The 138,473-nt window shown below is 52.9% G+C and overlaps 4 protein-coding genes across 10 annotated transcripts; 2 read left to right on the forward strand and 2 right to left on the reverse strand.

Annotated features, from left to right (window-relative positions):
* Positions 1-31,789: 31,789 nt before the first annotated feature.
* BET1 (Bet1 golgi vesicular membrane trafficking protein) lies at positions 31,790-39,161 on the forward strand. Its single transcript, XM_064166808.1, has 4 exons — positions 31,790-31,927; positions 36,733-36,839; positions 38,049-38,105; positions 38,997-39,161. The coding sequence occupies exons 1-4, from the start codon at positions 31,909-31,911 to the stop codon at positions 39,150-39,152; spliced, it is 339 nt and encodes a 112-aa protein (XP_064022878.1). The 5' UTR covers positions 31,790-31,908; the 3' UTR covers positions 39,153-39,161.
* Positions 39,162-42,183: 3,022 nt separating this feature from the next.
* LOC135187797 (probable acyl-CoA dehydrogenase 6) lies at positions 42,184-102,953 on the reverse strand. Of its 3 annotated transcripts, XM_064166805.1 has the most exons (10): positions 102,753-102,952; positions 91,152-91,272; positions 62,519-62,648; positions 57,002-57,108; positions 54,114-54,281; positions 50,710-50,883; positions 46,346-46,507; positions 45,149-45,299; positions 42,822-42,970; positions 42,184-42,743 (listed from the first exon to the last, which is right to left on the reverse strand). In XM_064166805.1, exons 1-9 carry the CDS (start codon positions 102,894-102,896, stop codon positions 42,880-42,882), a joined length of 1,248 nt encoding a protein of 415 aa, XP_064022875.1. In that variant the 5' UTR covers positions 102,897-102,952; the 3' UTR covers positions 42,184-42,743; positions 42,822-42,879. The 3 variants fall into 3 exon arrangements, with proteins under 3 accessions (XP_064022875.1, XP_064022877.1, XP_064022876.1); XM_064166807.1 differs by lacking the exon at positions 50,710-50,883 and having other exon boundaries at positions 102,753-102,953; XM_064166806.1 differs by lacking the exons at positions 42,184-42,743; positions 42,822-42,970 and adding an exon at positions 43,535-44,022 and having other exon boundaries at positions 102,753-102,953.
* A 230-nt stretch (positions 102,954-103,183) lies between these two features.
* On the reverse strand, positions 103,184-111,949 carry LOC135187804 (guanine nucleotide-binding protein G(I)/G(S)/G(O) subunit gamma-11). Of its 4 annotated transcripts, none has more exons than XM_064166822.1 (3): positions 111,774-111,949; positions 106,952-107,050; positions 103,184-103,456 (listed from the first exon to the last, which is right to left on the reverse strand). In XM_064166822.1, the coding sequence occupies exons 1-3, from the start codon at positions 111,804-111,806 to the stop codon at positions 103,331-103,333; spliced, it is 258 nt and encodes an 85-aa protein (XP_064022892.1). In that variant the 5' UTR covers positions 111,807-111,949; the 3' UTR covers positions 103,184-103,330. The 4 variants fall into 4 exon arrangements, with proteins under 4 accessions (XP_064022892.1, XP_064022894.1, XP_064022893.1 ...); XM_064166824.1 differs by having other exon boundaries at positions 106,952-107,055; positions 111,774-111,877; XM_064166823.1 differs by lacking the exon at positions 111,774-111,949 and adding an exon at positions 107,194-107,463 and having other exon boundaries at positions 106,952-107,055.
* On the forward strand, positions 111,381-117,873 carry TFPI2 (tissue factor pathway inhibitor 2). 2 transcript variants are annotated; one of them, XM_064166820.1, is made up of 5 exons: positions 111,381-111,515; positions 111,632-111,811; positions 112,496-112,675; positions 113,926-114,099; positions 116,910-117,873. In XM_064166820.1, exons 1-5 carry the CDS (start codon positions 111,416-111,418, stop codon positions 117,011-117,013), a joined length of 738 nt encoding a protein of 245 aa, XP_064022890.1. In that variant the 5' UTR covers positions 111,381-111,415; the 3' UTR covers positions 117,014-117,873. The 2 variants fall into 2 exon arrangements, with proteins under 2 accessions (XP_064022890.1, XP_064022891.1); XM_064166821.1 differs by having other exon boundaries at positions 116,913-117,873.
* Positions 117,874-138,473: the final 20,600 nt, after the last annotated feature.

Consider the following 138,473-nt stretch of genomic DNA (forward strand, 5'->3'; position numbering starts at 1 on the left):
TTCTGGGCTCCTCAGTTCAAAAGAGATGTTGAGGTGCTGGGAGGTGTCCAGAGAAGGGCAGCAAGGCTGGGGAGGGGCCTGGAGCACAGCCCTGTGAGGAGAGGCTGAGGGAGCTGGGGGTGTGCAGCCTGCAGCAGAGGAGGCTCAGGGCAGAGCTCATTGCTGGCTGCAGCTGCCTGCAGGGAGGCTGTAGCCAGGTGGGGTTGGGCTCTGCTGCCAGGCACCCAGCAACAGAAGAAGGGGACACAGTCTCAAGTTGTGCCAGGGCAGGTTCAGGCTGGATGTTAGGAGGAAGTTGTTGTCAGAGAGAGTGATTGGCATTGGAATGGGCTGCCCAGGGAGGTGGTGGAGTGGCTGTGGCTGGAGGTGTTGAAGCCAAGCCTGGCTGGGGCACTCAGTGCCATGGTCTGGTTGATTGGCCAGGGCTGGGTGCTAGGTTGGGCTGGCTGAGCTTGGAGCTCTCTTCCCACCTGCTTGATTCTATGATTCTTTTGATGGAACTGGAGAGAGCAGTGAGGTCTACCCTCAGCTTCCTCTTCTCCAGAGGAACTATCCACAGCTCCCTCAGCTGCTCCTCCTCAGCCCTGTTCTCCACACCCTTCCCCAGCTCTGCTGCCCTTCTCTGGACCTGCTCCAGGACCCTTCTGGTAGTGATTGGCCCAAAAATGAACCAGTACTCGAGGTATGGCCTCACCACACACACACTTGATTAAGAGTCATAGACATTGATTAGTAATTTGATTTAAATCCCTATAATCATTTCAGCTGGAAAAGGCTTCCAAGATCCACTAGGATGAGAAAACTTTCCACTCTTGCCACTGGCCTCTGTCCCCAGTTCTGCAAGGACCTTCTTTATCCTCTGCTTTGTATTTAATCACTATGAACTGGAAGACTTTAGCTGAGCATTTGATTTCATCTCTCCCCAAGCAGAACTGGTCAATAAACATCATCACTTGCAGATGCTCTACTCAATGTTTGCTATCAAATCCTGTAGGAAACTGAATACAGATAATGAGACACTTGGTAAGGGATCAATACCTGGAGGCCCAGAGTGGAGCAACAGAGCAGTTTGCAATTCATTTCCATCTCTGCTGCACTCTTCTCAATTTTACAGCATTAATTCAGGCTGGAATTGGTGAAACCAAGATGCTTCAACTGGAACAGGTCACTCAAGGCCTCATCCCAACCTGGTGCTGAACACCTCCAGATCACATTGGATGCTTCTGTGCTCCACCTCCTCCCTGGGCAATCTGTGCCAGTGTCTCACCACCCTCACTGCAAACAACTTCTTCCTAACATCCAGTTTCAATCTCCCCTCTGCCAGTTCAAACCCATTCTTCCTCCTCCTCCTGTCATTACCAGACCTTGGCAATAGTCTCTCTTCAGCCCTTCTGTAGCCCCATTCAGATCCTGGAAGGCCACTCCAAGGTCTCCTCCAAGCCTTCTCTCTCCAAGCTGCAGAGCCCCAACTCTCTCAGCCTGTCCTCACAGCAGAGCTGCTGCAGCCCTCTGAACATCCTCCTGGCCTCCTCTGGACTGGCTCCAACAGTTCCATGTCCTGCTTGTGCTGGGAGCTCCAGAACTGCCCCCAGGACTGCAGGTGGGGTTGTTTTAAAGCTAAACAAAACCACTAACTCATTTTATGGATGGCTGTTACCATCTAAATACAGAGCCATGGAATGCTGTGGGTTGCAAGGGGCCTTAAGCACAAGCTGGACAAGTGAGTCCAGGTGAACCTTATAAGGCTTAAGAAGGCTAAGTGCAAGGTCCTGCACCTGTGTTGGAGCAAACCTCATTATGAATGCAGCCTAGAGGAGGGTGAGGTTGAGAGCAGCTCTGAGAAAAAGACTTGGGAGTGCTGGTGGATAAGAAGCTGAGTGTGAGCCAACAGTGTGAACTTGCAGCCCAGAATGCCAGTGGCAGCCTGGGCTGCATCCAAAGCAGCATGGCCAGAGGTGGAGAGAGGAGATCCTGCCCCTCTGCTCTGCTGAGACCTCACCTGAGTACTGCATCCAGCTCTGCAGCCCTCTACACAGGAGAGGCATGGACCTGATGGAGCAGGTCCGAGGGAGGCCACAAAGATGATTGTGGGGCTGGAACATCTCTGCTGCAAGGACAGGCTGAGGGAGATGGAGGTGTGCAGTCTGGAGAAGAGACAGCTCCAGGAAGATCTGATAGCAGCCTGCCAAGACCTGAAGGGTCTGCTAGATAGCTGAAGAAGACTGTGTGCAAAGGTATGTAGCAACAGGACCAGGAGCAATGGTTCTAAACTAGAGCAGGGTAGGTAGCATCTGGATGTTAGGAAGAAGTTAGGGGACTGAGTCCAGCAGCAGTAAGTTTGCAGATGACACCAGGCTAGGAGCAGCTGTGAATCTGTTGCAGGGTAGGAGAGCCCTGCAGAGGGACCTGGCCAGGCTGCATGGGTGGGCAGAGGCCAATGGGATGAGATTGAACAAGGCCCAGTGCAGGGTTCTGCACTTTGGCCACAACGACCCCAAGCAGCACCACCTATGATTCTAAGTGCTGTACTGTGAGGGTGCTGGAATGCTGCACAGGTTGCCCAGGGAGATGGTGGAGGCCCCAGCCCTGGAGATTCTCAAGGTCAGGCCTGATGGAGCTCTGAGCAACCTGATTTAGTTGAGGGTGTCCCTGCTGCCTGCAAGCTGGTTGGGCTGGGTAAGCTTTGGGTGTCCCCTCTCACCCAAACCCTTCTGTGTGTATTGCTGAGCTGCCTTAAGGAGGCTGAACACTCAGTCACTGCTGCTGCATAACGACCCTCACGCTTGGGCAGCCACAGCAGCAAACTCTTTGGCAGGTCTCTTCCTGCTGGACAACAGCAGCCCACAGCAAACCTTTTGGGTGGCTGCTGGTGGTTAAGAGTGCTCTGGAGATGCTTTGTTTCACAGAGCTGGCACTTGTCAGCAGCACCACTTTGAACCTTTCCACAGTCAGTGCATCCTGGTGACTCTGAGCTCCTGCAGTGCCAGTGCTAAGCAAACTGCTGTCACTAAACACCATTGGACACCACGACCACAGTGTCCTCCTCACAGCCACTTTACTCTGCACTATTTCATTGTCCTGGGGTGGCTTTGCCTGTTGAAAACCTCTTCTGACAGCAGCCTGCATACCAAATGATCCACAGCATTATTTACCACCCCATCCTTCTGTACCATCTGTAAACCTTTCCAGCAACAACCTCCTTGTGTCCGTGGGGTCACAGACAGACAAAGGGAGGCTAGGAATGCTAAGAACAAAACAAGGGTAAAAGCTCAGCCTCCTGAAGCTGTGGCAGCTTGTAAATTGAAGTGCTTCCTCTCAAACTGGCATCCTCCACAGAGAGGGCTGAGAATGGGCACCTGTCACGGAGCCGCCGCAGAGCTCTCGAGCCGCATCTCGAGAGGTAATTAGCTCAGGAGCTTCCATTGATTTCCCATTTGTACATCCTAAAAAGCCCAGGCTCTAATTTGCTCCAAGGAAAGCTCAGCATGCTGAGGAGGCTGCAGGAAATGACTCTCATTACAGCTTTCACAGAGTCACAGAATGTCAGGGGATGGAAGGGACCTCAAAGGCTCATCCAGTCCAACCCCCTGCCAGAGCAGGAGCACCTCGACCAGATAGGATCAGGGAATGGGTTAGGTTGGAAGGGAGCTCACAGCTCAGCCAGTTCCAACCCCCTGCCATAGGCAGGGACACCTCCCACTAGAACAGGTTGCTCAGGGCCTCATCCAACCTGGTGCTGAACACCTCCAGGGAGGCTGTGGTGCACAGAAGCACTCAATGTGATCAAAGATCAAAGATCACACTGGGTGATTCTGTGCACCACAGCCTCCCTGGGCAACCTGTGCCAGTGTCTCACCACCCTCACTGCAAAGAACCCTTTCCTAACATCCAGTTTCAATCTCCTCTCTGCCAGTTCAAACCCATTCCTCCTCATCCTGGCATTCCCAGACCTTGTCAATAGTCCCTCCCCAGCCCTTCTGGAGCCCCTTTCAGATACTGCAAGGCCACTCCAAGGTCTCCTGGAAGCCTTCTCCTCTCCAGGCTGCACAGCCCCAACTCTCTCAGCCTGTCCTCAGAGCAGAGCTGCTGCAGCCCTCTGAGCATCTTGGTGGCCTCCTCTGGACTGGCTCCAACACTTCCATGTCCTGCTTGTGCTGGGGGCTGCAGAACTGCCCCCAGGACTGCAGGTGGGGTCTGAGGAGAGCAGAGCCAAGGGGCAGAATCCCCTCCCTTGCCCTGCTGCCCACACTGCTCTTGCTGCAGCCCAGCACAGGGTTGTGTCTGGGCTGCACTCCCACTGCAGGCTCCTGTTGAGCTTTTCCTCACCCCAGACCCCCCAGGTCCTGTTCCTCAGGGCTGCTCTCAGCCATTCCCCACCCAGCCTGGAGCTGTGCTTGGGATTGCACCCACCCACTCACACTTGGCCTTGCTGAATGTCATGAGGTTGGCCTGGGCACAGCTCTGCAGCCTGTCCAGGTCCCTCTGGATGGATCCCTGCCCTCTAACAAGTGACTGTGCCACACAGCTTGGTGCCATCTGCACTCTTGCTGAGGGTGCATTTGATTCCTCTTCCATACCACTGACAAAGCTGTTAAACAGCACTGGTGCAGCACTGACCCCTGAGGGAGCCACACAGGAACACATCCAGCTGGGTCTTGAATATCTCCAGAGGACATTCCACAACCCCTCTGGGGAGCCTGTTCCAGGGTTCTGTCACCCTCAGTGAAAAAATCCCTCCTCATGTTTCCATGAAACTTCCCTAAGCCTCAGCTTCCAGCCACTGCCCCTTGTGCTGGCATTGCACATCACCCAGCAGGGCCTGGCTCCAGCCTTTGGGCCCTCACCTGCACATCTTTACCAACATGAGTGAGGTCACCCCTCAGGCTGCTCTGCTCCAAGCTAAAGAGCCCCAGCTCCCTCAGGCTCTCCTCCTAAGAGAGAAGCAATGTTGGAGCAACACTGCATTGGGGCAGCAAATGCAGCAGGACATTAGGAAAAACCCCAAACATATTTCCTTGGGCAAATAATTCCAAGCAATGAAAACCAAAATCACTGCTAATGTCTTTAGATATGTTTGCTGAATCTAACTGTAAGCATAGCAGGAACAGGCAAGCTTTGGCCAGGAGCAATCACATAATAAAGGTAATGGACCCATTTTTATTTTGAAGCTTCTCTGCAGAGCTTTTAGCTAATTTTGAGGCTGGAGGAGATGTTTCTGTGTGATTTCTAGCATAAATTATCTTGCCCAAAGAGCTTCATGACTGTGAAATAGCTGAAAAGCTGCCCAGCAGGGCAAGTTGTGCCAGGGCAGGTCTAGGCTGGATGTTAGGAGGAAGTTGTTGTCAGAGAGAGTGATTGGCATTGGAATGGGCTGCCCAGGGAGGTGGTGGAGTGGCTGTGGCTGGAGGTGTTGAAGCCAAGCCTGGCTGGGGCACTTAGTGCCATGGTCTGGTTGATTGGCCAGGGCTGGGTGCTAGGTTGGGCTGGATGAGCTTGGAGGTCTCCTGCAACCTGCATGATTCTATGAGTCTATAAGACCTGGGGGTGCTGCTCAGCAGCCTGCTGAAGATGAGCCACTGTGTGCTCAGGTGCTCCCAAAGACCACCAGCATCCTGGTCTGCATCAGGACTAGTGTGGCCAGCAGCATCAAGTGCCCCTGCACTCAGCACTGGGGAGGCCACACCTTGAGTGCTGGGATGAGTTTTGGGGTCATTGCTACAAGAAGGCCATCAAGGGGCTGGAGCAGGTCCAGACATGAGTAGCAAAGCTGGTAGGAGTCTGGAGAACAAGGCTGGGGAGGAGCAGCTGAGGGAACTGGGGGTGTTTAGCCTGGAGAAAAGGAGGCTGAGGCCAAACCTCCTCACTCCTGAAAGGAGATTGGAGTGAAGTCTTAATTTTGAAATTTAGCTTGAGGGAGAAGGCAGCTCTGGGTTAGATAGCTCCAAGGTTATGCCATGATTAAGTCTTGAGAGCTAAGCTGCTTCATTTCCTTCCAATTTAGCATGCAGCTGACGTTGATAACACTGAAGTTGGCAATGAAGCAGGTGGTAATAGTTCTTTTAATATCTCAGCTGATTGTTCTAATGAGCACTGAGCCATGCAGCTACAGCTGATACTGAAACTGCAGAGCCAAGGCTAATTGTTTGAGCTGATGGTCTCAAATGGATAGCAAATCAGCCAGCTGGCATCTTCAGCTCTTCCCTCTAATGTTGTTACATGGCTCTGCAGATATCCTCACATACTGCTTGTGAGAAGCAAGAGAAATCCTCTGTGGAACAGGCAAACCTTCTCAGCCCACAGAGTGGGCAACCATGCACAGCTACAGTTGTTTACAGGGCACTGAACAAAACAAAGTCCCAGTGAGGCATCTCACATGAGATCCTGCTCAGCAAACTGGCAAGGCACAGACTGGGGGGGTGGGGCACTGCTGGATAAGGGACTGGCTGGATGGTGGTACACAGAGAGTGGTGGTCAGGGGGGCAATGTCCACCTGGGGACCAGTGCCAGGTGGCTCCCTCAGGGGTCAGTGCTGCACCAGTGCTGTTTAACAGCTTTGTCAGTGGTATGGAAGAGGAATCAAATGCACCCTCAGCAAGAGTGCAGATGGCACCGAGCTGTGTGGCACAGTCACTTGCTAGAGGGCAGGGATCTGTCCAGAGGGACCTGGACAGGCTGCAGAGCTGTGCCCAGGCCAACCTCATGGCATTCAGCAAGGCCAAGTGTGAGGTCCTGCACCTGGGTGGGTGTCATAGAATAGAATCAACCTGCTTGCCTGGCAGCAGAGCCCAACCCCACCTGGCTACAGCCTCCCTTCAGGCAGCTGCAGGCAGCAATGAGCTCTGCCCTGAGCCTCCTCTGCTGCAGGCTGCACCCCCCCAGCTCCCTCAGCCTCTCCTCACAGGGCTCTGCTCCAGGCCCCTCACAGCTTTGTCGCCCTCCTGTGGACACCTTCCAGTACTGCAACATCTCTCTTGAATGGAGGAGCCCAGAACTGGACACAGCACTCAAGGGGTGGCCTGAGCAGTGCTGAGCACAGGGGCAGAACAAGCTGCTGGCCACACTGATGCCTCTGCTGCTCTGTTGGAGCATGTCCTAGTCACAGTCCTGCTGCTCTGTTGGAGCATGTCCTAGTCACAGTCTAGAAGGTTAAAATGTTGTGAGCTGAGCTTGCAGACCCCCAGGCAAATGCCTCTTAGCACAAGATACCCAATTGAGTAGATGAAGAGTAATTTTGTGTTTTGGCATAAGTGTGCTGAGGGACACTCAGCTCATACATTACTGCTAGAAGAGACCTGTGGCTATTTGCACAGGTGGAGGCATCCACAGGAAGAGCTCTGTGGGTTGTCTCCACCTGATTAGGAAGAGCATCTTTCTGAACTCAAGGCTGGCTCAACTGTCCTGTGGGTTTTTAAAGCAGAGGAACAGGAAAGCCAGGTGATCTCAATGCCCATTTTTAACAGTAAAGAAACAATCTCCAGTGAAGGGATATAAAACAGATCAAGCCACTCTGTAAGATGAAGGGATTAGAATGAAAGCTGGTAGCAGAAGCAGCAGTCAGATAAACTGTGCTCACAGAGAGGGGGCTGCAGCACTATCTGCCCAGGAAGCTGAATGAGATCAGTCAGAATCAGCTGGGAGATTCAGACATAAATTTGAAGACCACAGATAAGAGCTGGGGGATTGAAGGACATGAAAATGGATGTTGTAAAGGATAAAAGAGACCTTGCAAAGCACAGCAATGAAAGGAATGGCTATTAGAGAGCAAACGTGAGAAACTAAAGGGAAGGGCTGGAGCAGAGTAACATTTTACTGCTGTTTAGAGAAGGTACTACAGAGAGAAAACAATTTTTGTGTCTACATGCACAAATCAGTTCAGGGAAGGGTTCTTAAGAGAGGATCTCCTGGGGACATGGGAGGTGCCTGGTTCTGAATACAGACAGCTCCAGCTCTAGTGCTAAGAGCCAGAGAACTGCCTCTGCAAAGCATTTCATTACAGGAGGCTCTCAACGTTCAGAGACAAAGTGTATGTGTGGGGAAAGGATGCTAAGTACAGTCATTTCCAGCTGTATCCTGAGCAGCAGATTTTCAGTTACTGAGTCTGTGTTCAGAGGTAGTATTTCAAACTGTGTTTGACTGAATGAGGAAGGCAGCAGGCACAGAAGTCATAGAATCATAGCATCAAGCAGGCTGGAAGAGACCTCCAAGCTCAGCCAGCCCAACCTAGCACCCAGCCCTGGCCAACCAACCAGGCCATGGCACTAAGTGCCTCAGCCAGGCTTTTCTTGAGCACCTCCAGGGACAGCAACTCCAGCACCACCCTGGGCAGCCCATTCCAATGCCAATCACTCTCTCTGACAACAACTTCCTCCTAACATCCAGCCTATAAATGGATACAGGGAAAGCTGCTGACTGTCAAGCTTTGTGGGTGGAGTTAGAACACATAGTGAGAGGTTCTTTAGCAATCTAGATTTAAAAGGAGGCATTCTCTGCATGTAGGATGACACAGGATAAATATATCCTAGAGCAGGGCAGGAGCCTAAACATGAACCCAGCAGAAGTGAATGCTTGGCCTCAGTTTCAGTGGGCAGAAGGATAAAAGGGTGCAGGGATAAGAAAGGAACAAAGCACTTACAGGGTGGAAGAATCACAGCCTGGCTTAGATGACAGCAAGGCAAGGGAGGGGATTCTGCCCCTTGGCTCTGCTCTCCTCAGACCCCACCTGCAGTCCTGGGTGCAGTTCTGCAGCCCCCAGCACAAGCAGCACATGGAAGTGTTGGAGCCAGTCCAGAGGAGGCCACCAAGATGCTGAGAGGGCTGCAGCAGCTCTGCTGTGAGGACAGGCTGAGAGAGTTGGGGCTGTGCAGCCTGGAGAAGAGAAGGCTTGGAGGAGCCCTTGGAGTGGCCTTGCAGTATCTGAAGGGGGCTCCAGGAGGGCTGGGGAGGGACTATGGACAAGGTCTGGGAATGACAGGATGAGGAGGAATGGGTTTGAACTGGCAGGGGGGAGATTGAAACTGGATGTTAGGAAGAAGTTGTTGAGGGTGGTGAGAAACTGGCACAGGTTGTCCAGGGAGGTTGTGGAGCACAGAATCACCCAATGTGATCTTTGATCTGTGATTCTGTGCTCCACAACCTCCCTGGAGATGTTCAGCACCAGGTTGGATAAGACCTTGAGCAACCTGTTCTAGTGGGAGGTGTCCCTGCCTATAGCAGGGGGTTGGAACTGGCTGAGCTTTGAGTTCCCTTCCAACCTAACCCATTCTGTGATTCTGTGACTTTGGTTACTTGACTCTTGTGCAGCTGATGCCTGAAGTGCAGAAGTTTCACCTTCCACCACTTTATCTCTCTGTTGTGGGCAAGTTTGTGACTCATTACCAGAGCCACAGGATTTTATTTTGTCTGGAGCTGAATAACTTCTCCTCCTCCTCCTCCATCCTCCTAAGAACGTTCAAGGCAGAGGCATCTCCATACATGAATATTCATGAGGCCTTTGGGGAACGTTTATGCAAATATTCTCTGGTGTGAACGCTTTGGAAAAGGAGCACAAAGAGTGGGGGAGAGAAATCTGCGTTCTGGTTTCAGTACCTAGGGGTGGATTCTTTTCTTTGCTGAGTGTTCCATCAGTTTGACAAACAGGGGCTGAGCAGAGCTCTGTGCCTCTGCCTAGGTAGAGGTTGGCACGTTCCTGGTGGTGGTTTGCTGGCAGACCACAGCGAAGTAAGTGGGGAACTATGAGGTCGTCTTTGCTCTGTAGTGACTTCAGTCCCAAGGGCTGAGAAGGGTCCATAGAGGTTAGTGAGGAAATTTGGAGGGTTAGCAGCCATTTTCTGGTGGGAAATAGTTAGAATAGCCTGGAATGGTAGAAACTGGGAGAAGGGAAGTATTTGAAAAGGGAAAAAAATCCTTGAGCATCCTCTTTGGAATTCCTGGGTGCCAAGATACCTGAGTGTGGCAAGGCAGACTCCCCACCTGCTCCTCAGAGGCTGCTATGAAGTCACAGCATCACAGACCCTTAGAATCATTCTGCTTGGAAGAGCCCTTTGAGATCATCCAGTCCAACAGTGCAGATTTCCTCCCTGCTCCTCAGAGGCTGCTATGAAGTCACAGCATCACAGACCCTTAGAATCATTCTGCTTGGAAGAGCCCTTTGAGATCATCCAGTCCAACCATTCTCTGACTCCCCCAAGCCTGGTGCTAGACCCTCAGCACCACATCTCTGCATCATTAGACTTTGCCATTAGGCTTTTTTCTTTTGAGGCTTTTCATATGCAAGCTTCAGCATTGAGAACAGGTCTGTGAGGAGCAGCAGAGGGGACTGGGGCTGTTTATTCTGGAGAAGAGGAGGCTGAGTGGAGACCTCATTGCTCCAACCTGAAAGGAGGTTGGAGTGAGTGGGATCATCATAGAAGCAGAGAACCATAGAATGGCTTAGGTTGGAAGGGACCTTTGAGAGCATCTACTCCAACCTTTAAATCTCCCCTTTGACTTCTAACCAATGCCTGGAAGGGGGAGGGGGAAGAAAGAAAAAGAGAAGATATTTTGGCCCCAACTCACTCTGCCTACCTTTGGCTAATTGTTATTTCAATTAGGAGAGTAGTCACACTGGCTTGTCTTTATCTGTCAGAGGAGAGAAAAAGTGATCATCATGGAAGGATGTTTGCTTTAATGCTGTCATGGGCAATAACAACATGAGCCTGGGGCATTAAAAATGGGTATCTCACTTCAGTTTCTTCACAGTTCCACATCTTGGTAGGCTGCTGGCACATGGAGCCCACTCCATATTTGTTACTGTGACAGCTCCACTCCAGCTTGTCCTAACACTAACTGAATCAGATTTGGTGATTGTCTTGATGGAAACTGGGTCTTGTCTGGGCTTGGCTTTGGGACTCCTGTGCAGATGGTGCTGGGAGCTGCTCCTGAAGTAGTCTGAGAGCCAGAGACCTTCAGCAGAGTGTTGGCTCAGGATGTACATCTTAAATGAGGAAGTTGTTGTCAGAGAGAGTGATTGGCATTGGAATGGGCTGCCCAGGGAGGTGGTGGAGTGGCTGTGCCTGGAGGTGCTGAAGCCAAGCCTGGCTGGGGCACTTAGTGCCATGGTCTGGTTGGTTGGGCAGGGCTGGGTGCTAGGTTGGGCTGGCTGAGCTTGGAGCTCTCTTCCAACCTGCCTGATTCTATGATTCTAAATGGCTTTTATTTCTTGTTTCCAACATGTCAAACAACTCAGTGAACCTGAAACATTTCCCACGTTAGATGAAGACACTGCAAGAAGCTCAGAAAGGGATGGTTTGTAGGCTTGTAGGACACAGACATGACAGTCCCTGGGAGGGACAAGGGGTGGTGCTGAAGGAATTGCTTTTCACTTCGTGGAAACAGCAAAGTGGAAAGCAAAAGGATGTGCAGATGGATCCAACTCTCTACCTGATGGGACACTGTGGAGAGGCTGCTGCTGGGCTCTGCTTACAGGTAATTGCAGACAGAACAAGGGGGAATGGCCTCAGGCTGAGGCTGGGGAGGTTTAGACTGGACATTAGGAAAAGGTTTTCACAGAGAGAGTGGTCAGGGACTGGAATGAGCTGCCCAGGGAGTGGTGGAGTCACCCAGCCTGGCTGTGTTTCAGGGTGGTTTGGATGTGGTGCTTAGGGCTATGGTTTCAGGTGAATCTTGTAGAGCAGGGTTCTAGGTTGGACTTGGTGCTCCTGAGGGGCTTTGCCAGCCTGCATGCTGCTGCGACTGTGAACTACCCCAGAGGTTTGCTCTGCTTTGATGACCACAGCCTCCTGTTCAGAGGGGGAGAAGGCAGTGCCTGAGTGTGCAGAGAACTCTGACAGCCCTGCAAGCATAGCAGCAGCCCCTATAGACCCCAAGGTGGGTGCCAACTTCTGCTCTGTGGTGGGAAAGCCATGAAAGTGGCTTGGCTGCTGTAACTAAAACTGTGCACTGCAAACACTCAGTGGCTTGAATCCTCATTCCTGCAGGTGTTTCCAAGAGGCAGAGGGTCATGGTTTGGCCTCAGCCTTGGTAGAACTAGAGAGTGGTTGGACTGGATGAGCTAAAATATCTTTTCCAACCCAAATGATTCTATGATGATTTTATCATTCTCAGTGGCTGAAGCTCTGCCAGGCCAGGCATGGCCACGTGTGGCTGTGGTGAGGTCCCACCTGTGTGTGTGCACTCTGAGCATGTGGCTGTGTGGAGAATGAACTTTGAAGATGCAAATCAACAACCTGCTCACCGATCTAAATTGGAAGGTGGTGTAGAAAACAGACTTTCAAGGTTTGGACTGAAAATAAGCCTGAGAATTCAAAGTCCAAAAATAACTGACTGCATCCTTTTCTCTGTGATGGGTGAAAATCCCCAGCAGGCACAACCACAGAATAATTGATTGGGTTAGAAAAGACCTCTAAGATCATCAAACCAACACCACTGTGCCCATTAAACTGTGTCCCAAAGCCCCATGGCTGCATCGGTTTTGGAACACTTCCTTGAGAGATCTTCCTTGTTTCTGGGTCAGAAAGGCAACAGAAATAACCTGGTGGCTGCCTCCCAGCCTCAAACTGTGCAGACAGGAGTACTGAGTGGTGTTTACACTCACTGCTCCCTTTGTAGTTGGAGAACTGTTGCTGTTGGTGGTTTACTCCTTTTGAACTCCAGAAGTGCAGTGTCTGGAGCCATTTGGAATCAGAGAATCACAGAATCAGTCAGGGCTGGATGGGACCACAAGGATCAGCCAGCTCCAACCCCCCTGCCATGCCCAGGGACACCTCACACTACATCAGGCTGGCCACAGCCTCAGCCAGCCTGGCCTTAAACACCTCCAGGGATGAGGCTTCCACCACCTCCCTGGGCAACCCCTGCCAGGCTCTCACCACCTTCATGCCAAAGAACTTCCTCCTAACATCCAGTCTGAAATCTCCCCATTTCCAGCTTTGTTCCATTCCCCCCAGTCCTGTCACCACCTGACAGCCTAAAGAGTCCCTCCCCAGCTTTCTTGTAGCTCCCTTCAGATGCTGCAAGGCCACAATAAGGTCACCTGGGAGCCTTCTCCTCTCCAGACTGAACAGCCCCAACTGCCTCAGTCTCTCCTCACAGCAGAGGTGCTCCAGCCCTCTGCTAATCCTTGTGGCCCTTCTCTGGACTCCTTCCAGCACCTCCACATCCCTCCTGTCCCAGGGGGCTCCAGAAATGGATGCAATACTCCAGGTGGGGTCTCACCAATGGGAGGATCACTTCCCTCTCCCTGCTGCCCACACTTCTCTTGCTGCAGCCCAGGTTCTGGCTGCTCTCTGGGCTGCAAGAGCACACTGACAGCTCAGACTGAGCTTCTATTAATTGTATTGGTCTGACTCAAGCTTCCCATGGTGCCAACAAAGATGTTAAACAAGACTGGTCCCAGTTTAATCATCGAATCATGGAATGGACTGGGTAGGAAGGGACCTTAAAGGCCACCTGGTTCCAATGTTTGTGGATCACCTAGCTCCAGGGTATGTGATCTGTGAATCTCTATCTCCTATTTCTGAACATAAGATCTTTTTAGACCTTCTGGGTGAAGAAAGAACATGGCAAAAAAACCCATCTGAGCCTTGCATCTGGCTTTCACTCAAAGGAAATAGAAATAGGAGGGCTCCAAGAAAGACCATTTGAATTCTCTTTGCTTCATGGAGCTTGCTTTGTAAGAATGGGGCAGTGCTGATCATCTTGCTGCTATTTTCCACCTCTTGCTCCCCTGTTAAAAATGTCTCTCTGCAGTTTGTCTCAGGACATTCATCCCATGGTGCTGGTGATGATGTTGATAAGACCCCAGAAGGGAGTGGGAGAGTAGCTTGTCCTACACCATGTGGGTATAGAATCACAGAATCAAGCAGGTGGGAAGAGAGCTCCAAGCTCAGCCAGCCCAACCTAGCACCCAGCCCTGGCCAAGCAACCAGACCATGGCACTAAGTGCCCCAGCCAGGCTTGGCTTCAACACCTCCAGGCACAGCCACTCCACCACCTCCCTGGGCAGCCCATTCCAATGCCAATCACTCTCTCTGCCAACAACTTCCTCCTAACATCCAGCCTAGACCTGCCCTGGCACAACTTGAGGCTGTGTCCCCTTGTTCTGTTGCTGGGTGCCTGGCAGCAGAACCCAACCCCACCTGGCTACAGCCTCCCTTCAGGTAGCTGCAGACAGCAATGAGCTTTGCCCTGAGCCTCCTCTGCTGCAGGCTGCACCCCCCCAGCTCCCTCAGCCTCTCCTCATAGGGTTTGTGTTCCAGGCCCTTCACCAGCCTTGTTGCCCTTCTCTGGACACCTTTCAGCACCTCAGCATCTCTCCAGGTCTGCCTGGAGCCTTCTCTTCTGCAGGCTGCACACCCCCAGCTCCCTTTCCTGTCCTCATAGCAGAGCTGCTCCAGCCCCCTGTGTCCTCTCCTGGACCTGATCCAGTCCTTCCTGTGTAGAGGGCTGCAGGACTGGACACAGTACTCCAGGTGAGGTCTCAGCAGAGCAGAGGGGCAGGAGCTCAGCTCATTTCCAGGGTAGTTTTTGTTTTTATTCGACCAGAAATTAACTTTATCAAAAGTGACATGTTTCAAAATCCAATATTTCCCATTTTTGAATGCTCTGTTAAGTCTCCTCCCCATTCTTTTATTGCTTTTCTGAGCATTTTAGAGCTTTCAGGCTGCATTAATCAGCTCTTATGACCTTCTCACACACAAAGTGAAGAACAGCCTTTGGTTCTTCTAGCCAGAAGAAACGAGGAGGGTTCCTCTCCTGAGTGATTCCCAAGTGAAATCACAACACCTTGAGCCAGACTTTTCATTTCTTCCTGTGCAATTTGCAGAGCCTCAGCCTATTTTTATACCAAGTCCCCGTGGGTATCTGTGTGCTAAGCAAACACACACTCAGAGCTTGCTTAATGAAGTAAAGGTCAATCTTTATATGAAGCCAGTGCTTGTGGCTGGTGGGGAGAAAAAAGCCTGGTACCACCTAGCATCAGAAGTAAGGGGTGGCAGAGGCACAGCTATGCTAAGGACACTCTTTCTTTCCCTTGAATTCAAAATACAGAACTTTGAGAGCCAATTCAGACTCTGTTTGGTCTCCTTGCTACCCAGTTCTGCACCTTCAGTGGGTCTGCAGGTGACACTAAGCTTGGTGGAAGTGTTGATCTGCTTGAGGGTAGGAAAGTCTCTGCAGAGGAACCTGGGCAGGCTGACTGGGTGGGCTGAGGTCAGTTGTGTGAGATTCAACAAGGCCAAGTGCCAGGTCTTGCACTTGGGTCATAACAACCCAATCAGTGCTCCAGGCTTGGGGAAGAGTGGTTGGGAAGCTGCTCAGCAAATAAAGAGCAGCAGCAGCATCCTGGCCTGGATCAGCAGTAGTGTGGCCAACCAGGAGTAAGGAAGTGATTGGTCCCCCTGAACTCAGCACCTTGAGTACTGGGGTTCAGTTTTGGGCCCCTCACTCCAAGAAAGACACTGAGGTGCTGAAGCAGGTCCAGAGAAGAGCAGCAAAGCTGAGGCAGGGTCTGGAGAACAGGGCTGAGGAGGAGCAGCTGCAGGGCCTGAGGGTGTTTAGCCTGGAGAAGACCTCATTGCTCTCTACAACTCCCTGAGAGGAGGTTGGAGCCAGCTGGGGGTTGGCCTCTGCTCCCTACTATCAGGTGACGGAACAAGAGGAAATGGCCTGGAATTGTACCAGGGCAAGGTTGGGTTGGACCCTAAGAGTGGTCAGGGATTGGCACAGGCTGCCCAGGGAGGTGGTGGAGACACTGTGCCTAGAGGTGTTGAAGCCAAGCCTGGCTGGGGCACTCAGTGCCATGGTCTGGTTGCTTGGCCAGGGCTGGGTGCTAGGTTGGATGGGATGAGCTCGGAGCTCTCTTCCAACCTGCTTGATTCTCAGATCCTTGAGTCCAACCATAGAATCACAGAGGGTTTTACCAAGAGAGACAGCTCTGTGATTCTGTGACTCCATGACCAATTCCAGGCACACCCCCAAAGTGCAGCTGATAGACTGGAGGAAGGAGCTGTCAGCACTGCTCCAAGAATGAGAGCTGACAGCACAGCAGCAGGACAACCAAGACTGACATAACCATCACTCAAGTAGAGCATCTCTCTGATTAAGACTCCTAGAGTGAAGCAGCACATTCACTGTTCTCATTAATGACCCTGAACACATCAGAGATGAAGGAACAAACGTGGCTGATGACACAAGGTGCCAGGTACTGGGAGCACAGCTGAACGTCAGAGTGTCCTGCTGCAAGAACCAGATCACCCAGAGGGCAAAAATAATAGAAATGAAATGGGATCTAACAATGCTACAAGGCAGGCCGTGGATTTCAGAGCAAAAACATCTGCTCAAATGGTAGAATCTCATTAGCTGGGAACAGCAAACAGAAAATGATCAAGGCAGAGGAGTTCATCAGCAGCCAAGCAGCAGCCAGAAGTGTGATGTGGTATGAAAAAAGCAAGCATGCTATTAGAATGCATCAAGAGAGCTCTTTCTCCTGCAGCCAGAGAAGTGCTGGCACATTCCATTTCAGAAGTAGAAGCCTGGATGGAACAAAAGGTAGAGGAAATGTGAGCCCTGAGAATGATGAACTCCTAATAATGAAATCCTTAACTTCCTCTATTAGACAGCGGCTCCGGCGGCTCCCTGCCTCGTCTGTGAGATGATTAACTTTATATTGAATCTCCCAATGCATTATTCACCTCCTAAGCCTCACAGCCAGCCTGTTGCACTTTATTAATCTCCACCCATCACTGCTCCCCACCCTTCAGCCTGGGGTTTGGAGTTCCATAGTGGTTCCAGCACCAGTGCCTCAGCGGCACTCACACTGAGGCTGTTTGGATCCTGTCACATTCTGCTGTGGCACTTCTGTGTGTAGAATCATTGAGTGGCTTTGGTTGGAAAAGGCCTCTAAGATCACCAAGTCTCTGCCAAGGTGCTGGGGTTAAACCATGGCCCTCAGCAACACATCTATGCCTCTTGGAAACTCCTCCAGGGATGAGGACTCAACCACTCTCCTGGGCAGCCTGTGCCAGGGTTTGAGAACCCTTTCAGTATAGAAGTTTCTTCTAATGCCCAACCTAAACCCTGAAAGGATTCTCAAAGCCTGGCACAGGCTGCCCAGGGATGTGGCTGGATCCCCACCCCTGCAGGCATTTGCAAGATGTGTAGCTGTGGTGCTGAGGGAGCAGGTCCAGAGGGGACTTGGTAGTGCTTCACTGGGCTCAAGGATCCCAAAGGGCTTTTCCCATCCAAACAGTTCTGTGATCTCTGATTCCATAGCCACCCCAGAGTGGATGTTACACAGAGGACAACCAGGCTCAGGCTGTAGCCTGTGTGAGGCACAAACTGGGAACTCTGGGCTAAGCTTGCTGGCACTCTCAACAAGTCAGCCTGTTTTTACCCCTGCAGGGTGCTACCACTTAGCCTCGCAAGCTGTCTGAGTGGCTTCTGCTTTAACTGCTGCAATCTTCACGTGGAATTGTGAGAGAATGATTCCTTGCAAGGCTCCCTCTGCAGGGCTGCCAGCCCTGGCCTTCCACTTCATGAAGAGACAAGAGGAGGAGAGCCGCAGCTTGCTCTGCTCTCACAAGATTCCAGTGGGTTAGGTAAGACTTTTTGTCCTCTGAATTACCTTTCATAAGCAGCTCCAAACCACTGTTTACATCTGGGGGGGAATAATCCACCAGAAGTCATTTGCAGGGGAGCTTCAGCTGCCCCTATACAAAGGAGCAGCAGGCTGCAGCTTTCTTGGGCATTCACCATCAAGCCAAGCAGGAGGTGAGATAAATGCAGCTGTTGTGGGCCTCTCTCAGACTGCCAAAACGCTGCCTTGTGTCTAAGGTACAAGCCAGCCAAGCCCCTGCTTGCTTTTGGAGGCAGGTCAGGTTTCTGCTGTGCATGTTGATAGGTCTGAAGCTCGTTTTCCTTGTCTGTGCTCCAGCCAGACCTTGTCACTCAAAGCCCTACGCACGCCGCAGACAGAGCATGGTCCCTAACCCCCCAGCAGCATTCTCTCTGCTCCTCCTGTCACTGCTGTTGCTTTGCTTGATGCCCAGACCATGCATTCTGCAAATGCTTCCAGGCTTACAGCCTTCAGTTTGTTCTCTCCTGAATTCTCCTCTGATTTGCAGCGTTGGAAGGCCAAAAACATCTCAACAGTCTTGCACAGGCTTCCCATGCCCACATCTGTCTGAAACATACAGGCCAGAGCTTGCTGTCTCTGTGTCCCAGACGTTGGGAGCTCACATACAATGTGCTGAGTCCTGCACCTGGGGCACAGCAACCCCATGGACACCTCCAGGCTTAGGGAAGAGTGGCTGGAAGGCTGCCCAGCAAGGGCAGGGGATGCTGATCATGAGCCAGTGCATGCCAGGGTGACCAAGAAGGCCACCAACATCCTGGCCTGGATCAGCAATAGTGTGGCCAGCAGGACCAGGACAGGGATTGTCCCCCTGGGCTCAGTACTGGTGAGGCCATACCTTGAGTGTGGACACAGGAGCTAAGCAGACAGGGGAGGGAGTGGAAGATCTCCCTGTGAGGCCAGGCTGAGGGAGCTGGGGCAGGGAGCTTGGAGCAGAGGAGCCTGAGGGCTGCCCCATTCCTGTTAGAATCATAGAATCATAGATTCCTGTTAGACTCATAGAGCCTGAACCTTGAACTCCTGGGCTGGGGTTGGTTTTGCAGAGGAGTTTAGCTCTTGTTATTCCCTCTGCTGCTTTCTTTGGCGTGGGAAGGGAGAGACCCTTTGCCTTTGGGAGTTCTGTTTGTTGTTAGCTTATTCCAGCCAGCCTTTCTCTGCCTGGGCACTCTCTGATGATGAAACTGAGCATACAAGTATCAAAGCAGGCACATTTCTGGGGTGAGGAAGTGGTCAGTTTGTAATGGATTTTAGTAGATAAAGAGGTATTATTCATCATCAGATAGCAACAAGTTGGACTTAATCTTTTAGGTCTCTTCCAACAGAAAGAATTCTCTGTTTGGAATGGGCTGCCCAGGGAGGTGCTGGAGTCCCCATCTCTGGAGGTGTTGAAGCCAAGCCTGGCTGGGGCACTTAGTGCCATGGTCTGGTTGATTGGCCAGGGCTAGGTTGGGCTGGCTGAGCTTGGAGGTCTCTTCCAACCTGCTTGATTCTGTGATTCTATGAACTGTCCTAAAGCAGGCACTAGTGACCAGGTGCTGTTTAATATTTGAGGAGAAATTTGGCACCCAGGATCCCTGTAGTGAGAAGTTAGTGACCTGCAAAACCTGACTGCTGTGCCTGAAGCTGTCCTTGGAGAAGTGAGAGAACGAGAAGCAGGCAGCCAGAGAGCCACAGCCAGGGCACAAAGGGCAGGCAGCTTCAAACCCGATGTCGGGAGGAATAAAGCAAGGAAAACAATGTCAGGACAGAAAAGAGTTCCTAGAAAGGCCCAGAGAGAAAGCCCAGCCTGGCAGTAAAAGTGTTACTGCTGGAGTTGAGCTGTCTGCAAGAAGCACTTCACACCTTCAGGAGGCGCAGGCGGTGTGAAATGTAATGTGTTGTGTCACCATTTCTCACCCCTTGGGCAGCCTGCTGGGGAAACTGCATCGTTTGCAACCCAAGGTTTAATTACTGAAGTGAAAACATCACCTAAAGAGACACTGACTTCATTTATCCCCCCCTAATCAAAAATGGACAGGTTGGGGAGCAGGCAGGAAAGCACAAGTCTGCTCTGGCTGGGAAAGTCCCCATTTGGAGTTCCTCCACAGCATGGATTCTGGAAGGTGAGGCTGTTCTCCAGTCTCTCAAGACACAAGCCCAGCTCTTCAAGTCTCCTGCTTTGCAACCACAGTGGAACTTCTGTACACCTGCTTCCTGCTTGCTGGGGAAAAGAAAGAATGTGATTCTACTACCAACTGGGGTTTGGTGGCTGAAAAGAAGCCATGAACAACTCTGCACACTTTCAGGGGCTGCCTTGCCTAGCTGCTGAGCACTCAGCTCTTGCAGTTGTGCTTTTGGTGCTCTGCATTTAAAAAGCCAAACCAAAAGCCCCAAATGAAAATACAAAATCAGCTCAAGTGTTTGTACTCTAAACAGACACTAAGAGCTTTGCCAGCCAGCAGAGCATCTCAGGGGTGCTGGAGCCTGATGTGATTGGATTTTCCTCAACTGGCAGTCAAGTTAAAGGCTTTCTGGCCTCTGAAAGAGAGACTCAGGCAGTTGTTTGGCAAGCTCATTAGAGCAGACAGCCACAAAGGACTGGTTCCCAGCGACATTCAAATTGCTTCTCTGGTACAGTATGGAGAAAGCTATTAACCTCAGGAGCTTCTTTCTACTGCTGGCCTCAGCCTGGCCATGACCTCTGCAAATGATCAGTTCTAATTGTCTTTCCAAAAGAGGTTTTGACATCTGAACCCCTTCATTGCCTGAACTTCTCTCTTCTTTATCTCGCAGCTGCTAAGATCAACCCGAGTGATCTCTGGAAAGTGCAGCTCAGATGAAAGAGCTCCTGAGAGCACCATCCAGCCCCTGCCTTTGGTCAAGGATTACAGGACAGCAGGTACAGTGACAAAGCTGTCCCTCAGGCGGCTTTCAAGACACCTTTAGAAAGCCAGAAGCCCCAGGTGATGGCTTACAACAATCCATGCTTCAGGTCAGGAGAGGGAAGGGTGGGCAAGAAACAGATTATATCACAACCCGTGCCGATAACCAAGCAAGAAGTTCTGTGCCCAAGCAGAGGTTTATCTTATCTGGAGGTAACAAAGAGTAGATAAGCACAAAGCAGTGAAGCTCTGCTCCCACTTGTGCCTCTGGGAGGTCTGCGTTTTGCATTTGTCCTTTGGTTTTTAATGTGTTCAGCTTACAGACAGAAAAAAACATTCCTATCTTCCCTGCCCCAAATCGTGCCTTCTGGCAGCAAACCAGCGCTGGCATGGCAGAGCTGGCACCTCTCCACTGTACTGAAAGGAGCCCCCTGCCTGCTGCTGAGCAATCGCTCCTGGCCCGGCACAAGCTGTCACTGCCAGGCACTTCTAAGCGGCACAGTTAAAAGACAATGGCTAAAATCAAAGGGCAGATGTTTGCAGCTGGGGAAGCACTGGCTGCCAGGTTCATTGCACAGCCAGCAGAAAGCGACGGCTGAGCAGCGAGAGCAGTGCCAGGCTGGGGGCTGGCACAGCTACCTTGGAAGAGTGGGGAGGGTGCAGCAGCAGTGGTGGCTGAGCAGTGAGAGAGCAGTGCCAGGCTGGGGGCTGGCACAGCTACCTTGGAAGAGTGGGGAGGGTGCAGCAGCAGTGGTGGCTGAGCAGTGAGAGAGCAGTGCCAGGCTGGGGGCTGGCACAGCTACCTTGGAAGAGTGGGGAGGGTGCAGCAGCAGTGGTGGCTGAGCAGTGAGAGAGCAGTGCCAGGCTGGGGGCTGGCACAGCTACCTTGGAAGAGTGGGGAGGGTGCAGCAGCAGTGGTGGCTGAGCAGACAGACAGTGGTGCTATGAAGGTCACTTCGTTTCAGTAAAGGTGACCTGGTAAAATGTAGCACAAGGGATGCAGGTTCTCTGGTCCTGCTCTGGCACAAAGGCTGGACACAAAGATCTCCAGAGGTCCCTTCCAACCCCTAACTCCTTGTGATCTTTAATAAGAGAGATATAGGATCACAGTGGGACACCACTTGTCACCAATCTCCACCTGGACATTGAGCTGATGACCACTGCCCTCTGGATCTGACCACTCAACCAATTCCTCATCCTCTGAACAGGCCACTATGTAGAAGCCTGGGTATAGAAACTGCCCACTTGAGTGCCACTTGAGTGGGCAGTTCCAACACTGTTCACTGCCAGGACATGGGATATGGACATGACCACAAGAAAATGCCATGCTAACAGAGGAACCAGGCAGCTGGTGATGCCCACAGCAGAACTACTGGTGCCCAGCTGCTGTTTCCAGCCTGTTAAATGGAAAGGAATTCTGGACAGGCTCCCACAGAATGTTAGAGGTTGGAAGGGACCTCCAGAGATCATTGAGTCCAAAGCTCTGGCCAAAAGCAGTCCAAACAAGCCTCTACCACACCTGCTGGCCTTGCCCCCAGCCTTAAACTCCCTTTGGTTTGGTATCTTTTGCCTTGCCAAATTATCCAGTGCATTATACATGCTCTCTGCTTGAACAAGTCAGAGCTTGTCCTCTCGTTCCTGGCTGGCTGGTGGAGAAAGCACAGAGCAGGTGCTGAAGGAGAGAGTGATTGGCACTGGAATGGGCTGCCCAGGGAGGTGGTGGAGTCGCTGTGCCTGGAGGTGTTGAAGCCAAGCCTGGCTGAGGCACTTAGTGCCATGGTCTGGTTGATTGGGCAAGGCTGGGTGCTAGGTTGGGCTGGGTGAGCTTGGAGCTCTCTTCCCACCTGGTTGGTTCAATAACTCTCTGTTTCTGTGAGCTGCCCTGAAGCAGGCACTAGTGAGCAGGTGCTGGTTTGAGGAGAAATCTGGCATCCAGCATTCCTGTAGTGAGAGGTAAAGTTACTGACCTGCAAGACCTCACTGTTCTATGATCCTGTGAGATGACAGAGGTCAGTGAAAAGCCTGCAGACTCCCAGGCAGGCCAATTCAAAGGGCACATTTATTGCCCTGCCTTGACTAATGACAGAGGAAATCACTTCCCCCTTGGGGTCCCTCCAGAGTAATTCGTCAGCTTCTCACTTTGCTAATGAGTTTATAGATATTACACGGAGCTAAGTCAGCCACAGACTCACTGCTCCTCTGGAGGATTACTCATGGGCTTTGAGATCAGCAACAGAAGCTTCTCACATGTATCACTAACTTCTCCTTCACTCATTAAGCAATTAACATCCGCCTAATCAGGCCCCAAACCGCGGTGGATTCAGAGCTAGTGCTGATCAGAGCAAACGAAGCCAAATCTCCTCAGGGGTGGCTTGCTGAAGGCATGTCTGCCTGCAGGCACTCCTCTGCACACCCCAGCTGCCATGAGGGCTCTCTTCCTAAGCCCATCTTACCTTTTAGTTAATAGCTGCTCAAGGGTATGAAAGGAAGGTTCTCAGCTGTGTGGTGGGAACAACAGAGGAAGGAGTTGGGAAGAGCCAGGTGACAGAATACCCTCACCAGCAAGCTGCTGGTTGAACTGCTTGCCCTCTATGTAGTGTGCCCCCTGAGTGTCTTCAGGGAAGTCTGAAGATACGAAGGCACACCCAGGTAAGAGCTTGCAGCAAGCAGCACAGGACAAAACCAAACCCAACCAAGCCTCTTCTGAGGCTTCTCTTTCTTCCCTAAGCACAGACAGTTCAATCTGGTAGAAGATAGGACTTGATAGTTGTGGATTGGATTCTGTGACTTTTAAAAGCAGCCTGAGCATTCTGTGCCTCAGCTTGCTGCATGCACACAGCACACAGCAGGCACTGCCACTGACGCTGCCCCAGCACACAGCTTGGCCCTGCTGAAGGCTCACAAAGCCACAACCCAACCCTGCAGCTCAGGCCACAGCACAACTTCCTAAGCACTGAAAATACAGATGCAGACTTTGTGTGACTTTTGTCTACCATGGGCTCAACTGACACAGGTCTGCATGTGGCTTTCCCTTCCACCTTGAAAACCACCAGCTAGGGTGAGCTGTACCAAGCCTAGACGCTAGGGAGGGGTCTGCAGGCTGACTGCTTTGCTTTGCACATGTTCCTCTTGCAAGGGGAACGGCATCATAGCACAGTCACCACATCATCACAACACAGCTACCTAGGAGACAGCCCTGTTCAGAGCTGCTGAGGCAGCCAGACACAAGTTTGGCAACTTAGCAAGCGTAAGACTTCCAGCATTACACACAACGAGTTCTGGGCAGAGTCTCTTCAGGACCTCCACCTCTCCCCTGCAGAGTTGGAGCTGAAACAAAGCAAGGACCCATGGGTCTCTTTACATCCACTTGATTAACTTGCTGCTAGCTCACCAAGACAAAGTGCAAGGTCCTGCACCTAGGTCAGGGCAGTCCTAGATATCAATACAGGCTGAGGGATCATGAAAGTGAGAGCAGCCCTGTGGAAAAGGCCAATGGCAGCCTGGGCTGCAGCCAAAGCAGTGTGGCCAGCAGATAGAGAGAGGGGATCATAGAATCATAGAATCAGTCAGGGTTGGAGGGGACCATAAGGATCATCTAGTTCCAACCCCCCTGCCATGGGCTCCTGCAGCCAGGGGCTGCCATGGGATCCTGCCCCTCTGCTCTGCTGAGACCTCACCTGCAGTACTGCATCCAGCTCTGCAGCCCTCAGCACAGGAAGGACATGGACCTGGTGGAGAGGATCCAGAGGAGGCCACGGAAATGATCAGGGGGTTGGAGCATCTCTGCTAGGAGGACAGGCTGAGGGAGCTGGGGGTGTGCAACCTGCAGAGGAGAAGGCTCCAGGCAGACCTAACAGCAGCCTGCCAGCACCTGAAGGGGCTGCAAGCAGGCTGCAGAGGGACTGTTTGCAAAGGCCTGCAGGGACAGGACTAGGGCAATGGTTTGGAATGAGAGCAGAGCAGATTGAGACTGGAGGTGAGGAACAAGTTGTGCAGCAGGAGGCTGCTGGAGCACTGCCACAGGCTGCCCAGGGAGGTGGTTGAAGCCTACTGCCTGGAGATATTGCAGGCGAGGCTGGAGCAGGCTGTGAGCAAGCTGCTGTAGTGGAGGATGTCCCTGCTGAGTGCAGGGGCTTGGACTGGAGGAGCTTTGGAACTTCCTTCCAACCCAACCCATTCTATGACTTGCTAAAAGCCCCCACCTTGATTAGGAAGCAAATAAGCCCAGAGATGATTAAGGTGGGCCACAAAACTCAGGCTGTTTTCCAGAGTCATAAAAGACAGACACAGACCTCAAACTGCCAGCAGCTCGAATGGGCTTTAATGGCTTTGCTTTTGAATGACAGGAAAAAACAACATTTTTCCCTTTGAAGATAACCATCAGCTCCAATTCCCACCCTAGCATTTCTGAAGCATCTTCAGATCTACAGCAGGATGTGTCTGTAATCTCAGCACCCATTTAGAGTCAGTCCCTCAGAGAGAAAACAAAAGCATTACCCCTCAAAGGTTTGCCCCAAGCCCCTTTTCTTTCTGGAACTGCAGTGCACCTGGCCTGAGTGTGAAGGCTACTCCCATGGCAGTCCAGCTCAGCAGGTGTTTTCAGCAGCCAGCTACTGTAAAAAGCATGAAGAATGATTTGTATGAACTGCTTTGCCCAGGGAAGGAGATGAACACTTTTGCCATCTTCTCTCTAGGCTGCTTTATAGATCCAGAGAGTCACAGAGAGGGTTGAGTTGGAAGGGGCCTTAATGATCCAAGTCTCATGGGTAGGAACAACTCACAGCATCATCCAAGCTGGCCTTGAACACCTCCAGGGAGGTTGTGGAGCACAGAATCACCCAATGTGATCTTTGATCTTTGATCACATTGGGTGATTCTGTGCTCCACAACCTCCCTGGGCAACCTGTGCCAGTGTCTCACCACCCTCAACCTGTGCCAGTGTCTCACCACCCTCACTGTAAAGATCTTCTTCCTAATCTCCAGTCTAAATCTGCCCTCCTGAAGCTTTGTTCCATTCCCTCTCATTCTATCATCACTTCCCAGCTTTCTTGTAGCCCCCTTCAGGTACTGAAAGGTCACCCCTCAGGCTCCTCTGCTCCAGGCTAAAGCTCCCCCAACTCTCTCAGCTTGTCCTCACAGGGAGACCTTCCACTGCCTTCAGCATCTTTGTGGCTCTGCACTGGGCTATCTCAGGCAGTTCCCTTCTTGAACTGAGTGGCCCAGAACTGGACACAATATTCCAGAGCATGGGCAAATTAAAGACTGTCCAGGGAGTACTAATTGTTTTACTGAGTTAAACCTACTTAAAGACCTTGAGTAATGCTGTCTCAGATGGTAGGATGTGAGACTAATAAGCAATGACTAAAGCAAATTCAGAGCAGGAGCTCAGAATTGACTATAATGGATAAAACACCAAATAACAGCAAATACTGGGACCTGGGGAGGAAGGAGATTTCTGTTTCTTTTTGTCAGGCTGCCAGCTCTCAGACAATTCAAAGGGAATGCTTTCTAGGAGTCTTCTGTTTCTTGCTAAGCCTCTTCTAAAGCTCAGCTACCAGCAAGGAGTTGGAAACATCCCTCTCTTGATTTGAAACCTGTCTCCATTTGGACTAAGGCTTTTTCCAGGTGGTCAGGGTCTGTTTCAAATCCTGCCTGGCTCAGGAGCAGTGTGGGCAGCAGGACAAGGGAGCTGCTTCTGCCCCTGTGCTCAGCACTGCTCAGGCCACCCCTTGAGTGCTGTGTCCAGTCCTGGGCTCCTCAATTCAAGAGAGATGTTGCAGTACTGGAAGGTGTCCACAGGAGGGCGCCAAAGCTGTGAGGGGCCTGGAGCAGAGCTCTGTGAGGAGAGGCTGAGGGAGCTGGGGGGGTGCAGCCTGCAGCAGAGGAGGCTCAGGGCAGAGCTCATTGCTGTCTGCAGCTGCCTGCAGGGAGGCTGTAGCCAGGTGGGGTTGGGCTCTGCTGCCAGGCAAGCAGGGACAGAAGAAGGGCACAGAGTCTGAAGTTGTGCCAGGGGAGGTCTAGGCTGGATGTTAGGAGGAAGTTGTTGTCAGAGAGAGTGATTGGCATTGGAATGGGCTGCCCAGGGAGGTGGTGGAGTCTCTGTGCCTGGAGGTGTTGAAGCCAAGCCTGGCTGGGGCACTTAGTGCCATAGTCTGGTTGCTTGGGCAGGACTGGGTGCTAGGTTGGGCTGGCTGAGCTTGGAGCTCTCTTCCCACCTGCTTGATTCTGTGATTGATTCTCTGATTCCTTTCCCCCTCTGGTGGAGCTCAGCAGCTCCTCCAAACTGCTGTTTTCCCACACACCAGCAATGCTTCCCAACACCACTGACTTAATTCCATCACTTCTGCCTCTCAGCTTGCACACTGTGGTTCAGGTTAATTTGCATAAAGCATTTCCATTTTCAGGACACATTTATAAAGTCATTTCCATAGCTGACAACTGCATTTCAGTGACAGATTCCTGCCATGGCTTCTGGTCTCCTGCTAATTGAGGTTAGAATAGGATTGCTGATGTAGAAACAATAATGATGCCTTGCAACTTGCTACCAAGCAGCTCTGGAAATGAAACAATCTCTTCATATCCTCTTCTTCAATGCCATTTTGAAGCCTCCTCAGTACCTCCATGAAATAACATCTTAACTGTCAGTGTGTTATGATGTCCTGGTAACAGTTTCAGTTGTTTTCCTGTTTGCTCTGCATGTAAACAATTTTATTAGATTCTAAGTTTGATCCTCCAGAGCTTCAGGAGGGAAAAAAAAGCTCTTAAAAGATTCAAGATGAACAGCTGGACTGTTTTCCAAGTCTTGGCTAGAGTTTGCTGCTGTCAAAGTCCACTTGGGATACTCCTGAGAACCAGATTTCTGCACTGCAGTTCACTAAGGAGCTCAGAGTTAAGCAGCAACAACTCACCTAATTAACCTCTTAGCAAACAGGTGGCAAAAGGGAAGGATAAATGGTGGGCACCTCTGTGCCCTCCTTCTGCACCTTCTACTTCACATGAAGTCTCCCCAGAGCAGGGCAGAGAGGCAGAATCCTCTCTCTCCATCTCTGTCCACACTGCTTTTGATGCAGCCCAGGATGCCATTGGTCTTCTGGGCTGCAAGCATTTGTTGTTGGCTCATCACCAGCTTCTCTCTTACAGAACCACAGAATGGTTTAGGTTGGAAGGGACCTCCAGGATCAGCCAGTTCCAACCATCTGCCATAGGCAGGGACACCTCCTAGTAGAACAGGTTGCTCAAGGCCTCATCCAACCTGGACTTGAACAGGTGATCAAAGATGGCATTGGGTGATTCTGTGCTCCACAACCTCCCTGGGCAACCTGTGCCACTCTCTCACCACCCTCACTGCAAAGAATCCTTTTCTAATATCCAATTTGAATCTCTCCTCTGCCAGTTCAAACCCATTCCTCCTCATCCTGGCATTACCAGACCTTGCCAATAGTCTCTCTCCAGCCCTTCTGTAGCCCCATTCAGATACTGGAAGGCCACTCCAAGGTCTCCTCTAAGCCTTCTCTCTCCAGGCTGCAGAGCCCCAACTCTCTCAGCCTGTCCTCAGAGCAGAGCTGCTGCAGCCCTCTGAGCATCTTGGTGGCCTCCTCTGGACTGGCTCCAACAGTTCCATGTCCTGCTTGTGTTGGGGGCTCCAGAACAACTTCTCTATTTTATATAACCTCTCTATTTTATGTAGCTTCTACTTTACACAGCTTCCAATACTTTAGCTACTCTAAGACAGCATCCAGGAATCTGGATTCACATCCAGAGTCCTGCCTTGTTGGCCAAGGAAGCAAGGATGATGCCTGAGCCATTTGTCTCGAGAAATGTGCTGTAGGGAAATCACATGAGCAGTTTGGGTTGGAAGGGACCTTCAGGATCATCTAGTTTCAACCCCTCTGCCCTGCTCTGCCTAGATGCAGGTTTGCAGAACAGCTGCTCCCTCAGTGAAGTCTCAGTTTTGATTGACTTCTCTGTTTTAACTGGTGAAAGCCTTCCCCCAGTCTGAAAGGTGAAAGTAAACACAACAACACATCATCAAATTACTGTTTAATTGCCTCCTGCAAAGCCCTGGAACTGTCTGCTCCATTCCTCCCACAGATTGGTTTAACCTGGAATGAGAAATGACTTTGACTTCCCCTTTTTATTTCAGCTATATTAGCCCTCCTCTTTAGGCATTAGAGTTATTAATGCTCGGCTTGCTGCGGCGGCTCTGAATTCTTATCACCCACTCAGCTGCTGTTATTACCCAGTCAAAGCTGACATCAGAAATGGGACCTTAATACCAGGGAAAGAAGTCCTGACTGGAATTATTCATGGATTACAGCATGCACTACTCAGAAAGCAAAGGATGGGCAGAGTTGGGGGTTTAATAAAGAGGTAGAGGCTGATCCAAAGTCAAGAGAAAAATTCCCTGTGACCTCAGCACAGTTTGACTCTAGTCCTGCGTCATGAAACTGAGGAGGGAGAGCAGCCAGCAGTTGTGTTCAGTGCCTTCCTTCTCTATTTGGAGGTGACTCAACAGAGCTGAAGAGAAATTCCTAAGAACAGAGCAGAGACTTCTGGGCGTGTTCCCTGCAGCATCCAAGAAGAGAAGCAGCAGCTCAGGCTACTAAGAAGTGACTTGTGGAAAGAAAGAGCAGAAGCAAGGTAATGATCACTATATGCTTATTATGCTATCCCTGAGCTAACAGAAAGCTCAACACTTCTCAAATGTATCTTAGAATTACAGAGTTATAGAATGGTTTGGTTTGGAAGTGACTCTCAAGATCATCTAGTTCCAGCCCCCCTGCCACAGGCGAGGACACCTCCTGCTAGCCCAGCTTGCTCGAGGCCCCAGCCAACACTGCCAGGCTTGCAGCCTCCACAGCTTCTCTGGGCAGCCTGCCCCAGTGCCTCACCACCCTCACAGGCAAGAACTGCTTCCTAATGTCTCATCTCACTCCAACTTCTTCCAGTTTGAAGCCATTAGGCCTTGTTCTCTCACTCCATGGATTTGTAAAAGCTTCCTCCACAGCTCTGCTGGACCCCTTCAGGTACTGGAAGGTTGCTCTAAGGTCTCCCTGGAGCCTTCTCTTCTCCAGGCTGAACAGCCCCAACTCTTTCAGCCTGTTCCCATAGGAGAGAGTCTCCAGCCCTTGGATCACCTTTGTAGAACTGCAACTTAAACACAGCAAACATTCAGGATAGTCTACCTCTATCCTCAGCCTGTGGCACAAGGCAGAAATCAGGCAACCTAGGAACCCAACATGGAGTGGGCTGGGGGTGTGCAGCCTGCAGAAGAGGAGGCTCAGGGCAGAGCTCATTGCTGTCTGCAGCTGCCTGCAGGGAGGCTGTAGCCAGGTGGGGTTGGGCTCTGCTGCCAGGCACCCAGCACCAGAACAAAGGGACACAGCCTCGAGCTGTGCCAGGGCAGGTCTAGTCTGGATGTTAGGAGGAAGTTGTTGTCAGAGAGAGTGATTGGCATTGGAATGGGCTGCCCAGGGAGGTGGTGGAGTTGCTGTGCCTGGAGGTGTTGAAGCCAAGCCTGGCTGGGGCACTCAGTGCCATGGTCTGGTTGGTTGGGCAGGGCTGGGTGCTAGGTTGGGCTGGATGAGCTGGGAGGTCTCTTCCAACCTGCCTGATTTCATGATTCTAACATTTCCACCAGGCACTTGCAGTGTATGAAAACCAAAGCAAAGCAAATCACAGATTCCACCTGACAAAAGCAGGTCTAAACCATGAGCTGTGCTGTTGGTGTCATTCCCACACTCTGCTGCAAGAAACTGCAGAGATTTCAGTGTGCTGTTATGAGCTGTACACAGACCCAGCCTGGCTCTTCAAACCACCCTGTGAGGAACTCAGGCTGGAAAGCAGGAAGAAGTTCACAGCAAGAGTGACTGGCATTGGAATGGGCTGCCCAGGGAGGTGTTAAAAGGAGGCTGGATGAGGCACTTGGTGCCATGAGTTAGTTAAATGGAAGAGTTAGGTGATAGGTTGGACTGGCTGATCCTGGGGCTCTTCTCCAGCATGGTGAACACTGTGAGTTGTGAACATCTGGCACTGAGCAGCTTCCAGGTGCCTCACTGGCATTTTGTGTTATGAAAAGTTGGAGGACAAAGGAAAATCTGAGCCCCTTAACAAGGAATGATGGCTACAGCCCTCCTGAGGAGGTGTCCTTTTTCACCTGGTCATGTATTCCTTGCAAAGTGGAAGCAGAGTGACAGGGGGCTGGGGAAGAAGGCTGACACAGGCTATGCAAATAGTGCCTAGAAAAGGCTTTTCATACAGCAATGCCTCCAAATGCAACCATTTCCCTGGGTAGCATATGAAGGCAAAGGGATAAATAAAGCTATATATAACCACGGGAAGCTCAGCACAGCTGTTCCTGAAAGACACCTTCCTGCTGCTTCCTGCAACCTCAGCTTTGCTCTTTGCTGACTTAGTTTCTGTGAGGGCTGTCACCCTGCCCTCTGCTGAGACCCCACCTGGAGTCCTGCATCCAGCTCTGGAGCCCCTGGGACAAGAGGCTGTGGAGATGCTGGAGAGTGTCCAGAGCAGGGCCAGGAGGATGCTGAGAGGCTGCAGCAGCTCTGCTGTGAGCACAGACTGAAAGAGTTGGGGCTGTGCAGGCTGGAGCAGAGGAGGCTCCCAGGTGACCTTCTTGTGGCCTGCCAGCATCTGAAGTGGGCTACAAAAAAGCTGGGGAGGGACTTTTGAGGCTGTGAGGGAGTGGCAGGAGTGGGGGGGATGGAGCAAAGCTGGAGGTGGGGAGAATCAGAGTGGAGGTGAGGAGGAAGTTGTTCAGTGTGAGGGTGGTGAGACCTTGGCATGGGTTGCCCAGGGAGGTGATTGAGACCCCATGGCAGGCAGCAATGAGCTCTGCCCTGAGCCTCCTCTGCTGCAGGCTGCACACCCCCAGCTCCCTCAGCCTCTCCTCACAGGGCTCTGCTCCAGGCCCCTCCCCAGCCTTGCTGCCCTGCTCCAAACACCTTCCAGCACCTCAACATCTCTCTGCGATGGAGGAGCCCAGAACTGGACACAGCACTCCAGGGGTGGCCTGAGCAGTGCTGAGCACAGGGGCAGAAGCAGCTCCCTTGTCCTGCTGCCCACACTGCTCCTGAGCCAGCCCAGGCTGCCATTGGCTCTGCTGCCCCCCTGGGCACTGCTGGCTCTGTTCAGCCGCCTGCCAGCCAGCACCCCCAGCTCCCTTTCCCTCCCTGGCAGGCCGCAGTGCGGGCAGCAGCACCGCGGGCGCCATGGCGCTGCGGCCGCGCAGGACTACAGCTCCCAGCGGCCCCCGCGGCTCCCAGGGTGCCGCGCGGCGCTGCCGTGGCGCTGCCCGGGCGCAGGGACCCGCGGCAGGGCCGCAGCTGGGCCGCGCCGGGGAACCCTTCCTCTCCTCCTCCTCCTCCTCCTCGTCCTGTGCCGGCGGCTCCGGGCGCGGCCATGAGGCGCGCAGGGCTGGGTAAGCGCGGCGGGTTTGGAGCGGGGCCCGCAGCTGCGCTGGGGGTGCCGAGGCTGCCGTCCGGCGGAAGGCCGTGCCGGTGCCGGTGCCGGAGAGTCAGACCGGGAGGGAGAGGGGCGGGAGGGCTGGCGGGAGGGCTGGGGCGGCCGCGCTGCGGTGTGGCCGTGCTGCGGTGTGGCCGCGCTGTGCCCGGGCCGCGGGAGCCGCTGCGGGCTGGCTGGGCAGGGCTGGGCCCCGCGGAGGGCCTCGGGGGTGCCGTCCCCGCCGCGGGGAGGCTGCGCTGGGGGGGGCAGGCTTGCCGCGGAGCTCCGAGGTTCTGGGGGCAGCCCTGTGCCGGTGCAGCTGCCTGCGGCTCCCCTGGATCCGCAGCGCGGCGCTGGGGCTTGCGGTCGGTGTGTTCGGCGGCTGCACGTAGCGATAGCCGGGCCCGTGTGTGCGTGGGCAGCTTTGGCACTCCTCATGGGCTCACAGGACTGCTTCTGTCGGAAGAGTCCTCCTGAGGCCACCCAGTGCGACCGTAGGCCTAACACCACCGTGGCCACTAAACCAAGTCCCCGAGTGCCACCTTCACAGGTGTTTTGAGCGCCCTCGGGGGCGGTGACTCCACCACCTCCCTGGGCAGCCTGTGCCAATCCCTGACCACTCCTGCACTGAAGGCTTTCTTCCTAATCTCCAACCGCAGCCTCCCCTCGCACAATTTCATATCATCATAGTATCATCAGGGTTGGAAGAGACCTCACAGATCATCTTTCAGGCCATTTCCTCTCGTTCTCTCTCTTGACAGCAGGGAGAAGCCTCCAGGCTGCTTTAAGGAAGCTGCAGAGAGCAGTGAGGTCTCCCCCCAGCCCCTCCGGGCTAAACAAGCCAAGTTCCCTCAGCTGCGCCTCCTAAGAGCTGTTCCCCAGGCCCCGCACCAGCTGTGCTGCCTTTCAGTCAAGTCCTTCCCAAGTTCTGAGCTGTTTTTTGTGTTAGTGCTTGTATGTGCTTTTCTGTTAGCTGTTTTGGGTTGAAAGAGCCTCAGCTGTTGCCAATTTATCACAAGTAGAGTCTGGAGCAGACACAGAGAACTCTGCAGAGCTCCTGGTGAGGGTTTGGAGGGGCTGGGGCCTCATTTTTCAACCAGCAGTCACTGGTGACTACAAAGAGACTTTGAACTGCTGTGTCATGTTCTAGAGTGACACAGGTGGCATGATGTCACTGCGAAGCTTAAGCAATGCTGGTGCCTCAGATGTTCCTGACTGAGCTCTTCCTAGAAAGTGAGCACTTGGGTGGTAATAAATGCCATGTGGCTGCAGCAGCTGTGCCTGGCAGAGCAGCCTGCGGTGGCCTCACCGCTCTGCACTTGGGTTGTGCAATAGTATTGCCACCAAGCCTTGGGTGCTCTTCTTGCTGCATCAAGAGAGGGGTTAGGATGTTTGTTATTTGGTAGTGCTTAGGTCATCAGTTTCAGAGGGACAGGGACCTGCTAGAGGAGGTCCAAGGGAGGGCTACGAGGATGAGCAGGGGACTGGAGCACTGCCTGGTGAGGAGAGGCTGAGGGCCCTGGGGCTGCTTAGTCTGAAGAGGAGAAGACTGAGAGGGGATTTAATCAATGTCTATAAATATCTGAGGGCTGGGGGTCAGGAGTGGGGGGACAGGCTCTGCTCACTGCTCCCTGGGATAGCACAAGGAGCAGTGGATGGAAGCTGCAGCACAGGAGGCTCCAGCTCAACACAAGGGGGAACTTCTTTCCTGTAAGGGTCCCAGAGCCCTGGCACAGGCTGCCCAGAGAGGTGGTGGAGTCTCCTTCTCTGGAGCCTTTCCAGGCCTGTCTGGATGTGTTCCTGTCTGCCCTGAGCTAGATTGTGTGGTCCTGCTCTGGCAGGGGGGTTGGACTGGATGATCTCTTTGGGTCTCTTCCAACCCCTGGCATCCTGTGATCAGTGTAGTGCTGAGATCTTCAGTCCTTTGTCAGACTAACAGTGTGCCCTTGGATATAGAGTTAGAGGGGTGAGACCATCCAGCTTGGTATGGTGACTGAAGTGCAGGGGTGGTTGGTTCTGGAAGGAGTGCAGAAGGAAGAGCAGCTCTGGCAAACAATGCCTTAAAGAACATCCTGAAGCAACTGCTGTATAAAAATGCCAGACTGCATGGGGGCTGGAAGGGACCCTTGAAGGCTGTTTGTGCAGCCCCCTGCAGGGAGCAGGGACTTCTCCAGCTAGATCAGGCTGCTCAGATGATCTTCTGGATCTTACTATGACTGTCAGCAGCTTTCCCAGCCTTTTCATCTGTCCAAAACTCCTTCCCATTTAGCAGGCTAGAAACAGCAGCTGGGCACCAGTAGATCTGCTGTGGGCACCACCAGCTGCCTGGTTCCTCTGTTAGCATGGCATTTTCTTGTGGTCATGTCCATATCCCATGTCCTGGCAGTGACCAGTGTTGGAACTGCCCACTCAAGTTTCTGTCCCTGCTGTAAGCAGTAGTACCCAGGCTTCTACATAGTGGCCTGTTCAGAGGATGAGGAACTGGTTGAGTGGTCAGATCCAGAGGGCAGTGGTCATCAGCTCAATGTCCAGGTGGAGACTGGTGACAAGTGGTGTGCCTCAGGGGTCTGTGCCAGCCATGTTTGGTATCTTTGTTATGTAGGCAGTGGGAGTGAGTGCACGTTCAGCAGGTTTGCAGCTGACACCGGGCTGAGTGCTGTGGTTGACACACCTGAGAGAGACAGGACAGACTTGAGAAGTGGGCCCATGTGGAGCTAATCAGGTTCAGCAAGGCAAACTGTGAGGTCCTGCACCTGGGTCAGGGCAATCATCGTTACCAGTCTGGGGGCTGAGGAGGTTGAGAGCAGCCATGCAGAGAAGGACTTGGATTGAAAAGCAGGACATGAGCCAGCAAAGTGCTCTCACTGCCCAGAACTAACCCTATCCTGGGCTGATCCCCAGCAGCGTGGGCAGCAGGTAGAGGAAGGGGATTCTGCCCCTCTGCTGCACTCTGCAGAGACTCCATCTGCAGTGCTGGGGCCAGCTCTGGAGGCCTTGGTGCAAGAAAGACATGGAGCTGTTAGAGTAGGTACAGGGGAGAGCACAAAGCGACATGAGGGCTGGAAGCCCACTGCTGGGAGGACAGGCTGAGAAAGTTTGGGCTGTGCAGATCTTTGATTTGAGGCCTAAGACTGATTGCTACATTGTCAGGACACAGCTTTAATTCTCTGTGCCCAGGCTACTGTCCAGCTGTTGTCTGTAGGACATCTGTATCAGAGGCTAGAGGAAGGGAGCGTGTGGAGCTGAGGAGTGCTCATTCCCTTCTGAGGCTGCATCACCTGAAAAGCGAAGGCAGGAGGGGCACTGGAGTGCACATGGTGACAGAAATGGCAGTGCTCTGCTCACACCTGGCTTCTCTGCTGAAGTGGGACCTGAGTCTGCTCTCTGCTTTGAATGTGAGTGTGTGTGATCACAGGTGGTTGTCTGTGTTCAGAGAGATCCCAACCATCCTATTTAGAGCTGGGTTTGCTCCTCTGTGTCTGTCATGGTCTCAGTGTTCCCCTCACCTCTCCATGTAACGCTGAGGTTGCTTTCCCTAGAATGAAGCAGAAAACATCTTGCTCTGTGGAGTTACATGCTGGTTTTATTGAGTTGCAGCCATTCCCCAGCTTTCCTTTGTGCTGCCACACTGAGAGGTGACATCAGAAGCAGCTCGGACAGCTCAGCTCGGCCCTCAGGGATCAGTGCTGGGCCCCATCCTCTTTAACATCTTCATAGATGACCTGGATGAGGGCATGGAGTCAGTCATCAGCAAGTGTGCAGATGACACTAAGATGGGGGCAGATGTGGCTGGGTTGGAGGGCAGAAGGGCTCTGCAGCAGGACCTTGACCACCTGGACAGATGGGCAGAGGCCAAGGGGATGGTATTCAATAGCTCCAAGTGCAGGGTGCTGCACTTTGGCCACAACAACCCCATGCAGAGATACAGGCTGGGGTCGGAGTGGCTGAGAGCAGCCAGACAGAGAGGGATCTGGGGGTGCTGATTGATACCCACCTGAACATGAGCCAGCAGTGTGCCCAGGTGGCCAAGAGAGCCAGTGGCATCCTGGCCTGTATCAGCAATGGTGTGGCCAGCAGGAGCAGGGAGGTCATTCTGCCCCTGTACTCTGCACTGGTTAGACCACACCTTGAGTACTGTGTTCAGTTCTGGGCCCCCCAGTTTAGGAGGGACACTGAGATGCTTGAGCGTGTCCAGAGAAGGGCGACGAGGCTGGGGAGAGGCCTTGAGCACAGCCCTACGAGGAGAGGCTTAGGGAGCTGGGATTGGTTAGCCTGGAGAAGAGAAGGCTCAGGGGAGACCTCATTGCTGTCTACAACTACCTGAGGGGTGGTTGTGGCCAGGAGGAGGTTGCTCTCTTCTCTCAGGTGGCCAGCACCAGAACAAGAGGACACAGCCTCAGGCTGTGCCAGGGGAGATTTAGGCTGGAGGTGAGGAGAAAGTTCTTCCCTGAGAGAGTCATTGGGCACTGGAATGGGCTGCCCGGGGAGGTGGTGGAGTCCCTGGAGCTGTTCAAGGCAAGGTTGGATGTGGCACTTGGTGCCATGGTCTGGCCTTGAGCTCTGTGGTAAAGGGTTGGACTTGATGATCTGTGAGGTCTCTTCCAACCCTGATGATACTGGGATACTGTGGTACTGTGATACTGTAACATGAGCTGCCTCTTCCTGTTGGCCAAGGGGGACGTCAAGAAGGTGCATTTTTAAGTGGCAAACATGCTTTTCCACACAGGAGGGGCACTTGCTGCCTGGTGTTTGCTGCCTAACTGCTGAGCCTTGCTTTTCTAGGTGATGGAGGCAACTATGGCTACAGCAACAGTGGCTACAGTGTGTATGAGGAAGAAAACGACAGGTTAACAGAGAGCCTGCGGACCAAAGTCAGTGCCATCAAATCAGTAAGTGTGGCTTCAGTGGCACTCTAAGTTACATGGACAGGGAAGAGGTAAACTTAAGTTTAAAACATAAACTGAACACAAGGAAGAACTGTCACAGGACCACAGAATGACAGGGGCTGGAAGGGACCTCGAAAGGTCATCATGTCCAGCCATGGTGCACGGTCAGTCCTTTGTGCAACTGGATCTGTCTTGAATTATGTTTTTTTAGCCAGAGATGTCAGCTTTGGTTAATCTGGAGCACAACTGTGGTGCTTTCACAGATTGCACTGGATTGGAAGGGACCCTCAAAGGTCATCTTGTCCAACCCACCTTGTGGCTTGCTATCCTCCAGAATCAGTGTGACAATTTGGGTGTTACCCACCCCTACTCCTATGAAATCGCCCAGACTAGACTCAGCAGGCTGGAAATGAAGGGGTGAAGCTCTCTACTCACAGCTTAGCACAATATACAAGCAGATATGTACAGTATCTGCAGCTCTGTACAGAAATAGACAAGTTAAAAAGCAATGCAGAAACACAACAGCCCTCCCAGAAGCCAGAGTCCTCAGGACAGGCAGGAGGAAAAGTAAAGGCACCCAGAGACCCACACCAGCTGTCTTATCTATGTTTATGTTCATACATCTCAGCAAGCCTGGGAGTGAAGTAGACATCAGCCTCTTCACAGCCTAGCATCTCATTCTTCTCACCAAGATATTCCAGCTAGCCTCAAACTAGCACAATGAGCTCCTGTCCCTGCAGGAGCTAGAAAGTAGAGGAGTTTAGGTCAGTAAACCAGCTGAGGAAGATGGAGCACTTGGGGTTGGTGCTATTGCAGGAGAGCTGGAGAGGGACTTTTTATCAGGGCCTGTGGTGATAGGACAAGGGGCAGTGGTTTGAAACTAGGGCAGAGTTTCACATCAGGAGGAAGCTCTTTACTAGGAAGGTGGTGAGGCACTGGAGGAGGTTGCCCAGAAAAGTTATGGAGGCCCCAAGCCTGTCAGTGTTCAAGGCCAGGCTGGATGGGGCCTTGAGCAAGTTGGGCTAGAAGGAGGTGTCCCTGACCATGGCAGGGTGTTGGAACTGGGTGATGTTTAAAGTCCCTTCCAACTCAAACCACTTTGTTCTTTGACAACAGCAGGTACTGTGGAAACCAGGTCAGGTATCTTAGATTGATTTCTCTACCTGTAATTGCCTACTAATATTTACTGCTTGTTTCCTTTGTTTCTAATAGCTTTCCATTGAAATTGGAACAGAAGTCAAAAACCAAAATAAAATGTTATCAGAAATGGTAAGTATTAGTCACTGGCTTAAGCATGGGGCAGGATAAGAAGTCAGTGATGTAAAGCTTTGGCATAAACATTTATGTTCACTTCCTGACACCTGATTGCTGCTCATAAAATTGGGACCAATTCAGCAGCAATGTTTCTGGATTAAAAAAAGGAGAATCATAGGATGGTCTGGGTGGGAAGGGACCTCCAAAGCTCATCCACTCCAACCCCTGCACTCAGCAGGGACATCCTCCACTGCAGCAGCTTGCTCACAGCCTGCTCCAGCTTCACTTTCAGTATCTCCAGCCATGGGGCCTCAACCACCTCCCTGGGCAGCCTGTGGCAGTGCTCCAGCAGCCTCCTGCTGCACAACTTGTTCCTCACATCCAGTCTCAATCTGCTCTGCTCTCATTCCAAACCATTGCCCTGGTCCTGTCCCTGAAGGCCTTTGCAAACAGTCCCTCTGCAGCCTGCTTGGAGCCCTTTCAGGTCCTGGCAGGCTGCTGTTAGGTCTCCCTGGAGCCTTCTCTGCAGGCTGCACACCCCCAGCTCCCTCAGCCTGTCCTAGCAGAGCTGCTCCAACCCCATGATCATTTTTGTGGCCTCCTCTGGCCCTGCTCCATCAGGTCCATGTCCTTCCTGTGCTGAGGGCTGCAGAGCTGAATGCAGCTGTGAAGGTGCAGGACTTCCAAAGGCTTTAGACTTCAGACACAACAGTTTGGTAGTTCCACATTTAAGAATAGAAGGAGGAAGCAAAACCTTAGGAAGTCAGAAATGCCTTTTATTTTGTTTGGCTTGTTTTGGGGGCATGGGAAAAGATCTTTGTATACATTGGGGTGAAAGTTTGTCCTAGTTAATTTTCAGCACCTGCTTGTTGTTTTGCTTGCTTCCTTGCTTCTTATTTCATGTAGGAGAATGATTTTGAGTCCACGGGTGGACTTCTAGGTGCAACCATGAGCAGACTGAGAACACTCTCCAGAGGAAGCCAGACAAAGCTGCTGTGCTACATGATGCTCTTCTCATTCTTTGTCTTCTTTGTCATATACTGGATTATTAAACTGAGGTGATGCAAGGTACCGATGGTTCGATGAAGGCATTGACCAAAAGGAGCTAAACCACAGGAGAACTGTTGCAGGTTGCATTAATGCAATGGTTTAGAGAATTTTCTTAATGGATCAGAGGGTTTTTTTTCCACCAGTCCCTGTTTTGGGGGGAGAATTGTTTGTAAATCTGCAGGAAGTGTTCCTGGCATCAATTCTTTTTTTCTCTCTTTAAAGGGAAATTGATTTTATAAACACAGGCAGCAGCAGCAATTATTTGAAGGAATTGCAGATTTACAAAGCTTTCCTCTTGAATACTGCTTCCCATTCTGGGCCATGCTCTAAATTAGAGCTCCAGATGCAGGCATAAGGTAAATTGCAGGCTGTAGAAGCACAAAGAGTATTTGGATCTCTCTAAATTGGGTTTTCTCTGGATGTTTAAAAGGCTGGCCTGAAGCTAACAAAGAGTGGTACCCCAGGAGGCTAACAAAGAGTGGTACCCCAGGAAGTTATTTTTGTGGCCAGTTCTGTTAGTGTATGGGTTTAAGAGGCTTAACCTCTGTTCTGGGGAGAAGTTAAAACTGGACTCTGATTCATTTAAATGTGCTAAGTCATCTTCACACATTGGCTCTTTTAATCAAATCATACAATCATAGAATGATTTTGTTTGGAAGGGACCTTCAAGATCATCTTGTTCCAACCCTCCTGCCATAAGCAGGGTCACCTCCTACCAGCCCAGCTTGCTCCAGGCCCCAGCCAATCTAGCCTTGAACACTGCCAGGCTTGGAGCCTCCACAGCTGCTCTGGGCAGCCTGTTCCAGTGCCTTAGCACCCTCATGGGGCAGAATTGCTTCCTCATGGGGCAGAATTGCTTCCTCATGGGGCAGAATTGCTTCCTCATGGGGCAGAATTGCTTCCTCATGGCTAATCTCAGCCTGGCTTCATTCAGTTTGAAGCCGTTCTCCCTTGGCCTGTCACTGCATGCCTTTGTCCAGCTCTCCTGGAGGGCCCTCTTCAAATCCTAGAAGGCTGCTTGCAGGTCTCCATGCACCCTTCACTTCTCCAGGCTGAAGAGGCCAACTCTCAGCCTGCATGGCCACAGTGCAAACATTTGCTTTATAGTTAAAGTCTCTGAAATGATTCCATTGAATCACCAGAACTCTTCCCATTCCTGTGCTTACTCTTCAGTCTGTGATCCTAAATCTGCACTGCCTGGAGCCTGAGATCTGAGGTAAGGGAGTTGGATTTTTCATACTGAAGTAGAAGCTGCTGCACCCTTGGGAGGTGCTGTCACGTTAAAGTGTTCTCACTTTTGAAGTCAGCTTTGGCTCACCAGTTTCTAACAGTTGAAGCTCTTCCACTGTGCAGTTTAACATGCAGGACCTAACCTTTCCTAGCTAGTGAAACTGTCTCTGCAGGGTTTGAAAGCCTTCTCTAGCAATACTGTACAAGATGTTGCCATTAATAACTGATGCTAACTGACAAATAAACTGTCCTGTAGCGTTGCAGCTGCTGGTGGTCATGGATGTTCTTTGCTCCTGCAGAAGACCAGCACAGCTGTTGGAAATGGTGCTGCATTTCAGGGGCCATGCTTGGAATTGCTTCCTAATGCCTAACTTCAGCTTCTTCCAGTCTGAAGCCATCACCCAGTGTTGCTCCATGCTGCTGGCAGAAGCCCTTCTACAGCTCTTCTGGAGGGTCCCCTCCAATACTGGAAAGCTGCCAGGTGGTGTCCCTGGAGCCTTCTCTTCTCCAGGGTGAGCAGCACCAACTGGCACAGAATCACAGTGGTGGAGGTTGGAAGAGACCTCCAGAGATCATCCAGTCCAGCTGCTCTACCAGAGCAGGCCACACAGGAACACATCCAGGTAGGTGGGTTTTGAACAGCCCCAGAGAAGGAGACTCCACAACCTCTCTGGGCAGCCTGCTCCAGGGCTCTGGTGCTCTCACAGTGACGGGTTTCATTTTCCTTTGTTCCTGTTGCCCCTTGTCCTGTCATTGGCCATCTCTGAGCAGAGCCTGGCTCTGTCCTGCACATCTTTATCAGCAGGACTGAGGGCAGCCCTCAGGCTCCTCTGCTCCAAGCTCAAGAGCCCCAGGTCCTTCAGCCTGTCCTCACAGGGAGATGTTCCACTCCCTCTCCTTCTATATAGCAGAGGTGCTCCAGCCCTTGGATCATCTTGGCCTCCTCTGTACCTGCTCTAACAGCTCCATGCCCTTCTGGTGTTGGGAGCACCAGACCTGGATGCAGGACTCCAGGTAAGGTCTCACAGGAATAGATGAGATGAAGAGAATCACTTCCCTCCCACTGCTGGCCAGGGTTGTGTGGTGAGCAGTAGTAAGCTCTGTTGGTGCCACAGGCTGCCCAGGGAGGTGGTTGAGGCTCTATGGCTGGAGATACTGAAGGTGAGGCTGGAGCAGGCTGTGAGCAAGCTGCTGTAGTGGAGGATGTCCCTGCTGAGTGCAGGGGTTGCAGTGGATGAGCTTTGGAGGCCCCTTCCAACCCAGACCATTCTGTGATGCTGTAAGTTGGTTCAGAATGGGTACAGTGCCTGTGCAAGGTAGAACTGCCTTGAGAGCATCTCAGTCAGGCAAAGGGCAGCTGCTGAGGATAATTCTAAGGCTGCAGTTCATTTGGCTGGTGATTTTTGGGCAGAGAAGTGTTAAGTCTGACAGGACTCAAAATGGACAGCAAGATCAGAGGAGGCTGTGGTGGGAGTTTTAAGTGGCTGCAGCAGGGAACTCCTAGCAGCAGTAACTGCAGTTGCAGTTGCCAGCAGCTACACCAGAGCAGCGCAGTTAGGCCTGTTCCTGCTTTGCAGCTCCTCTGGCCATCACTTTTCCACACTACTTTTATTGTGCATGTCTCTGATGCAGATCACTTAACAGGTGAAAGGCAAATGGCTCTCCAACTGCTAACCTTGCAGTGGAGAGTGCTTGGGCACTGCTCCAGCTCCACTTCAGTGACAAGAATTCCACTGATGCTGTTGGTTTTTAGCTCTCCAGGCTTGAAGAGACGGTTCAGGAAGAGTTTAAATAATTACACACAACTTCCATGCTGTTTCCTATTCCTCTTTAATAATTACACACAGCACATGGTAAGGTGCTACAGAAGTTCAGCCTCCAAGAGCTTCTTAAACTGGTGCTTACAGAGTCCTACCACCAAAATTCACCCCCACTCCCACCACCGAACATCCACAGCTGTAGTGCAGCTCCATGTGGACTTGGCAAAGATGCCAGAGCTGATCTTAATGATTCCTGGCAAGAAGTGAAAGATGGAAGAGTGATTTTGCTCTGAATTGCAAAACCCTTCCCCAGGAGCTGAATACAGCAGGGAATACTTTGTGCCTTAATTGCTGATCTTGAAAGCAGAGCTCCATTGAAGAGGGATGAAGCTACCACTGCAGCATCCACAGCCAAGTTCTGGTTGAAGGACAGGTCAGATGCTCCAGAATGTAGACCTGCCTTGATTTTCTTGTAGCTCTACCCTCATGTTTTTTTCCTGGGTGCTTGGTTGGGCTCATTGGACTTTCCAAAGCAGTAACTGCTGAAAAATGGGACAGAGAAAAACCCCAGAACCTTGCAGGAGGCCAGGAGTGTTCAGACTGCTGCCTGTCACTGTGGAGAAGACACAGAGTGGTTATGGTTTTGATAGCAAAAATGGTGTCACCCTTGAAAAGAGGTAGTGGCTCTTACCTTGCCTGTGCAGCTCAGCCATGCTCTTGCTTCATCCCTGAGGCAGAGTGGAGAAGCATCACTTGCTGGGCAGCATGCCCATGTATTTGCAGATGATGGACAGCATGACTTCATCTGCACCACCTCCTATTGACAGCAGTCTCACATCTCTGTAGAAGTCAGAGTTAAACATGGGCTGGATCATTAGGGACATCCTCCACCAGAGCAGCTTGCTCAGAGCCCTCTTCAGCCTCACCTTCAGTATTTCCAGGGATGTGGCCTCAACCACCTCCCTGGGCAACCTGTGGCAGTGTTCAGTAACCTCCTGGTGCACACTTTGCTCTTCACATCCAATCTCAATCTGCTCCGAGGCTGCCCAGAGTAACTGGAGGCTATGTAGAATCAAGCAGGGTGGAAGAGACCCAGCCCTGGCCAATCAACCAGAGCCTGGCACTAAGTGCCCCAGCCAGGCTTGGCTTCAACACCTCCAGCCACGGCCACTCCACCACCTCCCTGGGCAGCCCATTCCAATGCCAATCACTCTCTCTGACAACAACTTCCTCCTAACATCCAGCCTAGATCTGCCCTGGCACAGCTTGAGGCTGTGTCCCCTTCTTCTGTTGCTGCTTGCCTGGCAGCAGAGCCCAACCCCAGCTGGCTACAGCCCCTACAACATCTGTGGAGACGTTCCAGGCCAGGCTGGATGAGGGCCTTGAGCAAGCTGGGCTGGTGGGAGGTGTCCCTGTCCATGGCAGAGGGGTTTGAACTGGGTGAGCTTTAAGTTCCCAACCCAAACCATTGCAGGATTCTAATAAACGATTTCAGCTGAAGCACACAAAGAGTAATTCAGGAGGAGATGCAGGACTTAGGCTGAAACCAATCCACTTAAAGCCATCCTTACCTGCAGACATTTACAACTCATGAAGCCTGCAGAGCTGCTATAAAGTCACTACAAAAAGTTTCCCTCCCTCTCCCAGCCTTGTGGATTTGTTCAGTAATTGATTTTTTCCTAAGCTGTGTTGTCTCTGAGGCAATTCAGACAGGGGAGAGAAAAAACAAACACACACATCTCAGCTCTGGCTCTCTCCTGCAGAATCCTGCTAGGGTAAAGCCTGGCAAGTCCACTCTGGCTGCTTTTTAGATTGGCTTGGGGTTTTCATTAAACTCTGAGATCAGGTTCAAAACTTCTTCCAACTTTTTTCCCTTCTTGGAATCCCTGCCACTGAAAATGAGATTTTTATGTACAGAAAACCAGCCCACTACTGGCACCTGCTTTGTAGTATGTTTGAGCTGCAAGGGAGCTTCAGGATTGTCCAGTTCCACCCCGCTGCCATGGGCAGGGACAGCTCCTCCCAGCCCAGCTTGCTCAAGGCCCCATCCAGCCTGCCTTTGAACAGTGCCAGCCTTGGAGCCTCTGCAGCTTCTGTGAGCAACCTGTTCCCCCTTTGGGGAACAAGCTAAAGCTGAGGTTCATTGGTTTGGAAGAAAGCTTCTGCCTTGGTTCAGTTCTCATCTTGTAATCAAGACTGAGCACACAAAGACCAAAAAGGAAGCTGCCCACTGAAGCTGAGGCAGCAGTGCCCAGGTGGGCAGCAGAGCCAATGGCATCCTGGGCTGGCTCAGGAGCAGTGTGGGCAGCAGGACAAGGGAGGTTCTTCTGCCCCTGTGCTCAGCACTGCTCAGGCCACACCTTGAGTGCTGTGTCCAGTTCTGGGCTCCTCCATTGCAGAGAGCTGTTGAGGTGCTGGAAGGTGTTTGGAGAAGGGCAGCAAGGCTGGGGAGGGGCCTGGAGCACAGCCCTGTGAGGAGAGGCTGAGGGAGCTGGGGGGGTGCAGCCTGCAGCAGAGGAGGCTCAGGGCAGACCTCGTTGCTGTCTGTAGCTCCCTTAAGGGAGGCTGTAGCCAGGTGGGGTTGGGCTCTGCTGCCAGGCACCAAGCAACAGAAGGAGGGGACACAGCCTCAGGCTGTGCCAGGGCAGGTCTAGGCTAGATGTTGGGAGGAAGTTCTTCACCTGCTGGTAGCCTCCTCCTCCTCCTCTCTTTCTTGTGCTGTTGGCTGGCAGGTACCAGAGGGCCAGCAAGGCAAATGTTGCTGTCACCTGCCTTTGAGGCTAACCTGTGTGTAGCTCAGGCCCCACAGCAGGCATGCAAAGCCAGGCTGTGCCAAGGGAGCACTCAGCCTGTGCCCTGACACCTGCATGTGCCCCACAGGCCGCAGGACTGCGGTGTCCTTGTGCCCACGAGGTGCAGCAGTGCCAGCAGCATTCCTCACACCCTTATCTCTTAGCAGGATATTTCAGAGGCCAGCTTCAGCAGAGCCCCCTCCTGTGCCCTGCACTGGCTGCTTACCTGTAAAGCCTGCTCACCAGCACCTCGCTGGTGAAGCCCATCCCTCCCCAGAACTGCAGGCAGCTGTCGGCCACCTCCCGCGCCAGGCGGCCTGCCTTCAGCTTAGCCATGGAGGCAAATTTGGTCACATCGTTGCCTTCCAGGTAGAGATCTGTGAAGGGAAAGACATCAACAAGCAGAGTGATCCACACAGAGTCACTGACCACAGCCTGCCTCGCTGCCAGCCATCTCCTCCTGTTCTTCTAGCCTGACTGAGGTCTTTGCATCAGCTTTTGGCCCAATCCTCATCTTTATTGGTGATCTGGACAAGGGGATCAGGTCTTCCCTTCAGCAGGTCTGCAGATGACACCCAATTAGGTGGGAGTGTTGATCTGCTGCAGGGTAGGAAGGCTCTGCAGAGGAACCTGGACAGACTGGATCAGTGGGCTGAGGCCAGCAGCATGAGATTCAACAAGGCCAAGCACCAGGTTCTGAACCTGGCTCAGAACCACCTCCTGAAGGCTCCAGGCTTGGGGCAGAGTGGCTGGAAACTCCCAGCAGAGAAAGACCTGAGGAGGATGATTGACAGCTGGCTCAGGATGGGCCAAGATGTGCCCAGGTAGCCAAGGCCAACAGCATCCTGGTCAGGATCAGGTATGGTGTGGCCAGCAGGACCAGGGAGGTGATTTTGCCCCTGGACTTGGCACTGGTGAGACCACACCTTGACTGCTGAGTTCAGTTTTGGGCCTCTTAATACAAGCAGCACACCAAGGGGCTGAAGCAGGTCCAGAGAAGAGCAAGCTGAGGAAAGGTCTGGAGAACAGGGCTGGGGAGGAGCAGCTGAGGGAGCTGGGGGGGTTTAGCCTGGAGAAAAGAAGGCTGAGGGGAAACCTTCTGGCTCTCTGCAACTGCCTGAAAGAAGGTTGCAGCCAGATGGGGTTGGTCTCTTTGCTTCACTATCAAGTAATAGGACCAGAAGAAGTGGCCTCAGGTTGCACCAGGGGAGGTTTAGGTTGGAGATGAGGACAGATTACTGCAAGAGTGTCCAGGTGCTGGAACAGGCTGCCCAAGGAGGTGGTGGAGTGGCTGTGGCTGGAGGTGTTTAAGGCCAGGCTGGATGAGGCACTGGGTGCCATGGGCAGTTAATCAGAAGGTGATAAGCTGGGCTCAGTCTTGGCGGTCTTTTCCACCCTGGCCCGGGCGGCGGTGGGCACTCACCGGTGGCGCGGTAGAGCAGCGAGCGCAGCAGCTCCAGCTCCGTGGCCAGCTCGGCCAGGCGGAAGTGCAGGGCCTGGTTGTGCAGCAGGGGCCTGCCGAACGCTTGCCGCTGCCCTGTGTACGCCTTCGTCTCCTCCACCACCTTCTCCAGGGCGGGCAGCACTGCAGGACGCAAAGCACAGGAGACATCCTTATGGTTTCAGCTGCTCTGTCAACCCCCTCCTGGCTGAAAGACTCGCTCGGGATTTTCCACCCGGTGCAAACGGCATCGCCTCCCTTTGAACTGCATCCCCTGGGCTGCATCCCTGCCCTGCGCACTGCATCCCAGCGACCGCCCCCTGCCTGCCAGGCTCCTCCAGCAGCACCGCCTGCATGTGCTGCGCCCTCACATCCCATAACCTGGGCACCTTTTCCCCACTCATAGAATGGGTTAGGTTGGAAGGGACCTCAAAGCTCAGCCAGTTCCAACCCCTCTACCTCAGGCAGGGACACCTCCCACTAGAACAGGTTGCTCATGGACTCATCCAGCCTGGCCTTGAACACCTCCAGGGAGGTGGTGGAGCACAGAATCACCCAATGCGATCTTTGATCACACTGGGTGATTCTGTGCTCCACCACCTCCCTGGAGGTGCTCAGTACCAGGTCGGATGAGGCCTTGAGCAACCTGGTTGTGGCTGCCCTTCCCCTGGAGGTGTTCACAAGGCCAGGCTAGACAGAACCTTGAGCAAGCCGGGCTGGTGGGAGGTGTCCCTGCTCATCACAGGGAGGTTGGAGCTGGATGATCGTTAAGGTCCCTCCCCACCCAAACCATTCTATGGATCCATGACTCATCAAGCTGGATGGGGCTTTGAGCAACCTGGTCTGATGAAAGATGTCTCTGCCCATGGCAAAGGGCTTGGACATGATCTTCAAAGGTCCCTTCCAACCCAAACCAACTTTTGATGCTATGACCAAAGCTCTTTAGAGCTGTGAGCTTAACTTTGACATGGCAAAGCTCAGCTGGGCAGCAGACAGCACCAAAACACAGCCCACTGTAAAGACCACAACTACCACCAGCCTGGCACAGCAGCACCCAACCCCCTGCCAGCCACACAAGCACAGAGTCATAGCAGTGTGAAAAGTGAAACTCACTTTCTCCTGATCCCTCTGCCCTGTCTGTTGGTTTCCTCTTTTTCCATACCCTGTTCTCCACATCCTCAGACAAGCCTGGCCCCATGGGCTTCGACTGGCAGCACAGGCAGGAGAGGTCACCCCGGGGCAGCCTGAGGCACACGTGGTCAGCCACACGGCTGAGGGCTGGGAAAAGCACTTGGAGCTGCCAGAAGCAGAACAATCTTCTCATCCCTCCCCATCCAGTGTTTCTGCCCACTGCAAGCACTCTGCCTGCCTGCGTCTCCCCTCGAAACCCAAGGCAGTTAATGTGTGTTCCTGCGGCTGTGCTCTGAGCCTGCAGGGAGCTGCAGGCTGAGCTCCAAGCTGAGCAGCCTGGCTATGGACCTGACCTGCTGCTCACGGGGGCCGTGCCCCAGCGCTGCTCACGCAGCTGAGCCGAGGCAAGCACTGTCCTGCTGCCTCGCACACAGGAACTCCCTTTTGTGCCTCCAAGTGAAGAAATCAGTAACCCCTCCTGCTTATTTCCTGCCACAGCAACCTCCTTCTGCCATCAGGTCCACCGAGGGACAGCGTTCACCCAGTGTCACAACTCAAGATACGTGGCAGCCCTGCTGCTCTCTTGGTGTGAAGCAAGCAGCAGCAGGGTGGCTTTCACCACAGCCTTTGCTGCTGTGGCTCTCAGAAGGGCAGACATGGGAGCAGATGTTGCAATTCCAGGAAAGCAGTTTGCCATTTATAGTCTCGATTTGTTTGACTGGAAATCCAAAAGGAAAAAGGAGAGATCCAAACAAACAAGGTGAAGAAGGAAGGGAACTCCCCAACACCTTCTGAAATCTGGCCACAGATCACAGGCTTGCAGGATGTCAGGGGTTGGAAGGGACCCAAAGAGATCATCCAGTCCAACCCCCCTGCCAGAGCAGGAGCAGACAACCTAGCTCAGGGCACACAGGAACACATCCAGACAGGCCTGGAAAGGCTCCAGAGAAGGAGACTCCACAGCCCCTCTGGGCAGCCTGTGCCAGGGCTCTGGGACCCTTCCAGGAAAGAAGGGACACTGTGCTGCAGGAGCCAGTTCCATCTCCCCTGGTAAGCCCCAAGGCTCTTCCTCCCTGGTGGCCATGCCTGGCCATGGTCAGGGAGCAAAGATGCCCTTCCCAGACAGCTCAGCTAGGGTGAGAGTTTTCCTGCTCCTTCTGTGTTGTGCTGGGCAAAAAGAGAATTGAAACCTGGTGCCCTGCTTCCTGGTGGGACATGGTGTCTGCTGGGCAGTTGTGCAAGGCTGGGCAGCACCGAGCTGCCCGTGGTCTTCACCGGAGTGACCTCACCTGCCAGGCTTTGGCTCTCCATGCTGTCAGTGGGTGTCACTTGTCCGGGGCATGACTAAGGCAGCAGACTGCTCTGCTGCGCCAGGAGCTGCCCTGGCACCCCGAGGGATGCTGCTCTGCTGCCCCGAGGAATGCTGCCCTGCTGCCCCAGGGGATGCTGCCCTGGCACCCCGAGGGATGCTGTCCTGCTGCCCCAGGGGATGCTGCCCTGCCTCCCGGGGGATTCTCCTTGTTTCGTTTGACTTCAGGCTTGAAACTGAGCACAAAACCGCACAATGCATGTCCTGACTGGCTGTGTGCAGCAGGATTAAAGCAGCACCAGCAGCAGGACCACATCTCCTCCTTGCCTGAGCCTGCAGTGGCATCGCTTGCGAGTTTAACCTCCTCCTCTCTGGGAGCTGTGGGAGTAGTTTCAGCATTTCACTCGGCCCGAAGCTGCTGAACTCTGATCTATTTGTCCTGAGCTCAGCCCACAACAGGGGGGGATTTTTCACTTGGGCACTGAATCAGAAGTTCACTTCTCAGCGTTGCCAGCTCCCCAGCCACACAGAGTAACCAACAGACCTGCTATGCACAGCAGCTCCACCCTGAGATTTAGGGGCTCAGTCCTCTCGTAGTGAGCCACATTATACTGAAGCAGCAAACACCTGAGGGCCTGGGGGAAGGTTGGGAGGCTGAAAATCATAGAATCAGACAGGGTTGGGAGGGACCACAAGGATCAGCCAGTTCCAACCCCCCCTGCCATGGGCAGGGACACCCTACCCTAGAGCAGGCTGCCCACAGCCTCAGCCAGCCTGGCCTTAAACACCAGACTTGGATCTGGTTATTACTTGGAACCACAGAACAGTGAGTTGGAAGGGAATTTCAAAGGTCACTCAGTCCAACCCCCTCACAGTGAGCAGGGACATCTTGGAACACCCAGACTCCACCCGGCCCAAAACACGTGGCTCTGAGTCCAGCCTGAGTTCAGGCTAACAGCATCACTTCAGGGAAGGGAATCTGCTGCCGCACCACTCATGTCCAAAATGCCCAGAAGCAAAACAGATCCACCAAGCTCTTACATCCTGTAGGAGCCACTTTGCCACGCAGCCACTGAGTTCATTTTCTCCGCTCCAGGATAAGCATCACAGCTCACTGTGCTACAGGGAGAGTCACCAGCCCCTATCTGACAGCCTCTGGACTGTATCTCTAGCAGACACAAGATGATGTCATTTGTTCTTAGCAGCAGCAGAGCAACAAGAGTCATAGAATGGTTTAGGTTGGAAGGGACCTCAAGGATCAGCCTCTGCCTTAGGCAGGGACACCTCCCACTAGAACAGGTCGCTCAAGGACTCAGCCAAGCTGGCCTTGAACACTTCCAGGGAGATTGTGGAGCACAGAATCACCCAATGTGATCAAAGATTCTGTGCTCCACAACCTCCCTGGGCAACCTGTGCCAGTGTCTCACCACCCTCACTGCAAACAACTTCTTCCTAACATCCAGTTTCAATCTCCCCTCTGCCAGTTCAAACCCATTCCTCCTCACCCTCTCATTACCAGACCTTGTCAATAGTCCCTCCCCAGCCTTCCTATAGCCCCCTTCAGATACTGGAAGGCCACTCCAAGGTCTCCTCAAAGCCTTCTCTTCTGCATGCTGCAGAGCCCCAACTTTCTCAGCCTGTCCTCAGAGCAGAGCTGCTGCAGCCCTCTGAGCATCTTCATGGCCCTCTGGACTCACTCCAACAAGGCAAAGCAGCCTCTGAGATGCCTCATGCAGTATTTTCTGCTCCTGCTGTTCCTACACCAAGCTCATCTGCACCCAGGCTAGGACAGATTTCAGCAGCAGATCCTAAGGGATCACTGCAATCTGCAGCCAAGTGCTGTCAGACATGAGAGGTGTGACCCCTGTGTCCCTGTCTGGCCCCAGAAGCACAAACGATGACTTACCAGAGGCTACTCCCCACAGTCTCTCCTCTTGGAACTGCAGCATCTGGTAGGTGAAGCCCTCCCCCTCCTCACCGATGAGGTTTTTGCTGGGCACTCTGACATCTTCGAAAAAGATCTGAGCTGTGTCTGACGACCTCATGCCCAGCTTGTCTATCTTCTTAGCCACGTGAACCCCTGGGGAAACAAAACCCAGGGAACATTGGAAACGGCACCAAAACCCAGGCATGCAGCAGCAGCAGAGTGCTGTAATCAAGCCAGGGCTGCAGGCGAGCTGCTGCAGCCCTCTGGGCATCCTCCCGGCCCTGCTCTGGACACTCTCCAGCATCTCCACAGCCCTCTTGTCCCAGGGGCTCCAGAGCTGGATGCAGTACTCCAGGTGGGGTCTCAGCAGAGCAGAGGGGGAGAATCCCCTCCCTGGCCCTGCTGGCCACACTTCTGCTGCTGCAGCCCAGGCTCTGCTTGGCTCTCTGGGCTGCAAGTGCACACTGCTGGCTCATGTGGAGCTTCTCCTCCAGCAGCATCCCCAAGTCCCTCTCCTCAGGGCTGCTCTCCAGCCACTCACTGCCCAGCCTGGATTTGTTCTTGGCATTGCCTCGACCCAGTTGCAGGACCTTGCACTTGGTCTTGTTGAACCTCCTGAGCTTGGCTTGTGCCCACCTCTGCAGCCTGCCCAGGTCCCTCTGGATGGATCCTGCCCTCCAGCCTGGCTGCTGCACCACACAGCTTGGTGTGGGCAGCAAACTTTATGAGGCTGCACTCAGTGCCTCTGTCCATGGCAGCCACAAAGATGTTGAACAAGACTGGTGCCAGAACTGATCCCTGAGGGACTCTGGGATGCTGGAATTTAAAACTCAGAATTAATCTGCAGTACAATGGCTCACAAGCCATTTTGGAGACATTTTTCCCACCTTATTTAACTGCCAAACCAGAAGCTGCAACTGTAACAGCTTCCCTTTTCATTATATCCCCAAAGAGTAGCACCTGGTTCCTGTAGCAGCAATACTCTGCCTCAAGCATGCCTCCCTGGTTGCCTTGGCCCAATCAATCCAGCCTGGCCAGGTCCCCCTGCAGAGGTGTGGATCTGGATGATCTTTAAGGTCCCTTCCAACCTACAGCATCCTGTGCCTCTCTGAATGCCACAGGAGAACAGAAGCAGGGACGTTTTTATGAGGCCTGCAAATTTTGTTTCTAGGAAGACTTCTCCATTTCTGCATAGACTCACAGAGCCAAGCAGGCTGGCAGAGAGCTCCAAGCTCAGCCAGCCCAACCTAGCACCCAGCCCTGCCCAACCAACCAGACCATGGTACTAAGTGCCCCAGCCAGGCTTGGCTTCAACACCTCCAGGCACAGCCACTCCACCTCCCTGGGCAGCCCATTCCAATGCCAATCACTCTCTCTGACAACAAGTTCCTCCTAACATCCAGCCTAGACCTGCCCTGGCACAGCTTGAGACTGTCCCCTTGTTCTGTTCCTGGGTGCCTGGCAGCAGAGCCCAACCTCACCTGGCTACAGCCTCCCTGCAGGCAGCTGCAGACAGCAATGAGCTCTGCCCTGAGCCTCCTCTGCTGCAGGCTGCACCCCCCCAGCTCCCTCAGCCTCTCCTCACAGGGCTGTGCTCCAGGCCCCTCCCCAGCCTTGCTGCCCTGCTCTGGACACCTTCCAGCACCTCAACATCTCTCTGCAATGGAGGAGCCCAGAACTGGACGCAGCACTCAAGGTGTGGCCTGAGCAGTGCTGAGCACAGGGGCAGAAGCAGCTCCCTTGTCCTCCTGCCCACACTGCTCCTGAGCCACGCCAGATCTGCTTCAAGTGGTTCTGGCAACTTTTCAACCAAAATCTACTTATCACAGGCAAGGAAGGCTTGAGAGGGTCCTGAGCAACCTGAGCTATTGATGCCCCTGCTCACTGCAGGGGGGTTGGGCAAGGTGACCTTGGAGAGTCCCTTCTTTTCTGTGATGAGGAAGGTCTGTGTCGAGGCTGTGACCTGACAAGACCCCCTCTAAAGCTACAATGCTTCACCTGAGCAGCTCAGCTTCATGCTCAGTGAGTTCCCATTCAAAGCCTGTCCTACATGAGCAAAGGTTGTAGAAACTCAGCTTGCTCAGAACTCTCTCAGTTCCCAAGGCAGCTCACCTGCTTGAGTTACTCCAGACTGAAATTCACTTACCAGGCTCTCACAGAATGGTTTGGGTCAGAAGGGACCTTTAAGGTCATCTAGCCCAATGGCCCTGAAGTGAGCAGGGACATCTTCAACTAGATCAGGTTGCTCAGACCCCACAGAACCTGACCTGGATGTTTCCAGGGATGTGGCATCTATGCCCTGCCTAAGCAACCTGTTCCAGCATCTCACCTCCTTCACTGTGAGAACTTTCTTCCCTGTCCTCAGTGTAAATCTCCCTCTCTTTTAGTTCAAGCCCATAACCTTTTGTCCTACCACCCAGGTCCTTCTAAAACATTCCATTTCCTCCTGAACCCTCCTGTTTTGTGGGAGTGTGCAAACCCATTCCAGAGCCAGCCTGCCAAGGCTGTGAGGCACCCTGCTTAGAGGAGCACTTAGAGGCACAGTCCAAAGCACAGCTCCAGGCTGGGTGGGGAATGGCTGAGAGCAGCCCTGAGGAACAGGACCTGGGGGTCTGGGGTGAGGAAAAGCTCAACAGGAGCCTGCAGTGTGAGTGCAGCCCAGACACAACCCTGTGCTGGGCTGCAGCAAGAGCAGTGTGGGCAGCAGGGCAAGGGAGGGGACTCTGCCCCTTGGCTCTGCTCTCCTCAGACCCCACCTGCAGTCCTGGGGGCAGTTCTGCAGCCCCCAGCACAAGCAGGACATGGAAGTGTTGGAGCCAGTGCAGAGGAGGCCACCAAGATGCTGAGAGGGCTGCAGCAGCTCTGCTGTGAGGACAGGCTGAGAGAGTTGGGGCTCTGCAGCCTGGAGAGGAGAAGGCTTGGAGGAGACCTTGGAGTGGCCTTGCAGTATTTAGAGGAGGCTCCAGGAGGGCTGGGGAGAGACTATGGACAAGTTCTTGTAATGCCAGGACAAGGGGTAAAGGGTTTAAACTGGCAGAGGAGAGATTCAAACTGGATGTTAGGGAAGGGTTCTTTGCAGGGAGGGTGGTGAGACACTGGCACAGGCTGCCCAGGGAGGCTGTGGTGCACAGAATCACCCAATGTGATCTTTGATCACATTGGGTGATTCTGTGCTCCACAACCTCCCTAGAGGTGTTCAAGGCCAGGTTGGATGAGTCCTTGAGCGACCTGTTCTAGTGGGAGGCAGCAGGGGGTTGGCACTGGCTGAGCTTTGAGCTCCCTTCCAACCTAACCCGCTCTGTGATTCTGGGCACAGCTCTGCCAAGCAGCTCTCCTTGTGCCTGCCCCACATCACCCTGGCAGTGCCAGCAGCTGTGTGTTACCAGGCAGGTCCATGGGCAGGCAGATGAGGGACTTGTTGCGGTGAGGGGGCCCTGGGCTGGTGTTTGCCAGCAGGCACATCCAGTCTGCCTGGCAGCCGGAGGTGATCCACATCTTGCCGCCGTTGATGATGTATTCGTCGCCTTCTCTCACTGCTGTTGTCTTGATGCCTGTTGGAAGCCAGAGGAAACCAAGGGTTACTCTTGGGAAGGAGGCAGCAGCTGGTTCCTCTAGGGATGTCAGAGTCAGTCCCTTGTGCTCAGGACAAGTGATCACAGAATGGGCTTGGAAGGCACCTCCAGAGATGATTGAGCGCAGCTGAGATTTAGTGCTTGAGAGGGCACAGCCAAGGGCTGAGGGAACTTGGGGCTCTGTAGCCTGGAGAAGGGAAGGCTGAGGGCAGATCATATCAATTCCTAGCAAGGGTGGGTGTCAGGAGGATGGAACTAGGCTTTGGTCAGTGATGCCCAGTGACAGGACAAGAGATAATGGGCACAGACCTAACAAGTTGCATCTAAACATGAGGAGGAACTTTCACTTTGAGGGTGGTAGAGTGCTGGACCAGGCTGCCCAGAGAGGTGCTGGAGGCTCCATCTCTGAAGCCCACCTGGCTGCCATCCTGTGAAACTTGCCCTGGGTGAACCTGCTTTGCAGGGGGCTTGGACTAGATGATCTTCAGAGGTCACTTCCAAGCCCTACCATTCCATGGTTCTGAGACTCAGTAGCCCCCAGGCCCTCTGATCCCACCAGGCTGCACAAAGCAGACCCATTTGGACAACTCTTGGAGGACACAGAGTGGCAGAATCACTGAGGCTGCAATGGACCTCTGAGATCAAGTCCAGCCTAACCCCACCACATGGACTGGACCATGTCACTGAGTGCCAAGTGAGGCCAGGGAAACCAAACCACTTCTCTCATCCTAGGTTATAGACTCAGAATCATTTTGGTTGGCAAAGACCATGAAGATCATGGAGCCCCAGGATGATCTGAGTCTCCCAAGGCTGCTGCTGCAGCTTAGGTGAAGTCTTCATCCCACTGGGAGCAACCAGAGAACTTTCCCTACATAAATGTGGTCGTTAAAGACTCAGGCCTGGAACATTTCAGTCTTTGGTGGTCTGTTAGGCTCTTCTGTTCCTGTCAACATGAGTCACCAAGCAGCCTATTGACTTCAGAATCCTGACTGTAAACCACCATCAGCCTCCCTGTCTGTGTTTGCATCCAGATAACTGCGCTTCCTGCGTGCTCCTGCTCAGAGCAGCCTGCTGAACCCACAGCACTTGCCAAAGGCAAAGAGTGTCTGGGCATGAAGGAGCTCTAAACACACTCCCTGGCAACAACAAGTCTTATTTTAACCTCTGAGTGCTCACACCAGGCTGCAAGCAGCCCCAGCTGCAACAGCCAGCCCCAGGAAATCACAGAATCGACTCTCAGCATCATTAGGGTTGGAGAGGACCTCTCAGACTGAGCCCAACTGTCGATCCAACACCACAGTGCCCATTAAAAACATGTCCCCAAGTGCTGTGTCTACACCTCCTGGGATGCTGACTCCACCTGGGTAAGCCATGGCAATGCTTCACCACTCTGTCAGAAAAGGCATTTTCCTTAATCCAAACCTAAAGCTCCAATTTTTCCTATTCTGGTGCAACCTCTTGTCACAGAACCACAGCAACATTCCGGTTGGAAAAGCCCCTCAGGATCCACCAAGATGCTGAGAGGGCTGCAGCAGCTCTGCCATGAGGACAGGCTGAGAGAGCTGGGGCTCTGATGCCTGGAGAAGGCTTGGAGGAGACCTTGGAGTGGCCTTCCAGGATCTGAAGGGGATCCAGAAGGGTTGGCGAGGGACTGTGATCTTGTGAGCCTATTGCCAAGGTCTGGTAATGGCAGGAGGAGGAGGAATGGGTTTGAACTGGCAGAGGGGAGATTGAAACTGGGTGTTAGGAAGAAGTTCTTTGCAGTGAGGGTGGTGAGACACTGGCACAGGTTGCCCAGGGAGGTTGTGGAGCACAGAATCACCCAATGAGATCTTGGACTGAGGGAGAGACTGGAGAGAGACTGAGGGAGTTTGGGCTGTACAGTCTGGAGAGGAGAAGGCTCCCAGGTGACCTTCTTGTGGCCTCACAGTTCTCTTTCTGTTCTGCTCCTGAGGCTGTAGTGAGCCTGATGTAGTGTGAGGTGTCCCTGAGCATGGCAGGGGGTTGGAACTGGCTGATCCTTGTGGTGCCTTCCAACCCTGTCTGGGTCTGTGATTCTGATTAGGACAGAAGTGGAAATGTGGGCGAGGAAGCTGGCAAAGGGGAAATTGCATCAGGGTGCATTCAAAGAGGAAGTGCTGATGTGGGTTTGAACTGGCAGAGGGGAGATTCAAACTGGATGTTAGGAAAGGGCTCTTTAGAGTGAGGCTGGTGAGACACTGGCACAGGTTGCACAGGGAGGTGGTGGAGCACAGAATGTGATCTTTGATCCCCTCAGATATCAGTACAACACTTGAGCAGGCCTCCTCTCAGCCTTCTCCAGACTAACCAGCCCCAGGTCTCTCAGCCTTTCCTCATCAGACAGATGTTCCAGTCCCTTTGGCATCTTCATAGCCCTCTGCTGGCCTCTCTCCAGCAGTTCCTTGTCCCTCTTGAACTGGGGAAGCCCAGAACTGGACACAATACTCCAGATGTGGTCTCACTAGGGCTGGGTAGAGGGCAGGAGAACCTCCCTTGCCCTGCTGGCCACACTCTTTCAAGGCACCCCAGGAGACCATTGGCCTTGTGTGGCAGGAGGACACATTGCTTCTGCTCCTTGGCTTTTCTTACCCACGCTGGGGGCAAAGGGGAGGGAGGGTCAGGGGAAGCAGCTTCTCTCTATGCTAACACCAGGCTGTGATTTGCTAGGGTTCACTCACTTGCAACATCTGACCCAGCTCCAGCCTCGCTGATTCCCAAGCAAGCCACAAAATCTCCAGCGATAGTTGGCACCAGGAACTCTTTTTTCAACTCATCAGAACCAAACCTGCAGCAAGATAACGAACAAGAGAGGGAGGTGAACTTTATTTGTGAGTTACTGGCAATTTTTGGTCCACTCACACAGTGATCATTTCTCCTGTGACCAGGTGAAGCCTGTCCCAGAGCCAGAAGGAAGAGCAGACAGCATCCAAAGGCACAATTCAGAGCCTTCAGCAGAAGGGCAGGCACAGTCACTTCAAATGAGGCTTTGACAAGCATCCAAGCACCTTACTTGCACAGAATCACGTGTGCTAGATGACCAAAAGCTGACCTTTATGACTCTGGTTTGCAGAGCTATCAAATCTGAACACACACACAGTCCCTGGGGCTCCCCCTCAGCCTGCAGTCAGCCACACCACAGGAGCTGCTTTCTGCCAGCTTCTGACTTCAGCATCGCCTCTTTGCCAAGGTGCAGTGGTGACTGAAAGGGGTTGACATGTGCTGCCCACCCCCCAGCTGCAAGTGTGCTTAAACTGTCACTGTTTCTGCATGATGAGCACAAGGCTGGAGCTGCTCTCTGGTGTGGAGAGACTGAGGCAGTTGGGGCAGTTCAGCCTGGAGAGGAGAAAGCTCCAAGGGGACCTTATTGTGGCCTTACAGTGTCTGAAGGGGTCTACAAGAAAGCTGGGGAGGGAGGGTTTAGGATGACAGGGAGGGATAGGATGGGGGAAATAGAACAAAGCTGGAAATGGGGAGATTCAGCCTGGATGTTAGGAAGAAGTTGTTCAGCATGAGGGTGGTGAGAGCCTGGAAGGGGTTGCCCAGGGAGGTGGTGGAAGCCTCATCCCTGGAGCTCACAGCATGTCAGGGGTTGGAAGGGACCCAAAGAGATCATCGAGTCCAACCCCTCTGCATAAGCAGGTCAGCTAGCTCAGGGCACACAGGAACACATCCAGACAGGCCTGGAAAGGCTCCAGAGAAGGAGACTCCACAGCCTCTCTGGGCAGCCTGTGCCAGTGCTCTGGGACCCTTACAGGAGAGAAGTTCCCCCTTGTGCTGAGCTGGAACCTCCTGTGCTGCAGCTTCCATCCATTGCTGCTTGTCCTATCCCAGGGAGCAGTGAGCAGAGCCTGTCCCCCCTCTCCTGACCCCCAGCCCTCAGATAGTTACATTTATTATTTCCCTTTTCAGTCTTCTCCTCTCCAGACTAAGCAGCCCCACGGCCCTCAGCCTCTCCTCAGCCTCTCCTCACCAGGCAGTGCTCCAGTCCCCTGCTCATCCTTGTAGCCCTCTGCTGGACCCTCTCCAGCAGATCCCTGTCCCTTTTAAACTGGGGAGCCCAAAACTGAACACAGTACTCAAGATGAAGTCTCAGCAGGGCAGAATGGAGGGGGAGGAGAACCTCCCTTGATCCGCTTGAGGTTTTTAAGGCCAGGCTGGATGAGGCTCTGGGCCAGTCTGCTCTAGTGTGATGTGTCCCTGCCCATGGCAGAGGAGTTGGAACTGAATTATCCTCGTGGTCCCTTCCAACCCTGACTGATGCTGTGATTTAAATCACATAGGGAAATCCATTACTGCTTCTTCCCAGCTCTTCTGTTAGTCCCCACAAAACCAAAAAGGGCAAAGAGCAAAGTGTTGACAGTGTCTGAACACCACAAATTCACTTGGCTCAGCTGAGCTCAGTTGAGCAGCACTTCTGTGGTGCCCCACCCCCCACATTCAGCAGCTTTCATCAACTCAAAACAGAGTCCTTCTCATTTCATGCTTGATTTTGTCCTAATTAACACTGGCTGCTTTGGGCTTGCAGTGTGAATGCTAAGCTCATGGTCCAGATCTTGAACCTCTCCTATGCTAGACTGAAAAAAGTCTCAGCTCTTGAGATGCTTCTTCTGGGAGCAGAAATCCACAAAAGCCAACTTTGAGCCTGTCCCTGCTGATAATCACAGCTCCTATCCCAAATAAACACAAGAAGTGAGCTTGAAGTGTTTGCTCCTCCCTCCAGCAAACTGGGACAAGGACCCCCACATCTGTTATGCCTTGTACTTGGCTTTTCTTCTCTTCCCTGGGCCAGCTGAAGGTTCATTACACCAAAACACCCAACCAAGAGCATGAAAAAGCAGATAATGAGAGGAGCCAGCAGGAATTTTTGGCACCACTTTCTGACACTCAGAAGCTTTGCCAGCCTTCAGTTATTACAACAGAGGATTTCCATGACAAGAGCTTTCCTCAGAATAACATTTTTGGCTTGATAGCTTTGTTTGTTTGGTTGAAGTCCCAGAAAACAGCTTAGCTCTTCCCAAAAGTCAGGCTGCAGAAGAAGTTATTTTGCAGTTAAAAGCTAGATCAAGCCTGGCAGCGTTTTCTCTTCAGCAGACCCTGGGTCTCCATGCCTTGCAGCAAGGCTCTGCAGCTCAGCAAGCAGCTGCCTGCTGTGTTAGAAAGACACAGACAGACAATTCTGCCCATCCTTAAACCCTTCAGGTTTGCATCCCTGCACTATCCACTCATTTCCAATCCAACAGCTCCAGAAGCGGGAAGCTGGCAGCAATGAGATCCTGCTGTGGCTCAAGGCAGGCCAGACCATGCCTGCTTCCTGGGCTGGGGCCATACCAGAGCCTTGTTTCCCATGGCATTAACTCTGCAGCTCTCAGATGTGCCTCCACGCAGGTCTGTGTGTTCTGCAGTCAGCTGGAACTCCTTGCTGAGGCAGAAGTGCCCAGTCTGACATTCTGCACGTGAAGAGATGCACCACAGTGGTCTGTGCTCTCTTGCTCCACACTTCAGCACCTCTGGTGGAAGGTCATCAACACAAACACAGAAAGAATAGTGGCAGGAGCTAGCCAGAAGTCCCCAAGAGTGGGATTCTGACACAGGAAGAGGTGGAGAATGGAACACTGTGCCCACCTATGTGGCCCCTGAGACAGGAAGGACATGGACCTGCTGCAGTGGGTCCAAGAGGAGGCTACAAGGATGCTCAGAGGACAGGAGCAGCTCTGCTATGAGGACAGGCTGAGAGAGCTGGGGGTGTGCAGCCTGGAGAAGAGAAGGCTGTGGGGACACCACATGTCAATATCTGAAGGGGACCAACAGGAAGGTTGGAGAGGGACTGCTTAGAAGAGCCTGCAGTGACAGGACAAGGGCAGTGGTTTGAAACTGGAGCAGGGCAGAGTTAGGTTGGACACCAGGAGGAAGTTCTGCAGAGTGAGGGTGATGAAACACTGAAACAGATTGCCCAGAGAGGTGGTTGAGGCTTCATCCCTCCAGACACTCAAGGTCAGACTTGATGAGGCTCTGAGCCCTAGTTGGAGATCATAGAATCATAGAATCATAGAATCAACCAGGTTGGAAGAGACCTCCAAGATCATCGAGTCCAACCTATCACCCAGCCCTAGCCAATCAACTAGACCATGGCACTGAGTGCCTCATCCAGTCTTTTCTTGAAGACCCCCAGGGACAGTGCCTCCACCACCTCCCTGGGCAGCCCATTCCAATGCCAATCACTCTCTCTGTGAAGAACTTCTTCCTAACATCCAGCCTATACCTACCCTGGCACAACTTGAGACTGTGTCCCCTTGTTCTATTGCTGGTTACCTGGGAGAAGAGGCCAACCCCCACCTGGCTACAATGTCCCTTCAGGTAGTTGTAGACAGTAATAAGATCACCCCTGAGCCTCCTCTTCTCCAGGCTAAACAGGCCCAGCTCCCTCAACCTCTCCTCATAGGATTTGTGTTCCAGGCCCCTCACCAGCTTCGTTGCCCTTCTCTGGACATGTTCCAGTACCTCAACATCTTTCTTGAATTGAGGGGCCCAGAACTGGACACAGTACTCAAGGTGTGGCCTGACCAGTGCTGAGTACAGGGGAAGAATAACCTCCCTTGTCCTACTGGCCACACTGTTCCTGATGCAGAATCACAGAACCAGTCAGGGTTGGAAGGGACCACAAGGCTCATCTAATTCCAACCCCAGAGCCAGATGTCCCTGATTGCTGCAGAGGGGGTTGGACAAGATGACCTTTGAGGGTCCCTTCCAACCTGACACATTCTGTGATCCTTTCTTGCTCCACACCTTGTAAGTAGCTGTGCTGGACTGTCATGAATACCCAAAAACGACAGCAGCAAAATCCAGCTGTGGGACTGCTTCCTTCACCCAGAGAGTTCTGTGATGTGCCCTGCCAATCAGCAGCTTGAAGTGAGCCTAATTCATCTCAGATACATCTAAAACTCTGCTTTCTGCCAAGTGAGATTGCTACATTGAATGAAAACATGCCTAGAGCACATCACTCTTCTGCCTTCATGGGGCTGATAATCACCTGGGTAGAACTGCAGAGCTTATTCAGTTTTGTTTCTTCTAGGTTAAAAAAAAAGGGAAACAAAAGCTGAGCTGAAGTGAATTAATTAACTTAATGAGGCAAGTTCTAAGTGCCAGTGTGACACAGTGCCAGTGTGAGTTGAAACTGGGACTACAAATGGCAGCTCTGACACAGCTCTCAGCATCTGATCAGCTCACAGAATGGTCTGGGTTGGAATGGACCTCCAAAGCTCATCCAGTCCAACCCTCTCTGCAATCAGCAGGGACATCCTCCACTAGGATCAGGCTGGCCAGAGCCTCAGATTGAGTATCTCCAGGGATGGGACCCAACCATCTCCCCACACAACTTGCTGCAGTGTTCCAGCACTCACGGTGCAGAGCCTGCTCCTCACAGCCAAGCTGCATCTCCTCTTCTCTAGTTTGAAGCCATTGCCCTCTTCCTGCCACTGCAGTCATTTGCAAACAGCCTCTTTGCAGCCTTCTCATAGCCCCCTCAGCGACTGGAAGGCAACTTCCAGGTACCCCCCACCGAGCCTTCTCTTTCCTAGGCTGCACCCCCCCAGCTCCCTCAGCCTGTCCTTGCAGCAGAGGTGCTTCAACCCCATGATCATTTCTGTGGCACTCCTCTGGACCTGCTCCATCAACTCAAGCTTTCTTGCACTGGGACTCACTTGTCTGACCACTGTTCACCAGCAAAGCAACAATGAAGCCAAAAGAAATAAGCAAGAGAAGCTTTCAGGCTCTTTCCTCGTTACTCTTCTGTTGCTGTTCCATTCTATCTCTTACCTCTTACCCTTGTCCTGCTGGGCACACTTTTCTCAAGGCACCCCAGAATACTGCTGGCCTCCTTGGCCACAAGGGCACAGTGCTGGCTAACAGTGACCTTGGTTTCCAGCAGCAGCTCCAAGGTTGAGTGTTTGCAAACACATCACCTACTGCTCCACAAGGCCCAGGTTTTACTGCAGACTGTTCTAACACTCAATTACATGCTCTTTTCCCTCCTCTAGAAGAAACAAAGAGAGGTGGAGAGCAGATTCCTTGCCCAGGTGCTGCTGGAGAGCCATCAGACCCTAACCCTTCCCAGCGATGCTTTACTCCTGCCCTTGGGTTTCAGACCTTCACACACAATCGTTTGTGTTTAGGGTGAGCCAAACCTTTCTGGAAGCTACCTGGTGAGAGCAGGAGTGGCCATGCTCATCTGCACCCCAACAGCCATAGGAATAGCTCCACAGTGGACGTTTCCCAGCTCTTCTGCCACGGCCATCGTGTAGGAGAAGTCCAAGCCCATGCCGCCGTACTCTGAGGGGAAGAGCAAACCTGTGAGACTCCTGCTCGGGAGCAACAAGAGGATGAAATCAAAGCTTGCTGCTGTAAGCACTTGCAAACTGCCATTCCACTGCTGCCTTTTAAGTGTGCCACAGTTCTCAACCTGCCCTGCAGCACAGGGACAGACTGTAGAAACATTCAGGTGGGAAAAGCCCTCCAAGGCCGAGTCTGGACAGCAGCGCGGCAGCGGCATGGGCACCCAGGCACGTCTCTGTGCGGGCTTCAGAGCACCTCCACGCATGGGAGCTCCAAAGCTCACCCACTCCAACCCCTGCACTCAGCAGGGACATCCTCCACTGCAGCAGCTTGCTCACAGCCTGCTCCAGCCTCACTTCCAGTAGCTCCAGCCATGGGGCCTCAACCACCTCCCTGGGCAGCCTGTGGCAGTGTTCCAGCAGCCTCCTGCTGCACAACTTGTTCCTCACCTCCAGTCTCAATCTGCTCTGCTCTCATTCTAAACCACTGCCCTGGTCCTGTCCCTGCAGGCCTTTGCAAACAGTCCCTCTGCAGCCTGCTTGCAGCACCTGCAGGTCCTGGCAGGCTGCTGTTAGGTCTGCCTGGAGCCTTCTCCTCTGCAGGCTGCACACCCCCAGCTCCCTCAGGCTGTCCTCCTAGCAGAGCTGCTCCAGCCCCAGGATCATTTCCGTGGCCTCCTCTGGATCCTCTCCATCAGCTCCACGTCCTTCCTGTGCGGAGGGCTGCAGCGCTGCCTGCTCAGCCTGTGCTGGCAGCAGAGCCATGCAGTGTCAGCTCAGAACACACTTGTCCTGCCCTCCTTTCAGATCAGGCACGAAGCAGTGCGTTTCAAGAAGAAAACCTTTCCAAAGGCCCTCTCCAAGTGAAGAAGTTTCCTGCCAGAGGGAGGGGATGAAGCTGCAGGAGCCGAGAAGGTGGAGGAGGAAGCCCTGCCAGGCAAAGGGGTGATTTATCCTCCAAGATTTTATAATCTGGGGATGGATTATGCAAGAGACAACCACAGAGGCAGGGAGGGCAGAAGCAAATGGTAAAAGCATTAATCAGACACCACCTAAAGTTTCATCTGTTCTGTTCCAGAAGCCAAGGAGAAAAAGTTTCATGGAGGGGGCCTGGAGCATCTCTCTGGTGAGGAGAGTTGAGAGCCCTGGAGCTGTTTAGCCTGGGGAAGAGCAGCCTGAGAGGGGTTCTCATCAGTGCTGATCCATACCTAAAGGGCTGGGAAACTCCCAGTGGCGCCCAGTGACAGGACAAGGGACATCAGGCACAAACTGGCACACAGGAGGTTTCACTTCAACATAAGGAGAAATTTCTTTGCTGTGAGGGTGCTGGAGCCCTGGAGCAGGCTACTCAGAGAGGCTGTGGAGTCTCCTTCTCTGGAGAATCTCAACATCCAGCTGGACCTTGTGAGCCTGACAAGCTGCTCTGGGTGACGCTGCTCTAGCAGGAGGGTTGGACTGGATGATCTGTGGAGGTCCCTCCAAACTCCACCACTCTGTGATCCTGTGAGACATGGGAGTGGTTTGACAGGTGACTATAGGGAACCTCTCTTTTGAACCCAAAGCACCTGACCAAGACAGAGATCCTCCAGACAGTGGAGAGTGTGCAGCAGAATCCCAATAGCTTTGGTATCTTCTGCCACAGCTAAGGACATTGAGTCCAAGCAGCACCCAGCGTAGTCCACAGAGGAACACATCCAGGTGGGTTTGGAAAGTCTGCAGAGGAGACTCCACAGCCTCTCTGGGCAGCCTGCTCCAGGGCTCTGTCACCCTCACCGTGAAGAAGCTTCTCATGCTGAGGTGAAACCTCCTCTGTCCCAATTTGTATCCATTGCTGCTTGGCTTATTGCTGTGCACCACAGAAAAGAGCTTGGCCCCAGCCACTTGACACCCACCCATCAGATATTGATAGACACTGATCAGATCTCCTCTCAGCCTTCTCTTCTCCAGATGAAACATCCCCAGGGCTCTCAGTCTCTCTTCCCAGGGGAGATGCTCAAGTCCCCCAGTCACCCTTGTGGCTCTCCGCTGGACTCTCTCCAGCAGGAGAGAGTGGGGAGCCCAAAACCAGGCAGAGAAATGTGGTTATGCAGTGTCACCGAGTGCCATCTGAGCCAGCAATCACCTCTGCATCAATCTTCAACCTTGGAGAGACATCAAAAAACCTCTTTAACCCCCCCCCCATAAATAAATGACACAACTCCCCCCAGCCTCACACAAACAATGCTCCGGGGAATGGAAAGCTAAGCTGAGGAATGCACTAGAAGACAATGCTCATATGGCAACAAAAGAAACATACACACTGCAAAAAGATGCAGCAGCCAAAAAACAACCACCCCACAAGGCAAGGGAAAGAGAAAAGAAAGCCCAAGATGTGCACAGAGCTCTTGCGTCAGCTCCAGCTCAGAGCTCGACCTGACTCAATCACTGCTCACAGCTCCCTCAGTCACCTTCTGCCTGCTTCCAAATTGAGATTGTGCTCCCTTCCCCTCAGCTCTGACCCTACATCAGTTCCACCCAAGCCTACTTTAATCATCTTACCTTCCCCCCACCCCTCCCCTCTCTAAGGTTAAAAAGCAGAGATCTGAGTTCTTGCACCTTTGCAAATGTCGGGTGAAGTAAATGCCACAGCACGAAGGAAACAACACAAAGCCTCACCTCCCCACCTGCAAAACTGCAGACTACATCTCCTGATCTCCAGCAGCAAAGCCACGCTGCTTCTTGAGGGGGGTTTGCTTTGGGCCAGCTCAGCTACCACCCACAGCCTTCAACATCAGCAACCTCTGCAGCCCCCTCCCTGCTGCAGGGCACTCAGGCAGCAGCAGCTGCCAGCCTCCTCCCACACGCTGAACAGAGCCATCTCTACAACCTGTGGCACCTTAGCCTGCTTTCAGCTTTGCCTTTGGATGCTCTGCTTTATCCAGCAGGGAATGCTGTGTCTCTCCAGCATGGAGGCTGCCACCTTGCTGAGAAACAGACCAACAATATCCTTCCTCATGAGATGTGCCCTCTGCAGTCACAGAACGATAGAATGGGTTAGGCTGGAAGGGAACTCAAAGCTCAGCCAGTTCCAACCCCCTGCCATAGGCAGGGACACCTCCCACTAGAACAGGTTGCTCAAGGCCTCATCCAACCTGGTGCTGAACACCTCCAGGGAGGTTGTGGAGCACAGAAGCACCCAATGTGATCTTTGATCACATTGGGTGCTTCTGTGCTCCACAACCTCCCTGGGCAACCTGTGCCAGTGTCTCACCACCCTCACTCTAAAGAACCCTTTCCTAACATCTATCCAGGCTCATTCTGAGTTTCTCCAGAGATAGAAAGTCCTACCAACACCACTGTGAGAAGCCCTCAGAGGCACTGAAATCTGCCTTTAGACCCTTTTTTTGGCTGGAAAAGACCTTAAAGATCACTAAGGCAAACCACTCTCTAACTCTACCAAGGCTGAGGACAAACCACAGCTCCCAGCACCAGATCTCTGCCTCTTGGAAACACCTTCAGGGGTGAGGATTCAGCCACCTCCCTGGGCAGCCTGTGCCTAAGAACCCCTTCAATGAAGAAGTTTCTTCTAATAACCAACCCAAACCTCCCTTGGGGCAACTTGAGACCATTTCCTCTTGTCCTATCACATATTAGTAGGGAGACCAACCCTGACCTCCACACAACCTCCTTTCAGCAAGTTGCAGAGACCAAAATAAAGTCTACCCCCAGCTGCTCCTCCCCAGCCCTGCTCTCCAGACCCTTCCCCAGCTTCCCTGCCTTTCAATGTCTTTCTTGAAGTGAAGGCCCCAAAGCTAAACCCAGCACTCAAAGTGTGCCTGACCAGTGCCCAGTCCAGGAGGACAATCCCTTCTCTGGTCTTGCTGGATGCACAGCTCCTGATGCAGACCAGGATGCTGGTGGCCTTCTTGACCACCTGAAGACTGCTCAGCAGATGTCTGGCCCTGGCACAGCCCTGGCTTAAAGGTTATTTTCCAGTACAAACCCTGTGTTTCACACCCATGGGAAAGCGTGGCAGGCTCAGCATCCCTGTACAGCCACAGTCTGGTGGAGACACCAATCCCACCCCAGCTCCAAACCATCCCCAGGAGGTGCCCAAGGGGCAGACAGAACCAGATTCACTTCAGTTGGAAAAGGCCTTTAGGATCAGTTGTTCCAAGGCTGTGAAGCAGCTTTTTCAGCATGATCAAAGCCCAGAGCTGGATGCAAAAGCAGCAGAGTGATCTATAAGCAGTCAGAGATTTTAATCAGAGTCATTACAAAGCTTGTGCCATTTCCCACACAAAACCATGATCAATAACCCATCAGCCTCTCCATGGTGAGTGTGCTGCAAATCCTTTCAGTGCTGCATTAGCATCATGTTTTCTCTGCTCCTCTTTAGGGCTGCAGCTATTCTCTAGCTCATTATGCTTAATGAAAATCCAGTTTATAGCCTCTCTCAGCACCAGCTAGCCCCAAACTGAGCAGCTCTAGCAACTGTACATCAGCAGCCAGCACAGCAGCAATGACTGTGCCTCCTCTCTCCCAGCTACATCATTATAGTACATCATGAAGAGTGAGAAAGTCCACACTGTAGCCAGCAGTCTATGCTCTCTCCTCAACTCCACGTTTAAAATAGTTGAAGGAGGAACAAAAATGTTCTCTGTTTAACAGTGAAGGGTCTCAACATTAGCAGCAAGGTTTAAGATGATGCTGTGCTTTAAAAGGAAGGGGCAGCAAGGCACTGAACCCAGGGTACTGCTCCACAAGCTTTCAAGATGCCTCACTACTTAGTAACAACGACCAAACCCAATCCTTGCCCTTAATGATGACAGCAGGATGCACAAATCCTGTCAAAAGCATGGAAGAGGATGGTATGGGAAGCCCTTGAGGGAGAGCACTGCCTGCAGTTTAATAGTTTGCCATTTGTGGTCTCTGTGGCAGAGCAGATGGCAGCTACCAAAGGTGTAATGATGAGCAAGTTCCCCTGGCACACAACTGATGGGATTCTGGCAGAAGCTTTGGGGAGCCAGTGGCAAAGAAAATGCCTGAAGCTGGGGAGTGTAGTTAATTCAGGAGTGACTGGAGCCAAGTGCATGGGGACACAAGGCAGACAGGTCGGGAGAGTGATGCTCTCCACTAGGCAGAGTGATGGTGAAGGAGGTTTAAAAAGGAAAGCATTTTGATTTCAAACTTAATTCAATGAAGCATGAGGTGGAAGGAAGCAGGAACCCTCACAACTGACTTGCTATGATGCTCTTGGCCAATGGGAAGAGAAGGATGCTGGAGAGGCAAGTGGGGACCATAGAGAAACACAAGTGAGCTTTGCTGCGTGGAGGAATTCCAATGTCCAATCTAACCCTCCCCAACCTCAGCTTGAGGCCATTCCCCCTTGTTCAGTCTCCAACTACCTGTGAGCAGAGCCCAGCAGCAGCCTCTCCACAATGTCCCTTCAGGTAGCTATGACAGCAATGAGGTCTGCCCTCAGCCCCCTGTTTCACACTACCCATCCCCAGCTCCCTCAGTCACTCCTGATAGGATTTATTCTCTAGCCCCTAGAGAACAGTGCCTAGAAGACACAGCTCCCTTAAAGCACACACAGGCACATGCAGCATCTCTGCTGCCTTCCCTTGCTTTGCCCTTCAGCAACACACTTTCACCACAGCAAACATCTGAGCCTCCTGATGAGCAGTTTGCTCCCTCAGCATCCTGCGCTGGAACAATCCACAGTGCTCCACAGCCTGAAGCCTTCTCTAATTTATCCACCACTGCTGGATTTGACCACTTGATTGCTGCATGCAACTTAATGGCCCAAAGTAAGCCTGCAGTCAGGTGACATGCTCAAGCAACCCCTGGCTGGCCATTAAATCTGAATTAAAGGCTTGAAGAAGCTAAAGGACCCCTGGGCCCAGAGAGGCTACAGGACCCTGGGGCCCAGAGAGGCCAAAGACTTCCCTGGGTTCCAGAAGAGTGAGTCCCAGCTGCCTGCCTCCTTCTGCCCATTCAACAGAGCTGGTGTCTGCAGCAGCAAGGTTGCAGCTTTTAGCTGCAAGTGATCATTTCACCCTCTTATCTTGCAGCCCTTTTCCAGGGAAGTGGAAGAAGAGGAGAAACCCCTCAAGACCTCCTTCCCCTGTTTAAGCCTGGCACATACACGGTGACCCTTGGATCACACTCAACTCACTGAGCTCTTTAATAGCTCCTACAAATCAATCCTTTGAGCTTTTCTTTGTTTCTCCCCTGAACTCAGTAGCCTGCCAAAAACTTTCAGGCCAAGGCATGCCCAGCTAAGAGCTCCCACTCCAAATCCATCTCAGCGTTGGTAAAATACACAGTTAAACTTGGGGTTGGGCAAAGAGCTGTAGAGGAAAACCCCCTGAAGCACAGGAAAGGCTGAGGTCCTCTGTTTGAGCTTTCACTGGTGGTTAAGCTGTGTCCTCCTCCTGCTGGGGCCAGCAGTACTGGAGGCAGGATTGGAGGCAAGGTCTCAGCGGAGCAGAGCAAAAGGGCAGACCCTCCTCTCTGGCCCTGCTGCCCACACTCCTCTGGCTGCAGAAGGAGACTCAGGTGCATGTTCTTCATGACAGTTTGGGATTGCTTAAGGAATGCAGGAGTGCTGAAGCATGAGCAAGCTTCCTCATCTGAGCCAGCCTGGCAGTCTTGCTTTCAGTCTGACCCATTTACTGCAGGCTCAGAGCAATGCCCATGCGCCCGGAGGCACAGCCTGCAGTGCTCCCCTGCAGGTGCACTCCAGCTAGCAGGACGTCTGCTGCTCAAAGGAAAAAGGAGCCTGCCTCTCCAAAACACAAGGCTCCTCCACACATCACCCACGAAGCCACCTAGGTGAGGTTTGACAAGGCCAACTGCTGGGCCCTGCACTTGGCTCAGGACAGCCCCACACAACACTACAGGCTTGAGGCAGACCGGCTGGAAGGCGTCTGGCAGGAGAGGACTCCACCACTGCCCAAGGCGAGCTGGCCCAAAGCCTGGCAGCCCTGCAAGTGAAGAAATCCTTCCTAATATCCAACCTAAACTCCCCTTGGTGCAACTTGAGGCCATTTCCTCTTATCTGACCACTTGTTACTTGGTTGAACAGACCAACTCCCTCCAAGCTCCTTTCAGGCAGCTGTAGAGAGCGATGAGCTCTGCCCTCAGCCTCCTTTTCTCCAGCCTAACCACCCCCAGCTCCCTCAGCTGCTCCTCCCCAGCCCTGTTCTCCAGACCCTTCCCCAGCTTTGTTGCCCTTCTCTAGACCTGCTCCAGCCCCTCAATGTCTATGTGGAATGAGGAACCCAAAACTGAACCCAGCATTCAAGGTATGGCTTCAGCCAGTGCTGAGTCCAAGGGGACAGTCGCTCCCCTGGCTCTGCTGGTCCTGATCCAGGCCAGGGCACAGCTGGGCACATGCTTGCCCATCTTCAGCCAGCTGCAGAACAATGCACCAAAGTCCCTCTTTGCTGAGCAGCTTTCCAGTCACAATGCTTCAAGCCTGCAGCACTGATGGAGGTTGCTGAAGCCAAAAAGTCTTCACATGGACCCATCTCCTGCCATTCCTACACCTGCTGGCCTGAAGAATTAACAGTCACTGCATTAGTCCAGTTAGTTCCAAATCAAATCTATTTAAAACTCACTGAGAATTACAGCAGCTAAGCCAAGCTAATTAAATATTGAAGTAACAACTGGCAATAAGCATCAGGAGAGGGCTCTGTGTGCCCTGCTCCCAGTGCACAGAGCATTTAAGGGCATGTGGTGGAACTCACTGATTACACAGAGCCACGCAGAAGGCCTTGGGTTGGAAGGGACCCTCAGAGCTCATCTTGTCTAAAGCCCTGCAGTGAGCAGAGCCACTCTCAAGCAGATAAGGTTGCTTAGGGCCCCATCAGTTTTGACCTTGAATGTCTCCAGGGATCTGTGAGCTTTCCTTTACCCCTATTTTTTCCTGAACATATCAGGGCTGTGTAAAATATGTACAAGTGCATGAATATGGGAAGCAGAGATACTGAAAATGGCTTCACAAACATACCCTTAAAAGAAAAGCAAATAAGCAAGCAAACAAACCCCCCCTACCCCCACCACAAAAACAAAGAAACTGTGACAGCTTAACCAAAATAGCAAAAAAAAAGAGCTTAATTGCTGTGCAAATGATGTAGAGAGGAAAATAATGACAGTAGCTTCTGACAGCAATATGGGCACAGCAGCATGTGCAAGCAATCACAGCTCGGGCTGGGTTGGAAGGGAGCTCCAGAGCTCATCCAGTCCAACCCCCTGCACTCAGCAGGGACATCCTCCACTACAGCAGCTTGCTCACAGCCTGCTCCAGCCTCACTTTCAATAGCTCCAGCCATGGGGCCTCAACCACCTCCCTGGGCAGCCTGTGGCAGCATCCTCCTGCTGCACAACTTGTTCCTCACCTCCAGTCTCAATCTGCTCTGCTCTCATTCCAAACCATTGCCCTGGTCCTGTCCCTGCAGGCCTTTGCAAACAGTCCCTCTGCAGCCTGCTTGCAGCCCCTTCAGGTCCTGGCAGGCTGCTGTTAGGTCTGCCTGGAGCCTTCTCCTCTGCAGGCTGCACACCCCCAGCTCCCTCAGCCTGTCCTCCTGGCAGAGCTGCTCCAGACCCATGATCATTTCTGTGGCCTCCTCTGGATCCTCTCCATCAGGTCCATGTCCTTCCTGTGTGCTGTGCTCCAGAGCTGGATGCAGCTCTGCAGCAGAGAGGAGAAAAGTCTCTTTCTCTGGAGCCTTCCAAGGCCTGTCTGGATATGTTCCTCTGGGATCTGTGTTAGATAGTATGGCCCTGTTCTGGCAGGGGGGTTGGACTCCATGATCTCCTTGGGTCCCTTCCAAGCCCTAACATCCTGTGAGCCTGTGTGCAAAGAAATTCCTCTAAAAATAGCCCAAACAATTCTCCTCTCAATAACCTGACTCTCTGCAATAATACCACAGGAGCCCACAAGCATGGTGAGGAGTAAATGTGCTGAAAAACGATTTGATAATAAGCAGTGACACAGCAAAGATTAAAAGCCCTCAGCAAAAGGGAAAGCTGGGATGGCAATCCTCTTTTTTCCCATCAATATTTACCCCATCAGTGCTGATCAGTACTCTGCCTAGCAACCCAGCAAAGGGAAGAACACTTTGGTTGTGCTGTCTTTTGTCATCATGGGCAGGGAAATTCTGGCCCAAAAGAATTGCTGTTCTGACTCTGTTCCCACCAGCCTGTGCTCCTCAGGGTTCTACACAGTCAGGCATCCACTCCAGACCCCTCTCAGGCAGTGCCTGGGCAAGCAGCAGTGTGTGGGGTAAGCAGCTTACAGCATGGAGGGAGCTGGGAGGGACCTCTGGGGATGATCCAGTCCAACCTCCCGGCTAGAGCAGGGTCACCTTGAGCAGGGTCTAGAGGAACATGTCCAGTGTGTGGGGTAAGCACCTTACAGCATGGGGGGAGCTGGGAGGGACCTCTGGGGATGATCTACATCAACCTCCCTGCTAGAGCAGGGTCACCTTGAGCAGGGTCTAGAGGAACACGTCCAGGAGAGTTCTGAAAGTCTCCAGAGGAGGAGACTCCACAACCTCTCTGGGCAGCCTGCTCCAGGGCTCCTTCTGTTCAAGTGAAACTTGCATTGCCCAGTGTGTGCCTGCTGCCCCTTGTGCCCTCCCTGGGCACCCCTGAGAAAATCCCAACCCCATCCTCTTGACTTCCACTCTCAGATATGGATCAGATCCCCTCTCAGTCCATGCAAGGGTGCCCAAGTCAATGCCAGACAGGTATGAGGCCAACAGAGCAGAGAACTTCAGCTCAGCCCACCCTGTTTGTCTGCATTCCTTCCTGTCTTGCTCTTCTCATCCATGAAAGGCTTCCTCAGCTATGCAGGAATCAGTAGTTTGGGTGGGGCTGGGAGAAAGCTGCAGCAGTTAAACATCTGGGGCAGAATGAGTGGTCTGAGGCAGCTTGAAGGCTTTGTTAGACAGCAAGCAGAAAAGATGTGCTCAGGAAGTAAACCAAGAGGAAATATCTTGACCACATCACTTCCTTTTCCTCATCCCAGCCCCACTGACAGAACAGCAAAGCTGCCAAGCTGTGTGCAGCTGCCACTGATGCTCAGCAGGAAAAAAGACAATGACCTGACTCAGACCCGGCTTTAGCTTGCCCAGAGGGTACTTAAAGGTGATGGTTGTCACCAAGCAGATGAAGCAGCCCAGGGAAGCAGCAAGGATGCCACACTCCATTAGCTGAGTCTCAGCCAGCAGCCTGAGAGGCTGAAGCACTGATGCAAGGGTGGCAGGAGGGCTTCAGAGGGTAGTACTGCAAAGCCTGACTGCAGAATGGTAGAGCCCTTTTGGTTGGAAAGGACCTCCAAGGTCACAAGTCTAAGCTAGCCTCAGCATGGCCATCAAACCATGTCCCCTAGTGCCATGCCCACAGCTTTTTGAAGCACCCCCAGGGATGGTGACTCCACCACCCCCTGGGCAACCTGTGCCTGAGCACTCTCACAGCAAAGACTTCTTTCCAGAACCCTAAACCTCCCCTGGTGCAACTTGAGGCCCTTTCCTCTTGTCCTGTCACTTGCTAACAGGGAGGACAGACCAACCCCCACCTCACCACAACCTCCCCTCAGCGAGCTGTAGAGAGCAAGGAGGTCTCCCCTCAGCAAAGCAGGGCAGACTCCTCTCCTGCCCTCTGCCCACACTCCTCTGGCTGCAGCCCAGCACTTGGCTGCCTGCTGGGCTGCAAGAGGCACTGCTGGCTCCTGGGGAGCTGCTCAGCACCCAACAGCCCCAAGGCTCTTTCTTCATAATCACAAAATGGTTTGAGTTGGAAGGGAGCTTAAAGATCATCCAGTTGCAGCCCCCTGCCACAGGCAGGGATACCTCCTTCCACACCAGCTTGCTCAAGCTCCCAAAAGCATCCACCTGCCTTTCAACAGGCTTGGAGCCTCCACACTTCTCTGAGCTACCTGTTCAGTGCTTCATCCCTTCCACACTCATCACAGCTCCCCAGCCTCCTAAACCCAGGGTTCCCATTTCTGGCTCTGCCCCAGACTGCCTTTGACACCTCTACATTTCACCTCCTAGCTGTGAAGCTTCCTCCTAGCTCAGACAACTTCCAGGTGGGCATCTACCAATGACCCAACATCAGGAGCCCTTCAAGCACACAAAAACCAGTGATGACCATGTGAGATTTTTCATCCCCATTTCACAACCCTGCAAGTAGAGATTGTAGTGGTTCATTTTTGGTGGGGCTTTTTTTTTTGCCTCTTAAAAATCAGCAAGCAGGATCCCTCTGGAATAAAGACTGACCCAAAGGAACCCAGTCAGGGCTTGTGCAGCTCCATGGCCAGGGGTAATTGCACACCACCAGCCTTGCCTCACCACCATCTGCTTTACTGTGCATTTTGCAACTGTGACCACAGACAAATTGCTGCCTGCTGTCTGCAGCAAGCTTTGATTTAGCTTTGTGTTTGCTGCATTAATTTTCTCCTCTCTTTTCAAACAATAAATCAGCTTGATGCCAAACACACACTGCCCCTCTTCTCCTGCTTGTAAACTCCACATCTGCACTAAGGGCAAGGAAGCTGCTGAAGAGGCTCTTGAGGAGCAGCTGAGGCAACTGGGGTGACTTAGTGTGGAGAAAGGGCAACAAAGCTGGTGAAAGGCCTGGAACACAAACCCTGTGAGGAGAGACTGAGGGAGCTAGGGTGGTTTAGCCTGGAGAAGAGGAGCCTCAGGGCAGACCTCATTGCTGTCTACAGCTACCTGAAGGGACATTGTAGCCAGGTAGGGGGTGGCCTCTTCTCCCAGGCAACCAGCAACAGAACAAGAGAACACAGTCTCAAGTTGTGCTGGAGGAAGTATAGGCTGGATGTTAGGAGGAAGTTGTTGGCAGAGAGAGTGATTGGCATTGGAATGGGCTGCCCAGGGAGGTGGTGGAGGCACCATCCCTGCAGGTGTTCGAGAAAAGCCTGGCTGGGGCACTTAGTGCCATGGTCTGGTTGACTGGCTAGGGCTGGGGGACAGGTTGGACTGGATGAGCTTGGAGCTCTCTTCCAACCTGGTTGATTCTATGAAAAGGAGGCTGAGGGGAGACCTTCTGTCTCTCTACCACCCTCTGAAAGGAGACTGTGGTGAGGTGGAGGGTGGTCTCTTCTCCCTGGTAACAAGCGATAGAAGGGGAAATGACCTCAAGTTGCACCAGGGGAGGTTTAGGTTGGAGATCAGGAAGAATTTCTTTGCTGCCAGAGTGGTCAGAGATTGGCACAGGCTGCCCAGGGAGGTGGTAGAGTCACCACCCCTGGGGGTGTTCAAAACATCTGCAGCGGCACTCTGGGACAGGGTTTAGTGGCCATGGTGGGTTTAGGTCAACAGCTGCATTCCATGATCTTGGAAGCCTCTTCCAACCCAACAGTGATGTGCACACCCAGGAGAGGTTAACCACCTCACAGCTTGCAGACATTTGAGACCCTGAGAAGATCTGGGGCATTATCCCCTTTCACCTCTTCTCCCCAAGCTATGTTCTGACTAAAACTGAGTGAGTTCAATTAATTCTTCTTCATTGTTATTCAGCAGAACTCTAACTTCAATTCCTTTGCCCCCTCCCCCAACACTATTAATGTGCTTCAATAACTAACTTTAGGGTATGCCCTTAACCAGAAATCAAACTGCAGAGCTTCTGAGTGTTGTTAGATTAAGCTTAATAAGAAAGAGCTGTTTCAGAGTGTCAGAAGGAATGTGCTGTACAATAATCTGCCCTCTGATGGCAATTCTCTATAATTAATGCCACCTTCCTCTGCAATCTTTTGTGGTGTTAAGCTTATTCTCCACTCCCACGTGGAAAATGAGATCATTCAGCATGTGGAGGCATTTACAGAACACAGCTCACTACTCCCATTCAATCAATAAAATACTCCAAGGGAAAATCATTTAACCATGCCAATTAATCTTTTTTTCTCTCCCCCCCCTCCTGTGAAGCACTACTACCACTTTCATTCAACAGGCAGCAAAGGGGATGATGGCAGCTGGGTGTTAGAGACCAGCACCCTTCACATGTGCTGCTCCATCTCCACCTCAGGCCATGGTTAGGAGCTGCTGGAGGTTTCCCCCAGCTGTCACTGCAGGCAAGCTTGTCACTGCTCTTGGGGAGAGGCAAGGGGCAATGTTCACACCCTAAACGTGCCAGCCATGCCACCATACCCACTCTCCAGCCAGGTTTCCTCCAGCTTTCACTTGGGGAGAGGCAAGGGGCAATGTTCACACCCTAAACGTGCCAGCCACACCACCATGCCCACTCTCCAGCCAGTTTCTCCTCACTAAATCCACCAGTGGAAGACAATCCACACCAAGGGCCAAGCACACATCTATGCAAATCCAGCAAAGACACTGAGCATGAGCCCCAGGCAGCTCAGAAGCAGGACAGAACATCTGATATGGCAACTTGGTGGCCAGCAGGGAGAAGAGACTGGCCCTGTCCTGGCTCTGACCTCCTTTCAGGTTGTTGCAGGGAGCCAGCAGGTCTCCCTCAGCCTCCTTTTCTCCAGGCTGAAGAACCCCAGCTGCCCTCAGCTGCTCCTGCCAGGACACATGGAGCAGTTTGACAAGAGGCACAAAGCAGCTTCAGGCACAGGAACTGCACATTTCCTGTGGAGGTGACTCCTGCCTCAGGAATTCTCCTCCTGTATTCTCCTCTTCCCATATCCTCTTCTGGGGCTACAGGACTTGATGACACCCAGTTGTGACCTGGGCAGAGACAGAGGATGGGCTTCCCAATGCTGTGTTTGGAAAGAGATAAGGGGAAAGCAGAGGAAACTGCTTTTGCTCTGGAGAGGATCTGATTTGCCTGACTGCATCATTAATGTGATGAGCCTAGGAGAGACCTGTCCAAAGGCAGCAAATCCCCACCACTTTTGTTCCACAGGGCCAGCAGACCCCAGGTTCATAGAATGACAGAACTTTAGAGGTTGGAAAAGGCCTCCAGATGTCATCCAGTCCAACTCCCCTGTCAAAGCAGCATCCCCTAGGGGAGTTCACACAGGAATGCACCCAGGTGGCTTTGCAAAGCCTCCCGAGGAGACTGCACAACCTCTCTGGGCAGCCTGCTCCAGGGCTCTGCCACCTTCACTGTAAAGAAGTTTCTCCTCGTGTAGAGGTGAAACCTTCTGTGTTCCAGTCTGTAGCTGTTGCTCCTTGGCTTATCACTGCTGACCAGAGAAAAGAGCTTTGCCCAGGCACTTGACCCCCACCCCTCAGATGCTTAGACACATTGATCAGATCCCTCAGCCTTCTCCAGACCAAACAGCCCCAGGGCTCCCAGTCCCTCCGCAGAGGAAATGCTCAAGTCCCTCAGTCATCCTTGCAGCTCTCTACTGGACTCTCCCCAGCAGGTCCCTGTCTCTCCTGAACTGGGGAGCCCAAAACCAGACACAGGATTGCAGGTGTGGTCTCACTAGGGCAGAGCAGAGGGGGAGAAGAACCTCCCTAGTCCTGCTGGCCACACTCTTCTTGAGGCACCTCAGGATGCCATTGGCTCTCTTGGCCACAAGGGCATAATTGCTGGCCCAGGCAGAACCTGCTGTCCACAAAGCCTTACCACATAACCCAGGATCGAGGCTTCCCACAGCTTTTCCCAGGCAGAGGCACCCACAGAGAACAATACACCCCACAAAGGGCTCAGAGGATGCATCCTGCTCAGCTCAGATGCACTGCAGTGTGCCAAGATGCCAACGTTTTCTCCTCCCCCTCTCAAAGGCAGCACTGCTGCTGCATCTCTTGTGCCAAGATGCCAACATTTTCTGCTCCCTCTCAAATGCAGCACTGCTGCTACCTGCATCCCCTGTGCCAAGATGCCAACGTTTTCTGCTCCCTCTCTCAAATGCAGCACTGCTGCTACCTGCATCCCCTGTGCCAAGATGCCAACGTTTTCTGCTCCCTCTCTCAAATGCAGCACTGCTGCTGCCTGCATCTCTTGTGCCAAGATGCCAACGTTTTCTGCTCCCTCTCTCAAATGCAGCACTGCTGCTACCTGCATCCCCTGTGCCAAGATGCCAACGTTTTCTGCTCCCTCTCTCAAATGCAGCACTGCTGCTACCTGCATCCCCTGTGCCAAGATGCCAATGCTTTCTGCTTCCCCTCTCAAAGGCAGCACTGCTGCCACCACTGCTCTGTTAGCAATGCCAAGCAGGAGTCAGCTGTTGGCTCAAGGAGGGCAGCATCCAAGTGGCACGGAGAAAAAAAGGGAGGCTTTCAACAGCTAAAGAAAAGCATTGAAATGATTCCATTTCACACAGCTGCTTTGTGTTCTTCCAAACAACTCCAAGCACAGCAGGGCTGCTCTGCTCCACTGCTCCCACGGTGCCAAAGGAGCTGGCTCAATGCAAAATAAAAAGCAGCTGGAGTGTGATCAGTTTATTTGGCCACCACTTGCCAAGCCTGACACCAGCCCTGTGCACAGGAAGCATCTGGACACAGCAGAAAGAATTTCCTGACTCTCAGAGCCATAAGCTCAGCTAAGAGCTTCTTTCCAGCAGCTACACAGAGCAAAGGGCTCCTGTGCTGCTTCCCCGAGAGGAAAAAGGGGAAAACAAACCCTCAGTGTCCTGTCTAAAACAAACAAGCAAGCCCCAGGAGCAAGGGGAATGCATTCAGAGGTTTTCTTTATGGTTGGGTTTGTAAATGTGGACTGGAAGGTACCAGGCTTTAGCCTCAACTGCTCAGCTCTGGGAAGAGAGACTTGGAAAGCAAATCCTCCTCAGAATGCTGAAGGAGCAAGAGATTCCACTCACCTTCCAAACCAAACTCCTGCAGAGGTTACTGAGGGAGAACAAGCAAAAGGCCAGGCAGAGGAAAGCCAGCATGTTATGAGCTCCAGGGGCAAAAAACATGCAGTGGAAGCTTTACTGAGCTTCCCCCACAGAGCAAAGGGCTGCTGTCTGCTTTTCTCTTCAGTGGCACTGCCTTGGGAGAACAAATCCACAGCAAGCAGGGAAGGAGAAGCCTCCATTCTCTCACCCTTCAGGATCTGCTGAGCAGCCTCTGTCTGTGCCCTCACCCCTGGCATTGATGGAGATGCTGAACAGCACCGGACCCAGCACTGCTCCCTGGGCCAGCCACATCCACACGTTTCTGAACACCCCCAGGGGTGGTGCCTCCACCACGTCCCTGGGCAGCCTGCTCCAACGCCTGGCTCCATGGCTGTCAGGTGGTTTAATTACTTGAGCTTTTCAAGCCTGGCAAAAGCGAGCTTGGAGCAAGTCTCTCCCTGCCAGCAGTGTCCCAGGGGATGAGGAGCCTTGGCTCTGCCAAGCTCCACCTGAACCCCTAGCAGCTCTGCAACAGCTGGCTGCAGCCTGGTGTCACCTTCCCTATGGTGTTGCCAGTGTGTGGGGAGAGCTTTGGCAGGAGTCTCTGTGGCAGGAGGCTCCTGACACAGCTCTGAGGTGGGTAAGAGCACTCGAGCACAGCCCTGCTGCTGCACAGCTCCCCATGGCTCTGCAGGCAGGGGAAATGCTTCTTCCAGAGCTCTTCAGGGCCATGTGCCACCCTCCCCACTCACACACTGGTGCCCACACTGAAGCACCAGGGCTGCACCCTGCATCTCAGTGGAGCATGAAGCTCCATCCAGAGGAGAACAAACAACTAAGTGCCCCAGCCAGGCTTGGCTTCAACACCTCCAGCCACAGCCACTCCACCACCTCCCTGAGCAGCCCATTCCAATGCCAATCACTCTCTCTGACAACAACTTCCTCCTCACACCCAGCCTGAACCTGCCCTGGCACAGCTTGAGGCTGTGTCCCCTTCTTCTGGTGCTGCTTGCCTGGCAGCAGAGCCCAACCCCACCTGGCTACAGCCTCCCTGCAGGCAGCTGCAGACAGCAATGAGCTCTGCCCTGAGCCTCCTCTGCTGCAGGCTGCACACCCCCAGCTCCCTCAGCCTCTCCTCACAGGGCTGTGCTCCAGGCCCCTCCTCAGCCTTGCTGCTCTTTCTCTGGACACCTCCCAGCACCTCAACATCTCTCTGGAATGGAGGAGCCCAGAACTGGACACAGCACTCCAGGGCTGGCCTGAGCAGTGCTGAGCACAGGGGCAGAAGCTGTGAGCTGGTGCATCCACCAGCTGAGTGAGGGTGAGAAGCACAATTATTCTCCCTGAAGTAATTGTGGATGGTTCCAGCATCTACAGAAGAATGCAACAGCCTCCTATTAAACTTTGCTCCCTGTGATTTCTGCAGGATGGGTTTCAGAGGTTGTACATAATGAAAGAAGGAAAAAGGAAGAAAAAATTCCTTCCAGCAGGCTTATTACCTACTTATCTCCCACTCTGCCAGGAGACCTCATTTCTTCAGTAACAAAGTCAGGGTGAGCAAAGCAGCCTCATTCATTTCCTCTGCTGTAGAGGATAGGAAGCAGAAGAAATGCTGACTAAAGTCACCTTCAGAGAAGCTTCAGACACCTCAAACAGCTGCCCCTAAGACAGGCATTCCAGGAAACTGGACATTAATTCCACCCTTTGTTTCCACATTCAGCTGGGCATGTGAAGCCAGATTGTAAACGCTTGAGAGTGAAGCCACATCCTGGGGGCTGGGTTCAGTTTTGGGGCCCTCAGCCCAAGAAAGATGTTGAGGCAGGGCAGTGAAACTGGTGAAGGGGCTGGTGAGGAGCAGCTGAGGGAAGTGGGGTTGTTTGGCCTGCAGAAAAGGAGGCTGAGGGCAGTCTGTGTGAAGCCCACGGCGTGCAGAAGCAAACGTGGCAGAGCAGACAGGCCAGGAGAGAAGCGAGCACCGAGGGCTCAAGTGCACGCAGGCAGCTGAGCATCTGTTCCTACTCACACCTATGACTTCTTCCAGCAAAGAGGCATTTTCACCTTCTCTCAGCACTCTTTTGACACAACCTGCAACCAACAGGAACTGCCAATCTGCCCCTAAGGTAGCGATTGGTAGCCACATACCTGAAGTGGAGCAGTTACTGCTGTGTCCTGCATTACAAGCCACAAGTGCGAGGATTAATCTTATCTCAAGCATGAAAGCAGAACCCCAGGGACAAATCCAATCCCTCTATCAACACCACGTTTAACAGAGGATTATCTCTCCCACAAAGACTTGCTGTCCTTCAGTAAGTCTGTTCTCTGCTGGCTGTTCCCTCACAACTGCTGCTGAGGGCTGAAGAAGCTATTCCCAGTGCTGCTGCTGCACTTGCTAACCAGCCATGGAGAACGAAGCACTCCTGGTTCCAGCAGCTCAATTATGGACTCAGATGCTCATGTCCTTGCCTGATCAGAAATACCTGCTGATCCCTGAAATGCAGCAAACAACCTACCTATCTCCCCTTACCACTTTCAATTGCATTTCATCTTTGCATGTGCAAGACTACGACAGACAGGACTCCAACTGCCAGCGTTTCACAAGCACAGAGAGTTTAAGAAGCCTCACCCACGCAGAACTTGCAGTCACACACCCAAAAACCTCTCTTCCTGACATTTCCACCCAGTCCACCAAATTAAGGTCAAATAAGCAGCTGGAATTTCTCTGCCTTGCCTGCTGGTGGTCTCCAAACGGCTGCTGCCCATCACCATCTCTGCCGTCAATGCGATTCAAACAAAGCAAGACTCACTCTGGTCTCTGACTTTCTAAAGGTGACTGCACAGCTCTCTGAGCTGGTCAGCATTGCAGAGGGCAGATTTATGGGCTCACTGGTACCTGCAAATGTGGCTCAGCAGCTTCTCTCTCAAACTCCTACAGCACAGCTACTCACGAATTACTGCTGCACTGTGTGAGAAAGAGATGAAGCCATCAGCCCAGCACTTAAATCCACCAAACCAGGCACAAGCACTGCAGCTGCTCCACTCCTGCCAGACACAGCTGCCTTGGGACACATCACTCTCTTCTGCCAAATACAAGGGTGTGAAGGGTTAACTGACCCTGCCCCCAGGTGTAGTGGTTAGCCCACTCCTGCTTCCTGTCTAGAATTCCCAGACTGTCTGTTTCTCTCTTTTTGCCCTCCCTGCCTCATGGCACCACCTTGGCTCCTGATGCTCCTCTTTTGCCACGTGGCCACTCCACCACATGTGGGACAACCCCTCCTGAATCCACCTCCACCCATTGCCATCAACCTGCCTGGATAGATATTTTTCTATCTTGTTTCCCTTCCCTATACCTCTTTGTAACTCCCCTACCTTAAATACCTTTTATTTGTTGTTAAAGCTTTTAACTTCCAAATAGAAGCAAGGCTCTTCCTTGGGTGTTTCACCCCTTTTTCCTCTCTACATCTAACTCCTTTCTTTCCAAAGTGGGGAGAGGGGAAGGCATCCTATCATTGCATTGTTCTGTTAGCTAGTTTGAGTCTCTGGGAAGTTTAAACTAGAACCAATACAAAAGGGATTTGGACAGGTTGGATCAACAGACCAAGGTCAGTGGTGTGAGGTTTAACAAAGCCAAGTGCTGAGTCCTACACTTGGGTCACAATAATCTCATGCAGTGTTCCAGACCTGGGGCAGAGTGGTTGGAAACTGCCCAGCAGAAAAAGAGCTGTGGGTGGTGGCTGACAGCTGAGTGAAGGTGAACCAGGGTGTGCCCAGGTGCCCAAGAAGGGCACCAGCAGCCTGGCCTGAATCAGCAACAGTGTGGCCAGCAGGAGCAGGGCAGTGATCACTCAGCACTGGTGATGCCACACCTCAAGTACTGTGCCCAGGTTTGGGGCCCTCACTACAGACACTGGAGTGTGCCCAGAGCAGGGCAACAAAGCTGGTGAAGGGTCTGCAGAACAGGGCTGGGGAGGAGCAGCTGAGGCACCTTGGGGCGTTCAGCCTGGAGAAGAGGACACTGAGGGGAGAACCTTCCTGAAAGGAGGCTGCAGTGAGGTGGGGGTTGGGCTCTTCTCCCTAGTACTGGGTGATAGAACCGAGAGGAAATGGCCTCCAATTGTGCCAGGGAGGGTTGGGGAATTTCTTTGCTGCCAGAGTGGTCAGGCATTGGCACAGGCTGCCCAGGGAGGTGGCAGTCTCCATCCCTGGAGGTGTTCACGGGAGGTGTGGCCATGGCACTCTGGGGCACCGTCTGATGTCCCTGGTGGTGCTGGGTTGCTGGTTGGACTGGATGATCCTCCAGGTCTTTTCCAACCACTACAATGCTCTGATCCCTTTTAGCTTCCATCCAGAGATACACCTGAAGAAGTTTGTCTCAGTTACTCCCTCCAAGGGGCCATAAAACCCTGTTTCACCTTCACTACGAATTGCCTGCTCCTCCCAGGTCCTTCTGTTGCTCATCCCACGCAGTAAGGCTTAGCATCACACGAAGGAAAAACAGGAAAGAGCAGGAGCCTCACACACTCCTTCCAAGGGATTCCACTACCAAAGGCCTCATCTGGCTTGTGAAGAAAACAAACTCAACCTCAGAGGACAGCCCAGATCCATATTCCCACAAGCAGCAGCCAGACACTGGCAATAAAGAGGGATCCTCAGGGATGCTCTTGCATCACCTCCCTACTGCAGTGCAATCAATCACCTGAAACATTCATTTTGCTTCATCAGATGCTTCTCTGTCTCCAGTGACAAACACACACTGCTCATCGCTTACTCCACTCCCACCTCCAGCACCTAGCCCAGCAGCCTGTAAAACCAGACTCTGCCAGCCAGCCACAAGCCTCACCACAAGGGCTCCTGATCTGCCTGCTGCAGTTAGCAACAGCTTTCTCCGAGTGCACTGACAACTGCTGGACACGCAGGCTGCGGCGTGGACACAGCTGTCATCATTCTCCCACACTGACACACTCTGCTCGATTCCTCCTGCAGGACTGCCAGTGGTAGCACAAGGGAAATGCCCAGAGTGGGCACTGTGATCACTCACTTCTCACAGTGCTGCTGCGTGCAGATGGAGGGCAGCAGACACTGCCCTCCTAAAAGCTTTTTGGTTGGACTCAACAATCTTAGAGCTCTTTTCCGAGGTCCTGCATCTGGGTCAGGCTAACCCCAGGCACAAATCCAGGCTGGCTGCAGAATGGGTTGACAGTAGCCCTGAACAAAGAGCCTTGGGGGTGTTCATAGAATCAGTCAGGGTTGGAAAGGACCACAAGGATCAGCCAGATCCAACCCCACTGCCATGCCCAGGGACACCCTACCCTAGAGCAGGCTGCCCACAGCCTCAGCCAGCCTGGCCTGAAACACCTCCAGGAACAGGGCCTCAACCACCTCCCTGGTGTTGGGTGCTGAGCGGCTCCCCAGGAGCCAGCAGTGCCCTCAGGCAGCCCAGAAGGCAGCCATGTGCTGGGCTACAGCCAGAGCAGTGTGGGCAGCAGGGCAGGAGAGGGAACTGTGCTCCTTGGCTCTGCTCAGACCTCACCTCCAATCCTGCCTCCAGTGCTGCTGTTCCCAGCAGAAGGAGGACACAGAGCTGATGGAGTGAGTCTAGAGGAGGTCACAAAGGTGATCCAAGGCTGGAGCAGCTGTGCTGTGAGCTGAGGGAGCTGGGGGTGTGCAGCCTGCAGAGGAGAAGGCTCCAAAGGAACTCAGAGCTGCCTTCCAATACCTGAAGGGATCCTACAGGAAGGCTGCAGAGGGACTTCTGCTGAGGGTGTCTGGAGACAGGACAAGGGGGAATGGTTTGGAGCTGAGGCAGAGTAGGTTTAGGCTGTATCTCAGGAAAAAGTTCTTCAGTGAGAGGGTGGTGAGAGTCTGGCACAGGCTGCCCAGAGAGGCTGTGGCTGCCTCCTGCCTAGGGGTGTTCAAGGCCAGGCTCGATGAGGCCTCGAGCAGCTGAGTCTAGTTGAGAGGTGCCCCTGCCCAAGAAGTAGATGATGTCTGAAGTCCCTTCTAAGCCAAGCCAAGCCATTCTAGGAGTCCAACTGAAACACCTCCATGAGTGCCTCTTGCGCCCTGCTCTCTCTGCTCTCCTTGAGCCGTTGCAGGAGGCTTTCTGTGCTTTTGCACAAGCAGATACAAACAATTTTCACTGCTGGCACACACAGAGCATCTTCAGCCTCTGCCTTTGGCAACACAGCCTGGAATTTTGCAACAGCCAAGGCTGGGATTTAGAAACCAGAAGGTCACACAGATCTTCTGCAGCTTGTCCCCCCCACCTAATCTAATCTGCACACAGAACATCTCACCCAGCTCTCGTAGTAACAAACACTGTGCCAACTACCAACACTCTTTCAAGTGTGGTTTGCTGCCTACTCCTGATATTTTCTGCCCTACATTTTGGAACTAGCAATACCTCAGCAGCCCAGAAAGTTGACAATTTCCTCCTTAAATTAGAACCTAAATGACTTACAGTAAACACAAATGAAGAAGAATCATAGAATCAGTCAGGGCTGAAAGGGACCACAAGGAGCAGCCACTTCCAACCCCCCTGCCATGCCCAGGGACACCCTACCCTAGAGCAGGCTGCACACAGCCTCAGCCAGCCTGGCCTCAAACACCTCCAGCCATGGGGCCTCAACCACCTCCCTGGGCAACCCCTGCCAGCCTCTCACCACTCTCATGATCAACAGCTTCCTCCTCACCTCCACTCTGACTCTCCCCACCTCCAGCTTTGCTCCATTCCCCCCAGTCCTGGCACTCCCTGATAGCCTAAGTCCCTCCCCAGCTTTTTTGTAGCCCCTTTCAGATCCTGGAAGGCCACAAGAAGGTCACCTGGGAGCCTCCTCTGCTCCAGCCTGCACAGCCCCAACTCTTTCAGGCTGTGCTCACAGCAGAGCTGCTGCAGACTCTGAGCATCCTCCTGGCCCTGCTCTGGACACTCTCCAGCATCTCCACATCCCACTTGTCACAGGGGCTCCAGAAGTAGTATATGAAGATAAGAAGTAGTATATGGAGATGCTGGGGGTGGTTTTAAGCCTCAAAATGAATCCTTGAGGCTCAGCAGAGTGATTCTGTAAAACACATTTTGCACAGAGCATATTTTTTCCATGGAAAATGTTTCCATGTTCATTTTTTTCAACACTTGTCTCACTGGCAGGAAGAGTTTCCTAACAGGGAGAAGTGTTTGGTGTCCTGTGGCAAGGAAAAGCAGCAGATGCACCACTTCTGTGGTGTGAGAAGCATCAGGGAGGAAAAGACTGTTCCAAGAGGGGAATCTTTGTCTGGCAGAAGACTGATCAGACAGTGCAGAACTTAAATTCACTGATCCCCTTAAGGATTCTGGCTGGGCTTTGCCCACAGTGATCACCACTTAGTGATCTTTTGCAGCTCTTCTCCCACCTTAACGGTTCTTTTGCCTGAACCAGAGTTGTTTAAAGCACTCCCAGTCCAAAACTCTGAGTCCTGCAAGGCAATCAGGGTAATAAGAAATCAAAATAATCTGAAAGCAGAGCTCAGTGCTCCCATGGAGGTGAAAGTCACACAGAAACAGGGAGAAAACCTCTTCAGTGTGCGAGTGCCAGGGCACTGGAGCAGCCTGCACAGAGGTTGTGGAGTCTCCTTCCCTGGAGACTTTCAAAACCTACCTGGACATCTTTCCCTGTAGCCTGCTCTAGCAGAGGTGTTGGGGTAGACAGAAGGCTGAGAGGGGATCTGATCAGTGCCTATCTGAGGGCTGAGGGTCAGGAAGGAAGGGACAGGCTCTGCTCACTTGTGCCCTGGGATAGGACAAGGAGCAATGGATGCAAACTGCAGCACAAGAAGCTGCACCTCAGCATGAGGAAGAACTTCTTTACTGGCACAGGCTGCCCAGAGAGGTTGTGGAGTCTCCTTCTCTGGAGCCTTCCCAGCCCTGTCTGGATGTGCTCCTGTACAACCTGTCCTAGATTGCCTGGTCCTGCTCTGGCAGGGGGGCTGGACTGGAAGATCTCTGGAAGTCCCTTCCAACCCCTATCATCCTGTGACCATCTCCAGAGATCCCTTCCAACTGCTCCCATTCCCTGATTCTCTATCCAGCATCCTGAACTCCTGTTCACTGCAGTCATCAACAACTGCCACACAAACAGCACAGAGAAAACAAAACCACTGACAGATTTACAACCCACACGGTGGGGATGGAGAGAACCTGTGCAGCACAAACAGTGCTCCAGGTCAGTTTTCCACACGGAGGAAGCCTCCACTGCCAAGGGGCACACGGAGGGCAGGTTCATTTCAGAGCCTGCTCCCATTAAGCAGCTCATTGTTCACAGAGGGAATGGCATTTACACAGGAAAAAGTCCAGTTGCAACAAATCTCACTTCCAACAGATGTTTCCTTCTATCTAAGCAAAACAAGTTTGTGACTTGCTCTGCCCAATCAGAAAGCTTCAACACTCATTTTAGAGGGGGAAAAAAAAGGCACTCAGCAGAATGACCTTGGAAAAGAAATGCAGAAAAGCTTAACACTTCCAAACTGCAGCTGCTGCTGAAGTGAACTCACCTGGAACACTCAGATGGATGCTCTGTGGCCAGGGAGGCTTGGACTGGATGATCCTTGCAGGTGCCTTCCAGCCCCTAACATTCTGGGATCCTTGGAGGTGCCTTCCAGCCCCTAACATTCTGGGATCCTTGGAAGTGCCTTCCAGCCCCTAACATTCTGGGATCCTTGGAAGTGCCTTCCAGCCCCTAACATTCTGGGATCCTTGGAAGTGCCTTCCAGCCCCTAACATTCTGGGATCCTTGGAAGTGCCTTCCAGCCCCTAACATTCTGGGATCCTTGGAAGTGCCTTCCAGCCCCTAACATTCTGGGATCCTTGGAAGTGCCTTCCAGCCCCTAACATTCTGGGATCCTTGGAGGTGCCTTCCAGCCCTAACATTCTGGGATCCTTGGAGGTGCCTTCCAGCCCTAACATTGTGTGATCCTTGGAGGTGCCTTCCAGCCCTAACATTCTGGGATCCTTGGAGGTGCCTTCCAGCCCCTAACATTCTGGGATCCTTGCAGGTGCCTCCCAGCCCTAACATTCTGGGATCCTTGGAGGTGCCTTCCAGCCCCTAACACTGTGATTGTGTGGCTTGAAGGGATATGAGATGGTGCCTGTGGTCTGTGCTGGGAAGAGAACGCAGGGCAGGTTGTTACTCACGTGGCTCTGTCACAACTGCTCTCCTCAAATCACTTTAACCTTCCTTCTCCAGTTCTCCCCCAGCATGCCTCCAAAATTCCAGGCTGCTCCTGGTATCCTTGAGCCTCAGCAGTGGCTGAGCAGAGTGTAAAGGTCTCTTCATTCTGTCTGGAATTAGCACCAGCAGCCCACACTGACCATACCCTGAGCATAAGCACTTTGCAGAACCACAGAATGGTTTGGGTTGGAAGGGAGCTCCAAAGCTCATCCAGTCCAATCCCTGTGCGCTCAGCAGGGACATCCTCCACTAGAGCAGCTTGCTCACAAGCCTTGTCCAACCTGACCTTGGGTATCTCCAGGGATGTGGCCTCAACCACCTCCCTGGGCAACCTGTGGCTGCATTCCAGCAGCCTCCTGCCGCAGAGCTTGTACCTCACATTCAAGCTCAATCTGCTCTGCCCTTAAACTGTTGCCCCTTCTCCTATCACTACAGGCCTTTGTCAACAGAGATGAAGAACCTGAGGCTTTAGCAAAGTCCTGCTGTTGAAACTGTGCTGTTACACACCTGATTGCTTCACTTCACCATTATGAAAGAGTTCCAGCACTGCCAGTAGGTACCTGATGGGCTTACAGTGCTACAGAGCAAAGCTGGGTCACAGCACAGCAGGGGTTGGAAGGGACCTCTGGAGATCACCGACTCCAACCCCCTGGCCAAAGCAGGTTCACCTAGAGCAGGCTGCAATCACCTAGGGCAGGCCACACAGGAAGGCATCCAAGAGGGTTCTGAAGGTCCCTAGAGCAAAGGAGACTCCACAACACTCCTGTAATCTTCTGGTGCACCACTGAATGCTGCACAGGCAGCACTCTGCTGGCAGCTGCTGCACATCCTGAACCAAACCCTGCCTTGCTGCACAAGATGAACTGAGAGCTCTGCCTGGGGTTTACAGCTTGTAGAAAATGCAGAGCTTGGGCTCTTGGGCAGGAGGTCAACAGCTACATACAAGTGGCAAAGGCAAAGCTGCAGTAGCCTTACTCATGAGTATGCCAAGGGTGGTCGTGCATGCAGCCTCCTGTGCCCATCCTGGCCTCTGCAAGAGGTTATTTTGGAGTCTTGTGCCAAGGGAAGCAGTGGGTTCCCCTGCACTGGGCAGTTTTCAGGTGCATGCAGCCTCCTGTGCCCATCCTGGTCCCTGCAAGAGGTTATTTTGCAGTCTTCTGCCAAGGGAAGCAGTGGGTTCCCCTGCACTGGGCAGTTTTCAGGTGCATGCAGCCTCCTGTGCCCATCCTGGTCCCTGCAAGAGGTTATTTTGGAGTCTTCTGCCAAGGGAAGCAGTGGGTTCCCCTGCACTGGGCAGTTTTCAGACTCAGCTTGAGAGGGTGTTGAGCCAGCTCATTTTAACTACACTATTACCTAGACACTCTGGACCAGATGATCCCTGGGGTCCCTCCCAACCTGCCCTTCTGTGATCCTCCACTGGTTATGCCATGTCTCAGTTACTTAGAGGGCATGATCCAAAGTCCCCTCCTCCTGAACTTCCTGAGCCCAGCTGAGGCCTCTGCATGTCCTAAAATGAGTCCAAGAAGAGAGGGGCTGTCATCTGGCAGCAGTGCAACACAGCATTACTACAACCAACATCCCCACCGGCAGCACGAAGGAGACCCTGCTGAGCCACCTTTCCAAACTGCCAGCAAACAAGAAGAGCAGAAGGTTTTCCCCTCCCCTCCTAATCCTGTTTGTCCTTTCAATCGAGTTTAAGCATAATCTCAGACTGTCAGCATGTTTGTAAAGAAATATCAGCTCAGATCTAATTGGATTTGCCAGGCAATTGCAACTAAATGGTTCTGCAAGCTCCAGCAGCTGAATAGCTAGAGGGGGAAAAAAGAAAACCTCCCCATGCTGGAATGGGTAAGGATATGAAAGTTCATCGTGAGAGGGGAAAAAATTCCTCTGGAATGGTAAAAAGACAAGAATGTGTTCCACAGTGCACAACTTGTCCCTGAGCAGCACAACGATGTGGTGTGGTGCAGCTGAGGCTGCAGGAGCTGCTCCACGCACACAACCCAGCCCCACCGTGGCCATCAAACTGTGTCCCCTAGGGCCACCTTTCACAGCTCTTTGAACACCTCCAGGGATGGGGACTCCACCAACCCGGGCAGCCTGTGCCAGTGCCTGACCACTCTTGCAGCAAAGAAACTCTTCCCAGTCTCCAACCACTGGCACAGTTTCAGGCCATTTGCTCCCATTCTACCACCTGACACCAGGGAGCAGAGCCCAACCCCCACCTCACCCCAATGGCTTTGCAGACAGCAGTTAGGTCTCCTCTCTGTCTCCTTTTCTCCACACTAACCACCCCCAGCTGCTCCTCACCAGAGCTGTTCTCACAGGATCACAGGCTCACAGGATGTTAGGGGTCGGAAGGGACCCAAGGAGATCACCGAGTCCACCCCCCTGCCAGAGCAGGACAATCCTATCCAACACAGAGGAACACATCCAGACAGGCCTGGAAAGGCTCCAGAGAAGGAGACTCCACAACCTCTCTGGGGAGCCTGTGCCAGGGCTCTGGGACCCTTACAGGAAAGAAGTTCCCCCTTGTGTTGAGCTGGAACCTCCTGTGCTGCAGCTTCCATCTATTGTTCCTTGTGCTATCCCAGGGAGCAGTTAGCAGAGCCTGTCCCCCCTCTTCTCACTTGAATCATGCAGGTTGGAAGAGAGCTCCAAGCTCAGCCAGCCCAACCTAGCACCCAGCCCTGCCCAACCAACCAGACCATGGCACTAAGTGCCCCAGCCAGGCTTGGCTGCAACACCTCCAGCCACAGCCACTCCACCACCTCCCTGGGCAGCCCATTCCAATGCCAATCACTCTCTCTGCCAGGAACTTCCTCCTCACATCCAGCCTAGACCTGCCCTGGCACAGCTTGAGGCTGTGTCCCCTTGTTCTGTTGCTGGGTGCCTGGCAGCAGAGCCCAACTTCACCTGGCTACAGCCTCTCTTCAGGGAGCTGCAGACAGCAATGAGCTCTGCCCTGAGCCTCCTCTTCTGCAGGCTAAACCCCAGACCCTTCCCCAGCTTTGTTTCAGGCACACATGAACCATGCTCTGCCCTTGCAGTGTGCATCATCAGCTCCACATTCTGCACATGCTGAATGTCTTCAAAGTGTGGTTTCTTTCATGGAGATTGAACTGTTCCCTACCTGTCTGGATCCAGAAATAAAAAGTCAAGGTGACAATGGATCATTTCACCAACTTCAAAACAACACTGACCCAGGTTTTTAACACTCACGTTTAGGAGACCAACCACTTGAGCACTCAGCAACGTTGCTTTCTGTACTTCATGGATTCATGGAATGGTTTGGCTTGGAAGGGACCTTCAAGACCATCCATTTCCAAGTCCTCTGCCATGGGCAGGGACACCTCTCCCCAGCCCAGCTTGCTCAAGGCTGGTTGCACAGCTGTAACCAGCACATCTGTGGCTGAGGCATGCAAACACCCTCTGCACTGGATTCCAAACCAGAATTTAGACTGAAGCAGAAGCATTCTGAGATAATGTCACAGGTTCATCTCCATCAGCACTCAGGAATTAGGCACTCTCCTACCTTTTGGCTTATCCACACCAAGGAATCCAGCTTGACCCAGGGTTTTAAATACTTTGTGAGCTGGGAACTGTCCTTCCTCTTCCCACTTGTCCACGAAGGGATTAATCTCCTTGTCAATGATCTATGGTTGAAAAATACAAGTTGAGAAGCTCTTGATACAGACATTCCTGCAGAAACACCTTTGCCTAAAAACTTCCAACTTAAAAAGAACAGCAAAAAGCCAAACCCAGCTCCAAATGCAGAGGGGAACATTTTGAGAGCACATCCACGTTCACACTTCCTGCTGGGTGTGCTTATTCTCCATCCCCCCCACGACTACTACAACAGATGTAAAGAGGCAAATATAAATCACTCTTGCAGCAATTACAGCCCTGCAATAGGAAGTCATTAGGGCTGCTCTAAGTCCCTCCAAGACCTATCTAAGTGGTAGTTCCCCCTCATGGCTGTTACCTCTCCGGGTGCAGCTTCTAGAAGGGGCCAGGAAGGCAGTCCTGGATGGTTCTCAGAGGGACCCTGCCAAAGCAAGCTGATGAGCTGTTCACAATGACCACAGACAGCAGGACAGGCGAGGAGGAGAGACCTCATTTCCCCTGCCTTTGCCTGAAACACTCTGGAGGCTGCCAGTGCTCTTCAGGGCTCTTGTGTCCAGTCTGCATTTAGGCTTCCTCAGGACCTGACAGAGCAAGTACTGGAAACACAAAAAGCCTTCTTCCAGCCTCACAGCATGGCCAACTCTAGCCCCACACTTCCTACAGTCACTCTCTAAGTCACCCTTGCTCTGCCCTTGCTCTCTTTATGCTGCTATCACAGAACCATAGAATTGTTTCAGTTGGAAAAGCTCCCTGAGGTCATCCAGTCCAACCTACACCACCCAACAAAGCACCATGGCCACGCTTTCCTTGAGCGCTTCCAGGGATGGGGACTCCACCACCTCCCTGGGCAGCCTGTTCCTGTGCCTGACCTTTCCTTCCAGGTGCTGGGAGCATAACATCTGGCCTACAGCCACTAAATGAGCAGCAGTTTCAGCTTTCAGAGCACAAGGGTTGGACATCTCACCCCACAAAGCCCCAGATTTCCATCTGGGCCATGGGAAGGCAGATGGCCTCTAAAGCTGGCAGTAACCCCTGAGCAGAGCTGGCTCTGTGTCAAACAGCCCCACACAGCAAGGTGCACCAGATGCTTGAGCTTCTGCCACCTCCTCACACACTCACAGAATGGGTTGAGCTAGAAGGGACCTTAAAATCATCTTGTTCCAAGCCTCCTACCAAGGGCAGAGACACCTTCCACTACACCAGGCTGCTCCAGAGCCTGGCCAACCTGGCACGATGTAGATGTGGTTTCAGTACCTCCCAAAAGGAGCCAGTCTAGTGCCAGCCTCTGCCTTCATCCACAGTGCAAACCAGGAGCTGGCAGAGGCTGCTTCTGCAGTGGCACCAATGGAACCATGCACCTGGGTCAACAGGCACGAGGGGGACCAAACTCACCCACTCCTCAAACCAAGCCTCCCCAAAACCAAGCCTCAACTCCCCACCCAAAGGCAATGTCTTCAGTCTGTGACCACAGTTTCACTGCCATCCTGTCTCATGCAAACAGTTCATTATTTTCAGAACTCAACTCCTCTCCCTCTGCCCTCCACACTAAACAAACAAGTCCTGGGGTGTTATTTCTTGAGCTGGAAATAGACTCCTCTCCCTCCCAAGCTGCTGTGCTCATGAGACCCTGCAGAGCCTTCTCCTGAACTCTATCTATTTACTGCACATTGCTTGGAGAGTTCCAGCCCATACATGGCTGGTTTGCTGCTTCCCAGCCAGCCACAGAAACGAGGCTACTGCACTGCTGCTAGCACAACAATCACTCCTGCACTCCTAGCACCAGTCTGAGCAATGGGCATGCACAATGTGCAACTCCTGCAGGCCACAGCTGGGCACTGTGCCCAGTTCAAGGGGGGAAGGGAACTGCCAGAGAGAATCCAGAGGAGGCGGTGAAGATGCTGAAGGAACTGGAGCATCTCTGGGAGGAGGAAAGGCTGAGAGCCCTGGGGCTGGGGAGCCTGCAGAAGAGCAGCCTGAGGGAATCACAGAACCAAGCAGGTTGGAAGAGAGCTCCAAGCTCAGCCAGCCCAGCCTAGCACCCAGCCCTAAACAATCAACCAGACCATGGCACTAAGTGCCCCAGCCAGGCTTGGCTTCAACACCTCCAGGCACAGAGACTCCACCACCTCCCTGGGCAGCCCATTCCAATGCCAATCACTCTCTCTGACAACAACTTCCTCCTAACATCCAGCCTAGATCTGCCCTGGCACAACTTGAGGCTGTGTCCCCTTGTTCTGTTGCTGGCTGCCTGGCAGCAGAGCCCAACCCCACCTGGCTACAGCCTCCCTTCAGGCAGCTGCAGACAGCAATGAGCTCTGCCCTGAGCCTCCTCTGCTGCAGGCTGCACACCCCCAGCTCCCTCAGCCTCTCCTCACAGGGCTGTGCTCCAGGCCCCTCCCCAGCCTTGCTGCCCTTCCCTGGACACCTTCCAGCACCTCAACAGCTCTCCAGAACTGGACACAGCACTCAAGGTGTGTGCTGAGCAGTGCTAGGCACATCTGATCTAAGCAATACACAGAGATATCTAAAGGGTAGAGGCCGAGAGGATGAGACTGGGTTCATTTCAGGACAAGACACAAGAGGAACAAACTTGGGCACAGGAGGTTTCACTTAAACATAAGGAGACAATTCTTTGCTGCAAGGATGACAGCCCTGGACCAGGCTGCCCAGGGAGGCTGTGGAGTCCCCTTCTCTGAAGACCTTCAAAACCCACCTAGACACACCACTAGAACCAGGGTTGGAAGGGACCACAAGGATCATCTAGTTCCTGTCCATGGGCAGGGACACTTCACACCAGATCAGGCTGGCCACAGCCTCGTCCAGCCTGGCCTTAAACACCTCCAGGAATGAGGCTTCCACCACCTCCCTGGGCAACCCCTTGTCACAGATTATAGAATCACAGAATGGTTTAGGTTGGAAGGGAGCTCAAGGATCAGCCAGTTCCAACCCCCTGCCATAGGCAGGGACACCTCCCACTAGAACAGATTGCTCAAGGCCTCATCCAACCTGGTGCTGAACACCTCCAGGGAGGTTGTGGAGCACAGAAGCACCCAATGTGATCTTCTCCACAACCTCCCTGGGCAACCTGTGCCAGTGTCTCACCACCCTCACTGCAAAGAACTTCCTAACATTCATTTTCAATCTCCTCTCTGCCAGTTCAAACCCATTCCCCCTTGTCCTCTCATTCCCAGACCTTGTCAATAGTCCCTCCCCAGCCCTCCTCTAGCCCCCTTCAGATACTGCAAGGCCACTCCAAGGTCTCCTCCAAGCCTTCTCCTCTCCAGGCTGCAGAGCCCAAACTCTGTCAGCCTGCCCCCAGAGCAGAGCTGCTGCAGCCCTCTGAGCATCTTGGTGGCCTCCTCCAGACTGGCTCCAACACTTCCATGTCCTGCTTGTGCTGGGGGCTCCAGAACTGCACCCAGGACTGCAGGTGGGGTCTGAGGAGAGCAGAGCCAAGGGGCAGAGTCCCCTCCCTTGCCCTGTGCCCACACTGCTCTTGCTGCAGCCAGCACAGGGTTGTGTCTGGGCTGCACTCACACTGCAGGCTCCTGTTGAGCTTTTCCTCACCCCAGACCCCCAGGTCCTGTTCCTCAGGGCTGCTCTGAGCCATTCCCCACCCAGCCTGGAGTTGTGCTTGGGATTGCACCCACCCAGGTGCAGGACTTTACACTTGGCCTTGTTTCACCCTAGTTTACAACAGAGCACTGAGCAGGCACTTGGTGAGTACCCTGTAACTGTGTCTGCTCTGTTCCTTTGGCAGCAACTGGACAAGCTTCTGTTTCAACCACCATTTCTCTCCTCTCTCACTGCAGCAGTTCCTCACACCCTCCCTAACGCACAAAGCTGATGACTGGGTCTGAAATTTCAGTTCTGCAAATCTCTTGGTCCCATAGATCTGGTTACAGGCTTAACTCCAGGAAACAAAGCAACAGCAAGAACTAAACCCTGAACCAAGCACAAAGTGTTTGCCCACAAGTCCAGCAGGGAGTGCAGGAGCATGCACTGACCCTCTGCCCTGCTGGCACACCTGGGAACCTCACCGCTGTAGCAGAGGTCACACAGCACCACACTAAGCAAGCAAAAGGTCCAGCCCAGGCCCTGAGAGTTGAGCCCAGCTTAACCTTTTCCTGAGCAACGAGATGCTGGAAGAGCAGCCCTAGCTGGGAAGGGACCCACATGACCCCAGCCAACCTCTCCTCTCTCCCATGTTCCTCCCAGGATGGCTGCAGAGGCAAACCCCTCCTGTCTAGACCTGAGCAGCCTGGCAGCCGCTGCACACCCCCAGTAACAACCCCTATCCAAGTGTCAGGAAGGGAAGGTCCCCAGATTGCTTCCCACTCGACTCCAGGAATTGCAGCTACTCCACTGCAACCTCTTCTCCAGCAGAAGAGGACAGGAACAGGTTTCCAAAGCCTCCCAAGCAGAGGCAGCTCCTTGGAACACCTCCTTCCCCCCTGGCTGCTCTCTGTTGGCAGTTTCTACTGCACCTTCCCTTCTGCCACACCACAACAGGCAAAACAGTGAAGTTCTCAACAAGATGGGGTTTAAGACATGTGGGGTCCTGTGTTCTTAAGCATGTATGTTGATGTGGGAGAGAAAAACCAGCTTGTTTCACCTCCAGCCTGCTGTTCAGACTCACACCCACAAATGCTGCTCCTGAGAAGTGGGATTCTTTGCACTGGGTCACAGCAGCCACACCAGGCACCCTGTGAACCTGCTGGAGAACCAGGGAGTCTCTTCAGCTGGAAAAGACCAACCAGAACACTGAGCCCAACCATTCTCTAACTGTGCCAAGCCTGGGGCTAAGCCATGGCCCTCAGGACCACAGCTCTGCCTCTTGGAAACACCTCCAGGCATGAGGATTCAATCACCTCCTTGGGCAAACTATTCCAGGGCTTGCCCATGCTTTCAGTGAAGAAGTTCCTCCTAATACCCAACCTAAACCTCCCCTGCTGCAACTCGAGGCCATTTCCTCTTGTCCTACCACCATCACCCACCCTGTCACAACCTCCTTTCAGCAGCAGCCCCCAGAACACTCCATCCCCCAACTTCCATCCCAACACCCACCTTTACACACCCCAATTACAACACATCTGCACACTCCTACATGTACTGTCCCAATCAAGTTGGCCTTCAACCGGAGGGCTCAGCCCAGGAGCAGAATGAGCACAGATCAACACTTGTGCAACTCAACAGGCAAACTCTTCTGGCCCAACAGAATCAGTACCTCACAGATTAAAGCAGCTGACCTCAGGGAAGCTCTGCTGGTTTGCAGTGCTGAATCCCCAGCTAAAGATCTGGGCTGGCATCTGAACCACAGGAAGCTTACAGAGGATTGCTCCAGCAAACAATCACAGAATGGTCTGGGTTGGAAGGGACCCCCAAAGGTCATCCAGTCCAACCCCCTCTGCAGCCAGCTGGGACATTTAGCTGCACATTTCCAAGCTAACACGACCTAAAAGGATTTCAGCAGAGCTGCAATTGCTGGAGAGCCATGGCAGAGCCCAGCCATCTGCTCAGCCCTAATGAAGACACAAGTGTAGCTGTCAGCAGTGCAGCACTCTACTGCCTGATTCAATCAGGTGTGACAATGATAAAGCAATTGCAAGATCCAAGCCCCAAAGCATCCCTGAGGCCCAGTTATCCTCCTACACTCCTGGAAAACTCTGAGCAAGATGCAGTGGGAATCTGCATTTGGACACACCTGCAATGCCAGCTACACACTACTCTGACAACAGTGCCAGCAACCAGGGGCATGAAGCCAACCAGGGAAGGTTCAACAAGTGCTGGCTCCTGCACTGGAGTCACAACAACCCATGCAATACCACAGGCTTGGGACACAGCAGCTGAAAAGCTGCCTGGCAGAAAAGGGCCTGGGGATGCTGGGTGACAGACATCTGAACATGTGCCAGCAGAGTGCCAAGAAGGCAACAGCAGCCTGGCCTGGATCAGCAACAGTGTGGCCAGCAGGAGCAGGGCAGGGATTGTGCCCCTTGAACTTGGCACTGGTGAGGACACACCTTGAAAGCTGGGCTCACTTTGGGCCCCTCAATGCAAGAGGGACATTAAGGTGCTGGAGCAGGTCCAGAGAAGGGCAGCAAAGCTGGGGAAGGGTCTAGAGAAGAGGGCTGGGGAGGAGCAGCTGAGGGAGCTGGGGGTGTTTAGCCTGGAGAAGAGGAGGCTGAGGCTGGAGCCAGGCGAGGGTTGGTCTCCTCTCCCTAGTAACAAGTGACAGGGCAAGAGGAAAATGGCCTCAAGTGCACCAGGGGAGGTTTAGGTTGGAGATTAGGAGCAAGTTCTTGACTGAAAGCTTGGTCAAACACGGAGCAGCTCATCCCTGGGAGCGCTCAAGAAACACGTGGACGTGGCCCCCTGCACATGGCTTCGTGTCCGCGGCGGACAACGGTTGCACTCCGTGACCTTGGAGGCCTTTTCCAGCCGAACCAGTTCTGTGATTCCAGAACAAGTGAGAGACTGGCTGTAAAGACTGCCCTTACTGCATCTCTGTGCCAGCTGCGACCCGCCGCCCACCGCCCACCACCGCTCCCGGGGCCCCGCTCCCACCGCCCGCCGCCGAGCACCGCTCCCGGGGCCCCGCTCCCACCGCCCGCTGCCGCTCCCGGCTCCCACCGCCCGCTGCCGGGCGCTGCCCCCGGCTCCCACCGCCCACCGCCGGGGCCCCGCTGTGATGGTCAGCAGAAAGCCTTTTCCCAGTCCAGCAAGCTCTGTGCTGAAACTCATTTTTTAGCCCCCTCCCCCGCTCCTAAACTGGTTTAAAAGCAGCTCTTGGTAGGGCAGTAGTGGCCGCACTGGATGATGCCTCTCATCACAGTGACAGCTCCCAGGTTCCTCTTCCAATAACAGCAGAATTCAGTTAGGAACATTTCCTTTCTGCTGCATCACCCCCAGAGCCCCCTGGCAGCAGTGAAGGCCATTGCTGTGCTCATCTGTACCAGCCAGAGAAGGACCCTCTCGAATTTCATAGGATCTTTCTGTCCAACACCAGAGCTGCTGCCAATACCCCAGGACCTGGGACTGTGTTTTGCTGCCCTTACAAAGGGCCTCAGTGGCAAATCTGTGAGCCTTAAGAACATCACATTTTAAACCTATCTACTCCCTCACTTCTACCCCAGGTGCCTGATAAACATGGGTTTACAATTCAGATGCAGATTGAGCTTCACCTGCCCACTTGGGTGAGAAACCTTTATTGCAGGTTGAGCTCTGCCCTTTCTCCCTCCCACTTCAGCCAGAAGCTTACTTTTCAAGTGATTTGTGTTACCACCAACCTACCACTTTGCTGCTCTGTAACTGGGCTTTATGCTTTGCTGCGGGGAGAAAACAAACCCAACTGCCCCCCTGCCCCATCCCCGAGGTGCTCAAGCGGATCAGGTACTTGGTGCCATGGTCTGGTTGGTCAGCTAGGCCTGGGTGCTAGGTTGGGCTGGATGAGCTTGGAGCTCTCTTCCAACCTGTCTGACTCTATGAAGTGGCAGTGGTGCTCGCCCTTCAGCATTATGCAGGTCAAGAATAGGCTGGTTTGTTTGGCAGGGCACTTACAGCAGGTCTAACAGAGAGCTAAGGGGAAGGGCAGTAGTGAATCCAGATCCTGCACATTCCAGCAGGAAGGGGAGGCTCACTCTTGTCAGAATGCATACAGCAACAAACAAACTCACACCATGGAAGGCAAGAGTGCCAGAGAAGGCAGTGCTGCCTTTAGGTGGAGTCTCACTGCCCCCTCCTAATCTTAGAGCTGTGGCATAGAGACACCAGACCAAGTCACCACCATAAAATGAAATCACGGAATGGTAGGAGTTGGAAGGGACCTCTGGAGATCATCCTCTGCCAAGGCAGCTTCACCTAGAGATGGTCACACAGGAACACATCCAGGTGCCTTTGGAATGACTCTAGAGATGGAAACTCCACAACCTCTCTGGGCAGCCTTAAAGAAGCTTCTCATGTTTAAATGGAACTCCTTGGCTTGCAGCTTGTGCCTGTTACCCCTTGTCCTGCCACTGGGCACCACGGAACAAAGCCTGGTCCCATTCTCCTGGCACACACCCTTTGAGTATTGATCAGCACTGATGAGATCCTCCTCAGTCTCATTTCTGTTACCTTCCATTCCAGCCCATCCTCTCAAATCTCCTTCCCAAAGTTGCTCAATCCTGGTGCCAGAGAAAAACCCAGAGAGCCTGTGTACATCCTGGCTGGATCTGCAGGCTGCCATGCACACACACATACACAGAGTAGCTTCAATCTTCTCTGTGAGCCAGCGTGCAGTGGGATTTCATTACAGCACAAGCTGCAGGAGCTCAGTGCACTGCAGGCATTATTCAACAAGCTAAGGCCAAGCCACATTTTCAATCTCCAAGAGGAAGGGTGGTGACCTATACCAAGTTGTAAAGGAAACCACTCACAGGGTTATTTCAATACCCTTGCTAAAAACAGCCCCCTGGAATTATAAGAGCCTCTTCCTCATCCTGCTCAGAACAATTGGTTACAGATCCCTCACCATACATTAATTTCATAACTATATATATATATAAAATTCATGGAGACCAAAAGAAAATGAATCACAGCTCTGGCTCATGGGATTGTTCACTGCTCTGATTTCTCTGGTGGAAACCATCTCCCAAATTCCACAACAAGGACTCCAAAACTGAACTCAAGCCATGGCCTGAGCAGTGCCAAGTGCAGTGGGGCAAGCCCCTCCCTGCCCAAGCCCTGCACTAAAGCCAGCAAAGCAGTGCACTGTGTTGGCTGCACTTCAACTGTGAACAAAAGAGTGAACAAAAACAAGCAGGGGGGGAGAAAAACTGTTTCTGTGTGTAAAAAGGACTGTGCCACACAACAAAGCAGCAAACACTGCAGCAGCACACGCTGCAAAGCTCATCTCCCCTCCCACCCTCTGCACCTGATCCCTCAGTAAGCAGAGATACCAACCAATGTGAGCCTTCACCTGACACCAACAAAGGCTTCCAAAGGCTTCCAGATACAAGTTACTGCTCTTATCCCCTGTTTCAGAGGGACACTGATTTTTCATTGCAGTTACAGGGAGCAGTGTGCCAAGCAACAAGCTCAGTGGGCAAATGACTCTGCAGACACCCAGAGTGAAGGCTCACTCCATGCAGGATCAGCACAAACCTGCATTAGCTACAATTAATCCAGGTAAGAGAAGAGGATTTGTTCCCAGCTTCCACTGATTCTCTCTCTGGCAGCTTATTTCTGCTTTGCAGAAGGTTCAGGAATTGAGACTAGTGGGACTGACTTCTTAGGAAGCAGACCACTTGTGCACCTCTTCTCCTTATGGCTCAGCTTGCCATGCCACAGCACAGAAGATGAACCCACAACTCTAAAGCTCAACCAAAAACACGTCTCAGCAACAGAAATCTTGACTCACTACAGGCCCTTTGGCATATCTTGGCCTAAGGTTGGAAGCATGAAAGTCAATCCAGAAAAAAAAACCAAGCCTGAAGTAAACATCCTATGGCTCAGAAGCAGCTTCACTCCCTTTTGCCCACAGTGAAAGCTGGAAAGGGCTACATTCAGCTGAGAGCACACACAAGAACCCTCCAGCAGCTTTAAAAGCACCTATCAAAGACCCAACGGCAAAGCTCTGGAGCCACCCGAGCTCGTTAGCACCAGGCAAGCCAGTGCTGGATTTAAAGAGCTCCAGCTAAGAGCTGTAAGCCTACCCACAGGAAAACGCAGAGCAAGTTCTTGCACTCCGTGACACCTACCTCCGAGCGCACCTCCTGCCTGCTCCTGCGCGGCTGCCGGCAGCAGGCTGGTTACTCCTGGGGTCGGTACTGAATGCCAGCACCTTCCCCGGCAGCTCTAAGTTTAAAGGCACACAGCAGGTCCCAATATGTTCCAAAGCAGCCAACTCCCTATGGCTGACAGGTGTGCTCAATTGGACTAACGGTCTGCAGGTGGGAACGATCAGTGTTCCCCAGCACCACCACCACCTGCAGACTGCCACCCAGCACTCCATTTTGGGGCTGCTTTACCCGGAGTGCCTCTTTTCCTCCTGATGTCTGACTTGGCTTGAGAGGAACCCTCCCAGTACTCCCCTTCTAGAAAGAACACAGGAACAGGACAGCCTCAGGAGAAGGGGGCACAGGCTCTGCTCACTGCTCTCTAGGATAGAGCAAGGAGCAATGGATGGAAGCTGCAGCACAGCAGGTTCCAGCTCAACACAAGGAGGTACTTCTTTCCTGTAAGGGTCCCAGAGCACTGGCACAGGCTGCCCAGAGAGGCTGTGGAGCCTTTCTGGAGCCTTTCCAGGCCTGTCTGGATGTGTTCCTGTGTGCCCTGAGCTAGGTTGTATGGTCCTGCTCTGGCAGGGGGGTTGGACTGGATGATCTCTTTGGGTCCCATCCAGCCCCTGACATGCTGTGAGCCTGTGCACAGCTGGGCTCTGCTCTGCATCCACAACCACACCTTGGCCTTGCATTTCAGCTCTGGGAAGGAGGACCTGGGAGTGCTGGTGGACAAAGAAAGTTCACCGTATGCCAGCCCTGTGCCCTCAGGGAGATGAAGGCCAATGGCATCCTGGGGTGCACTAAGAAGAGTGTTGCCAGCAGGCTAAGGAAAGCTCTCTTCCCCTTCTGCTCTGCCCTGCTGAGAGCACAGCTGGAGTACTGTGTCCAGCTCTGATTTCCCCAGATCAAGGACAGGGAACTACTGGAAAGAGTTCAGCACAGAGCCACTGAGATGACGAGGAACAGCTTAGGAGGGAAGGCAGAGCGATTTGGGGCTGTTGAGCCTGCAGGACGCTGAGGGGACTCACACTGGAGCTGATGAACAGCTACAAACAAGCGGCAGGAGAGTGGAGCCAGCGGCGTGCAGGGACAGGCCAAGGGGCAGCTCCACACCAGCTCACGTACGACCTACTCTAGCTGGTCCTGCTCTGGCAGGGGGCTTGCACTGGATGATCTCTGAGGTCACTTCCAGCCTAAACCATTCTGTGACCTCTGGAGGACACTCCCAGCCCCTGACACTCTGTCGTTCCGTGTGACTCCAACCTGTCCTAGTGGCGGTGTCCCTGCCTATGGCGAGTGCTGGGACCAGATGACCTCTGAGGTCCCTTCCAACCTGAACCGTTCTGCGACTCTAGGCCAATGAAACAACACTCTTCCCTTGGAGGGTGGCAGAGCCCTGAACTAAGCTGCCCAGAGGAGCTGTCGAGTCTCCGTCTCCGGGGCACCCACCGGGACGTGTCCCTGTGCGCCTTGCTGCGGGCAGCCCTGCTCTGGCAGGGGCTCGGACCCGCCGGCCCCAGAGGGCCCTTCCAAGCCCCGCCGCGGCGGGGTCTGTGCCTTGGCAGCAGCGGGAGCTCCCCGGGCAGCACGGGCACCGCTCGGGGTCGGCTGTGGCACAGGCTGGGAAGCGTTTAGCTCCTCCGCGTGTGCCACTAACGGGGCCAGACTTTGTTCCAACACACCCCGAGGCCCCCCGGGCGCCCCGCGGCGGGTTAGCGCCATCACCATCCTCTCCCTTCTCCCGGTACCTTCCTGAGGGCCGCCCGCAGCTCGCCGTGCTCCGGCGCCTCGCCGCCGTCCCGCCGCCCCGAGCCGAGGCCGCGCCGCGGGGCCGCGCCGCCGCCGAGCGCCCAGAGCCAGCGCAGGCAGCGCCTGCCGCCGCGCAGCGCCATGGCCTGTCCGCCTGGGCCCCGCCGCGGCCGGCGCCGAGCTTTAAGCGCCCGCTCACGGTCGCCCCGGGACGGCCCTCTACCGCCCCGTCCCGTCCCTCCTCCCGCTCCTCTGCTCTGCAGGAGGCCACGGCAGGCTCTGGGGTTACAGCTTTGCTCTAACGCCAAGGAACGGGTGGCGAAAGCGGGCGCCGGCGAGCGCAGGGAGCCGTCCCCTGCCGCGGCAGGGCGTGCGGGGCGAGGGGGCGAGCCGTGCCCGCCGCGGGGCGAGCCACGAGGGCCTGGGCTGCTTTCGGGCTGGTTCCTTTATTTCTGTGAGAATAAACCCAACAAGAAGAAGGGCAGAAATCCGCTCCCGTGGCCGGCGGCGGGGACGCGCTGGAGACTCCCTAAGGGCACAGGTGCCTGCCCCGGCGGCCGGCGCTGGCTGCTGTCTCCTAAGCGATGACGCAGCCTCCCTTCTCCTTAAAGGGGTTCTTGTCCTCGGGAACCCCCTTCACCAGCGGGTCCTCGCCCGACCGCTCCTCGATGTAGTTCTTGATCTCTTCGGAGCACTTGGACACCTGGAGGGAAAGGACAGAGAAGCGGCCGCGTTACACCGCGCAACAGCAGCGCAGGGAACGCGCATCTTCCTCCCCCTTCTTTACTAGTCCCATCCCAAACATCTGCCCACAGCGGCAGCGCTCAGCACGGGCAGGCTCAGCTTCCCCTTCGTCGCAGCCCGATATTCACGGATTTTGCAGGTGCCGCCGGCAATGTGCTTGCTGCTTGGAGCAGCAGGTGCTGCATAGTTGAACTCGATGGGGTTTAATTAGCTAATTACCTAAACTTTAGGGGGGGGGGGAAATGTAGTTTCTTTTTAAAGCTACTTTTATCCTGCTGCAGAACACGCTCCCCTTCAGCAGCATCCTGAGTTGTGGTCAGTGGGTTCAAGATTATTTTCAATTTGAAGGTATTTAGGACTTTCAAAGTGGTTTTACCAAGCAGAACGTTCAGCAGTGTTGGTTTTTCTTCAGTGGTAACACAAATTGCTCTGGAGACAATCTACCTGAGGGTTACCTGGGGTTATTTTGAACAGTGGTTAGTAAACCAAGACTTCTGTGTTAGGAGAGACAATACCATGCAGCACACTCTGCAAACTGGCACTGATGTTGGTAAGCCTGCATGGAAAGCCTGCATGGAACCAAGGAGAAGGGAAAAGAAAGGAAAAAGGGAGGAGGAAGAAATGAGTTCAGTTGATGTCCAGACAGGAACACATGCAGCACATGTAGTGTCTGCAGAGCCTGGGAGTGCACCAACAAATCCCAACAGCTTCAGACATGTAGTGTCTGCAGAGCCTGGGGGTGCACCAACACATCCCACCAGCTTCAGACATGTAGTGTCTGCAGTGCCTGGGGGCACACCAACACATCCCACCAGCTTCAGACATGTAGTGTCTGCAGAGCCTGGGGGCACACCAACACATCCCACCAGCTTCAGACATGTAGTGTCTGCAGAGCCTGGGGGCACACCAACACATCCCACCAGCTTCAGACATGTAGTGTCTGCAGAGCCTGGGGGCACACCAACACATCCCACCAGCTTCAGACATGTAGTGTCTGCAGAGCCTGGGGGCACACCAACACATCCCACCAGCTTCAGGAGATCCTTGGCCATGCACCTCTGGTTTCCCTACCCTATGTCAGCAGACGCTTGTCCTTCAGCTGAACTATCTGATGTGCCCGAGGACATGCTCCTGGTTCAGCCTCCACCTCATCCCTCCCCTGCAGCAAAATCCCTGAGCTACAGCAGTGCAGAGTCAGCAGCAGGGGCTAGCTGTTGGCCAGGCCACCAGATGTATTTTATCGTAAGCCCCCTGCCCTTCTTTAGGAAGTGTGTTTTAATCCATAGCCAAAATCATGTCCAGAAGCCAAGTAAATTTACCTGCTGCAGCACAGACCAAGAGCATGGCCCTGCAAATTTCAGCTTTAAGCCCTAAGAACTCAGAGTTAATTCTCAACTGCTGCATAAAGTTAAGTTGTAACTACCTCTAGCTGCCTTACAGCAAACAAGAACTGGAGCCCACAAATCCCATTACACAAACCTTACTCTTCTGTGCCTCATAAACCCTTTCTTCATTCAAATTGGAGCACCTTACACCATGGTGAAATGGTGCTCCAGAGCATCTGCAGGAGCAGGGTTTGCTTCACCGCAGCACTCCTGGGATCCTTTTCACATAGAAGAAAAAATGTCTGCTTAAAAACATGCTCAGGTGGTGGTGGTGTTGCTGTTATTGTTACTGTCATTAGTAGTAGTATTGTTGTTGTTATCATCACAATTGTTATTATTATCCTCATTATTATTACACCACGTTATTGCTTGTGTTGTTATTTGTTGTTGCTATCATCAGTGTTATTGTTGATACTATCCTTATTATTACTGATCTTAACGTTATTATTCCCTGAGGGATGATATAGGTATCTACAAAGCTTTCATGTGGAGTCTTCAGTAGTGCTGGAGATTTAGACTAAGCTGTTAACACGTGAAGGGTGAGTGTCAGGAGGATGGAGCCAGGCCCTTCTCAGCAGTGTCCAGAGGCAGGACAAGAGGCAATGGGCACAAACTGGAACACAGAGAATGCCATCTCTGGAGGCATCCAAACCCACCTGAATGCATTCCTGCGTGGTTTCTCTGGGCGACCTTGCTCTAGCAGGGAGCTTGGACTCAATCACCTTGAGAGGTCCTTTCCAACCCCATTGGTGCTGTGATTCTGTGGTCTACAGTCACTGATATCTGACAGCTAAAATATGAACTGGCTTTCTTACCTCCTGGGCCCCATCCCTAGAATCACAGAATCAGTCAGGGTTGGAAAGGGCCACTAGGATCATCTGCTTCCAACCCCTAGACCTGCGATGGAGTTGGCGTGACTAATGCCACTGATTCTCACATGCAAATGTGTTTTAATCCAAACCAGAGCAGTTGATTTAGACACAGTTTGTTTCTGCTGGCATGCAGAATAACAAACAGGAGAAAAAGAACGCGAGTTTCATCGTGGAGGAAGAGGAGTTCTGCATGTCTTTCATCCACAGAAAGTGTGCAAAAACACCACAACGTCACTGGCAGCGACTTCCCTGGCTCGAATGGCTAAAACACAACGGGTCTGCTAGACAAGGCGGGACGGATGATGGCTCTGAGCCAGCAGTCACGGGATCGCAGAACGGTGCTGGCTGGGAAAGACCTCGCAGATCATGGAGTCCAACCATTCCCTAGCGCTGCCAGGGCTGGGGCTGAGCCATGTCCCTCCACTTTTCTGCCTCTTGGAAACACCTCCGGGGATGGGGGATTTAACCACCTCCCTGGGCAGCCTGTGCCAGGCTTTGAGAACCCTTTCAGTGCTTCGTCTCCCGCCCGTTGCCCGCGTACCGCACAGCGCGGGGAGCAGAGCAGCAGGGCGCGGAGCAGCGGGGCCGGGGGGAGCGGGGAGCTGCAGGTCTTCTCCCGCAGCCCGGCCGGGTGCGGTGCGGACTGAGCCGGGCCGGGGGATCCCAGCGCGTTTCGAGGGGGTTAACCGAGCTCGACGCGCTGCTCCTCGCCAGGCGAGGTTGCCTTGTGCTGGCGGCGCTACTGCAGGGACTCGCACGGGGTAGGAAGCCTTAGGGTGCCAAACGCACGAAGAGCGGCAGACGGCAGGCCGGTGCAGGCTCCTTGGGGGCAGCTTCTCCCGGGGGCGAAGCGCCCCTTCCCGTCCCGCTCCACAGCCACCCGCCCGAAGCAGCGCTGCGCCCGCTCGGTGCAGTGTCGGCAGCGGCGCCGCCGGTGCGTGCCCCAGAGGGACCCGTCGGTGCTCACCGCGGCCGTCCCAGCACAGCCGCGGCTCCCCGGCGAGCGGCTCCCGCAGGCGCCGCTGCGCTCCCGCCTCCGCCGGCCCCGCTCCGCTCCGGGCTGCCGCGCCCCTGCCCGCCCGACGTGCCCCCGGCCGCCGCATGAGCCCCCGGGCGCCCTGCCAGAGGAGTAAGGGGATTCTCCTCGTTCCCGACCCGCCCGGGCAGAACCCAGGGCCCCTCTCCGCGGCCACTCACCGGCTGCCTCTCCAGCTTCACTTCTTTCCGGAGCTGCTCCACTTCCATTTTCAGTTTGTCCTTCTCGCTCAGGTCCTCGATGTTGATGGCTGGCATCGTCTACACTGCCGAAGGAGGGAAGAAGGAGGACAAAAGGTTACCTCTGGACATCCAAGGCGCCGGGGCCGGAGCCCCCCAGGCGTTCGCCTAGCGGCGTTGCTGTGGGACGGCCGCCCCCGGCCCGCCCCCGGCCTCACTCACACGGTGCCGTCCGGGCTGTGCCGCTGCCCGCCGGCGGCCGCTTCCTCTCCGGCGCTCCTGGCACCCCTTTCCCGGCCTTTAAACCGTCACGTTAATCCCCTCTAACCGGATTAAACCCCCGCTGCCGGGCCGCCGGGGTGTTGACACGGGCAGCTCCTGCACAAGGCGCTTCGCCCTGGGCCCCCGTGGGACAGCCGGTGGCGGCAGCGGGGACCTGCAGCGACCCTCCCTGTGCTGGTCGCCTTCCTCTCTCCCTCTGCACCACTGGGAGTTTTGGGCCAACAGTGAGGTGTTTCTTCTCAGCCCCAGCTGACCCTCAGGGCGATTCTCTCTTGCCTTTGCCACCAGCGTCCCTGGGCTCCCTGCTCCTCTGCCACAGCAAAGGCAGCAGCAGGTGGTTCGCACAGGCACATTCCAGGATATTTGATCATTGCAACTGTGAATGGAATGGACTCAGAAGCAGAGAGTCATAGAATCACCCAGGTTGGAAGAGACCTGCAAGCTCATCATATCAGTCAGCCCTGTCCAATCAACCAGACCATGGCACTAAATGCCTCATCCAGGCTTGGCTTCAACACCTCTAGGGGTGGCGACTCCACCACCTCCCTGGACAGCCCATTCCAATGCCAATCACTCTCTCTGCCAACAACTTCCTCCTAACATCCAGCCTAGACCTGCCCTGGCACAACTGGAGGGGAAGGAACTGCCCTTGGGTCAAGTGTCCAAGCAGGCTGCCAGCCCATCGATGGCACAGCAGCTTTTTGTAGAACCACAGACTAGCAAGGGTTGGAAGGGACCTGTGGAGATCATCCAGTCCAACCCCCTGCTAGAGCAAGATCACCCAGAGTAAATCACATGGGAACCCATCCAGGTGGCTTTGGGATGCCTCCAGAGGAGGCCTTTCTGGGCAGCCTAGTCCAGTGCTCTGTCACCCTCACAGTGAAGAAATTGTCCCTTATGTTGAGGTGGAACCTCCTGTGTTCCAGTTCTGCTGTCAGTAATGTTTGCAAAGCAGCTCTGCAGCTCTGCACCTGCAGCTGTTGTGCCTGGCCTGCACTAAGTGTCTCTGAAGTCATGGAGTTAGGATGGGTGTAAAGGACTGAGCACTCCCTCCCAGAGAAGACACCAGGAGCTAGGAAATTATCCTCCTGATGCATATGCTTTAAAGGTCTAGATCTCAAATCAGGTGCTCTGCTCTTTGGGACAGAGTGGTTCCTCCATGACTGTTTGTACAGCACTTAGCATCCCTTCTTCTAGCAGCTCCTTTGTTTTTACAGACACTTCCCCAATCTAAGTGAGCATCTTTGCTGTTGCAGCTAAGGAGCAGCTGAACAAACACTGCCCTGTGCTGCAGGACTGATGGGATGAAATTGCATACCAGGAGCCACTGGTGGGATGGGTTCAGGCTTTGATTTGTGTGTGTGCACAGAGGACATGGAAAAGGTGGGAAATGATAGCCACATGGCAACAGTTGTTTTGCTGCTATTGTTTAGTAGTATTTCAGTGACTTCCTTTGCAATTCCAGCAAACCCTGATGGAAATTAAAGCACTTAGGGGTAGTCATATTAAAACCACCCAAGAGTTTCCTGGTGTTTCAAGGTGGCCTTCTGATTTATTTTCTGGAACCAGAATATGTCTGTTGCTTTTTTTGGTTGTTCTTTCCTACCAAGGAGACATTATTAGGCTGCCCAGGGAGGTGGTGGAGTCACTGTCCCTGGAGGTGTTAAAGACAAGACTGGATGGGGCACTTAATGCCATGGTCTGGTTGATTGGCCAAGGCTGGGTGCTGGGTTGGGCTGGCTGAGCTTGGAGGTCACTTCCAACCTATCCTGTCCTATCCTATCCTATCCTTTCCTATCCTACCCTGTTCTGTTCTATTCTAATTCTATTCTAATTACCAGAGTTTTTAATTATTAGAGAGCTGCTGTGCTAAGTAAGCTGAACAACATGCCTAAAACCAGGGTTTCTATCAGTCATAGAGGCAAGATTCTCAGAGAGCAGATGTGACCCATGGTGGTGCCTCAGAGTGTCCCAGGGTTTGGGGGTTTTGTGTTACCACAGCACTCAGTGATCATTTGCCAGTTGGTGATTCTGGAAAACAAGTGCTGGAAAAGAAGGGAGAGAGATGTCCTTCAGATCCTCTCAGAAGCCACATAGGTGAGGCTGGAATGAAATTTGCTTCTCTTTCTTGCCCTTATGAGAAGTACAATTAAGTCAGAAAGCTAAGGTGTGATCCTCTGTGGCATGAGAAGCAGAGGCCACGGGGAGAAAGCCAGTTCCTGCAATAACCAAAGTGCTGTGAAGTTCCTCCTCCTTACAACACAGACTGTGGCTTCTTCCCTGCAGGCCACAGATTTCCAGGGCTCAGTCCTGTAATCCCATGGAGGGCAGTGCCTGCCTGAAGGACTGGGGCCCAGCACCCTTGCCCTAAAGAACAATAAGAGATCAGATTAGCTTATTGTTATCTATAGGAGCACGCCTAATTTGCAGACACTCTTATCTCTCTTACTATATTCAATCTGAAGTGAACACTAATTAATGTAATGGCCCCGATGGATTAGAGAGGGAAAGTATGCTGCCTTCTCACCCTTTCTTCCCCCAGTCATGCTGGACTGTCTGGTGGGGTTAAGAACTGCACTATATCGAGTCACTGATTCAGAGGATCATTTTGCTTGGAAAAGATGTCCAAGCTCGTCCCGTCCAACCATTCTTTAAGTCTACCAAGGCTGGGGTGTACAGGGTTATCCCTCCTGGGGGGAGTGATCTTGAACCTGACCCCGAGGTGGTCTTGACCCCTCCCCAGGGGTGGGTCTGAAACACGACCAGGTGATGGCTGCCCACCCCCCCCTCCTGTCTAAAGAGCCATGAGAGCAGGGGGACTTCTGTTCTCACTCTCTGCCTGCATCACCATTCCTGTTTGCTGCTGCTCTTTGTTTCACCAGGTGGCCATCGTCACCACGAGTGGGACAAACCCCACTGCCATCAAATCTAGTTGTATATTTACCTATTCTGTACCTGGTTTTCCCTTCCCTCTATCTTTGTGACTTCCCTACCTCATATACCTTTTATTTATTGTGAAACTTTTCTTCTTTTAACTTCCAAATCACAGTGAGATTATTTATTTGGGTCTCTCCATCTTATTCCTTTTCTTTGGGAAAGAAGGGGGAAGAGCATCCTATAAATTGTTACTGGTTCTATCAGCTCTATTTGAGTCTCTGGGAGATTTAAATTAGAAGCTGGGCATGGGGCTAAACCATGGCCCTCAGCATATCTCTGCCTCTTGGAAACACCCCAGGGGATGGGGATTCAGCTTCCTCCTTGGGCAGCCTGTTGGAGGGTTTGAGAACCCTTTCAGTGGTGTCTTCTAATGTCCAACCTAAACCTCCCCTGGTGCAACTGGAGGCCATTTCCTCTGGTCCTGTCACTTGCTCCTACTGAGAGGAGACCAACTCGCACCTGGCTCCAGCCTCCTTTCAGGGAGTTGTAGAGCCTGAAGGTCTCCCCTCGGCCTGCTCTTCTCCAGGCTAAACACCTCAGTTCCCTCAGCTGAAGTCCAGCTCCTGGAGCTAGGCAGAGGTTTCGTCTCTTCAGCCGCCGCAAGCCTCCCTCTGCCCGCAGCGTCCCAGCGGGGAGCGGCCGCCGGGGGGCAGGGGGGCGTGGGAGGACTTTCGCTAAGTGACCCGTCCCGGATCTGGGATCTGTCCGTAATTAACAGGAAGCGCTCCGGGCATCATCTCTGATCCCGTAATGTGGAAAGGGAGGGGACAGCCCTGGACCTCGGCCAGCTCCCCGCAGCCCCGCGGTACAGCCCTCCGCCCCAGTGCTCCCCGGCAGCATCCCCCACCTCGTCCTGACCACAGATTGCCCCCACCCCCTCCCAGTCGACGGCAGGGCTGGGGGCTGCCCTTGGCCCCCGCCTCTGGGATCCCGGAGGTGCGCAGCCCGCGGCCGGCCGGGTCAGCGGGACCCTGCCGCTGCCCTGCCGCTGCCCTGCCGCTGCCCTGCCGCTGCCCTGCCGCTGCCCTGCCGCTGCCCGGCTGAATCAGCCCTTCCCCTCCCACCACATGCGCAAGGGGGAGGCGGCCCGGGGAAGCCGCTGGCCGCTTATAAAACGCTGCCGTCGGGCCGGGGAGCGCCGCTCACGCCGGGATCCCGCTGCCACCCGCCCGTACTCTCCTCTCCTCTCTTCTCTCTTCTCGTCTCCCGCCCGTCCGCCGTCGCGACATGGGCGCCGGGCGCCGGCGGCCGCTGTCCGCGCTGCTGCTGCCGCTGTCCGCGCTGCTGCCGCTGGCCTGCGCCGCCCTGGCCCCGCGGACCCTCACAGGTAGGAGCCGGCGCTCGGCGGCACTCCGCGGGCAGCTGCGAGGGGCCGGGGCCGGGGCCGCCTCCACCTCCGCCGCGGAGGTGGCCTGAGCCCCGGGCGCTGGTGTCTCCCCGCAGGGAAGCAGCTGGGCTGCCTGCTGCCCGCCGACGAGGGACCCTGCCGGGCCCTGGTGCCGCGCTGGTACTACGACAGGTACACGCAGAGCTGCCAGGAGTTTACCTACGGGGGCTGCCACGGCAACGCCAACAACTTCCTCACCTTCGACGACTGCGAGAAGAGATGCTGGACCATCAAGAGTGAGTCCGGGGAGCAGCCTCTGCTGCCCTCCCCAGTCCTGAGGGGGGGATGACTCGACGGGGTCCCGGTTCCGCGGAGTGCTGCGGGAGTGGCAGGGGGCTGGAGGGGGCTGTGGGAGCACAGTGGGGGAAGGAGGTCTTCAACCTCACCCTTTCTCCCCCTCCTGCCTGGGGCAGCTGCGGGTTTATGCAGAGAAAGCAGAGCGAGTTGTCTCGGAGTCGATGTGGAACTCTAGAGGGTGACTGGCATTGGGATGGGCTGCCCAGAGAGGTGGTGGAGTCGCTGTCTCTGACAGTGTTGAAGCCAAGCCTGGCTGGGGCACTTAGTGCCATGGTCTGGTTGATTGGCCAGGGCTGGGTGCTAGGTTGGGCTGGCTGAGCTCGGAGGTCTCTTCCAACCTGCTTGATTCTATGATTCTGTTTTAAGTGTCACTTAATATTAGAGCCAGTTGCTTACTAATGCCTCAGATTCCTCTGATCAAACTTGGCAGGCTGATCAGACCTGGCAATCTGATCAAACTTGGCAGGCTGATCAAACTTGGCAATCCTAACCCACTTTAAATGCAGGCAGTGGGACAAGCTGGGGCTTGCCTGCAGCTGGAGTAGCAGCGTTTTGTCTGCGCTGAGGACACGGAGCCTGGGGAGTCACTTCACAGTAGGTGAAATGATTTGGTTCTTTTGCAGAAGTGCCCAAAATCTGCCGGCTGGAGGCTGATGGAGGACCTTGCAGGAGTCACCTAAGAAGATTTGCCTTTAACTTGAGCTCCATGAGATGTGAGGAGTTTGTCTACGGCGGCTGCTACGGGAATGCCAACAACTTCAGAGATCTGCAGTCTTGTGTGGACCACTGCCTGCCAGAGAAAAGTAATGGCTGTCCCAAGCTGTTAATAAAAGAGATGGTTTGAAAGTGAGACGAAGATGATATTTCATTTGCTGTTCTCCTCTGGATTGCCTGGACAGTGGTAGCTTGGAAGACTTTCTGTGGAGTAGATGTTTGTTGTCTGCATCGTCTTGTGGCTTGCCTCAGCTGCTAGTTGAAAGAGCGAAGATGCAGTTGAGTCTTAGCTTAATTTTGTGACCTTAAATCTGCCCAGGGCTACACCCAAACGATCTCTTGGCTTCTAGAGAGCTGTACTTGTGGCATCTGGAGGCAAGTAAGGCTGGAGACCTGTGCTGGGGCAGGTTAGTGCTTGGAATCACGTTCAGGGCAGTGGTACTGGAGCATGGAGCAGAGGTGTCTAACGCTGAGGCCTGAGATGCTATTTAGGTGGCTTGAGCAGCTCAGCTTCTGATACAAGTGTTCTGCCTGCCCTGACTCTCCAGCATATGAGCTTTAAAGAAGAGAGGTAGTAATTAAGAGCAGGTGACTACAACTAAGTGTTGTCATGAACAGCAGGTTAATATCCAGAGCAAGACTTGAAGAAGAGGGATGGCCCAGAACCTATAAAAGCTGTCACAGCCTGAGGTTTATTAGTGCTTGAGGAGACAGTTATTTCTGGCCAGTGGCAGATTGTCAGCCTCTCCTCAGCTCTCTGCTGAATTGTTTTCACTTTCTCTGCTGCACATCCATGACAATGATGGAAGCTCTCCAGAGAGGAGTGAAGTTTTGGTGAGGCAAAGTGAAACAGGATTCTCATGAGGAAAGTGGTGAAGTTTGTACTTTTTGCTGCAGTGGGCAGGTTTGGCTGGCAAGATCACAGCAAGGGTAATCAGAAGTGTGCCTTCTCCCTCCGCAGAGGCAATCCCACTGGAGTTGTTGTTCTGTGTCTGTATAGCTGTGGAATCAGGCTTCTGGGCAGGCTGTGTAGGTCTCTCAGCTGTCCTGCATGTGGCACCACGAATGAGGAAAGCCAATGGATTTCCCCTGTGACATCCTGTTTTCTGGAACTGCCTGTTGCTTTCTCAGGTTCCTAACTCCCAGGAATCAGTTGCAGGAAGCTTCTGCACTCCCTGGCAATAGGCACATCAATCCAATGGGAGCAAGAGCTGTTTAGCCCCGTTTCTCAGAGGGTAAACCATAAGCAGCAGGACCCAGATTACATTCTGAGAGCTGTGTGTTTCACTGATGTCATTCTTTTTTCTCTCTTCTTCATTTTTGTTCCTTTTTTCCCCAGCTGGTCCCTTGCTATGCTACAGCCCAAAGGATGAAGGTCTGTGCTCTTCCTCTGTGCCTCGCTATTACTACGACAGCAAGGCCAAGGCGTGCAAGGAGTTCAAGTACAGCGGCTGCGGAGGAAACGCCAACAACTTTGTCTCTGAGGCTGACTGCTACAACGTCTGCAGGAAAGGTGAGCAGTTCTGCTCAGTCACAAGCAGAGAGCCCAATCCAACCACCACTGACAGCTGCTCTCAGCCTCCTCTTGCTCGCCTTGCCCTGCCGCAGGTTGTCGATGCCTTTGGGGTTTGGCATTGTCAGAGGCAGAGAAGGGACTTTCTTCAGGGGCTGGTAGTGATAGGATTAGAAGGAATGGATTGAAGCTTGAGAGGGGAGATTTAGACTGCAGATTAAGAAGAGATTCTTTCCAGGGGGGGGTGATGAGATGCTGGAACAGTTTGCCCAGGGAGGTTGTGGATGTCCCTCCCTGGAGGTGTGGAAGGCCAGGCTGGATCAGACCTTGGGCAAGCTGGGCTGCTGGGAGGTGGGGTTGGAACTAGGTGATCTCTTCCAACCCAACCCAGGCAGCTGAGAATCAGAACTAAATCCTTCTTCAAGATCAGTACAATGTGAGGAGGTGACAGCACTGTTGAGTGAAGCATAGGGAAGGGCACACAAACAGGCTGATGAACTTAGAGCCCACAAGGAATCCCTCTTTGAAGCGCTGAGTGCCAGCAGCAACACTCTTTAGGGCCTCCTTCCCTTCCAGATGTTTTTTCAGCAGGAGTAAAGTGAGTTGTGAAATCAGTTTAGCTCTTTTCCTTCATAGTTTTGGTATTCCCTGCTGCTTTTTCCCATTCCCAGTGCTAAAGATTTCTGCCTCCTCACTTGTGCTGAGTCAGCTGCTCCTCTGGCCATGAGAGGAAGGCTTGGGAATGTTAGTTGGTTTTTTTATGTATATATAATGTTTTTATTCAAATCAGCTACTGACTCTGCTTGGAACTCAGAACAGTTGAGCTTTTTCCTGCAGTCATATGCTCATTACAGCTACTGCAAGTTTTAATACTCCAGCTTATTTAATTTGATATGTAAATCGAGGAGGGAAAAGCATAATTAGATGTTGAAGCCCAGAGCACTCAGGAAGCAGACACAGCACAGTATTTCAGACATTAATACCAGAGGGGCTGTATCTAGCATGGATATTGGCTTGGGGAAAAAACAGAGGAGCCAAGAAGCAGCTTGTTCTAAGCAGGGGATATGCACAAGGTCCAAGTACTTTGGTATTTAAGAGTAGTCAGAAAACTGAAGTCAGGAGATGATTTTTGAGTTCTAGGCTAGCTGGGGTGAAGAGTGCACCCCTGAGCCCAGTCCTCAGAAGTAAAAATGCTGCCTGGCAGTTAGCCATGATGGGATTATTTCTGTGGGTGACAAGGCTGAGTGTGTCCCTGCCATTCTGCTATTATGAGAGAGTCTTTAATAGCTAAGTCTCCCTGACACGCTTGTGATGATGTAACCTGCATTTATTACCACCTGGGAAGTGCTAGGGCCAGGCTCCAGCCTAAGTGTGCAGAGAGAGGAGGAAAGAAACTGCCTCTTCAGCATCTCAGCCCTGCCCACACCCAGCCAGCTCCAGCTGGGGCTTCCCCTTCCTCACTCCTCTGTGGAAGCAGAAGGGCACAGTGCCTGTGTCCCCAGGAGAGCACAGGTAGCCTGATGGAAAGGGTTTGAAGCTTTTTCCCCAGCTTCTGCATTTCACAATCCAGCAAGGCTTGGCAACACCAAAGCCCATAGTTAAGGGCATAATTAGTGCTAATTAATGTTGTGCTATCCATATTCATTTCTATAGCTTGGGAGGGTAGAGCGACATGAAGCAAATCTTTCAGGCAGCTTAAACCACTCCTGCTCCCAGAATTCCCTCCCCAGCATCTTTTCCTGTTACCTTTTGGAGTCTGAAGTTGAATTCATTTGCCCTTCCCTTGGCAAACACACAGCTGCTGGGAACGTTGATTGGTGGCTTTTGGAGTGGAAAGGTTTCTGATTGAGTCCATGACATAAAGTTTGGCTTGGAAAAGCAATCCCTTGGAGTTGACAGTGGTCGGGCTGAGAACTGGGCCCTGTGGGCTGGTACCTGGATAGCAGAGAAGGAGAAGGTTTCCAGTCAGATTTGCAAAGTGCTTCTGAGCCTCAGTGACACATTTCAGGCAACCTTCATGAGCATTCCTGGGCATAACCCTGATGGTCTTGACCCACTCTTCACTCAGTTCTGTGCAGCAAGCCAAATCTTGTCACCTTGGCAAGCTGCTGGTTGTATTTTACCCTTTATTCCACTGCTGTGCAGAGGAATGCAATAAGAGTTATTTTTCATGCAATGGTTTAGGTTGGAAGGGACCTCCAAGATCATCCAGTTCTAATCTCCCCCTACAAAGGCAGGGACAATTGGGAGAGGTCACTCAAGGCCTTGACCAGCCTGGTGCTGAACACCTCCAGAGAGGTTGTGCAGCACAGAATCACCCAATGTGATCTTTGATCACATTGGGTGATTCTGTGCTGCACAACCTCCCTGGGCAACCTCTGCCAGTGTCTCACCACCCTCACTGTGAACAACTTCTTCCTAACATTCAGTTTGAATCTCCCCTCTGCCATTTTAAACCCATTCCTCCTTGTCCCTTCATTACAAGACCTCTTTTGGGGTTGGTTTTGGTGGTTTTTTTTTCAGAGAGAGCACTGTGTTTACTTCATCCTGTCACTGCAGGACAGCTAGAAAAGACTTTGATGCTTGCTCAGGAGAAGCGCAGCAGAATAGGGCTCTAGTGCCAGAGGTGGAGACCTTAGAGCCTGTGAAAATAGGGTGCCCAGAACACGTCTTACTGTTCCTGACGTGTTTGTTGTTGTTGGATCAAATGCTTGAACAGCATAACATGGGGAGAAAAAGACCCAAGCCAAACAAAGAGGAGGATGAGGTTTGTCATCCTGTTGCCCTAACTGCTTCCTTTGTTTCCTCAGCAGGGACTCAGAAGCCCAGACTCAGCAAGGCAGGCAGCGCCTTCCGCAGGAGGATGGAGATCAAACTGGTGAAGAGGCCTCACACCTCCCACCCCAAGTCCTAAGGCTGCCGTGCACTTGGCTGTTTGGAACACTACCACCTGACCCCACTGCCCTCTTTTGTAAGATAGTTTGTACACAGCAGTGCAGCTCTGCCTTTCAGAGCTGCTTTTTATCTCCAACTGCATTTAATAGAAGAGGAATGAGCCCAAGTTTGGTTCTTCTGCTCTGTTGCCCTTGCAGTAGCACTTTGGCAAAGCCAAGGGTTGAGATTTCCATGTTTTTATGGGGGAGTGTTAGTACTGCTCTGAGAGAGTATTTCAGCTGTTCCTTAGTGTGGCTAAGGAGGTTACAAAGCTCCATCTCCACCATGGATGGGTTTTGTTGGCATCCTCTGCTTGCTAGGGAAAAGGATGCCCTGGAAGGAGTGTTGGGAGCTTCATTGCCCTGCTGGTTTACACACTTTGCACTGCCGTTTAAGCAGGTTCTCCTTCACAGTTGTGCTCACAGCCAAGGCTTTCAGGAGCTTTCATAGCAACAAAAGAAGCATAAACTTCACTCTGGCCCTTCCCAGAAGGAGGAGAGGGGCCAGGCATACTGCTAAACACACTGACAAAGGCGATGAATAAGCTAGGGGAGGGTTCGAGTGGACAAAGCAGCTGTTACTTGTTCATGCTGTTTGAAATGCCTGCTGAGTTATGCTCCAGGTCCTCCCGTGGCATAAACCAACATCTCTGCCTTGATTTTAATGGAGCTGTGCTGGTTACACCTGCTGAGGATCTCATGGACAGCTGTGTTTGTGGTGGCTGTTACAGCAGAAGCTTCTGCAGGTCTCCTGTAACCCCTCTTTGGAGGCTCTGTTGCATTTCTTGTGACAGGTTATGCCTCTGATGATACTAAACCTCCTTTCATGTTTTGTATTTGAGCTGTGTCTGAGTCTCAGTTAATTTCACCTACCCTGTTTAGCCAAACATCAGTTCCTAAGTATGTGTTAATGACATATTTGAGGGGAAAGGAAAGAAAAGCCCCAAGACCAAGAGGGGAGAGGTGGTTCTGTCATGATCATGAATTAGTTGTGTACACCAATGTGTAATGGAGCCTATTATTTACTGATTATGATTCAAGCAGAGTTTAGTTGGCTCTTCAAGAGTTTCCTTAGTGCTGAGCTCTTTTCTTGGAAGAAAGGCAGTAAATGGCACTGGTGTCACTCACCCCCAGCACTTTCTGTGGCTCTGCTGGCTCTCCCTAAAGAGCTGCTCTCAGAGGGCTGCTTAGTTAAGCTGATTGTCTGCTGCTGGCTCTCCTATTGGATGTTGCACTGTCATCTGGAGAGCTGTTGTGTGGGTGGCAAGCAGGCTGTTGGCTCAAAATACCTTTGGTTTTCAGGCAGGAAATTCCAAGTGTGTGCCTTAGCCCAATTTCAGGGGGGAAAGCTGATGGGGGAAGTAGTGAAGATGTTTTCCTCACTGATTTTTCTTTCACTGCTGCTGGATTTTCAACAACAGCAGCCAGCTGTGCTTGCTGTCCTTTTGCTACCACTGCATTGCTGGTTCTTGATGTCAAACCCCCCCTTTCCAGTACGTCTGTTGCTGAGTGTAGATGGGTGAGCATGCTGCACGGCAGAACGCTGCAGGCAGCTAGTGGCACAGTCTGGAGTTTGTGCTGTGCCCAAGCTCTGCTGCTGAGCAGCCTTCTCTAACCTCCCTGGACACCCACAGACACTGCCTGTCCCTGCCCTCAGGCTGTACATTTTGGCCATGTTGCTTAGAGCAGCAGCCCAGAGTGTCCCACCAGAGTGAAGAAGAGGGAGAGGATCACCTCCCACAACCTGCTGGCCAGCTCTTGAGCTGCTCTAATATCTTTCCAGCCCTCTGTGGCTTTGACTAATTGAAATAACTCTCTATCATCTCAGCATTTTCTCTGACTCATGACTGACTTCCTTTTCAGTGTGCTGATGAAACAACACCGGCCCAAGGCTGGCTCCACTCTTAGCATTTTGCCCTGTTGCAAATGAACACAGCCCATACCAGCCTGCAAATTAACTTTTATTACAGTAGCCAGTGTCCAGCAGCTGCTGGTTTTGTGTGTCACAGGGCAGACTTCCACTGCAGGGGAGGGAAGCTGTGATCATAATCAGTTGGGCTCTTGTCATGCACAGGCAAAGTGCCACTGAAACTCCTGCCTGGTGATGTGCATGGGACAGGCACAGCTGCTGCTGAAATCAGCAGGGTCGTTTGAGCTCCATTACTGCTCTTTAGATTTCCATTGCAACCCATCCCTCAGGTTCTGTTCTCAGTGGCAGCTTGTAAAGAAGTGCATCAAAACCTCTCTAAACATGAGTCTGCTCTGATTCTTCATCCCCAGCCTGTGGCAGCACTCAGGGGTTTGCTTGGTGAAGTGTTGCCAGAGCAAGAGAGTGGCTTAAGCTTTACATTTCAGTCCAATGTTAAGTATCAGAAAGGCAAGGGGGAAAAAAGGGAAGGTTAAAAAAATAATAAAAAGAGATCAAAAGGCCAAAAAAAAAAAAAAAGGAGGGGAAGGGGGGGAGGAAAGGAAGGAAAGAGGAAAAAAAGTAAAAGGGAAAAGGGGGAGGGAAGGGGAAAAAAGTTAAAGGGGGAGAATGAAAGAAAAAAGGGGGCAAGGTAAAAGGGGAAAAAAGGAAGAAAAAAGTAAAAGGAGGGGAAAAGTGAAGAGTAGAAGGGGGAAGTAAAAGGGGGGGAAAGTGAAAGAAAAAAGGGGGAAAGGTAAAAGGGGGGAAGTGAAGGAAAAAAGAGGGGGAAGGCAAAAGGGGGGAACGCAAAAGGGGGAAGGCAAAAGGGGGGACAAGTTAAGGAAAAAAGGGGGGAAAGTAAAAGGGGGGAAGTGAAGGAAAAAAGAGGGGGAAGATAAAAGGGGGGAAAAGTGAAGGAAAAAAGAGGGAGAAGGCAAAAGGGGGGGGAAAAGATGGAAAAAAGGGGAAAGGCAAAAGGGGGGGAAGTGAAGGAAAAAAGAGGGGGAAGGTAAAGGGGGAAAAGTGAAGGAAAAAAGAGGGGGAAGGTAAAAGAAGAGAAAAAGTGGGAGAAGGTAAAAGGGGGAGAAGTGAAGGAAAAAAGGGGGAAGGTAAAAGAAGGGGAAAAGTGGGAGAAGGTAAAAGGGGGAGAAGTGAAGGAAAAAAGGGGGGAAGGTAAAACAAAGAAAAAGCCAAGGGAAAGAAGAATAATAAAGAGGGCAAATGAGGAGAAATGCAATTGGCTGTTCCTGATAAGCTAACTGGTGGCAAGGCAAATGTCAGCCCATCTCATTTCAACAGTGATTTACCCCAGTAAATGCCTTTCTCCCACTCAATTCCTTACCTCAGGTGCAAGATGGCAATGAGGTCAGCTTGTATCCCTGCAGCTGCATTTCTGACTGCCAGAAGTATCCTCTGTTCCTTCTCCTCAGCTGGGGAGGGAAGTGGAAAAGAAGAAACATTCCATGTTTTAAAGTAGTTTTTCAGACACAATGAACCACTGAAATGAAAAGGGGAAAATCACTGACCTGGGTCTCAGATCTCTGCAGCAACCTGAAAGGAGGCTGGAGCCAGGTGGGGGTTGCTTTCTACTCCCTAGTGACAAGGAAATGGTAGGGCCAAGGAAATGGCCTCAAGCTGCACCAGGGGAAGTTTAGGATGGGTATTAGAAGAAAATTATTGACTGAAAGGGCTCCCAAAACCTGGCACAGGCTGCCCAGGGAGGTGATTGAATCCCCATCCCTGGAGGTGTTTCAGAGAGGCAGAGCTGTGGTGCTGAGGGCCATGGCTTAGCCTTGGCAGGGTTGCAGAATGGAGTGGATGATCTGAAAGTTTCTATGACTCCTAGGAGGGACTTGTTTTCTTCTGTAGCAAACACAGTCTTTTACACTACATAGATCAGTCCCCAACCTGCCTGGCTTATGAGTAGCTCAGAGTGGAGCTGGCAGTGCTCATCTCTTTGGAGCTCACAGCTGCTGACCACATCAGTTGCTGATACCTCAAGCTGCATGCTTTTGGTGCATCTTGTTTGCCTAGGTCTGAACTATCATTACTGCTCATTAGGCTTTCTATGCTGTGATTAACAGCCCTGCTCCTCAGCCATTAAGTAATTAATCAGATGATAGGCATTACTGGACAGGAACAGGACCACCACTCACTGAACAGTGAGGGTGACTTCCACAGCAGCAGTTTCTCTGCACCAGTTATCAGCAGCAAGAGTTGGGTCTCTCTGGCGAGGCAGTGAGACAGGTTTTGCTGCCACCAACACCAGGGTTAAGAGCATAACAATTCTGGCAGAGCCAGAGTGTGGCTCTTCCAGCTTTACATAACCATGCCTGGACTGCTTTTATCTAGGAGCACAGATTCTTGTCCTGCCTGGCTCCAGAGCAGCTGCTCTCAGCAGCCCAGCTGAGCTCTAGCTCAGGGACAGAGCCTTTCAGCTGTGCTCACAGAAGCCCTCGGGTTGGCAAAGCCCTTTAAAGTCATTGAGTCTAACCACTCTCTAGCTCTACCAAGGCTGCTGCTGAACCATGGCCCTCAGCACCACATCTCTGCCTCTTTCAGACACCTCCAGGGATGGGGATTCTACCACCTCCCTAGGGAGCCCATTCCAGTTTTTGAGACCCTTGTCAGAGGTTTCTCTTAATGTCCTACCTAAACCTCCCCTGGTGCAACCTGAGGCTGTTTCCTCTCCTCCTATCACCTGTTGCTAAGGAGCAGAGACCAACCCCAGCCTGGCTCTGGCTTCGTCTCAGGGAGTTACAGAGTGAGAAATCTCCCCTCAGCCTCCTTTCCTGCACAGTGAAGCCACTGGAAGTGGTAGTGAGCACTCAGTGGCATTTAGGGTTGAGGTTTTCCTCTTTAAAATCCTCCTTTCATTTTGTTTTGTCTTTCCTCAGTTTATCACTTGCCCATTTCAGCCCAAAAGGTGCTAGGGAGGAGCAAGCTGTGACAGGGTGAGGCTCCAGAGCCACAAGTGCCCTTCAGCTATTCATTGCTGGAAACCTTCAGTGAAGAAACCACTGAGGAACAGCTGGGATGGCTCCATGGGGAGAAAAGAGGCTGGAGCTCATGTTTAGCACTTGAGGAAGGTAAATCAAACAGTCACAACTCTTGCAGGCTTCTTCTTGTTCACAAGAAACTTTCCTGCAAGCTGTGCAGCAATACTCAGCCCCAGCTGGGAAGCCAAGGCTGGGAGGAAGAGGGGAGAAGCCTTCCCTGACTCACATTGTATTCATGCAGCAGCCAGGAAATGCTGGAGCTGACCACGTTCTTGGTCCTTATTAGCCAGAGGAACTCTGAGCTCCTTTCATCTCGAGTTTTCCTGTGAGTGTGAGTGACTGAAGTGAAGATTAGCATCGTGCTGGAAACACAAATAAGTTCCTGAAGACATCACAGAAAATCTAAGGATCCAGCTGAGTCCTTCACCCTGGGCACCCAGGGCACTTCCCACTGCCAGTAGTGGGGAAATTCCCTGTTCCCAGTGCAGGCCACAGCCCCTGCTGGGATCTTTGCTTTGATCCAGGGAGGATGTCTGTCCCAGGACTGCTGGGGACACAGGCTGGGAGCTGCAGAGCAGGAGGAGCAGGGCATGGGGGGGAACTGGGTGCATTGCTCTGAGTAGGACTGGAGAGGTGACTGTGAGGAGAGGGAGAGCAGGAAAGAGCAGGAGGTTCCCAGCACAAAGTCTGGGCTGCTGAGGTGCTGAGGCTGATGACAGAGTTCTCCTTCCCTGCCCCTCCCAGCAAATCCATCCCACTGCCTTCTTGTATCCTTCCTAGACCAAGCAGCAGCTTCCTTCTAAGGATAGAATCATAGAATCAAGCAGGTTGGAAGAGAGCTCCAAGCTCAGCCACCCCAACCTAGCACCCAGCCCTGCCCAATCAACCAGACCATGGCACTAAGTGCCCCAGCCAGGCTTGGCTTCAACACCTCCAGGCACAGCCACTCCACCACCTCCCTGGGCAGCCCATTCCAGCACCTCAACATCTCTCTGCAATGGAGGAGCCCAGAACTGGACACAGCACTGAAGGTGTGTCCTGAGCAGTGCTGAGCACAGGGCCAGAAGAACCTCCCTTGTCCTGCTGCCCACACTGCTCCTGAGCCAGCCCAGGATGCCATTGGCTCTGCTGCCCACCTGGGCACTGCTGCCTCCTCTTCAGCTCCTCTCTCCCAGCACCCCCAGGTCCCTCTCTGCCTGGCTGCTCTCAGCCACTCAGTCCCCAGCCTGTAGTGCTGCTTGGGGTTGTTGTGGCCAAAGTGTACTTGGCGTTGTTAAATCTCCTCCCATTGGCCTCTGCCCACCCATGCAGCCTGGCCAGGTCCCTCTGCAGGGCTCTCCTACCCTCCAGCAGATCCACAGCTGCTCCTAGCTTGGTGTCATCTGCAAACTCACTGCTGCTGGACTCAGTGCCCTGCTCCAGAGCATCAGTAAAGATATTGTAGAGGACACTGATTTACAGTAGCTCGTCCAAGGAAGTGGTGGAGGTCCCACCCCTGGGGATGTTCAAGGTGAGGCTTGAAGGGGCTCTGAGCAACGTGCTCCAGTTGGGGATGTCCCTGCTGACTGCATAGGGGTTGGGCTGGAGGAGCTTTGGAGGTCCTTTCCAACCCAGTGCAGCCTCTGGTTCTGTGACTCTGCATCCTTTGAGCACTGTGCTGAAGTTGTTGGCCACATGTCCTGCTGCAGCACTGCCACACCTCAGCTGAAGTACAGCAAAAGAAATACCAAGTGCAGCTACCTGCCCACCCCCTCCCCCCGGCGGGGAGCATGCAGTATTCACAGAGCTTTGCAATGCATCACAGCACTCAGCAACAGCTTTAGTGTATTCTTTTTCTCCTCCAGACATCCCAACCCATCACACAATGACTGTTTTGTCAGCTGATGCAATAAATCTCAGCAGCACTGGACTGAATCATAGAATTGGTTTGGTTGGAAAAGACCTCTAAGGTCACTGAGTCCAACCAGCAACCCACACCACTGTGGCCTTTAAACCATATCCTGAAGTGCCATTTCCTAATGTTGTTATCTGATACTGGGGGCAGAGCCCAACCCCCACCTGGCTCCAGCCTCTTCTCAGGTTGCTGCAGAGAGCAGTGAGGTCTCCCCTCAGTCCTCTTTTGTCCACACTAACCCCCCCCCCCCAGCTCCCTGAGCTGCTCCTCCACAGCCCTGTTCTCCTTCCTCAGCTTTGTTGCCCTTCTCTGGACCTGCTCCAGCCCCTCAGTGTCCTTCTAGTGAGGGGCCCAAAACTCAACCCAGTACTCAAGGTGCAGCCTCCCCAGTGCTGAGTCCCGGGGGACAGTCCCTGCCCTGCTCCACAGAGCACCCCAAAACTTCATCCAGTTCCAACCCTCCCTACATAGGCAGAGACACCTACCACTAGAACAGGTTGCTCAAGGCCTCATCCAGCCTGGCCTTGAACACCTCCAGGGAGGTTGTGGAGCACAGAATCACCCAATGTGATCAAAGATCATTGATTCTGTGCTCCACAACCTCTCTGGGCAACCTGTGCCAGTGTCTCACCACCCTCACTGCAAAGAACCTTTTCCTAACATCCAGTTTCAATCTCCCCTCTGCCAGTTCAAACCCATTCCTCCTCCTCCTGTCATTACCAGACCTTGGCAATAGTCCCTCCCAGCCCTCCTCTAGCCCCCTTCAGATACTGGAAGGCCACTCCAAGGTCTCCTCCAAGCCTTCTCCTCTCCAGGCTGCAGAGCCCCAACTCTCTCAGCCTGTCCTCACAGCAGAGCTGCTGCAGCCCTCTGAGCATCTTGGTGGCCTCCTCTGGACTGGCTCCAACACTTCCATGTCCTGCTTGTGCTGGGGGCTCCAGAACTGCACCCAAACCTGCTTCTGCTTCCTTTCAGCCCCTTGCCTCCCCATGCTTGGAATCACGAGGAGGAATCTGTCTCTCTGTGGTTTGCCTGCTGAAGTTTCTGCTCAGCAGTCAGTGCTGCAGAAAAGATGCTGCTTCTCCTGAGCAGCAGGCTTGGGGCTCAGGTCTGGCTATGTTTGGTCTGTGCAATGTCCCCTTTGCTAGCAAGGCAGGTTGTGCAGCCTCTGCTTTGGCCTCTGCCATTTCCCCAGTCTGAGTAAGGAAGGAGAAGCAGAAGGAGGTTGTTGGGGAAGGATTTGGGCATCCTGTGTCCGTACAGTGCATATTTGTACAGCTGAAGGTGAGAACAGAAGGGATGAGGAAACAAAGGCCTCATTCACAAAGGTGTTTGACTGGTGGGGCTGTAATGTTGTCTGGCTGCCTGACTCCTGCTGATAGAGTGGGGATTTCCCAGGCTCTTTTTAGTGTCCAGGGACCTTATCTCTGTCCTGGGCATTTACCTCTAGCTGTGTTTGTTAAGGCAAATACCTTTCAAAGTCTCCCTCTGCCTCTCACTGTCAAAGTGGTTGAAAATCAAACGACTGACATCTCATTGTCCTGCTCACAGTCACACAATCTGGTGGTGCCTAACGATGAGGCTTTCCCTTCGTGCCTGCCAAGTGCCAGCATCCCACCGTGTGCTCGGTGAGGTGCCCGAGGCAAGGATGTGCAGCATTTGGCCCTTTAAGAGGGCAGCTCTTGAGGACAGGAGGAGTGGAAACCAGGAAAAGAGGTGGAGACAAATGCAGATGGAATCAGAGTCAGAGCCACAGAATGCTTGGGGTTGGAAAGGGCCTTAAAGATCATCTAGTTCCAGCCCCCCTGCCATAGCCAGGGATGCCTTTCACCAGCCCAGCTTGCTCAGGGCCCCATCCAGCCTGGCCTTGAGCAGCTCCAGGGAGGGGGAATCCATGACCTCCCTGGGCAGTGCCAGTGTCTCCCCACCCTCACTGTCAAGAGTTTCTTCTTAATCTCCAGTCTCAACCTCCCCTCTCCCAGCTCTGAGCCATTGCCCATTGTCCTGTCACTACAAACCCTTGGAATCATAGACTCAAAGAAGGCACTGGGTTGGCAGGGACCTATAAGGATCATTAAGTCCAACCCCACTGCAGTGAGCAGGGACATCCTCAACTAGATCAGGTTGCTCAGAACCCCATCAAGCCTGACCTTGAAAGTTTCTGGGGTTGGGGCCTCCACCACCTGCCTGGGCAGCCTGTTTCAGCGTTCTACCACCTAAAGAACTTCTTCCTAATGCCCAATCTCAATCTACCCTGCTCTAGTTTAAAAGAAGAGAAGGCTCTGAGGAGACCTTGTTGTGTCCTTCCAGTATCTGAAAGAGGCTACAAGAAATCTGGGGAGGGACTTTTTAGAGTGTCAGGTGGTGATGGGACTGGGGAGGACTGCAGCAAAATTAGAAGTGGGTAGATTCAGACTGGATGTTAAGGAGAAGTTCTTCACCATAAGGGTGGTGAGAGCCTGGAGCAGGTTGCCCTCTTCCCCGGAGGTGTTTAAGGCCAGGCTGGATGTGGCTCTGTGCAACCTGACGTAGTGTGAGGTGTCCCTGCCCATGGCAGGGGGTTTGGAACTGATCCTTGAGGTCTCTTCCAGCCCTGCCCACTCAGTGCTTGCTCCTGGTCTTATCACCACAAGCCTTTGCCAACAGTCCCTCCCCTGCTTTCTTGCAGCCCCCCTCAGGTATGTCTGCCTCCTTGCAGAGTGCAGGGCCAGATGCCAGCCCCTGCTGTCTGCTGCACTCGAGTGCATATGTTTGGGTCAGTGCATGTGCAGTACCAGGAGCGAAGGCAAATGGAATTAGCTGGAAGCAAGAGCGGAAAGCAGCAGAGTGTCTGCGGCTGCTGCGGCGTCAGAAGCCCGAGAGACCAACACCTCTGGTTTCAGTTTTGCAAAGCAGAAACCTGCCTGGGGTTTGCTGCAACCCAAGCCACACCCTTTCCCACTCTGCTTTCTCTTGGCAGCTGGGGAGCCCTCCTGTCATCCCCTCTTGCCAGGGCTGCTGCTGCTAGCTGCAGCTCCAGATAAGGCGAAAGCAAGCTCTGAGTGCCAGCGATGGCAGCGATGCTCCGCTTTGAGCTCAGCCATCACTTGCACACCTCTGCTTTCTGTGTTTTCCAGCTCTGAGATGAATCATGCATATAAAAAAACCCCAAACAAACCCAAAACCCAATCCCCAAACCTTCACATTAAATGGGTCTCAGACGTTAAGAGCAAAAACCCAACCCCCAACCTCCACCGCACCCTGTGATTAATTCATTAATCCATCTTTCAAAACAAGGGATCTAATTAGCTGGCAAACAAGAAGGTGACGCACACCTGGCTCCTCCAGCACTGTTGACATCCTGAATGCTTCAGATTCCTGCCCTGCTCAGCCTTTCACTTGCTGCTGCCACTTCCAGTAAGAGCCAAGAGCAGAAGTTTTCTGCCTTTCAAAGGGTGCTTGCTGTGCGACATGGTCCGCGGCTGGGGTGCAAACAGCAGGGCTCTGAGAAGGTCACAACTGAAGTGCTGCTAACCCAGAGCCCTGGGCACAGCTGACTCAAGACAAGAGCTGAGAGCTGGCATTTGGCCTCCTTAGTGCCTCTTTGGCACTGAAACTCAAATCAGAAGTTCACTATCTCATGACATCTACACCTGTTTGTATAGGAGAAGGAGAGGGAGGAGGAGGAGGAGAAAGAGAAGGAGAAGGAGGAGGAGGAGATGGAAGGAGAAGGAGGAGGAGGAGAAAGGAGAAGGAGAAGGGAGGGAAGCAGAGTGCCTGGTGAAGAATGCACGGAGATGCATTTCAGTATCTGAAGGGGACCTACAGGAAGGCTGGGGAGGGACTGCTCAGAAGGGCTTGTGGTGACAGGATGAGGGACAGTGGTTTAAAACTGGAGCAGAAGAGGTTTAGGTTGGACATTAGGAGGAAGTTTTGCACTGTGAGAGTAGTAAAATACTGGAACAGGTTGCCCAGGGATGTGGTTGAGGCTCCATCCCTGGAGACATTCATGGTCAGACATGCATGGCCCCGAGCAGCCTGATCTAGTTGGAGATGTCCCTGCTGACTGCAGGAGGGTTGCACAAGATGAGCTTTTAGGGTCCTTCCAACCCAATGCAGTCTGTCAATCCATGAGACATAGTTCTGTCAGCTCAGATAAGAGAGCTACACCAGCTCAAGAGGCCACAAAGCTGAATCGAGTTAGGGTGGCAGTTTGGAGGGTGAGGAACTGAAGCTGGATTTCACAGAGCTCTCATTCAGTTGAGAGGCAATGCAGAGACAGTGCCCAGCAAAAACCCTTGGCATCCTATTCATACAACCATAGAGCCACACAGTGGCTTAGCTTGGAGGTGACCTCAGAGATCACCTGCTCCGACCTCCCTGCCATGGGCAGAGGATCCTCCTAACTACACTTAGCTGCTCGGAGCTTCAGACAGCTGCTCAAGACCTCAACTCGGCTGCTAAAGACCTTGATTTGGCTGCTCAGAGGCTCAGTCAGCTGCTCAGAGGCTCAGTCAGCTGCTCAAAACCTCAACTTGGCTACTCAAGACCTCGACTTGGCAGCTCAAGGCCTCAAATCCATGTGGCACAATTAGCTTTAACTGGCTCAGAAAGAGCCAGCAGGATAACCAGGCTGGTCATGAGCTGTTGTTGTCACCCACTGTTGCTCTTAGGTGGCTTTTCCCCTCTTGTTTTTGTCCAGCTTTGCTGCCATGCCACAGAATCTCAGAAATGAGACTCAGGTGAGTGTCTGCCACCCATAGAATCCCAGAGTCCTGGAATCATGGAGTGCACTGGCTGGAAGGGACCTCTAGAGGCCATGCAGCTCAACCCTGCTGCAGTAAGCAGTGACATCCCCAACTATTTTCATAGAATGGGTTGGGTTGGAAGGGACCTGAAAGCTCATCCAGTTCCAACCCCCTGTCATGGGCAGGGACACCTCCCACCAGCACAGCTTGCTCCAGGTCTCATCCAGCCTGGCCTTGAACACCTCCTGTCCACAACCTCCCTGGGCACTCTGGTGCTGTTTGCCCACCCTCACTGTAAAGAATTTCTTTCCAATCTCCAGTCTAAATCTGCTCTTTTCCAGCTCCAAGCCATTGCCTCTTGTCCTGTCACTGCAAGCTCTGGCAAAAAAGTCCCTTCCTGGCTTTCTTGTAGGCCCCTGTCAGCTTCTGGTGTCCCCAAGCTCTCTGTTTCTGCACCCACACTCTCAGTCCCTTTAGCTCTCAGAGGTGCTGCTGCACTGAGTTGCTCCTTGGCAGCATGCAGCAGGGAGGAGTTTGGTCTCTGGTATTGATCCCTTGGCTTTTTTTTTTGGCACAGACTGAGATAACTGGAAATTATTTCTCTCTTTTATTTATTTTCTTTTCCTTTCTTACCCAAAGTTCAATTCAGAAGAGGATTCAGGTGCTAATTATGTTGTTCACTGCTGCCTTCATTATGGCAGTCTGTGAGGAGCAGAATCACTTTCTGAGAATTAAATTGTCCCATTTACTGGAAAAAAAAAACCAACAAAAAAGAGGAAAGATGACAGAGTCAGAGAGCAGTGAGGGCTGGAAGGGGCCTCTGAAGATCATCAGGTTCAGATCCTCTTGCTAGAGCAAATGCCACAGGAACACAGCCAGGCTACAGCAAAGACAAGGAGGCAGAAGGACCTGTCAGATTCACTCACACCAGACAAGATGCCTGTGTAGAAACAGGCTGCCCACAGGCTGCCCAGGGGGGTTGTGGAGTCTCTTTCTCTGGAGATATTAAAGATCCACCTGGATATGTTCCTAGGTGATCCTGCTCTGGCAGGGGGTTGAACTGGGTGAGCTTTTGAGATCACTTCCAGCCCCAGACATTCTGGGTGCTGTGGTTCTGTGTTGCTGTCCTCACATTGGGTGCTTCTGTGCTCCACAACCTCCCTGGGCAACCTGTGCCAGTGTCTCACCACCCTCACTGCAAACAACTTCTTCCTAACATCCAGTTTCAGTCTCCCCTTTCCAGTCCAAACCCATTCCTCCTCCTCCTGTCATTACCAGACCTTGGCAATAGTCCCTCCCCAGCCCTCCTGTAGCCCCCTTCAGATACTGCAAGGCCACTCCAAGGGCTCCTCCAAGCCTTCTCTTCTCCAGGCTCCAGAGCCCCAACTCTCTCAGCCTGTCCTCACAGCACAGCTGCTGCAGCCCTCTGAGCATCCTCCTGGCCTCCTCTGGACTGGCTCCAACACTTCCATGTCCTGCTTGTGCTGGGGGCTGCAGAACTGCCCCCAGGACTGCAGGTGGGGTCTGAGGAGAGCAGAGCCAAGGGGCAGAGTCCCCTTCCTGTGTGCTATTGGAAACCAGGTCTGGCTGCTGCTGCTCTGGGTTATGCCATGTGGCACTGCAAGCCAACCACACAAGCTGAACTCCCAGGGTGGAGCAGGCCATACCCTGTGTACCTGACAGGTTCTGCCTCTTTCTATTCCAGCCTGGCTCCAGTGCCCCCCAGAGCTGCCATATTCCAGAGTGAAGTGAAAGAGCATTTCCCTAAGCACCGGAAAGCAGAAGGGAAGTGAGACTCAACAAGCTCAGATGAGAGGTTGGGAAAAGCACAGCTCTGAACCCAGCCTCAAAAGCATTACAAACTCAGATTCATCTCCTTGCTCATTACAATCAGAGATGATTAGTGATAAATGCTGAGCTAATGCCAAGCTCAAATCCCCTCCTCTTCCAGGGCAGCAAACCTGCACCTTCTAACACAGCAAGAGCTCCAGCAGCGTTTAGCTGTCGAGTTCCCTGTGACACACACACACAGAGCTCCTTCTGTTGTGCCTCCTATCAGCATGCAGGGGCTTGGAAGCCTTCCAGCAGTGTTGTGCTGTGCTGTGTTCCTCCTTTCCCCAGCAGGAACTCCATGGCACAGGCTGCTTCCCAAACAAGTGTGGTGAGTGCTGGCCCCAGCTGCTGCACTGCCCCTGCCATAGAATCACAGAATCACACAGCTTTAGAGGTTGGAAGGGACCTCCAGAGGTCATCCAGTCCAACCCCCCTGCCAAAGCAGCATCCTCTAAGGGAGTTCACACAGGAACACATCCAGGTGGCTTTGCAAAGCCTCCAGAGGAGACTGCACAACCTCTCTGGGCAGCCTGCTCCAGGGCTCTGCCAGCCTCACTGTAAAGAAGTTTCTCCTCGTGTTGAGCTGAAACCTTCTCTGTTCCAGTCTGTAGCTGTTGCTCCTTGGCTTATTGCTGCTGACCACTGGAAAGAGATTTGCCCCAGGCACTTGACCCCCACCCCTCAGATAATCAGCCTCACAGAATAGCCAGGGCTGGAAGTGATGTTAAGGACCATCCAGTTCCAACCCCACTGCCATGGGCAGGGACACCTCACACTACATCAGGCTGCACAGAGCCACATCCAGCCTGGCCTTAAAAAACTGGCAGGGATGAGGCTTCCACCACCTGCCTGGGCAACCTGTGCCAGTCTCTCACCACTCACCCATCCTACTTTGCACTCCCCAAAGCAGGTGAGTGTGAGGAGGATGAGGCCAAGCTCTTCTCAGTAGTGCCCAGTGGCAGGCCAAGGGGTAATAGACACAAACTGGAACACAGGAGGCAAAAATTCTTCACTTTGAGGGTGGCAGAGCACTGGAGCAGGCTGCCCAAAGAGGCTGTGGATCCTCCTTCTCTGAGGCATTCAAACCTCCTGTGTCCCTTCCAGCCCCCCCCATGCTGTGATTCTATGGCAGTGTGATGAGAAGAAGACTTCCCTACCTGCTCCACCAGCTGCCCCCTTGCCCTCAGGCACAGGTGCCATGCCCCAGAGCCCACAGTGCCTGAGGCACGGCAGCTTGAAAAGGGCCTTCAAAAAGACAGGATCCTAATTGCATCAAGGCAGATTTTTTTCCTCCCTTCTCTCCTCCCAGCCTGTCTTCACAGTCCCCAAAGCCTTGGAGGCGATTTTTGGACAGAGAAATGAAATTCCTCTGTCCCTGTGAGGGATATCTGGCTCAGGTGCAGGTAGTTGGAGTAAATTCATATATCATATCCATGAAAGCTTATGATGAGCCTTGATCATGAGCCCTTGATGCCATAGAGTGGGTGACTGATTCTGCCCATCACTTAGCATGGCAGAGCACTGTTGGGCTCTGATGAATTTACCCAATGAGGCTTAGTTGCTGAACAAGCACAGAACTCTCCAGGCTTGGGGGAGAGTGGCTGGAATGTTGTCTGGTGGAGAAAGACCTGGGGTGCTGGTCAGTAGGTGGCTGAAAATGAGCTGGTGTGTGCCCAGGTGGCCAAGAAGGCCAACAGCATCCTGGCTTGTATCAGGAAGAGTGTGGCCAGCAGGAGTAGGGAAGGGATTGTCCCACTGGACTCAGCACTGATACTTATCAGTGCTTGATTTTAGGGTCCTCAATACAAGAAAGACATTGAGGGGCTGGAGCAGGTCCAGAGAAGGGCAATGAAGCTGGTGGAGGGTCTGGAGAAAAGGACTGGGGAGGAGCAGCTGAGCAAGCTGGGGGGGGTCAGTCTGGGGAAAAGGAGGCTGAGGGAGGCCTCATTGCTCTCTACAGCTCCCTGAGAGGAGGCTGGAGCCAGGTGGGAGTTGGGCTCTGCTCCCTAGGAACAGGTGAGAGCACAAGAGGGAATGTCCTCAAGCTGCACCAGGGGAGGTTTAGGTTGGACATCAGAAGAACCTTCTTGACTGAAAGAGTTCTCAGAGCCTGGCACAGGCTGCCCAGGGAGGTGGTTGAATCCCCATCCCTGGAGGTGTTTCCAAGAGGCAGAGCTGTGGTGCTGAGGGCCATGGCTCAGCCCGAGCCTTGTCAGAGTTAGAGGATGGTTGGACTGGATGAGCTGAAAGGGCTTTGCCAGCCCAGAGCATTCAGTGAAGTGGGCCCTGGTCAGCTGGGTGAGTGACCTGAGTGCTCCTAGCCTACCCTTAGTGAGGCAGTTGGTACTGATCAGCAAACTCTCATTGTTCATTGCCGTCTCTTCCCCAGGAGCTGTTTGCCTGCTGCTGAGGAAATTAGTGACTCTGTGCCTTAATAAGGCAAGGACCTGCACTGGGTCATTTTAATCTCCTCTGAATTGGGTGGCTTAGCTGTTTGGAGCAGCACTCGAGCTTCTGCCTGAATCCTTCCCCAGGTGTCAGCTCCACTTTCATTCTTTCATGAACTGTTGATTTTCTGAGTAGCTACAGCTGCCATTTTTGTTCCCTGTGGTGCCTGCAGGGGTAATATGCATGGGAGAAACTGAAGAACAGAGACAAATCCCTTTGTCAGCTCCACAATTTGTCCTCCTGCACTGCATAGGAAGGAACAGTGAGTGGTTGGGAGGCCACAAGAGGAATGACACTGCTGGTTAATGCCGTTTCACCCAAAGTCCTCTGCAGGTGGCATTTACTTAGAGGTATTAGCTGCACCTCTGTGCATGTTGGCTCAACCTCCTTTTTATCTGTAGCATTTAACCCCAGAGCTCATTGTTGCACTGAGCAAAGAAATAAACAGTGCAGAGGATGTTCTACCTGAACTGGCAGCAACCCCTCTCTGGAGCTGCAAAAAGCCCATGGAAAGCCTAAAGACAAACAGCTATCAAATATGTCTGTCTGCAGGGCCCTGTGGCAGGCTGGCAGGTGGCATCTCGTGGGAAGCTTACTGTCCAGAGCCACTGCCAGGCTTCTGCTCCCCAGGCAGAAGATTTGGGACCATTTAGAGTCTGATTTGGGTAGTTTCTAGAGAGACAATACAACATCCCAAACGCTGGCCAGGCAAGTGAGCGAGCACTTAGGGTGCTGCCCTCGGGGCAGTCTGCAAGCCCCAGCATCCTGACCTGGGGGGGACAGATGCCATCATGTGTGCTTGCTGGGTGCCAGCAGAGGCTCTGAAGCCTGCAGGAAAGATGCAGCTATGGTCAAAATCCTCACCAGGAGCTCAATGATGATTCACCAAACAAAAGAAGAACTGCATTGGAGGGTACTTCTTCAGCCTCATCACAGCCCAGGTGCGGGAACTCATAACCTCCACTGGCAGTCTGAAGGCCTCTGGATCGTCCAGAGGGAATCATAGAAGCAGTCAGGGCTGGAAGGGACCACAAGCATCAGCCAGTGCCAACCCCCCTGCCATGGTCAGGGACACCTCACACTAGATCAGGCTGCCCAGAGCCTCAGCCAGCCTGCCCTTAAACACCTCCAGGGATGGGGCCTCAACCACCTCCCTGGGCAACTCCTTCCAGGTTCTCACCACCTTCATGCTGAAGAACTTCTTCCTAACATGCATTCTGAATCTCCCCATTTCCAGCTTTGTTCCATACCTCCCAGTCCTATCAATACCTGACAGCCTAAAAAGTCCCTCCCCAGCTTTCTTGTACCCCCCCTAAGATACAGAAAGGTCACAAGGGGAGGTTAACTGCCAGCAAACAGGATCTATCAAAGCTAATATTTAAGGTAGCCAGTGGGACTCAGCTGAGTCTCAGCCTCATACTAGTCTGGCATTCCAGTTAGGAGCCCCAACCCTGAGTGCTTCCTTGGAGGGAAGTCTGCACTAAATGTTATTGTTTCTACTATTTCATCCATCAGCTCAATGGTTATAGCCCTTGCTAGGTGTGAAGGCTTCCTTCCTCTCTTGAGAGGTTATGAACCCACACATCCTCCATAAATCCTCTAGCCTCACAGTGTAGCCTGTTTGCAGCTGAGGTTCTCCCCCTCTGACCTCCTCCCAGTCTGCAATCCTCCCCTTGCTGAAAGCCTTCCACAGTTCAGTAATTCACTGAAAGGCAAAGATGTTGTGAAGCACAACCACACTCCAATGGAATGTACAGAAGGGAGAGACCTGGATCCCAGGAACCTGCCCAGGGACCATACTGTACAAACCCCTGAAGTATCTAACAGCTCAATCTCTGCCTCTCCAGAAAGAAAAAAAAACAACCAAGAGCTTTACAGTCAGACTCTAGCATCTGATTCACCTCCCAGGGGCCCTGGGTGTGCACAGCTTTCCCCACGTGTGTCCCCTAAGCCTGCCAGCGTGCAGGTGATGATGAGACATGAGCTAGGTAAGCCTCAGGGTCCCTTCCAACCCAAAGCATTCTCTGATTCTGTGAAAGAGTGTCAGCTTGGTAAAACTCACCAGAGAGATGGTTCTGAGTGAGCTGTTGCTTTACTTTCAGTTGTAGTTGGAAGACTTTTACTTACTTGAGGTCTTTAGAGTGTGTGTGGGGGGAGGGAAAAAGACAGTATCTGTAGAGTTTAGAATCTCCAAAGTTAGACTTGAAGTCTGAGGACCAACATTCTGAGTGCAGACAAACTGTAGAGCAGCCAGTGACAAATGTACAAAGTTCCCTCCATGTGTCCTCTAATCTTGCTCTCACCCATGCCCTGGGCTGGTTCTCCACTCTAACACTCCCCTGGAGCCAGTGCTGTTGTCTCAGCGTACTCTGCTGGTAGGGTTTGGCCCTTCTGTTCCAGCAGGGCTTCTGCAGTGAGCACCTTCAGCAGCAGCCTCTTCTCAGCATTGTCCAGGGGATTTTGTTCTGTTGCTAAAGAACTACAAAGAACCCCTAAAACTGCCTGTGAAGCAAACTGCAGTTATGGATCCAGGACTAAAGCACAGAAATGAAACATTGACTCTGCCAGATGAATTACTCCACCCTAAATATTTCACATGCATCTCTGAGTAACTGCATGTTCCCTCCAGAGACTATCATCTGGCTCCAGGTTTCCAGTGCAAGAAATCCTGTAGGTTAAATAATTGCAGCTGCCAAGCAATCCCATTTCATCCATTCCAAGCAAGCATTGCACAATGCAGGGAAGCAGCCAAGAAATTTTGGTTCAGCTGATGAGATCCCAGTGCTAAAGACACCTATGCTTTGCTACCATGTCTTCAAGATCTGATTTGACAGCTCCAATTGCTGGACCAATACCTTGTCCCATCTTCTGTTGTGATTCCAATCACCTTACAATCACAGAATCATAGTTTGGGTTGGAAGGGACCTTAAAGGTCATCCAGTTCCAACCTCCTGCCATGGGCAGGGACACCCTTTACTAGCCCAGCTTGCTCAAGGCCTCATCCAGCCTGGGCTTGAACACCTCCAGGCAGAGAGCATCCACAGCCTCCTTGGGCAACCTGTTCCAGCATCTCACCACCCTCGCTGTAAAGAATCTCTCCCTAATCTCCAGTCTACAATGCCAAAGCCAAGTGCCCCTTAGGCTGTGCCTCTGCCTGCTGTGGGAACTCCCAGGATGTGTTAAAACCTCTGTAGACATAGTTTAGTGAGCATGGTGCTGGTGGGTTGAGGGATACTGCCTGAAGGAACATTGTGGAGAGGCTGCTGCTGGGCTCTGCTCACAGGTAATTGCAGACAGAACAAGGGGGAATGGCCTCAGGCTGAGGCTGGGGAGGTTTAGACTGGACATTAGGGAAAAGTTTTGCACAGAGAGAGTGGTCAGGGACTGGAATGAGCTGCCCAGGGAGTGGTGGAGTCACCCAGCCTGGCTGTGTTTAAGGGTGGTTTGGATGTGGTGCTTAGGGCTATGGTTTCAGGTGAATCTTGTAGAGCAGGGTTCTAGGTTGGACTTGGTGATCTTGAGGGGCTTTGCCAGCCTGCATGGTGCTGTGATTCTGTTGGACTTCATTGTAGAGGTCTTTTCCAACCTTAACAATTCTTTTTCTCCTCCTCTCCTCTCCTCTCCTCTCCTCTCCTCTCCTCTCCTCTCCTCTCCTCTCCTCTCCTCTCCTCTCCTCTCCTCTCCTCTCCTCTCCTCTCCTCTCCTCTCCTCTCCTCTCCTCTCCTCTCCTCTCCTCTCCTCTCCTCTCCTCTCCTCTCCTCTCCTCTCCTCTCCTCTCCTCTCCTCTCCTCTCCTCTCCTCTCCTCTCCTCTCCTCTCCTCTCCTCTCCTCTCCTCTCCTCTCCTCTCCTCTCCTCTCCTCTCCTCTCCTCTCCTCTCCTCTCCTCTCCTCTCCTCTCCTCTCCTCTCCTCTCCTCTCCTCTCCTCTCTCTCCATTGCATGTAAAATGTTGTTTTCTCAGTGATTTCTTGGATGATGCTCAGCTGTATTCCCTGTACAAATGATCTTTGAGCTAGGCAGAGAGATTACCAAACACCTCAGCAAAGAGTTCTGGCAAGCAAAGCACTGCCATGATGAGGTCATTCTTGAGTAACTCCACAAAAGCAGCACAAATAATGTCCTGGTGATGTTTTTTTCTCTTCTTTTTTCTCAAATGGCTTTTAAAATGAAGCTTAGAGAGGTAATGAGTGCAGTTATTGCTACAGAAATAAGGGCACAGATGAGTTGTTGTTCCCAGTGAAATCAGTGGATGGATACAACCTGACCACTCTAGGTCCAGGGTTTCACTTTATTTCTTCATGCTTCCAGGACAGCTACAGCTCACCTGCCCTAGCAGGCTCCAGGTATCTCCTCCTAAACCAGATCAGGTTTTGTGCTGAAATGCTTGACTGAACACATCAGGAGTAAAAGTCCCAGTGGTGATGGGTTCCCACATTGAGTCTCCACAGCAGATGATTGTGAGTGTCTGCACAATGGCTTGGAGCAGGACAAAGACAAGAGGTGGTTCAGTGCTAACCTCAGAAGCTGAGGACGGTGAGAAAGGGAACTATGTTGCACAGTGACTTTTTCCCACCTCCAAGCCCTGCTCTGCTTTGCCTAGAGAAGAAACAGGAAGAGTGCAGACCCCTCCATAAAACTCTGCTACTGCTGCCTGCCCCAGAAAGGGGAAGGAAATAATTTCCCCTACCCTTTCCTCCTTCTCTATGCACATTTGTGCCATCATGTTGTACTCCAGCTGGGACACCTGGCAAAGGCTGAGGAGACAGAAATGGAAGAGGAAATGGTTTGCTGACTCTAGACCTGGCTCTGCCAACTGGGCAGTCCTAAATGTCTCATGGGAGTTGTGGATGCAAAGCTTTTGTGAGGCTTGCACCTTCAAGAGGACCTGCACTCAGCCACTGCAGACCTGTGCATACAGAAAATCTCCCTCACATTCCTTTTTCACAGGAAGAGATAAGCAGAGCATCCTCACTTTTACAAGCTGGGGGGGGGAAGAGGAAACAAACTAGAACAGAGAGGTGCTGTGCTGTTCTGTTCTGTTCTGTTCTGTTCTGTTGCTGGGTGCCTGGCAGAAGAGCCCAACCCCATCAGGCTGTGCACAACTGGTCCCAAACAGCAGTGTTTAGTTCTCCCACACAAAACACAGAGGTGGGCAGGCACAAAGGCTTCCTCTCACCAGGTCCACAGATCCATGTGCAGCCATCTGCTCCCACCGAGAGGGGAGCTCCTACTCAGCAGGACCATAAAGCAGACTTGGGAAGTTTATCTACCTTCTGTTTTGAAGTGGAAGCCTAAACACCACCAAAACACCTGGAGCAGAGTCCTGTGAGGAGAGGCTGAGGGAGCTGGGGGTGTGCAGCCTGCAGCAGAGGAGGCTCAGGGCAGAGCTCATTGCTGTCTGCAGCTCCCTGAAGGGAGGCTGTAGCCAGGTGGGGTTGGGCTCTGCTGCCAGGCAGTCAGCAGCAGAAGAAGGGGACACAGTCTCAAGCTGTGCCAGGGCAGGTCTAGGCTGGATGTTAGGAGGAAGTTGTTGGCAGAGAGAGTGATTGGAGAGTCGCTGTGCCTGGAGGTGTTGAAGCCAAGCCTGGCTGGGGCACTTAGTGCCATGGTCTGGTTGCTTGGGCAGGGCTGGGTG

The sequence above is a fragment of the Pogoniulus pusillus genome, chromosome 28, assembly GCF_015220805.1.
Source record: "Pogoniulus pusillus isolate bPogPus1 chromosome 28, bPogPus1.pri, whole genome shotgun sequence".
NCBI lineage: Eukaryota > Metazoa > Chordata > Aves > Piciformes > Lybiidae > Pogoniulus > Pogoniulus pusillus.

Excerpts from the sequence above, each read along its gene's own strand:
- LOC135187797 (XM_064166805.1), bottom strand. The coding sequence starts at position 102,896 with ATGGCGCTGCGCGGCGGCAGGCGCTGCCTGCGCTGGCTCTGGGCGCTC. Across the intron at positions 50,884-54,113 it reads CCTGCCCATGGACCTGCCTG|GGGTTCACGTGGCTAAGAAG; the intron begins GTAACACACAGC and ends TTGTTTCCCCAG. Across the intron at positions 46,508-50,709 it reads ACTGTGGGGAGTAGCCTCTG|TGCTGCCCGCCCTGGAGAAG; the intron begins GTAAGTCATCGT and ends TGCGTCCTGCAG.
- TFPI2 (XM_064166820.1), top strand. The coding sequence starts at position 111,416 with ATGGGCGCCGGGCGCCGGCGGCCGCTGTCCGCGCTGCTGCTGCCGCTG. Across the intron at positions 111,516-111,631 it reads GGCCCCGCGGACCCTCACAG|GGAAGCAGCTGGGCTGCCTG; the intron begins GTAGGAGCCGGC and ends GTCTCCCCGCAG. Across the intron at positions 114,100-116,909 it reads CTACAACGTCTGCAGGAAAG|CAGGGACTCAGAAGCCCAGA; the intron begins GTGAGCAGTTCT and ends TTGTTTCCTCAG.
- LOC135187804 (XM_064166822.1), bottom strand. The coding sequence starts at position 111,806 with ATGGTCCAGCATCTCTTCTCGCAGTCGTCGAAG. Across the intron at positions 107,051-111,773 it reads TCTTCTCGCAGTCGTCGAAG|ACGATGCCAGCCATCAACAT; the intron begins GTGAGGAAGTTG and ends TCGGCAGTGTAG. Across the intron at positions 103,457-106,951 it reads TGAAGCTGGAGAGGCAGCCG|GTGTCCAAGTGCTCCGAAGA; the intron begins GTGAGTGGCCGC and ends CTTTCCCTCCAG.
- BET1 (XM_064166808.1), top strand. Across the intron at positions 36,840-38,048 it reads AAGTCAGTGCCATCAAATCA|CTTTCCATTGAAATTGGAAC; the intron begins GTAAGTGTGGCT and ends TGTTTCTAATAG. Across the intron at positions 38,106-38,996 it reads ATAAAATGTTATCAGAAATG|GAGAATGATTTTGAGTCCAC; the intron begins GTAAGTATTAGT and ends TATTTCATGTAG.